This window comes from Aricia agestis, chromosome Z, assembly GCF_905147365.1.
Source record: "Aricia agestis chromosome Z, ilAriAges1.1, whole genome shotgun sequence".
Classification (NCBI taxonomy): domain Eukaryota; kingdom Metazoa; phylum Arthropoda; class Insecta; order Lepidoptera; family Lycaenidae; genus Aricia; species Aricia agestis.
In genome coordinates this window covers 6919861-7064039 of record NC_056428.1, presented here as the reverse complement: position 1 = coordinate 7064039, position 144179 = coordinate 6919861, and the positions used below count along the sequence as shown (strand labels likewise).

The window sequence follows — 144179 nt, the reverse complement described above, 5'->3', positions numbered from 1 at the left end:
AATATGGACTGTTTTATTTCTAGGACAATGTTACTATTAATCTATCAATATATAAAAAATCTGCTCGTTAGGGTTCGGTTATAGGGTTCTGTAATCAACAAAACTTGGTTGACTACTGAACCCTAAAACGGAACTCTAACAAGCTGATTTTTTGTATATTGCTAGGTTAATAGTTATTTAATTTAATAGTAAAATTGTCCTACAAATAGAACAATCCATATTTTAGGACCATCAAGTCAAAGTATGAAATCCTTTCTATCTCTCTTAGTTACCACTTTCAAGATTTTTCGCAGATAAAAATGTTGTTCGTCTTATCAAATGAAGCTGCTCACAAAAAATTTGCTTGATAGTAATAAAAAAAATATTCTAGGGCTCCCGTACTACAGTATGTAGTTGCATGACAAATAATAATAAATGGAGAATGTTACTAGGTATGCCAATTTGCTTGAAATTTTGTCACAGTAAAGCCTGTATACACTAGTTTTTGTTGCAGTCAAAAATACCTAATAGTTTTGATTTTATAGGCATTCAAAGTTTCGAAAAATATTGATTCACGCTTTTGCTCTATCTCAACAACGGCAACAGGTAGGCACTTGAAATTTTCACCAAGGTCTTAATTATATGTGTTCCTCAATAATTAATAATAATATTATAATAAAATAAAAAATTAAGGGGGGCTCCCATACAAAAATCACAATTTTCCGCCTATTTTGCTCTATAACGGTATGTGTATTCATGAGCGAGTCCAATTAGTAAAAAAATACAAATAAATAATCGGCCAAGTCCGAGTCGGACTCGCGCACGAAGAGATATATATATACAATGTGTCCCGACACCGGTGTCCAATCCTTTAATGTCATGATATATGGCATATTTTATCGACAAATTGGCTCTAACATTTTTTCTCTCTCTCACGGTTGTAAAATGGCAGCCATTTTAATTTTTCTCGGGCTTTCATACTAATCTGAGCAGTACTTCACATGTAAATATCCTATGAAGATAAAAACGGTCTCATTTGATAGCTGAATTTGTGGACACTACGCTTACATAGGCAATATGTTATAAATTTCGTGGAATTAAACATAGAAAACTCCAAGTTTAAGAAAAGAAAAATGTATATTTTTTATTAATGGCTTTTTGTGGAAAATCTAGCAGATTAAACTGGTTCTTTTTTATTTTAAATAGATAGAGGAAGTTTTCATCTTCTAAAATTCTTTTACTTCAATGCTCTAAGTCAGATAGTTTAGAAGTTATAATGATTTTCTTATGATGAGGTGGTCAGATTAGTATGAAGCCAGAAAAAAATTTTTTTTTCAAAAGTTGAAGAAACTGTCTGCACTAGGCTGAGCCTGTCCTGCAGATCACCAGAATAGTATCTTAATTAAAAATAAAAACAAAGTTACTACAATTATTAAATATCATTACCGCGCTGTGTTGTGTGTGTGTGTGTGTGTGTGTGTGTGTGTGTGTGTGTGTGTGTGTGTGTGTGTGTGTGTGTGTAGACTTGTTTTGATAATAGAAATTTATTTTATTGTGATGCACCATTCGATATCAGTTTTAGAAATTTCGTTGTAAGATTGTCCAATTTAGATTGCAAGTTATAGTATGTTTGATAAACAATTTAAATTTTCGTTTTACAAATAATATATATCCGATGTATGAACCATATTTTTGGTGTGAATTCGGCTATAAAGGTCGTCTCGTTTTGTATGACGTTTAAGTTTTTTTTGAAGGACTTGTTCAGTCAATCAATTGTTATTTTTGATCAGAATTAGTTTTTCTGGTATGCATCCAGTTAATTAGCGGAGTTACCTAGTGTGCTGAAAAATTATTCTGATGTGCATTTAATAATATCCCTTTTTTAAATACAGATGACATATTGTTAAGGCTCGCGACAAGATTTTATTATCATGCAAGTTGTATAATATATTGAGGTTATAACTTAATAGTTTAATTTTTTAAGAAGACATTTATTTTTTTATTTAACCGGGTTTTAAGACCCGATACGACACGACACGACACGTCACGTCACGTCACTTCACGACACGACACAACACGATACTTCACGACGACACGACTCGAGACGATACGACTTGACTCTATTACCCATATTGCATGCAGAAGTGCATTAAAAATAACTATTCCCCTATCTTGGATGAGCAGCAATATTGGATGTAGAATGACATTACATTCGTTTCCGAGTTACTCTCAATGAGCCCTTTCATTTGATACCCATTCTGCAGAAGTGCATTAAAAAGAATACTCCCGTATCTTAGATGACCCGCCATTTTGGATGTAGAATGACATTACATTCGTTTTCGAGTTACTCTCGATGAGCCCTTTCATTTGATACCCATATTGCAGAAGTGCATTAAGAATAACTATTCCCCTATCTGTGATGAGCCGCCATATTGGATGTAGAATGACATAGTATATTCGTTTTCGAGTTACTCTTAAAAAGACCTTTCATTTAATATCCATATTGTAGGATTGCATAGAAAATAGCTACTTCGCCATCTTGGATGGTCGGCCACATTGGATTTAGAGTAATGTCACATATCATATCGTGCATTGTCATCCAAACTAAACATGTATGCAAAATTTCAGCTCAATCGGTTAAATACAACTGCTTCAAAATTGAGTTCCAAAATTTCACCCGAACATACATACTTACATACATACAGAGCAAGTTAAATAAAAGCTTTTAAAAATAAGATAAGCTTTGAACTATGATGACTCAGTTTATCACCATTGTACTGTTAATGCAGTTACCGGATGATATAGTATTACAATAATAATGAGATAAACTTGGAACTATCATGAATCAGTTTATCATTATAGTACTGCTATAGCTTATAACTTTTTTAGTGAATGAATAAATACTCACTTGGGGGCGACGGGAGCGTCCTTATATTGTGTACATAGAAAAACCTACATGTTTTGTTATTTTCCGGACCAAACTCTATAGTCAGTATCTCTCCAACTCTTGGCAATAGCTTTGTATTTGACGAAGGGAATGAAACTGAAATTATAATATACAAAAGTTTTCATACCAAAAAAAATATGTAACAATTCGCAATTGCCTACAGGGACAAAAATACGGTAGAATTTCATATACTCCTTTTTAATACTACCTTTGGCCTGACCATATGTAATTGCAACTAGTTTAAACTTTAAAATACTTTATTTGAGGACATAACAAGATATTTAAAATATACACACTCACCATTTACATTAATATTAATTAGTTCAAAATATCGCTCCTGTGGGGGCACTGGTGGAAGAGACTCGATCTGGAACGGTATGGTGTTGTTGTTGTCCCGTTCCTTCAAGTAAGCCTGAGACAGACACTCCCAAATTTCCATCAAGAGTAAATCTCCAACCATACTAAAATTTTAAATACATTATTGATATGCATTTTGTATTTTAATTAATTAATGTAAATAGTCAAAACTTTGTGAGGCTTTTTTATTTTGTTATTTAATTGTTACAAGTATCATGTATGCCGCACAAAATCTTTTTCTAGTTTACTTACTTTCATAATCCAGTGTAGGTAATGTCACAAATTACGAGGGGAATAACAAAGGAACAAATTGTGTTTATTTAGGAACATGATTCAAAATGAATTGATAATATTCTAGACTTGGCAGTCTTATTATACCTTAACAACACCCTATATAGTTGTATACTTATTACTTACCCAACATATTGTTCATGACTTTCAAAGGAATGGAAGAGGGCCAGAGGCAGATTGCTGTGACCCAGAATAGGCGGAGGTTCCACTATGTTGGCTTGCTCACTCAGCCATTGAGAGTTCCACCGAAGAATTTTCATTAGGATAACATTTTTTAAAGAGTACACAGGCATTTTGGGTACTCTGTCCAAGAGAGCAGTCTTAGCAGAGCTCGTTTTCTTCATTCTATTCCCGGGTTCAATTTCAAACTCATGAATTGTATGTAATGTATCTGAGAATCTTACTTTCTTCTTCATGGGCTCCCTTGGTGAGGGTTCAACAACAGATACTGGTTTTTTAGACTGCTCATAGGCTTTTCCTAATTTTTCATTTTTTGTAGCTGACTGTGATTTTCTTTGATCTTGTTGTGTTTCATTTCGAGGCGACGATACACTGTGAGGACTTGATTTTGATTTAGGAAGTTCATTTTTCTTTAATTTGTTCACTTTAGAGGATTCATCTTTTCTTTGTGCTTCATGACTGTGACTTTCTGCATGATGTTTATGTTTGGTTGATGTGTCCTTCTTAGCCACTGGCATAACAGAAATATCTTCATTAGTCAAGAAAGCACCTCTATTTGATGAAGTTACTTTAACATTTATAATTGGTTTGTTGGCATTGTCTTTGTTTTTGTCAGATTTAGTTTCATCTTTTCCTTTGTTTGCCAAGTCTTTGAGCCTCTTTTTTCTTTCCTCTTTCTGTGAGTTAGATATGCTTCTTCTGGTAGATGAGCTCCTCTTTGAAGACTTTTTACTCCTTGAATGATGAGTAGATTTCAATGATGTTTTAGTTTTACCTAAAATTACAAATTTAAATTATGAAAAATATTCTTGCAAATATTACAAATAAAAACTATGAATCTTTAAAATACTGAACCAATTTTTATGAAATTTGAACAAACTTTAAAAAAGGAAGGTTATTATTTATACCAACCTAATATTTACTTATGGTAATATGCATTTGAAATGAAATGTAAATATGAAAATAGTTGGTATGCAACATTTTTAAATATCTACTTACTTTCTGCCCCAGTATGTGTTTTTCTCCTGCCTTGTTGTTCAAGCGGTTCAATAATTTGAATTTTTTTCACATCATTAGTTGAAAGTGCAGCAGAAACTGCCTCAGCTCGAATATCTGTAGGGACTGAATCTTTTCCTAAATCAGTTCTATCCTCAACAAGTGGGATTCTAACCTGCTCTGTTAGGAGATTTAGACTGCTATCTACTTCTGTCCTGTTGTCATCAGGTGGAGATTGTGGTATTGTGATTAAGTCATCCATTATTTCATCTTCATCACTTTCACTTCTTTGTTTCTTACCTGGATCATCATCATCAAAAAAGAAATCTTCCAGCTGACTGTATGAGCTATCTTTCCTTGGAGTTTTCAGTCTCTCCTTGATCTTTTCAAAAGGTTTTCCAGGGGAACTCTGCGACAGTCTCATAAACCATTTCTCAGATTCACTATCTTCATCACTCTCTATTACAATTGCTTCATCATCATAGCCCAAGTATTCTTGTTTGATATCAAAGGCCTCATAGCCAAAATTTTCATTCTTCTCATTATCAATTTTAGTTGATAGGCATGCATTATCATCTACATCTGGCTCACTTTTGATTTTCTTCGCACAAACTCCTTCAACTTCTTTTTTATTCTCATCACCTTCATAATCTGAAATGACCACAATACTACCTTCTTCTCTATACCATTTAGTCTCATTGGTCTTTGATGAGATATTTTCCTTGTTATCTTTAGATTTATGTTGCAATTTTCTCTTTAAAGGTTGCCTTGTTTCAAGTACTGGGGACCTGCTTCTTTGGTGTGAACTTTTGCCCTTTTTTAAATTTTCTATTTCAGCTTCAATGATTTCTAGTTCATCAAGTTTTTCAAACTTAATTTTTTCAGCTAGTTTTCTATCTTTTATGAGTTTATACATATACTTTTGATTGTCTTGAATATTTCCTTGCACACCATATGTCCAACCAAAGCCAATTATATCAGAATCATTAACAGAAAACGGGACATTTGGAGTTATTTTATGTTTTCCCACATACACACCATTGGCACTCTGAAATAAGCAAAATATTTATTACAAAACAAGCACAAGAAGTTTTTAGTATACTAGATGCTTTGAATCTTGAGATGCTAATTTACTTTAGGGTTTTAAAAAAACATATTATTTGACAAATTCTGTAGCATGGGTGAGTGTGTGGTGCTCAAGCTGGGTTGCAAGTTTAAATCTCTATGAGTAACCAAAAAGTTTACATGGTATACTGAGTCATGGACAAGTGTGTAATGTTGTAATAAAAAAAGTATAATATATTCTTCCAGAGGCGGCGTCAGGCGTGGGCATGGCCCATGCCCACCTATGCCGCATGGTCCTTGCACCCTTTGGGCGTTTTTTTTACGATTTACAAGTTTTGATGTCCTCTGGAAAAATGTTCTTATTCTTGTGTCATCTATTATAGGACCTGGCAAAATAATATATTTTAGGGGCTCCCAGGATTTATCTTGCCCACATCAAATTTAGGTCTTGCCCCCCACTGTATTCTTCCCATTGTCTGGTAAGTGGTATCAAACTAAACAAATAAATTAGCCATCAATAAAAAGCAAAGCCAATACGAAGGTTCACAACGATTTTTCCAGTTTAGTTCACTAATTGTATGTGTTTGTTTCATCATACAGCCTAAACTACTAATTCAATAGATTTGTGTCAAATGTTCTGGAAATGTCAGATTTATCTTGCGTAGATGTATTGTAGGTAATTGTTCTCAGACCTTAAGAGATTAGGTTGTGGCTAAATAAACATACCTTTAAATCAGTTATCAAAACTTCGTCTTTTTTAAAGTTTATTAAACAATGGTTTCTAGATATGACCAAACTTTTGAGCGCGATTGTATTGCTAGGATCCCTTCCAACAGAAACTTCGTTGCCCTCGAAAAATTCATACTCTTCATTCCCATAATCCTGACGAAGTAATTTCCACCTGGCCATAGCGATATTTTGTGTGTTTCAACTGCAAACGCTACAAAGAAAACTAATATTTTGTTTGATGTAACATAATTTGGTTATTAAACTTTTAGACACATAAACGTTTAATATACTTGTTTGTATAGTTTACTTTATTGAATAATTGCAAAAAATAGGCCGGCTTTTATGATTATTTTTGTAACGACCAACGATAGCACAAAACAAAATTCCAAACTTACAAAATTCGGCTCAACTGACCTATTCAAGCTTCTTCTTCTTTTAAAAATGGCTGACTCGGTCAGTGTTGCCAGACGGCCAACTTTTTGGTTTCTCCCCAAGTGTTCCCCGAAATCCCCCCAAAATTCGGGATTTCAAGAAAAATCCCCCCACAAATTATAAAAAAAAAAATCTGTTCATTATGAATGGGAATTTCACAAATGGATACGATGAATGTACACTATTTCTGCAATAGCGTCCAATCTTAATAGAATCAGCATTTTCGCGAGCTCCTTGATCATTTTTATGGTTCCGTATTCCGTATTCCGTAAAAAATATCGATATATCGGTCTAATTTTTCGACGTATTATGGACGTAACGTATAAGTAGAATATCATTGATTATGTAAGTCAAAATATCATTGATGTAAGTATAATAATTTAGAATGCCCAAGCTGATCCATCCTAGGGGTTCCGAGACATATGCGGATTGCAGATACGAGAACGAAAAGTTTTGTCGCTACCTAAAAGTAAGACTATTATAATAATAAATAAATAAAAGCATTTTTTCCAGACTCGTTATCTAATGTAGTTAATTAGATTACTTACATTAAAAATCACAATAAATATTATTTATTTAATTAAATAAATAATTACAATACGTCATTTTACTAATCTGACTTAAATAAAAATAAATGAAATCACATCACCACGCACATAACGTTAAAAATTCATCGTGATTTAAAATTTGTCACTGCTGTTTTACTTTTTGATTTTTATTGTTTTTTTTTTGTCTTTTAATGGCATTTCGGCTATAACCATGTCCAGTGTCGAGTATAATATTATGGCGAGAAAACAATATTCTTTAATACAATTTTTTCTTTATTATCGTCAGGTCAGTCAGGTCTAAAGTCTAAGTATAAAGTCAATACAGTCAAGTCGGTCGATTCAGTAAAGTGGTAGACGCTTTACTGAAACTTTCGATGAAGTTTTGGAGGGAACACAAAAGAGCACGTTTCTGGTTATAACGTCACTTTCCCACACTTGTGCACGATAACGAATATCTAATGGTTAATATCCTACCAATATTACACATTAAAAACCCAGATAACACAATTGTAGGAAAATAATATAAAAACACAACATCACCATTTCACATTCCCGGCAAAACTCCGATTGTTATTGTTGTAAACATGTTGTAAACCAATGACTTATGTCATTGTTGTAAACTCAGTTTAAAAGGAGTGACGACAATATTGACAGCCTCAATTTTTCTATAAACTGACAGATACGTCCTAATCTATAATTTTACTATTTGCGTCATAAACTGACAAAGAAAGCCTAAATTGTACTATAATATCTACCATTTGCGTCAGAAATTGACAAAGAAAGCCTAAATTGTCTATAATTTCAGCGCGTTCAATTCCGCGTAAGAGCAACTAGTAAAAACCGCGTAGCAGTAAAACGCGCAAAATTGGGTTTTTTTTTTGATGCGCAGGGGAAACCCATCATGGGTGCCCCGGGTTGGGGATGTGCTTCAGTTACCTATAATAAATACTAAATAGTTTATGGACTATGGATATTGGCTATTGGGCAAAGCTAAAGTTGTGTAATGCATTATGCAGTTAAGTTGTGTAACGCTAAATAAGCTTTAAAAGGTTTAAAAAAGTTTATTTAAAAAAAATCATATTATGTGCACACTACACGGCTGTTTTGGGTATTTTGATTTAAGGGGTACCAGGGTTTTAAAGAGCTTTTGACACCAATTTTACTGACACCGCGCGCTATAAACTGAAGTCCACGCGGACGAAGTCGCGGGCAACAGCTAGTATAATTATATAGATTCTTCAATCAATAAATAAAACGCGATTTTTTAGCTTTTTTTGCTCTTTATCAATAACGGCAATAGGTAGGCACTTGGAATTTTCACCAAGGCCTTAATTATAGTATGTGTACTTTAATATTTAATAATAATACTAGCTGTCCCGGCAAACGTTGTTTTGCCATAAAATTATTTTGCCTATTTTCCTGCTTTTCTCTTGAAGGTTTTTCTGATTTTTACAAAATTATAAAAATTCCCGATGACTCTGCTGGTAATTTTCACCGGTAAATTTGTCATGACCTTCTTCGCCCTTTAACTCCTGCAAGATGACGTCTCGTACTTTATCGTCTATTGTGGCGGTCCGGCCGACGTTCAATGTTTCGTATCAGAAATTTCGGACAATGTGCGGCCGGGCTAAAGGTCTCAACAACCAGGCCATAAGCTCCAAAAAAAAAGTTGTTACACTATTTGACAGGATTGGACAACAAATGTTTGACATGTAATAAACAAATCAGCATCTATTGAAATAATAAAGTATTCATTAATCATTACACATATCGAGTTTTCATTGTTTTTAAGATGTATTCTGCTATTCGGGACGGAAACAAATCCAACAAATCAAAAACCATGGCAATTGGTCCAGCCGTTCTCGAGTTATAAGTGTTGTAACAAACACGACTTTCTTTTATATATAACTTTAATTTAATCTTATATTATATATATATATATATATATATATATATATATATATATATATATATATATATATATATATATATATATATATATATATATATATATATATATATATATATATATATATATATATATATATATATATATATATATATATATATATATATATAAGATTAAAGATTAATAGATTAAAGATTAAAATAAAATAAAAATTTAAGTGGGGGCTCCCATACAAAAATCACTGTAGCGGTACGGAACTCTTCGTGCGCCAGTCCGACTCGCACTTGGCCGATTATTTATTTGTATTTTTTTACTAATCAGACTTGCTCATGAATACACGTACCGTTATTTTTTTTATGAAATAAGGGGGCAAACGAGCAAACGGGTCACCTGATGGAAAGCAACTTCCGTCGCCCATGGACACTCGCAGCATCAGAAGAGCTGCAGGTGGGTTGCCAGCCTTTTAAGAGGGAACAGGGTAATAGGGGATGGTAAAGATTGGATGGGAAGGGAATAGGGGAGGGTAGGGAAGGGAACAGGGTAGGGGATTGGGCCTCCGGTAAACTCACTCACTCGGCGAAACACAGCGCAAGCGCTGTTTCACGCCGGTTTTCTGTGAGAATGTGGTATTTCTCCGGTCGAGCCGGCCCATTCGTGCCGAAGCATGGCTCTCCCACGTCTAAAATAGATGACGTCTAAAATAGAGAATATAGTTTAAATAGCAAAATAGGCCAAAAATTGTGATTTTTGTAAGGGAGCCCCCCTTAATTTTTTATTTTATTATAATATTATTATTAATTATTAAAGTACACGTATAATTAAGACCTTGGTGAAAATTTCAAGTGCCTACCTGTTGCCGTTGTTGAGATAGAGCAAAAAATCACGTTTATTGTATGGGGCCCGCGCGGCAGAATTGTGCTATGACGTCACAAGCGGTCGCGGGACTGTTAGCGGGAATCGATATTTTTCGAAACTTTTAATCCCTATAAAATCAAAACTACTAGGTATTTTTGACTGCAACAAAAACTAGTGTATAAATTGTATACATACAGGCTTTACTGTGACAAAATTTCAAGCAATTTGGCATACCTAGTAACATTCTCCATTAGTTAATACAAAACGCGTAAGTGACTTTATACATAATCAAAGCCAATTGCGAACACGTTACTTAACCACTAAAGGAAGTTACAAAGAACTAGCTGTTAAGTTCAGTCGGTAATAGGGAATCAAAATTGCTGAGATATTCAGTTTTTTCTTCCTCCTGTAAAATCATCAAAATACATCTATACGCGGTTTATACAAGTTGATCACACGCGATATCGCACGCGCAGCGACGATTTTTTTGAATTTCCTATCTCTTTTTATTAATTTTATAAAATATAGAAGTGACACTTAGTAAGTGTGAACTTTAATATATTGACAAGTCTAAAAACTCGCAGAATCAGGCCTATCAAATGTTTTGTATCTATAAGTGTTAATATGGACAAAAATATATATACAGATTTTTCTTTTTAGAAGATTTTGTTTTACTTGTAATGTTTATTAGGATAAATGGTAGCCAAAAGTATTTACAAATCGCCGGCCCTTGGACGTCGCGCCGTTGGCGATAGGTTACCGTCTAAGGTACTTACCGATAAATAGCCCCATCCCTTACATAGACATCGACATTAGTATTTCACATCACTACCACTGGTTATAGGCAACCCTAATCTACGCTTGTAAGTTTTGCTTTGTTTGAAATTTTACGTTGTTTTTCAAATACAAACCATTTAAAATGAGAAAGTTTTGAGCCTAAAAAGCTAGATTTCAGAAGCTCGTAACTTTCAAACTAAGAAAAAATTTGATAAAAAGAAAACGTATATAGTTTTCTCTAGAGACAATAACATAGTGAAAAATCGTTAAAATCGGATAAGATTTAGGGGTAGCAAAAGGTTATGGCTTTTTGTATGGAGATGGACCCGGTAGTCGATCCTCTTAAGACATTTTGAATCTTTTTTTGTGGTAGGTAGGTGAAATAAAGCAAACAAAAATCGGCCAAGTGCGAGTCGGGCTCGCGCACGAAGAGTTCCGTATCGTTATAGTGCAAAAATAGGCCAAAAAGTTGGATATTTGCTGTGGGAGCCCCCTTAAACTTTAATTTCTTTTAAATTGTATTATTATTAAAGTACACATATGATTTAAGATTTTATATAATTTCAAGTGTCTGTCTTTGTTTTTCTTGATTTTCTCAAAGAAGGACCGTTTTAATTTTTTATAAGTAAGTACATATATTTTTTGACTAAATAGCTTATATAAAATATTCTACAGAACATTCTTGCACTACTTCTCTAATGAGCCGGGAAGTGAATAATAGTAGCTAGATTAAAAATACTGCCGAAGGGTGCGTCCAGCGCCATACTGCACTAGGGCCAAAAATTGCTAAAATCTAAATATGTAGTGGAAATTGGCAAAAAAAATATTATTATATAATTTAAATCTCTCTCTTCAATCACTCTATCTATTAATAACAACCGCATCAAAATCCGTTGCGTAGTTTTTAATGATTTAAGCATACAAAGGGACATAGGGACAAAAAATATGACTTTGTTTTTTACTATGTAGTGCTTAGGTAATAGGTATACATTCGGAACTGAAACTCCTAAAGTAACCGCGACCGAGATCTATAGCAGCGGTAGGCAACATGCGGACCGCGGTCCGTTTACGGACCGCGAAAGGTCGAATTTCGGACCGCGAAATATTCTAATGTATTTTATACCATGTATCAATTAATACAATAGATAAGGTATACGTAATACGTATACCTTTATTAATTAAAATAATAGTTTTAAGCTACATAGGACAAGTGTTTTCTGGACCGCGTTAAAACACAGTATCCGGACCCCACCTAAAATTACCTGCCGACCCCTGCTCTATAGTCTAAAGTACTCTATAGTATAATTATTGCTGGTCGTTCTTTAAATCTCTTTATGGGGTCATAACTCATATTAATATACAGGCAAACTTTCAGCTTTTATAAAATGACCAAAGGCTGTCGCTGGCTCTTGGGTTAAAACTTAAAAAGTCTTATAGGTCATAACGTATCCTAAGATTCGTTGGTTTTGGTTTCGGTCGTTTTCGCATTAGTTTTTGTTTTAGCTTCGGTTTCGGACAGTGTGTGTAAGGCTGGTTTCTCACGGCGTGTGATATCACAAGCCGCGCCGCGCCGAGCCAGCTATTACGAGCGAGCGCGAGCCACAGGCGAGCACGAGCCACCCCTTCTCACGGCGCGTTATATCACAAGCCGCGCCACGCTGACAAACATTCAAGTAAAATTAAACTTTATTAACACGATAATAGATATCATTTTGCTCTAAGTCACTACGTTAAATAAGTAAATTTTAATGAAATGCAACTTTATTCACTAGGCAACTAGGTTGCATTTCAATCTATGCCACTAATTTTATTATATTAAGTTTAATTCTCTTATTTTGTTAACAGATGCCGCTGCTTGGCGCCTACATCGCGCTATAGCTAGCACGAAGATATTTGTTATAGGTATATGGTGAATATCTAGTATGAAACTATTTCCTTCACACTCACTCTTGGTGTTGTAGAATTATCATGCCAGAGCGATTTTAGTCCCAGGGTAGCCGTACAGACGGATTTCGTGATGTTGTGCTCGAACAGAAGCGTCATTCTTCCACCAGTATCAGTGGAAACATAATAATAATGATAATAATAATTATTATTGTGAATTATAAAAGTAGTACAGCATCACGGGGAACTTGGGAGGTTTTGAGCAATTATTATTGACTATTGTTCGGAATCGTACATCCTGCAAGCTTTCGTCATCATTCCACGCGAAAAACATACCATCATCAATCCTCATCACCTTTGTGAGTGGCAGTCTTCCACCGTGCATTTTTTGCGTAACATCCTGCCATGTACTGTAAAACTCAGGAATGAACTGCCACCAGTATTTGAGGACCAATACACGCTATAGGAATTTAGTCCCAGCCCCCAAGGTATCCCACCCTGGGACTTAAATCCCTCTGGCGTAATAATTCTACAACACCAAGAATGAGTGTACGTGAAAAGAGTTTCATAATATAAGTTAATCACGATCACCTATAATAAAAATCTTCGGGCTAGCTATAGCGCGATGTAGCCGTCAAGCAGCGGCATCTGTTATCAAATAAATTAATTACACTTAATTTAATAAAATTAGCGGCATAGATTGAAATGCAACCTAGTTGCCTAGTGAATAAAGTTGCATTTCATTAAAATTTACTTATTTAACGAAGTGACTTAGAGCAAAATGATATCTATAATCGTGTTAATAAAGTTTCATTTTACTTGAATTTTTGTCGGCGTGGCGCGGCTTGTGATATCACGCGCCGTGAGAAGGGGTGGCTCGTGCTCGCCTGTTTGCTCAAGCCGCGCCTTTGAAGTTACCGACTTTAATCGGATCGGGACGCGCCTGCACGAGCCGCGCCGCACCACCCCTTCACACGGCGCGTGCCTCGAGCGGGCGCGGCGCGGCTCGTGGTAGCACGCGCCGTGAGAACGTAACCACGCCACCACTTCCTTAGGGCGCGTGGCTCGAGCTGGCGCGTGATATTAAACGCGCCTGCTCGAGCCAGCCCGAGCCACCCCTTCACACGGCGCGTGGCTCGAGCGGGCGCGGCGCGGCTTGCGATAATACGCGCCGTGAGAAGGCACCATAATGTAATTATTATGTGTACTTGACGTTAAAAACTATCAATATAGAAGGCATTTTCAACGTTTTGATCGTTTTTAACGTCAAGTGGAATGCGGGGTATATATAATAAATAATTATTATAGACCTATAGAGTTCCTTGTGAAAGTGAAACATTTTTTAGTTTTCGCACCCTTACTGTAATTATCAACTTTCGGGAAAATGCGTTTGAAGTTTTGAAAACATACTTAATAATTGTTTAATTTTTTTTACGTGTAGGTCTTTTATTAATAATCCCAAGTAGCACACTTCAGACGCCTTAAATCTATTTATTCTTTAGGAGTACTAATCATGGCTTTTTTATAGACATCAAAGACATTGACATTCTATACATGGTTTTTTTGAATAAGAACTAAGTTTCTAATAGAAAAAAATATCTAGTGTTCCTTGTTTTAAAACCTTTATAAGTTCATTATACTGAGTTAAGAGCAAATTGATTTGTTATAGACTATATTTGCTCTGTTAAAAGCGCTGCTGTAGTTCAATTATTCTATAGACTTATTATCACAAATACTTTTTAGGAATTGAAATTATTTGTATAACAATTACTCTAAAAGTAATCAAAAAGGTTTTTAGACGGATTTGTTAAGCACTTTTTTAAGTATATACTTAATAGAATTCAATAATAGATACTCAATAGTGTATACTCTAGTGAAAGTCCAGTTTCCTCCTTCATCTGTATATTATTGCATGCGTTCTTAAACTTCTAATTGGTCTCACTGGCATATTTAAAGTATGTCTAAGAAGAAAGCAGTATCTCTCAGCTTGATAATCCTAAAATGCAAATAGTGTTGATTTCTTTCATGAATTAATAATGAATTTCTTAAAATCACAAAAAGGGAAAGACTTATACTTACTATCAACGCCCTCTGCCCCTAACATGCAGGTACTAATAAAAAAGTGTCGAGGTCAAATCAAGGTCATATATCGTTCTGTCTAGCCTTCAGATTTACGCCGAACGCGCGATATGTAACTTCGTTCCAATATTTTTGGGGAGTCTAATTAGCAGTGGTTTGCAACATTCCGTCGCACGACTGTGGCGCCTCATCTAGGGGACTTTTCACTTGAAACGCAATCTAGTATAAATTAAACATTTATCATTTTCGGAATTCGTCATTTCAGGAATTTATTTTTTCGGAATCTGTCAATTTAGGAATTTGACATTTTAGGAATTTGCCATTTCAGGAATTTGCCATTTTTGGAAGTTGACGAGTTTAGAATACACGTTCTCGGAAATTGGCATTTTCGGAAGTTGTCGTTATGGGAAGTTGTCGTTGTCACCCTGAGGGGTAAATCTTCTAATCAAGACTTACTTATAGATAATTTAATCTAGAGGCCATTTTTATTAATAGAATACGACGGTAATCGCCATTTCGGTAAAAATCTAAAAATTTAGTTACAATAAAATACGCGATTTATTTATTTGTAAACATAAAAATACTTAATTAAATGAAATTTTTATCAAAATACATTGTTTAGGTATTTATTTTAACAAAATATATTAAAAAATGTGCATCAATAATATTTTCTATTAAAAAAATATCCCAATCCAATAATCCCAAAGGCCCATAAGTTTTTTGAAACTATTTCATCGACTTTTACGATAAAATAAATTCGGCAGGAAATTTGAGCCCTCCGTTCGCGCGAAACATAAAAAATATATTTACTTATTTAATTTAATTTCGCCATTAAACCTTTAACTTATAATACTTTTAATTAAGGTGAGCCATTAGAAAATAGGAAATGCTTTTTAAGGCGGGATTATAGGCAACTGACATTTTAAAATTTGCGACAAACGAGCTCAATAGATGGCGCTCGAAAACATATCTTAGAGTATACATTAGCAATCTATACTCTATGGTACATATTTACTTATCAAGCCGTCGTCGATTTTAATATTTTCAGAAGTAATGTGATCACGTGGTAAACTCGACATACGGAGTAATGATTATCAGAGAGGCCATGTTCACCACTTAAAAAACGAAATCTTTAATGAATTTTGTATTATAATAAAATTATGTATTATTCAAATATGATGTTTGTTCTGTACTCACGAACATAAAAAAAGCATTTCCTTATAATAATACAATTTATAACAAAATAAAGTATTACCCATTTAATATAGTTCATTGCATAATATACGTCTTATGCAAGGAAAATACGCCAACATTATGAATATGCTATAAAATAGTTACAAAGAAATACCCTATTCATGATATTGGCCGTATTTTCCATAGAAACATGGAATTCAAAAGTAACTCTTTTAGCGCTGCTATTTTCACAGTGAACTTCTATAATATCTAATATACATATTATAAACCACAGTAGCTTTTTTTCCCTCATGTCCCTTTGATCCGTTTAATCTTTAAAACTACGAGACGGATTTTGATGCGGTTTCCTTTAATAGATAGAGTTCAAGAGGAAGGTTTATAAGTATAATAACATTCATTAAATAGAAGAAAAATACTGTTTTTTGGGGTTTCTAATGTGATGTCGTAAATAATTAAATTTTTATCCCGCTTACATTGTAAACGCAGGCTGAACCCTACGAGATTTATCAAAATAATGTACCAAGTACTGAAAAGGTCTACAGAAAACTCTGCGAAAGTATATTGTCTATGTCTTATGGATATCCCACAATAACATTTTTTTGTTATTTACTTTTTACGACAGATAATGGCTAATATTCGAAGCAATTTTAATAAATACAGCATTAATCCTTATCCGATTAAATAACTTATATACATTGTTGATTTAATGTAGATCTATATGGCCCTTTACAGCATATGATTTAAATGAATATTTTCGAAGATATTACAGATTTAAAAATTGCCGGACGTAGCTTTTGCGACGGTACCCACCAATGCGGGGCACGGGGGCACGGACATATAATGAATATAAGTCAAAACTGCTGAAGCGATTTTAATATTTTTTTCAGTGGTTATATATTTTATACCCGAAGCCGGGGCGGGTCGCTAGTTATATTATAAGAGACACATACAGACCCCAAAGTATTAATACCGAAGTAGATTTAAAATTCTGTAAAGTAGATTCAAAAGTTCTAAGCTACAATTCAACATCGTCAGCTTGCTCACTGCTGGAAAATATAGAGCTTATTTTACGACATCAATGAGAAGGGTTCAAATATTTTTTGTGCTTGGGTTTATTGAAATAGCTTTAAGAGGATACACCAGGGGCTAGAGAAATGAAAAAAAAGTACTTGTAATATCTATAGCTGTCTCCCTTACCTCAAGCCTATACCGCAGAACGCGATAGAGACAACTGTCATCAGTGTCAGATCAACGATTCGTTGTCCCCTGATTCCTTCTTCAAAACTTAACCGATTTAAGTAGTTTTTTCATTAAAGATTAAAAAAAGGATTGAGCTGTGTTCCTATGTTTTGCTTTTTTTTGTATAATCTAGCCAAATCTGTTTCCTGAACGTTTGAACACAGCGAAAAATCTGGCCATTTTTTTGGGTTTTTGAACGTTCATATCTTATTTAATAATTAAATTATGAAAAAAAAGAAAACATAGGGACAATGTATTAGTGGCCGTAGATATTCAGGAAAAAAATTATAACTCTACTAGCATTATCCAGGGAGGAAACAAGGGACAACGTTTGTATGGAAAAAAGGGCGGTGTGGACTCCTCTTAATAAAATATAAGATGTAGATCCATGACGATCACATAAATGATCAAAGTAGGATCTCAGACAAAAAACAAATTATTTGGTCTTTTTTGCTCTATAATGATAAATCGCGCGCGGGTCCGACTCGCACTTGGCCAATTTTGTTCCTTAATTTAATTAAAAGCATAAAAGTGGCTTTTATGTTGACTGTATGGGACTATGGGAGTGAACAAGACTAATAATAATATGCCAATTTACCAACAACCTACGTATGTACTATGTAACCTACATTGCATCAAATCGTCGTGAGTATGTGTGAATTAAGTTATAATATGAGAATTAATAATTGCTTAGAATGCAATCTCTTTACACTTTACTTTTAAATGCCGTCACGATTTTAATTCATAAAAAATATTTTTTTAATAAAATCAAATAAGTATTAAGGTTTTAGGACATATTTTCATTTCGATCAATATTATTTTTTCTGTAAAGAATCCTTAGTTATTTCCTCTCGTGATGCACCAAAAATCATGGGTGTATCTATAAATCTATATCAATCCGCATGTTAATATTATTTTTACTATTTCTTGTGCAGATTTTACTACCCCAGTGCTAAGATGCAATGATTCTTTTCATTGCTATGGATTGGATATGTTCAATTAAATAACATAATCTTATCATTTTATAATGTTTCGACACATACGTGATTATGACGTATGTGTCTCTGTGTAGCGATACTCTGTACATTGTTTTCTGACTTAGCTGTAATAATGAATATTTACATATTTTTATGACTTTCAAACCTACCAAAAACGTAAAAATGATCGTTTGGTGAATGTAAATTATCAAATAGCATCTTATTAGGTAGTCTCTCACGAAATAATTAGGAAACAAAACAATATTGTAATATTTGTATACCAAAAATGTTGACTAGGTTCCGAAAAAAAACCCAGTCTACTGACTAGTGCTCATGACGTCAAATTACGTGTTATCATTAGTTAGACAAGTGTGACGTATTGTAATTATATCAAAACATCTATACTAATATTATAAATGCGAAAGTATCTCTGTCTGTCTGTCTGTCTGTCTGTCTGTCTGTCTGTCTCGCTTTCACGCCAAAACTACTGAACCGATTGCAATGAAATTTTGTACACAGTTATTCTAGAGTCTGAGAAAGGACATAGGCTACATTTTGATGTGGGAAAATATCTTATTTCCATGAAAATATCGATGAAAATTACTTCGCATTGCGCGTGGCCAGCGCTCATCCCGGGGGTCCTGGGTTCGAGTCCCGCAGGCGGAACAAAAAGTTTTCAATGTTCCTGGGTCTTGGATGTGTATTAAAATAAAATTTCAAAAATCTTAAATATATTTTATGTATAATATTATAAAAAATCCAGAAATATATCGACGCGATGCAATGAACATTTTAGTTCTAATACGATTCAACAGATGGCGCTTTTTTTTTTACTTCGTTGGAACATAGAACTAATCATACTTATTAGTTATTATATTATTATTTTATTATTATATTATAAATGCGAAAGTATCTCTGTCTGTCTGTCTGTCTGTCTGTCTGTCTGTCTCGCTTTCACGCCAAAACTACTGAACCGATTGTAATGAAATTTTGTACACAGTTATTCTAGAGTCTGAGAAAGGACATAGGCTACATTTTGATGTGGGAAAATATCTTATTTCCATGAAAATATCGATGAAAATTACTTCGTATTGCGCGTGGCCAGCGCTCATCCCGGGGGTCCTGGGTTCGAGTCCCGCAGGCGGAACAAAAAGTTTTCAATGTTCCTGGGTCTTGGATGTGTATTAAAATATTATTTCAAAAATCTTAAATATATTTTATGTATAATATTATAAAAAATCCAGAAATATATCGACGCGATGCAATGAACATTTTAGTTCTAATACGATTCAACAGATGGCGCTTTTTTTACTTCATTGGAACATAGAACTAATCATACTTATTAGTTATTATGTTTTTGTTTATAGTTTTTAATACGTTAGAATATTATGTTTAATAATATTATCACTTGCTATAATAATAATCAATCTATCTTATCTTATAGAACTCCTACAGCATTTCTAAGGAGTTCGAGTGTGTTGTGTTGGCCTATATTCCATCCAGAAAATATATCAATGCAATCAACATTTTAATTCTAATACCTATATGAAAACAGATGGCGCTTTAATTTTTACTTCATTATTATAACAGAACTAATCATACCTACTTTATTATATATTATTGTTTTTATTCATAACTAGCTGTTGCCCGCGACTTCGTCCGCGTGGACTTTAGTTTATAGCGCGCGGTGTCAACAAAATTTGTGTCAAATTTAAAAACTTTTTAAAACCCTGGTAAGTGGTACCCCTCTTAGGGCCGCGCTACACCGGAATGGCAGCGCTGAAAGTGCTCGCCTCGCCGCTGCCATTCCGGTGTAGCGCGGCCCTTAATTAATCAAAATACCCAAAAACAGCTGTGCAGTAAGCACATAATCTGTACTAATATTATGAATGCGAAAGTATCTCTGTCTGTCTGTCTGTCTGTCAGTCTCGCTTTCACGCCAAACGCCAAAACTACCAAACCGATTGTAATGAAATTTTGTATACTGATAGTCTAAAGCCTGAGAAAGGACATAGGCTACTTTTTTACTGGAAAAAAGGGAAGTAAGGGTCGTAAATTTGTTCAAAAAATTCATAATAGATGGCGCCGTGCGTCTTCTACATCGCGCTGACGCTTGCTCAAAAGTCTTTCTATAAGAGGTGGTATCATCTTACATTTAAGTCTCGATTTTTTTCGATTGTTATATCTATTCTACGGTATTAAATAACTCAGTACTTTATCTGTGCAGGCAGTGACGTAACCTTAAGACCAAATTTCACCAACGACTGTTAAAGTTAATGCTCGAATTAGTATCACGTTAGCTGTTTTGTTTTTCATATGAATGAAAGAGAAGACAGGATATTTTAACAAGCTGTTAACACTAACAGACGTTGGTGAAATTGGGGCTAAACCTATCAATGATAAATAGTTTATGGGTAAAGTTGTGTAATTGGGGGGCTAAATAAGCTTTAAAATTTGGCATAATATATAAAGTTTAACATACAAAAATGAAGTACTTATTGTTTGCACACTGCACAGCTGTATTGATTTAAGGGGTACCAGGGTTTTTTTTTATAAAAGCTTTTGACACCAATTTTGTTGACATCGCGCGCTTTAAACTGAAGTCCACGCGGACGAAGTCGCGGGCAACAGCTAGTAGAGATATATATACGAAAAAGCACTGGCAAATATTCCGAAACGAATCAATGGTAGTGGACCACGGAAATTCCATACAATTTCTATACCTAAGGAGCTCTGGCCAGTATACTGGGATATATTTGTGAACATACTTTAAGTTTTCTATAATAGACAATCAGTCACTGATTGACAGATTTGACTGATTGTCATTCAACCATTATCTATCAAAACGCCTGTGGATTTCTTGTGGCAAATATTCAAAGCAATATTTGCTTTTGAATATCAACAATTCGTCCGAATTTGTGATTGATCATTTATTGTTATTATTTATCAAAAACGAAGACAATGGCTGCCTTCGAAATCATAATTTAAACATTTTGGCATAAAAATATTTTTTCCTGTATTTGTTTTCGCTGAATGCTAGAAGAAATAAAAATTTTAAAGTATTATTTTTTACACACTTTTTCAGTGGTAAAATGGATATTAATCAAAATTTTAAGACAATGACTACCTTAATAAGGAACGTAACAAACCTACAAAAAATGTTTGAATGCTTATAATTACTTCTGGTCAAAGATTTATCGAAAATAAAACCATGAATTTGCATAGTATAGGGCCTTAAAAGAAGTAACTCTTGTTGATGTTTTTATTTAGTTGATTTTGATTATTAGTGGTTTTAAAAATATTCACCACTAGAACATCAGTAGAGTAATTGTGTTATCTTAATGTTGGCTACAAAACCTAATTCCTTTCTTATGTGCCTCTTATTATGTTCTTATAATAGTTTTGTAGATATTCCCAATAGATAAATATAAATTGCTCTTATCGTTATCTAATGATAAATTCTTATGCTGCTCTTGTCATTACAGTGTAGACAAGTGCCCATTTTTACTGAACTCGGTATCTAGGATATCTTCAGGATATCTTCAGTGATTATTGACTCTTATGTAATAATACCAAGTTTAATTCTATAAAATAACTAATAGTGCTTCACTAGATATACTTGTGCTGCTTGGGAAAAAAGCTACAACCCTTGTCCTTCTAATAATTATTAAGGGTGCGTTTTGATTTCTATGAAAATTGCCTCATCGTCATTTGCCCATAATTTATTAAAACTTATAATTATTATAATAATTTAAATGAAAGATGCTGTTTTAGTATTGTAGACTGTAGTAGTCACTCAGTTCCACCTTCTGCCTTCACAATGAACTCTATATTATGAAAAAATGGTTATATATAAATTCCAATTAAAATGAAGTAGATCCAAGGTAAAACATAAAATCCATACTAATATTATCAATGCGAAGGTGTTTCTGGCTATCTGTTACCTCTTTACGCTAAAACCACAAAACCGATTTTGATAAAATTTGGTATGGAGATACTTTGAGTCCCGGGAAAGGATATCGTATAGGTTTTGATCTAGAAAAATGTACGGTTCCCGTGCGATAAATGAATTTTACCCACAAAAAAGTTACGGGCGTCATCTATTAGTTAATAGGGAAAAAGATGCGCCCCTGTAGTAAGTACTCCGAAAGTTTTGTTCATCATGCGAAGCTATCATTACAATGAAGGATTTACAAGAATTATGACCCATCAGCTGATATTATAACTCCTTAACAGCCGCGGATGCTTTTAAGGAGTTATAATATAAGCTGATGGGTCATACTGAGCTGTGAGCATTAATATTATGATAAAAAATACACGTCCAAAGGCACACAAATTAATATCAGCTTCGAAAGGGAAACGTCACCGTATTGCATTTCGTCTTGTCGTCGTAAACCAGGCCTCAACCTAACGTAAGCACGTGGTAAGTTACAGGGTTTGCTTAAATTAGGAAAAAAATTACTAGTTGTTCTTATGTTTTAAAATTAATGAAAGTTATCTGGTTCTTGCTTTGATCATGTACGTAACCAAAGCATATCAGCAGGCAGCTGTAGGCTGTAAGTCAACTCGGCAACGGCTACGCGATACTGCGCTTACGGCTCTTGATGTAGGCTTTGTTAACTGTCACCTATCAGTCAGTTTCAGGTTTCTACATTGTCCACTTGGGCAACCTTACGAAATTAGCTACGTCTTCGGTCTTACGCCGTAGCAGAATAATTATTTCAGCAGACCTGCTTTTACCCCCAAAAATTTTCATAATATTTCTCAGGACCTAGCTGGTGTCTCTAAGTTTCTAGCTTCACTCCGAAAGCTCAGAAACGATGTTTTCCACATAAAACGGACTTAAACAATAAATTAATTTATGGGTATTTAATTTAGTCATCGATTTAATTTTTAACGGCTCACCTTGGGACGCTTTAAGTGAATAACAATGAAAGCATCCTGAAAGAAGTGTTCGTTTGTGGCGCTGCGCAGAGAAAGCTCGGGCGGCGCGGGGCGGCGAGGGCGGGCGGCGAGCGCAAATAGCAGCAGCGCGCAGTCGGCCAGCACACGGCCAGCCCGTCACGCGCCCGACGCCGCGCCCGTCACCGGCGAGACCGTCACACCGCGACGCCGGCCTACCGCTCGCCCGCCAGTGATTGATCAGTGATAATTACTCCCCGTCAGTGTGCTCGTTGGGGTCTCGGGCCTTACGCGCCGGTGGACCGATCGATACCGGGGATACCCACCTCCTCGGAACCGACTCTCCTCGACGAGGGCGTACGAGGTAAACATGAAACATCATTCAATTTTTTATTTACATAATACCGAGCGTGCGGTCCCGCGATGGAAGACGTGGATGACGGGGCGAAGGCGCCCCAGCCGTGGGGCCCCGCCGCCGGGGTCGAAGCGAGTGGGTTAATTGAAATATGGTTTTGGTATTCGTATCGATTGGTGTAAGTGCATTACAGTTTTGTGACCCATTTTCGCGACCACGACACTCGAAAGCGGCGGTTGGCAGGAGTCGTACAATATTTTAGAACTTTCGGAGATATTTAAAGAAATGTGAGGATCGAGTACGATATAACAGTGTCAACGGTTATTCCCGAAATTTTGCAAACGATTGCAGACTTTCGTCCGTCGCTTTGTTCTATTTAAAGCTCGCAGGGCAGATTTATTAGTCAAATAGAATTTATTGTAAGTGCAATTGTTCATTACGAAGATTACCTCGGTTACAGCATAGTGAATATCCCGTCTGTATTACAGTTTAATGAGAATAGAGTTAGAAATAACGACCTAAGAAGTAGAGTGGAGTGAAACATCGTAGTACATTTTTTTGAGGTCTTCTTTACATAATTTCTATAGTTGCTCGCTCACAGCTTCTAGAGGAAAAGACGAAGAAAAGACTTCTGCATAGTTAAAGCTTTAGGAGACAGGAGCTTAGAGCTGCTTTCTCTCTCTATATTGCCTGCCTTTACAAAAACCCTGAATAGTTGTGTTAATTTGCATTGATAATAATGTAAGTAGAGCCGAAGTCTATGTAATATTTCATTTTTGTATTTTTCCAATTATTGTCTGTTTTTGAAAAAATGCTTGCTTTTTTATGTTATATGATGCAACTACTAATAACTATAGTTTATATTTTTTACAATAGTCATGATTTTTTGACTGAAATGTATCTGTTACCGTTAGAATGCAGAATACGTTAACATGCACATTTCCTGGTAATCTGCAGATTTCCTAATACCATCCGTTAAAGTGTGAAAATTTTAAATAAAAAAAGCTTATATTTGAACTTTATCTAGTTAGTTTCATAAAGTTAATATACCTAGCGGAATAGAGCAACAATCTCGAGCTGTCAAACGAAACCGAAATTGATATACACCTGTGTGTAAAATATGTGTACGTATACACTTACACAAGCATGATTGAACATGAATTCTATGAGATTAAATTGTCAACGTGCCGATAAGCACCGACTGGACGTCAAAAAAAGAGTTCTGCTGTCATGTATCACACGTCTCCGTTTACTACGCAGTGTTACTGATAGTGACATCTCGCTTACTCAGGCCTTTGTTTCTTTATTCCGCTAGGTAGGTATATTAACTTTATGGTTAGTTTGCATTCTCTGCCTTCGTAAAAGTCCTAAAAACTTTGACTTAAGCTTGTTAACTTCCAGTTGATATGATCTGTTATGTTTTAATAGTGGAGTAACATTTTACTTAAATTTAATAATTTATTCCTTTTTTATGTTCAAAAAATTATATTAAATTATTCTCTACAACCAAATTACATGTTTTATTCAAACAAGAACCTATTTTATGTAATTTAATGAGATAGAATAAACTTTTTGCACTTTAACTGACTCGCCCAGATAATTAATCTGCAGAATACCTTGTTTATCTGCAGTCTTACTGGTTTACGCACATTAACGGTAACATAGCTATTTACTAGCGCTTTTGATCTTTAGCATTTTGACTATTATCAAGATATTAACCGATCAACAACGCAACTGCGTAGGTTATTGGCCAGTTTTCACAAAACCTGACAAACTGACCAATAAGGTTCTAAAATCACTTTTAAATATTTTGTAATATTATTGTGATTTTAAATTTGGGATATGCTTGTGCTTAAACTTTTCAGTCTTCAATTATGTATAATTGTTTCCAAATGACGAAACTTTTTGACTAAAGTAACAGTAAACTCTTTTGGGTCAAGTAGTCGAGGAGGATAGCGATAAGAATTTCATGTCACTAGGTAATCATTCTGCTTTCGTTATATTTGTTATTCAGAATAATGATTTTGTTATGACGAATAATGATTAATGAAGGTAATGGGTTAACGTACTTTGGAGGTGTGGAAGGTCATTAGCCTTTAGACATTGACGATGTCGCCTATGTACATGACACATTATAGTATAGGAGCACGATACGTTTACCATAATATTTTTTATATTAACCTTTGACGCTTAGAACATTTAGAAAACATTTTACATCAAAAACTGCAAGATATGTCAGCTGATTACATTAATTTATTATGGTGTTCACTATAAATTCGGTAATCGCCGTTTGTGACTTAGGCTTCAGCAACAAAGTATGTAACTACCAAAAATACTTTGCTTGTTTACAGCTAAAATAGCCTCAATTCAATTCAATATCTTTCTGACTAGTTATTAAGTTATTGACATTTTTAGCGACACCTGCTATCTTTTTTTGTTTAAAATAATACTCAAATATTCAACGGCATTTATGCACACACTGCTGACTTCTCCAAAATATACTGAAAGGCTATTGTTTATTAAAACGACTAAGCATTTAGCTGGTTCGCCTCCAAACATCATTCCCGTGTAACAGGAAAGAGGTTGTCGGTAAACACAATGGAATCGGCTTTGTGGCCTACTTATAAACAAAGTATAGCGGTGAATTGGCAGTCCAATAGCTCATGGCCAATTTACCAGTTAACCCTTGCCTATACACGGAATTTGTTTTTGGAATTATTTTGGAACGATTTTTTTTTATAAGTAATTTGAAGTTTTAATGCAATGGCTTTACTTTGTGGCGTTTCAGTTTCTACATAATAATAATCTTGTTTTTATAAGTATTACATTCGTTATAAGTTGGTACTTAGTACTTTCTAGTTTTTTACATTAGTACTTTCTACTCAATTTGTAAATAATGGTAGGAAATGGTTTTCATACCATCAAAATTTACAAATTTTAATGGTATGAAAATCATTTCCTTTTGACAAGTACTTATTGTAGAACATGTTTTTTGACGGAGTTACTTTTCCTTATTTTATTCGTAGACAGACGATCATAGTATTATAACCTCCTCCTTTTTGGAAGTCGGTTAAAAATGATCAGTCCGCCAATCAAACGGCTACACGATCATTCTCACGCCAGTCTGGATGAGACTGATGGACTGAACGGATGCCAGACTGAGCGTGTAAACCAGATGTACATATTTTAAGCCTTACGGTCAAGGCATTAAGGTCGAAAAGTGACACCATCTGTCGGCCTCACGTTGGCTCACGTACAACTTATAAAAGTTGAATAACGTATCATATTGATCCAGTTGCATGGAGTCTGGCCGAAATGCCCTAAATGTAACACACATACGCGTACTAAAGTCTCTTTAGGCTTTGTACATACAATATTTTAATTAGGCCCATACCTCACCGGGATGCCATGGTGACGTGGCCAGCGACGTTACCATGGCTACGTCTGGCGTCTTACTAAAGCGGTGTGTTTCTTAAATTCTATGAAGACTTAAGAAAATACCATGAAGAATCGTTCGATTATCTGAGGATATCACTAGAATCAGTGACTGATTGAGTGACGGAGCATGCAAGGACGTGCAAACAACTGGAAACGTCGCCAGTCGCCGCATGCGGAGCGATCGACTCTGGTTACGCTGGCTACTTCGCAACGTCGCCAGTCGGTCGCCAGGTGAGTCACCCGTCATACATTTCAATAGGTTTAGCTGGCGACGTCGCTGGCCACCTCGCTATGGCGTCCCGGTGAGGTATGGCCCTTACACACTCAGGATACCCATGTCATGGAGCGTCCAGAAAGAACGTCAGAACGTCACACAATTTTCATGATTTTTAGATCCACACCCTTCTAGTCACATGTATTTTAAATTTTTAACCTAACAGGCAAGCGAAAAATAAAACATTGTGTACTTAACTATAAGTAGGTATTAGTATTCTCTAAACACATTATATGTATTTTTTATTACTAAAGATTTTCAATTTAAACATATTAAATGAATGTAAAGTGCATGCTTACATAAAGTGAAACCACACAACACTAAACAATGAAAGTGAAATTAACAATTTTCCTCCAGGATTTTCGTTAAAAATATATGCTCATCAGTGTTAATTATGAAAAGGAACAACATAATGTCAGAGATAAAAATAAATGACGACATGTTGTTAACATAAACAAGGCGAAATGAAATTCAGAGATCGGCAATCGAGTCCAATATTCATTTGGCATACATCATGTACAAACGCTTGAGAGATTATTTCATCATGTGATAGCGGCTTATGCCCACTTATAAAACAATAATTATAAAGTCAATAAGGGATATTCGAAGAGGCGATTTGAAAGCAGGATGAATTATAACGAGTGAGAGTCCTTTTTAAATCTTTGTTCTTTTTCTGTAAAACCTCAAAAATTTAATAAATATACAGTTTACAATATAAAATAAATATACAATATTGAGTTATTTTCAAATAGTCTTAAATTTAGTTGTTCTAGTAGATAAAAATGTTTTCAATATGAAGAACTCGAACATAATCAAAAGATAATTTTTAATGTGAGGCTACATTGCAATATAATTATGAGTGTATCGTATGTGTACTGTTTAGTTCTAATCATTGTGTTAGTTGTAACAGAGTTTGTGGTTCATTGTCAAAAGATGAAGTATTTTGGGGATTGAAAAGGTGCCGGTTGGCAGCGGGCGACAGGAGTCAGGAAGCAACCGCAGACGACGAGTCGTCGCGACATTTATACTGGTTTCTATGTATTTCTATGAATAATTGTCGCTAGGTAGGTCGCTAGCTTCATGTCGCCCGCTGCCAACCGGCACCTTAATGCACAAAAAAATTCCAGCTCTCATGTTTATCGTAACTTAAGATGAAGCTTCGAAAATTTCCATAAATAAATACGCATCTTTTCCGGCAGTTGCACCCGAAATATACGAGCTCCAGATTGTATTGAAAACAAACGATTTACAATATCTTATGTACGAGAGGCCAGTAAATAACTGCATTAGGGCTCGTGGACGGAGCACACTTGGCCAAATTCCAACTTATTCGATATACATACAAATATATTTTTATATTGGCGTTTTTGTCGCATTAGTCATGTTACATGTTGGTATAAAAAATACTAACAATGATATACATGTATTTTCAATGAATCTTATGTTCTGTACATATCTTCAAGATGCTCAAAAATGGCTTAACCGTTTTTATGAACCTTTTGGGTATTTTTTATTTATTTATTAATACAACAAGATGAAAAAAATTATAATGTTGTACTAACAGAAAAACCACGTAGGTTTAATGACGTAGTACTTGAAGTTATAGTCTCTGTATGAAATTTTTACAAGTAAGATGAGTGCATTCCAATGGTATATTATGAAGATTAATATCAATGCTCCGAAAAATTTTTTTATGTTAGAAGGAGTTATGGTAGTTTTTAATTCAGGTGACAATTGATTTAATAAGCGCGGTATTAACTATTAGATATCTCGCCGTCCTCTCGCCGTACACATTGCTCGCGAATATTATATACATTTGGAATATATATAAGAAAATTAATTATAATTTACAGGCAATACAATATTCATCGACGGCATAATATGTAGGATGCAAATAAAAGACTATGTTGATAATGTGATTTAGTCATAACAATGATAAATAAATATTGTGCATCATCAGCTCTATTCTATACATAAATATGTGATTCAATTTAATTTAGTATAAAAACACGTGTATTGCAAGTTCTGACAATGCATATAATTTATTATGTAATCTATAACGATGAGAAGAGGCCCATCATTCGAGTAAATACTGTAGGTAAAGTAAAATTAAAAAAAAAAAAAAGTGTTCGTAACAAACCTGACAAAAATGCATTTTCGTAGATAGATAAAGAACCAATATGCATATTATAATTTTTTCGACGAATTTAAAGTTGATTTTGGAACGCCAAGCAAATTCATTTCCACTGTGCAGCTATCTCTGCTGACCGCAATACCAACTTATGCCAGTCTTAATCATCCATCAAAACATCTCGCCTTCTCTTTCATACACTCAAAGAACGAGAGAGTTAGCATTTCACTTTAACCCAGACTGGCGCAGACCATCTGATGTCCTTTATAGTTTGCATGTGTTCTGTAAGGTACTGGGTAAGTGGAAGGTGTTTGTTTTGTTATCGATCGGCGAGAACAAAGAGCGCTGTGTCCGCCCCCCTCCCCTTTCCCCCACATTACCGCAACAGGTTTTTATGTAACAGGTTATCAGATTTATATAATACTTAATTACTTTACCTGGAATTACTGTCATTGTTTCCCGCAATTTTTGTTATTCTTGATTTTTGTATTATAAATAAATTTAAATAAATTTTGTATAAAAACAAAATAAATTTTGTATAAATACAAAATATAAATAAATTTTGTATTAAAAAAAAAGGCCGGCTTTTAAGAGAGAATAGGGTAATAGAGGAGGGTAGGGATGGGAAGAAAAGGGAATAGGGAAGGGTAGGGAATAGGTATGGGTAGGGAAGGGAAGGGAATAGGGGAGGGTAGGGGTTTGGGTCTCCGGTAAACTCACTCTCTCGACGAAACACAGCGCAAGCGCTGTTTCACGACGGTTTTCTTGAGAACGTGGTATTTCTCCGATCGAGCCGACGTATATAATAATTTCAAGTTGGCCGACTATCGAACAACTAAATTGCGTAGTTTCACAATTCAATTGGACAACTTTTTAATTGTAGGTAATCGGAAAGGAATCGCATTTCTGATACGATTGGTGTCTAATTAGTTGTACAATTTAGTTGGATGCAATGTGCGAGCTCTTATAAGTCGCTGTAGTTATTGGTATACTATGCGATTTTATTGGCCAACTTGAAATTGTAAGTCTGCGGTCGCTCTAATATCATAAAGGCGGAAGTGCGTCTGCTACCTTCTCACGCCTGAGCCCCTGCCCCCTGAACCAATTTTGAAGAGGTTTGGTGTGGAGATACTGAATTCTGAAATCTGACGAATTGATAAATTGAATATAAAAATATAAATTGATTTTTGTTAATCTGACGAATTGATAAATTGAAATTTATCAATTCGTCAGATTAAATATCATTCCAGAACAACACGGTTTTGTAAGGCAAAAATCTACATCAACTAATTTAATCATTTTTACAAATTATCTATTTAAAAACATGGATACTAGATCACAAACAGACGCAATTTATACAGATTTTAAAAAGGCCTTTGATCGAGTCGATCATAAAATTCTGTTAAACAAGATTTCGTATAATGGTATCAAAGGAAACTTATTTCGCTGGCTTCAATCTTATATTAGTAATCGAATTCTAACTGTGGTGTGTAATGGATTTCAGTCAGACTCATTTTTGGCTACTTCGGGTGTTCCACAAGGATCAATATTAGGTCCATTACTATTTATCTTGTATATTAATGACATCAACACATGTTTCCGCAATAGCAGGTTCTTGTTGTACGCAGATGATCTCAAAGTGTTTAAAACCATTAAATCCCCAGAGGATTGCCGCCAGCTACAAAATGATTTAAATAGATTGACCGAATACTGTATTGAAAACAACCTCAAGTTAAGTATTAGTAAATGCAAATACATTAATTTCACAAAAAACAAAAAAACTTTTCAATTTCACTATTCACTATGTAACGAAATATTAGTTAGAGACACCCAAATTTGCGATCTCGGCGTCATTCTAGATTGTAAGTTACACTTGAATCTACACGTCGATAAAATAGTTGCTAAAGCATTCCAAATTTACAATTTCGTTATGAGAGCATCATCTGATTTTAAACTCGAAAACACCTATCTTTATCTTTTTAACTTTTTGATTCGCCCTCAAGTTGAATACGCATCTATGATATGGGACCCGTATTATGCTAAATATGACAAAAAAATCGAGAGAATCCAGCGAAAGTTTGTTAGAACCTTGCAATATAAATGTCATTATAAAAATCATCATCAGACTATATTACCGTATGAGGAATCATTAGCCAAATATAATTTACTAACTCTTAAGTCAAGACGTTTGTTGCTTCAAACTATGATGCTGTATGGGTTAATAAACAATAAAATTGATTGTCCAGAATTGGTTAGCAATATTTTCTATATTGTCCCTAGGACAGTAATAAGACGAGAGACGCGCGCTTACCCACTATTTGCAACGTCTACATGTCGTACAAATGCTGGTGAACGCGCGCCTCTACATAGATTAGTTAAAATATATAATGATCACTTTACCAACATAGACATATTCGCAAAAGCTAAAAAGGTGTTTAGAAAAGAAATTAAGAATGTTTTAATGCACTGTTAGCAATTAAGCATTATATTTTTCCTAATAATATGTGAAAACATAGTGGAGTATACTACTGTTTATGTTAAGTTTAGTATGTAATTTATTTTGTGATTTCTCAGTATACTTGTTTGTTTTCCTAATAAAATAAAAAAAAAATAAAAAAAAAAATAAAAAAAATTTCGTTTGTGTAATGTATATCGATAATGTGAAACTCAGAAAAAAGTTGCTCATACACTTTTCATGGTCTAGTATATCCTTGCCAAAGGAGTATATTTTAAAATGTATGGAGTCTGGTACAAATTTCCACCACCAACGAGACGTATATAGTAAAATTGTCTACTAAATACTGAATCATTATAACCAGACCGCAATCAAGAATACCCTGTCAGTGAAAAGTTACGGCTGAATTAAAAGTCATGTTTTTTACCATTTTGTATGAAAAATATTGCAGATGTACCTAATAAAAATGTATTGAGTTTAGTGCAAATGTCCACAACCAATAACACCTAAGTAATGATCTGCTAAATACGGAATCATTATAACTGGACCGCAACCAAAAATTTGTAACGGAATGAAAAAGTATTCAACCATTTTATTCCATAAAATAGTGTTAATATGATCCATTGCACTTTTTAACTACTCAATCTATGTTATATCATGCCGCTTGGCATTCCCTATTAGGTTTTCACTGTAATAGATGAATATCAATATCAATATTTTCACTCAAAAAAATAATTTTTCATATGGTCATAACTTTCTACTGACAGCTTATTTTCACTTCATCTCATAATGAAAGTTACTTTATATTTAATGGGAAATAAGTCAATATGGGTCTCGTTAGTGGTGGGGACCACTTTACTTCATTCTCCTTTAATGGAAAACGATTTAGTGGTGCTGTTTGGTATATTGTACACTTAAATAGGTAGTTAAACACTTTCAAAGTTTAATAACAATTAAGATTTCTTTACTAAATTAAGTAATAAATATTTGATGTCGCGATCAAATAGCGTTGAAGTCTTTCTTCGTAGCCAGGCCCTACGTCGCGCGTAGCACGTAGAGGTCATCTACGGAGAGTCTACGAGCGCTCTACGAATTCTCGCTACGAAAAATATCTCGCTACGGACTCATTATTTCGTAAATTGTCATTGCTTCTTCAACGTTCAACTTTATAGAGTATTTAAAACAGTATAATTTAGTCGGTGCTATACTTCCATATAACATTCATGCTGTTGGTTGGTTGTTGGGCGTTGATAAATCGAATAAATTAATTAGCAAAGCTACGAGGTCTAAAGATAGTTATAAATTAGCAGCAATATAACAGTTTGAAATGTCTACAATTTTATTCAATACTTGCATCGTGTTTCAATTACCCTGAATATTAAAAGACTATAATTTCTCACAAAAGAAAGTAATATTATAAAGTATATATTTTAAAATATAAAGCCTACCAGCCTTTCATCAGTTCGATTCATAAAGTTAATATACCTAGCGGAATAGGGTAAAAATCTCGAGCTGTCAAATGTAACCGAAATTGGTTTTCATCTGTGTGAAAAATTTGTGTACGTATACACTTACACAAGCATGATTGAACATAAATTCTATGATATTAAATTGTCAACGTGCGGCACGTGCGGACTGGACGTCCAAAAAGAGTGCTGTTGTCATGTATCACACGTCTTTTTTTACCACGCAGTGTTACTGATAGTAACATCTCTCTTGCTCAGGCCTTTGTTTCTCTATTCCGCTAGGTATATTAACTTTATGGTTCGATTGTTGCTTACTTAACATAGTAATTCATTGTAGTAAATTTTTATAGGCAATAAATTCACAAATAAAATTGTATAAACTTTTCTTCATGACTTGACAGACTTGGCTATATCATTTTTTTTTGTTAATGTTCTTAATAACTGATGATAGTATCACATAGTATTGTGTTTCAATGAAGCATAATTAGCAAGAGCATAAAATGTGTCATATTTAAAATATATTATGTACGAATTTTAGCCAATTGAAAATGAGCTACAGTGTTGTGTGGTTTTTGTATTCGTCGAAACAAACGGCCTCTCGCTCAACATGTTGTAACCTACATTCCGGCGACAAAGTTTCCAGCCACGTTTGTCCGCACACAGCTATTGTATCGTTAACTTCCCCTTTGTCCTATAAAATCTACAATTAGTGTTTTTTTCTAATTATGCTAAGGTAGTTTTTAAAATACAGTAATTGGTGCTTCTGTTTTGCGTTTAGTCGCCGTGTTTTGTTTTGCCTCGGTTCTCGCGGGAATTTTTGTATAAAGTTCAGGAATTCAAAAATCAAGGTTCTTTTAAATACGATGCAAAGGTTTTTACAGTATTTTTTTGAATAAATACGTGAATTTGTATCGACGAAATGAGGTTGCGATATTTTTCTAGTATCGCGTCGTCTCAGCGAATTATCATAAGCTGGCAATAGCGCGGTGTACCGGCTACACGCTTTCATATTTAAAATATTTTCTTAACATTTATTTTACTTTATAACAGTATCACATTTTTTCATTTTTAGTTAACACAAACAATTTCTTTGTACATTAAACAGTACATATATAATTAAATGTGTTATATAAAAACTAAATAGGTTGTCAAAACAACTCATAAAATCCAAGTATTCACTGGGGAGGTTTCCCCTTTGTTAAGTCAGGGAGAAACAGTGGGGTCGGCAGCTTTGTCATGTGTATGATACATCTTCAATTTCCCCGAAAGACGAAAAGAATACTACAAGATAATATTATACTAATACTTTATTTCTTTATCTTAATAAATTAGGAGTAAGCTATAGGTATAACTAGCTCACCCGGCGAATTTCGTTTTGCCATATAAATTATTTTTAGTATTAATACAAAAAGTAGATTATAAGTAATAACCTATTCTCAGGTCTAACGAATACATACTGTATTACAAAATGTCATTAAAACCGATTGAGCCGTTTTGGAGAAGTTCGCACACAAACACTGTGACACGAGAATTTTATATATTAGATATTATACTACTTTAGGGAAGCTGGAAGCTACATTGTGTTGCATGAAATAATAAATATTTATGAAAAACGTTCGAACATCGCCAAAGCCAATTTTTATTATTTCATAATTAATTTTGCGTCGTCGTTCGCGGTCTTTTGATGGCACAATAGACGTGGCTGCAACGCACATAATTAATTGGCACGCAGTACGTAACGCACCAGAGCAATGTGGCATCGCTCTTATGGGTTGTAACATCTACACCTTTTTATATGATTATTCCTATAAACACCCCTTCCTGTATTTTCGATACGCTCATTTGAGTTCATCGATTCATCGTGCATCATACCGCTAGGCCGGCGGCGTAAACTACAAAAACCGTATAAAATCATTAGCGTACAGTTTACGAGCCCGGAGATATATCGCCTGCGATGACTGTAAAAGTCAGAAACTTTGTACAAATATAAACATACAAACTTTACGCCGCCGAATGTGGGACAGCGAGACTTTTTTAATCATTGAGGTGCTCCCCGTATTTTTAGTTCGCGTAAAGTGTTGGGTGATTAAAGATGCTTTTTAGGGTCGATTTATTATGCGTCCGCCCGAACGCGCGGCTGGCGGCTACACTGCGAGATCACAAGCAATTGTATGTAAATGACAGCTCAACCGCGCCGCTATTTGAATATTCATTTTATAAAGTCCTCACGGGCCATAACACTCGCGCGTACGCTAGATTCTACAGCTCTACATAAATCCCGTCCAAATGCTTACGCGCGTTTCGTTACTCGCGCGTAAAACGCGTGCAATGAGTGGGACACTCGACTTGCCCGTTAAAGGAGTGAGCACACTGAGACGGGCCGTGCCGGGGCTCATCGCAAAAATCCGCCTCCATACAATTTGTATGGAAGCGGGAATCCGCTGCGCCCCGACACAGTGTGCGATACTCGCATCCGCTTCCATACAAATTGTATGGAGGCGGATTTTTGCGATGAGCCCCGGCACGGCCCGTCTCAGTGTGCTCACTCCTTTAACGCGCAAGCGAAGCGCGAGTCGAGATACTTGGGTGCTATGTTATTGCAGCGTCCAGTACTATGCGCGAGTCCGTTGCGAGTGGACGTATTTGATAACACACGCAACTGCAGTTTCCGAGTCCATGTTTGTAACTGGCTGGATCCCTCCCGGCGTAGTAACGCACGTAAAACGAGGTATCTAGAACTGCAATAGAAATTGAAACGCGCGTATGGAGTATGGACTCGCGCGTAAAACGCCTCATCTGGACAGGCTCTAAGAGGAATTAGTCAGATTTCCACGTAATAATGATATAATGCGTGTTTTAAAATTAACATTTAAAATTTGGTGTAGTGCTATTTTAACTAAACTAAACGTAACATTTAAAACGTATTTTAATGGTCCGCGATAAAAAACGGTTCTTCAATTAATAACTACTCGAATCCAGTTTTCATCACGCTATGTATAATTTATGGTTCAGTCAAATGCGAGCGATCGATATTGGTGTGAAACAGATCACGCCTCATTGCATATTTACACTATAAACTTACCTTATTTTTAGATTTATTCCACTGTAAATTATATTATAATTGCGGGTTAATTGTTTTCTTTACAACGTCGTACTTCCAACACTACTTTTGTTGAAACTAGAATTTAAATACTTAAGTATTCCTTATTTTATCTACGAAAATACTTAAGATAACATTACTATCATTCTTAAATTCTCAATAGCCCTACACGACGAATCACATTAATATAATATGTAAAGCTAAAACAGTGGGTGTGGGGAATCAGCTATGCGCCGTTCCAGTCCTCGCACCTAAAACAAGCATGAGCAGTATCGTCAATCACGTCATATGACTTGTAGATCCGAGTGTATTCTCCACATACACGCACTCACACACTATGCACCGGCAGTCCAAACAGTGGAGCCGTAACACGTACCGTAGAGCAGTCTTAATTCAGACCACACGCCACGCAAGGTGCATTTCTAACAGAGTTTTCGGCATCTGAACTGCCCCGGGGCAGGGTGGGCCGACAGGATACGGAAACATCCAAAGTTTAAATAAAGAACATAAACTACGTATTGCATAGTACTAGTGCAATACGTAGTTTATGTTCTTAATTTAAACTTCGGCTGTTTCCGTATCCTGTCGGCCCACCCTGCCTCGGGATTCTGTGCCCCGGGGCAGTTCAAATGCCGAAAACGATATTAATTTGTATGCATTTGACAGATTTCATTTGCTTGAGACGATATGCAAGTCTGTTAATTCATTACAAATTTAGAAGTGCATCTGCGCGTCGTGCTGCGGTCTGAATTGACCCTAGCCCGCACAGTTTCGAAGGCAGCAATATGCGCGGTCCGAACTGTACATGTGCTAATGCTCACCGATGTTGTGACAGTATCGGCGGACGATGGCTGACGTGTAATTACGGCGCGTTAACCTCTCAGCGGCGGTGTTTATGACGGAGGTGTTTGTATATTTTTCTATACTTTATTACCTAACAATGAGGCAATCATAAAAGTTCCCGGCGCGATTGAGACGTACACTAGTTTATTGTAGCGTTGACTTTGAAGTTAGTTGGCTGAGTAAACAGTTTTTCATAGAATTTCATATTTAACGATTGCTACATCTCAGTTTGAGTTAACTTCGTATTTTTCTTGGATATTCTGGTAGAAACGCATACTAGGAAACACGTTTTCAATAATAGCTGTAGTTTGCTTATTATTTAGAAATTATAAATGTCATTTTTTTTTCTAAATACAAAAAGTAAATCACTCAGTAGACACAAATTGGTTTACTTTTTTCCACTCAATTTTTCTGTAATGAAAATCAATAAATTTCACATTCTTCATATTCGAATGTTAACGTGGCCCATAAAACGATATTTGTGCATACGAGAATACACTCTCGTTGTGAAAATATGACACAAACAGGAAAACGCCTCGCCGGGTGGTGTGTAGCCGCGCGCGAAAATGGAATATATTTTTAATGATGGCCAATAATATGATAGCTGTTAATAATTTTATCTGCGCTGTAAACAAGCCGCATTCCGGCCGGCGACGGTTGCCAACGCGCTATTTACTCGCTTAGCACCAAGGTTGAGTTTTTAATCGCTCTCGCGGTCCACACGGAAGTACACATGTGAACATCACATGACAAGCCATTCCTCGAAGATTTCTACACGAGGCGTGATAACTCGACTAGTGCTTTTTATATACTTTTTGCTGCTTTAGGCTTCTGACATACGAACGGCACTGGTCGACGACACTTGTCGATGGCACACGCGTGCCGTTCGTCTGTAAGCGCTCTAAAAGACAGACCCAGAGGGAGACAATGAAACAAAGATACAATTTTTGTTGTTGCAATGCTGCCGAAAGATACAAAATCACTCTACGAAATTACACAAGACGCTGCCCGGCAATAGCGGGGTTTCGGTAGCTGTAAACAAAAATTTTCCGACACTTTTCTCCCTGCCACGTGTCACCAGGCGGAGCTCTGTATTAATTAGGTATTTGTCCTGCTAAACATAATATCACGAATTCGTAAGAATTTAAAAATCCTTGATGAAAACTATAGTCATTTTGCACCGAAAGTAGGTATAAAATGAGGCCATATCTTAGTACTCGTACGTAGTAGTAGTAATTATTGACAATTTCTATATTATGGCGTAATTTAAAAACTTACTGTAAAATATATTATATAAAATACTAGCTGTCCCGGCAAATGTTGTTTTGCCAGATATAATGTATTTCGCCCATTTGTTTAAATCGAAGTGACTAAATAAGTATGTCACCATGGCAACGTCCATTGCTATCCCGTCGCACAAACAATGGTCGCCGTCAGTCTCGAGTTGTAATAATTTACTATTATTTATTCAGCAAATGCACTTATATACTATAAAAAGTAGCCAGTAGCCGATTCTCAGACCTACTATGAATAGACCTACTATGTATAGAATATGCTTATAAAATTTGGTAAAAATCAGTAAAGCCGTTTCGGAGGAGTACGGTAACTAACATTGTGACACGAGAATTTTATATAATAAATAAGATCAACAGCAAAAATATTCACCATTATAACTTGTTTCATACAAAATGTTAAAAGTTTAAGGCTACGAAATATGAAGTTCTCTGCTCCGTCTTGTGAGTTGTGAATAAATAATGTGCATGCTGAAAGTTCCTCGAGGTACATTTTTGTAAAAGCAAATGTATGTTTACATACATGCATGCAGAAATGAGATGAAACATAGATACTGAACGGCAGATGTCTATGTAATCCATACTAATATTATAAAATATGCGAAAGTGTGTCTGTCTGTCCGTTAACTAAACTGCACCGATTCTGCTGAAATTTGGTATGGATATACTTTAGAGTCGTGGAAAAGTACATAATATAATACTTTTCATCCCGAAAAAATTTATATTTTGGGCGCAATTAATGAATTTTGGCGCAACGACTTTGCGGTCGTCAACCGGTTATTCTATACTTCTGTAACAAGAAACTATTTCAACAACACACTAAGATGCCTACTGATACTGAATTTGCAATTATTAATTAAAGATAGTAAATAACTTCTACATTCGCAGTAGTGTTTCTCAATTAATCTCTAAACTTTAATGAAATTATCCGCTGAAAATATTCGACCCTCGTCAGACTTTTGAACCCTAAATTGTATCCCAATTCAGTGTCCCTGATATTAAGGAAGGTAAAGGTCAGCTAAAGATCGCCCGCCGCCCGCCGCGTGTAAATCACATAACAATCTATTTTCACTCCGTCCTCACTCCTCTGTCCTCACGCATATCATAACACTACGAATTACTCCAGATTCGCGAATGATAGCGCGTTATTAGAAAGAGATAAACATATTTACATATTTTGCTGTTTCTTCTAGGTCTTAAAAGTTTTTTCCAAAGATAAGAGTTAGCGAGTTATCTGAATCTGAATTTTAATTATTAGGTATAGTAGCAACTTCTAAGTCCATATTATTGTTGTGTATTAGTAAGCCATTAGTGATTAGTCATTAGTTTTGTGATCGCGACTGTTACTTAAGGTGACGCCGCGTTAAAGTAAAAAACCGTGTTGGATATGTTTTAGATTGCTTGTTTTCTATGAGAGGCCGAGAAAACAAGCAATGAAACGGCAAAAAATGGAAAGAGCGTTAGCGACAAAATGGTTTTTGTCGTGTTATTTAAAAAACATAAATACATTTCATATAAGCTATGGGCAAATTAAAGTGTATGCTTGAAAAAATTTATGTACAAATTTTGGAAGCTTAAATTACTCTCCTCTGTTGGCAAAATAGGAATCCCTTTTTTTACTGAGGTCTTTTTGATTGATTGATAAAAGTTGACCAATCGTGTTATGCTATGGGTAATTCAAAGACAAAGACATGATGAATACTGACAATGAACTTTAATTTCTTAGCTTTAGTCATTGCTGAGAAAAATCGATATCACTACAGCCAAATTATCAAGGCGTTGCCTTAACAAACGCATCCTTAAAAGTTTTCATAGTTTAGCAATTAATGCTAATTTAGATTTATTTGTATTCATATTTGTAATATTTTTTATAAAAAACTGTTTTGCCTTAACAAATAAATAAATAAATTATTTCTATTACAAAGAAAACGCCATCCACCTTATATTATATATTTCTTCCTGGATGCTGCATTCACTTTCTTACCGAGAATTAATTGCGAGAGTCAAGATATTTCATTAGAAGTTTATTAGAAAAAAACTGTATGGAGATAGTCTCGGCTGGAACTCGAGTTACATGAATAAAATACATAATGAGAATTTATAGAACTGTCTCCCGTACTTATTATATTATCTAATGTGACTAGTTATACAGAGTGTAACAAAAATAAGTGATAATACTTTAGGTTGTGTATGTGTAAACAGAGTTCACTGTGAAAGTAGTAACGCTGAAAGAGTAACTTTTATTTTTTACTATTGTATGGGAAAATGTATGACGCTGAGGCGCTTACAAATCACAAAAATAAACGGCTGTTTCAGCGTTGATACTTTCATAGTGAACTCTATACTCATATACTTGATACAGTTATTGTATTACGAGTATACAGGATGTAACAAAACCAAGTGATAATACGTAGGTATTATCACTTTGTTTTGTTAGTACCATAAAGTAGTATTTAGTATTATTTATGTAGGTAGCGTATTTATCATTTAAATATTACGCAAGTGAAAAACTTTGTAACCCTTTTTACTAAAAAATACTATATATATATATATATATATATATATATATCTTAGCGGTGCCGAATTGACCAATCACCATGCTCGAAATCTTTCTGTCATTCCGCTGGAATAGCATGATTGGTCAATTCGGGCACCGCTAAGCTCCGCTCCACTTCAGTGGAAACGCAGCCTTATGCTCTGTTCTGTTATGCTGGAACTTTCAGCATAACAGAACTGGCGAGCAGCACCGTGTGTAATATTACACGAACCATTTGCAGCTACTATTGAGTTTTGACCCCCTCATAATAATTCAGAAACTATTTCACATAAACATCTCAAATTTGGCTCATTTGAAACTTGCGAGGTAAATTTTGGTCAACAAATATATGTATTTATTTGTAAATATAATTATGATCTTTAACTAGATTAGATTTGACTTGGCCAGTTTTCATCGGAATTAAAATGTTCAACAACTTTATGAAATGACTGATGTAATGAAAACTGACCAAGAGAGATCTAATCTACTTTAAGATCTCACATTATTTAAGTAACATCAATTGTTATAGATATACTAGCTGTCCCGGCAAACGTTTTTTTGCCATATATATTTTTTTTGGTATGAAAAATAGATGTTGGCCGATTCTCAGACCTACTCAATATGCTCACACATAAAAAACGGTCAAGCCGTTTCGGTGGAGTATGGCAACGAAAACTGTGACACGAGAATTTTATATATTAGACTAGCTGTCCCGGCAAACGTTGTTTTGCCATATAAATAATTTTCGGTATGAAAAATAGATGTTGGCCGATTCTCAGATCTACTCAATATGCTCACAAAATTTCATGAGAATCGGTCAAGCCGTTTCGGAGGAGCATGGCAAGGAAAACTGTGACACGAGAATTTAAAGATTTAATAAAGCAAAGAAAATATATACTTTATTATTTGTTCATAAATTTATTTGGTTCCTATGTAGGTTCCTATACATACGTATATTTCAATTTTCCATAGAACTTGGCGCTCATTTAGATCTCCATCCTTTTTACGGCGAAGTCCATAGACAAGAAAAATGTTTGTATGGAACTTGGCTCTCCATTTTTACATTTATGTTTTTGGTGGGATTCATTTTATTCAATGAACTCAAATGTATTAAAATATTTAGTTGAGTTTGCAGGGCGTATATTTATAGAAGATAACAAAGTAAATAAGCAAATCGGTACTTACTTTTATTAACCATAATCTTAGCAGGAAGGATAACCTTCACAGTGTATTGTAAATAAAGCGATTGCAATGCAGCACTACGTCTGGTGTAAGAAACCTGCATATAACTATAGCATTATTTCTATCTATTTATATTACAAAGAAAATACCTACGAAATTCGCAGTGATAGAAAACTAAGCTTACTTTTTAGGGTTCCGTAGTCAACAAGGAACCCTTATAGTTCGGGCTGTCCGTCCGTCTGTCTGTCCGCGGTTTTGCTCAGAGACTATAGAACCACAAAGCTGTAATTTGGCATGAATGCACATATTTTAGATGCCGACAAAATGGTACATGAAATCTAAAAAAAAATTTTTATGGTACCTTCCCTACACATCAAGTGGGGATGATTTTTTTTCGCGTCCACCCCATCGTGTGGGGTTGGATGACGTTGGATAGGTTTTTTAAAAAATATTATGAGTATTCATAGATCATTTTCCGATTTAAGGATCCCTTTGTGAAATATTAAGTTTGAAAGTGGAAAAAATCGTTAGGGTCCAGTGTCCCCCTCTTCTATCAGCTAAACGGTTGCTTCTGGAAATGTGAGAAAATTCACGGCAGTAGGAAATATGCTGAATTTAAAAGGAAAACTTTCACGGCTTAAAAGACTTTAACAACGTAGAGATAGCTCTACGTTGTTTCTCATCGTCTGATAATTCCATAGAAAAACGAATGAAAATTACCATGTAAATATAGTTTTATTTCACGGTACCTATAATGTACTATCAGAGAAGTTGATTCCTATGCAAATCGGGGACCTAAGTAGTTTGGTCGTGTTACGTCAAACCCAGCTGACAGATCACAATTAACATTGAATTGACATATTCGACCAAATAACGTTGGTCTGTCAATTGCATAGGAATCAACTTCCTCGATGGTACCTAGTGATATACTGTATAAACATTAGAAATGCAACATTTTACTTTTATCCGCGACTGTCCTTCAAACCGTTTTCCTCAGTCCACCTTGACAGGGCGAATCCGATGGTGATATAAATGCATAATAATTCAAACAGTTATCTGGTGAGTATCGTAATGACGTAGATACGGTATCGCGGCGATAACGGTAGGACGAGCTATTATGGGTGATAAGTTGATAACAAATCACAGTGCCGACTATATAATTGGCTCCACAATTATATCTACCTTATTCAGATACCATCAATCGTACATATTGATGCAATATAAATGCAGATTTCTCCAATGTTCGATCCAGTCTGTTGGTGTGTACTAAAATACAAATGGACCATTTGTAGATTATACGAGATAAATCATGCCTTTATTATCAGATTCAAATGCTGCAAGGATAAGACCTTTTGGAGCTACGTCACGTTGCAATGACATGTACAGGCTATGCCCTATGATGGTCTATGATGAAACGGTTGCTTAGAAGATTTCTCAACGTAATACAAAACGGAACGTACGTACATTTTTCCGAACGTTTTTGGAGTTTTAACCGGCCATTTGATTGAATGGACGTAGTGGACGTAACTCATTAATTTCCAACCAACGTAATTAACATTTATTTGCCGTATCAGAATACCATTTTGCTGTTTAATAGGAAATGGCAGTCCATTATAATAGCTCCAGTAATCTGCCCCGGTTCGATCCAGTGGTCGTACAGAAGCAGTATTCATGCTGCATGAAAATACAAGAATAGTAGCTACTGATAAAAATATTTTACGTTTAGTTTAGACTAAGTGCTTAGGCACTATAGCGACAGAAGGGACTAAGCGAAATATATTTCTTATCTAAATATTTATTATATTTAGATAAGAAATATATTTAACCCAAAGGTGACTGACTGACTGCCATAATGATCTATCAACGCATACGGTACAGCCCAAACCACTGGACGTATCGGGCTGAAAGGCATGCAGGCATCCGCCGAAAGGGGATAAAACAGGGGATGAAACTTTGTTAATTTTAAACCTTTGATGGCTTTGACGCCTAATTAATAACAATACTTCATAATGCGAGCGAAGCCACGGGCAATAGCTAGTTTATATAATATTTATTTAATGCGTTACTGAATTTTGATCATTTTTTTAATACAAAACATTTTGATAGATTGATTTTTATCTACAATCGACTGTAATTTTATTTCGAAATGCGCTTAAACATGCGCAGGTGCCACAGAGTTTTAATAATGCCAATAAAAATACATAATATTTAAAACATCTGTAACTGAGACTTGAGAGCAGGTGAACAATATTGTGTTCGGTTGCCGATCATAAAGTTGTTATAGTGAATTCAAATATTTTAATAGTTTCTTCTTTCCGTTTTACTAAAATTGTAGTCTATTTTATTACTAAAAGCTTTTTATTTTAAAAGCTTTTATTTAACCTGCTCTGTATGTATGTAAGTATGTATGTTTGGGTGAAATTTTGGAACTCAATTTTGAAGTAGATGAGAGTGATATAATGTATGTGACATAATCTAATATGGCTGACCATGGCGAACTAGTTATTTTCTATGCAGTCCTACAATATTATGGATATTAAATGAAAGGGCTTTTGGAGAGTAACTCGAAAACGAATGTAATGTTATTCTATATCCAATACCATGGTAGCTTATCCAAGATACTGGAATAGTTATTTTTAATGCACTACTGCAATATGGGTATCAAATGAAAGGGCTCATTGAGAGTAACTCATGTCGTGTTGTGTCGTGTCGTGTCGTGTCGTGTTGTATCGTGATGTGACGTGAAGTGACGTGAAGTGTTATGTCGTGTCATGTCATGTTAATTGTTAAGTCAAATTCAGCCGGGTTTTAGAAAATGCTCAGTTGAATCCAGTCATTTTTGTTAGTGAAATTAAATGTTTTAGTCGTTTAGAAATAAACGGAAAATTAACAACTCGCTAAATATAGACCCGGTTTTTTACAGATCAAAATCAAGTACAATTTCTTAAGGACGGTTATCAGATTTTAACAAATTGTTGAAACAAAACAAACTACAATCAAGCAAACTAAGAAGTCTAGCCAGAGATAACTAAAAACAAAAAATAAATTACAAGCAAAATTTAAATACTCTAAAAAGAAGAAAATAAATTTCTCCTAAAACAATTGTAACAATTAAGTTATAGCCTCAATATATTTATACAATTTGCTTGATAATAAAAGCTTGTCGCGTGATTTTTAAATATGTATATTATGTAAACTAGACGTACCAATTTAACTGAGTAAATTGATAATACATATTATATTATCAATTCAAATAAAATTTATAATACATAATATATTGAGTTTATAACTTATTGTTAGATTTTTTTAGGAGAAATTTATTTTCTTCTTTTTAGAGTATTTAAATAAAAACTTTTTTCAAAAAGTTTTTTGCTTATAATTTTTGTCATATTCATGATCTTTTTAAGCAAGCTTTCATGGTGAATAAAAAAGAGCATGGTTGGTGAATCCCGAAACTATAGGAGATAGCGAAAAATGTTGAAACGAGTTTCGAGCTCGATTATGATACCACAATCGATGCATTATTCGATTTTCGATTAAAAAATCTAGTCTGAAATCCAACCAATTGATTTTGGGTTAAATTGGATAATAAAAACAAATTACGTCCCATTATTAATTCATGAAGACCTAAGCGGCCGCATCCGGCCGCGATAACAATAGATAAGCTATTGTGTCTCGTTATTCCACGATCGATGGGTATAGATAGAGTATAGCAAAATATTAGTACCTTTGGTAGCTTATTTAGCATTGTTTGAAATCTCTGAAAGACCAAAAGCATGAAGTTAGGCGACAGGGTTATATTTACTGTATAAACTATAAGTTATGCAGTACAGGATCTCATATTCCTCACGAGGAAAGCATAATATTGGCAATTCCCGGCATGTGTTTCGTCGACAACCGTGACCCACTTCTAGAGCCTCAAATATGTTGCAGATATGGAATCACATTATTAATTTATAGACTTCAGAGAGTTTGTATAATTAGAAGTAAAACTTTAAAATATAAATTAATGGCGGATCTGACCGACTGCTGATACAATCTAGTTCGTAAAATTTTCACATCGAAATCGGTTTAGCCGCTTAGAAGAAGATTCATCATAACACACAGACAGGAAATTTAAATAGTATGTAATTGTGTGTGTGTGTACTGTGTTATGATGTTACTAACATAATTTATAAGTATTTACGTTTACTCTATATCTATATATACTCTATATCTACTTATATCTTTGTTACTTACATAGTTAAATAAACTTTTTCATTTTCATTTCATTTGTTAATAGGTATGTAATGAATCATTATGAGACTATAGATTATTAAAATAGGATCAATAGTTTGGGCATTACGGGGGAAAAATAAATACACATAATAAAGCAAAAAAAAAAAGCATATACTTGATACACATTAAAATATTATTATTATTATTACCACATTAGGATTAAAATGGTAATCCGTCTATTTTTGTCTGTTGATAGAGTTGCAAAATATAAATATCTATAGGTAACTCAAAGGTGACTGACTGACTGACTGACTGACATAGTGATCTATCAACGCACAGCCCAATCAACTGGACGGATCGGGCTGAAATTTGGCATGCAGGTAGATGTTATGACGTAGGCATCCGCTAAGAAAGGATATTGATTAATTTTACCCCAAGGGGATAAAATAGTGGGGATGAATGTTTGTATGAAACTTTGTCAATTTTAAACCGATCGGGCTGAGACTTTGCATGCATAGAGCTACTAAGACGTAGGCATCCCCTAAGAAAGGATTTTGATAAATTCCACCCCTAACCGGATAAAATAGGGGATGAAAGATGTGTATAACAATACTTCTTAACGCAAGCGAAGCCGCGGGCAAAAGCTTTGAGAACCCTCATTAAAAAGTAAGCGAAATCCTCCAGCTAGGCGAGGTGTTCCGAAATAAAAATAAACCTGACAGATGTTCATATCGTATATTTATTTAAAGACTGTCGAGTTGTGAATATTATAAATATCTACATTTAGTTCCATCCGGCTAACCTCACCACGACATGCAATTAACTTTGAAATGTTTAAATGAGAGAGAAAATACTAGACTCTAGAGTCTGACTTTTAATTTAATTCTGTAAAATACAATTAGTAGAATATAATAATTCTACCAATTTCTACCAAAATTTCCACCACTTGATTCTATTCAATGTACCAGCTAAGTAACTTACGCTAATGTTTCTTTAGTGTACATTTTTTTTGCGACCCCTTATATGGGACCTCTAGTTCCCCCTTCCGAAGGGAAGGGACAATTATTGTCACAAGGTTCGTTACATCTGGACAGTCGTTTATGTTTTATTTATTATTTACAAAGGTTCCTTATAGTTATAAACAACTCATATTTGATACTATTGTTGCATCTATTCTTTACAATTTACTTTTAAGGGTTCCGTACCCAAAGGGTATGTGTCTATCCGTCTGTCTGTCTGTCTGTCTCCAGGCTGGATCTCAAGAACCGCTATAGCTGGACTTCTGAAATTTCACAGATTGTGTATTTCTGTTGCCGCTTTAACAACAAATACTAAAAACAAAATAAAATTAATATTTAAGAGGGGTCCCATACAACAAAAGTGATTTTTTGGCTCTTTTTGCTCGATATCAATAATGGCAACTGCAGGTAGGGACATGAAATTTTCACAAAGTCCTTAATTATATATTATTACAATCTTAGTATATTATTAGTTTATTAGTCTTTGTAATAAGTTCCCATTTTTGCTATTTGGGTTGGCTTTAAAAAGGGGAAAATTTATCACTTTTTTATTATCTTTGTTATTACATTTTGCTGATGCGGACGCAGTCGTGGGCGATAGCCAGTATTAAAATAAAATAAAAATTTAAGAGGGGGCTCCCATATAAAATACACAATTTTTGGCCTAATTTTGCTCTATAACGGTACGGAACCCTTCGTGCGCGAGTCCGACTCGCACTTGGCGGATTATTTACATTAGTGTTAAGTTAAATGCATGTATTTATTAATACAAATGAGTACAAATGATAGGATATATTATTGCCATATTTTCACGAAAGAGCTCTACTACTCCAGCATAGACAGTAAACAATGTTTTTGTCAATATTCTTATATTATGACGTGTGCTAAACGTCGGATTTTGATTGGATTGTTTACTGTATACGTGCTAGCAGGGCAATAGTCGGGGTCTTTTTTCCTGTTCTGAGGTCGGGGTAGAGCCGACTATTGCCTAATATTTCCTACTTATTCGTAACTTTGGTTTATTTTGAAAATTAAACTTATTTACTTTACTAAGAACGACTCTATCGACAAATAAAACTAGATAAGGCTAACCCAGTACTTTCGAGTTTCGATGGTAAAATATGAATATTTGCATTTTAATATTATAGACTCTATCTAACATAATACGAAACAAAATGTTGCCCTACCATTAAATAAATCCATACTAATTTTATAAATGCGAAAGTCTGTCTGTCCGTCCGTCTGCCTGTCTGTCTGTCCGCCCGTCTGTCTGTCTGTCTGTCTGTCTGTCTGTCTGTCTGTCTGTCTGTCTGTCTGTCTGTCTGTTACCTCTTCACACTTAAGCCCCTGAACCGATTTTGTTGAAATTTGGCATGGAGATACTTGAGTCCCGGGAAAGGACATATTAGGAAAGTTTTTATCACGAAAAAATGTACGGTTTCCGTGCGATAAACGAACTTTGGCGCAACCGAGTAGTGGGCGTCATCTAGTATCGAAATAAAACCAACAAGGTAAGTGGTCTCAGACCAAATACAAAGTAAGTGGTAATAACCGAAGAATACAGACTCGAAGGTCGCACCTGTACCGTACAAATGGACTTTAGGATATGAATAAAATATCGTCGGGTGCTCGAAATAAAACGAGAGGAGCAAGGTCGGGTCACCAGATGAACAGCTTCCTACTACATGTGTTCCGTGACGTCGCTTCACCAGTGTTTTTCAACATTTTTTAGGGTTCCGTTCCCAAAGGGTAAAAACGGGACTATTACTGAGACTTCGGTGTCTGGCCGTCTGTCCGTCTGTCTCCAGGCTCTAACTCCAAAACCGCTATAGCTAGAATTCTGAAATTTTCACAGATTGTGTAAATCTGCTGCCGCTATTCCAACAAATCCTAACAACAAAATAAAATTAATATTTAAGGGGGCTCTCATACAACAAACGTGATTTTTTTGGCTTTTTTTGCTCTATATCAATAATGACAACAGGTAGGTACTTGAATTTTTCTCAAAGTCCTTAATTATATGTGTACTTTAATATTTAATAATAATATTAAAATAAAATAAAAAATTAAAGGGGCTCCCATTCAAAAACACAATTTTCGGCTTAATTTTGGTCTATAATGGTACGGAACCCTTCGTGCGCGAGTCTGACTCGCACTTGGCCAATTATTTTTATGGTATGAGGAAATATTTCGCGACCCCTAGGCCCTATTGCTAGGTGACGCCCACAACGTTTCGTTAAAATTCGTTTATCGCCCAGGAACCGTACATTTTTACGGGATAAAAATATCCTATGTCTTTTCCCGAAACTCCATGTATCTCCATACCAAATTGCAGCAAAATCGGTTCAGTGGTTTCAGCGTGAAGAGGTAACAGGGTAACAGACAGACACACACTTTGGCATTTATAATATTACTATGGATTGTTTATAAATGTACGCATTGGTAAAACTCTTTGAATTATTATATCAATGTTTTTAATTTTAAATGTTTTTTTTTACTGAAACATTTTTCTCGACCTCTGGTGACCCCCTTACAAAAGAGGGCGACCGACCTACAGGGCTAAAATGGTCAGGGCAGGCATAAAAAGCCTAATCGATCTTGGTCGATCTGTAGTAATTCGTACTAATTTGACATTTGTCAGTTTGACAGTTTTGACAATTCATTTGCTGAATTGATTGAGAAGAATTGCTAAATGCGACAGCCCAGTGGATCACGACCCAAAGGTTGAAAAACACTGCTCTACACTTTACCACTTTCCGACCTTATCCCTCGGTGATAAGGTTCTGAGTGGTACTAATTGTCTTCGACTATACGTAACCGTTTATTAATAATCGTAATGGATTTTATGAATATTGTTTGGTCTTTATACTATCCAAATCGTAACTATTTGTTTGGTATAACCGTATCCATACTAATAATATAAATGCGAAAGTGTATCTGTTTGTCTATTACCTTTTCACGTCCAAAGGCGCCAAAATCTTTTTTTTTGCACACAGGCGCCAGTAGCCCTTACGGGGGGCCTGCATATCCATACTTCCATACTAATATTATAAATGCAAAAGTGTGTCTGTCTGTCTATCTGTCTACCTGTCTGTCTGTCTGTCTGTCTGTTACCGCTTCACGCCCAAACCGCTGAACCGATTTTACTGAAATTTGGTATGGATATGCTTTGAGACCCGGGACAGGACATAGGATACTTTTTATCCCGAAAAAATGTACGGTTCCCGCGCGATAAACTAATTTTGGCGCAACGGAGTTGCGGGCTTCATCTAGTATAATATAAGTTAACAATGCTTAAAAACCACTCATATTGATTTCTAATTTATTGTTGGTTTGGAGTGACATACAGAAGAAATTTGAGAGTCAATTTGTCGATAAAATATGCCACATTATGACATTAAAGGATCGGACGCCGTTGTTGGGACCTTTGTTTTTACTCCGTGGTTGGGACACATTATAACTTGCACGTCATAGCAACGTGTTTAGTGTTAGTGTTAGTTTTTTAGTATAATTGTGTGTATGTTAGTCTATAAGGTATTTATAATATGGGCCAAGATGCCTGAGTTAAATAAATAAATAAATACAAAATAAATAGCAATTGCAGAGTATTTAGAGCATATATGCTACGAAAGCTCAAATTACAACTATGACACTAATAGTGAATAATTAAAAATACTTAATAAATATTATTCATACGATTTCCAATTTATTGCTGGTTTTGACTTTGGAGTGACTTAAACTCACATTGTAGAGTACGTAGAGCACGCTACGATAGAAAATCCGACAACCTGCCATCTTATTTTAGTCCAACTATTTTGTAATAATTACATCACAATAAAATATTATAGTGTCAATGGGCTTAGGTTTACCCAGTTGGCATTCCCCTCTGGCACCCCCCCAGCTAGCTATTTCGGGTGTCACGTCACCGCCTATAGTGTCACGCTCCGTCATTGCAACACTGTCATAGCGTTTAAGTGTTTTCTAGAATGCCAAAATGTGATGCACCTGCTAATAGTTACAGCTGAAAATAAAGTGGTAGTGAACAGCTTTTGTGGGTGTTGACAACGCATTTTTTTTTTTATGAAATAAGGGGGCAAACGAGCAAACGGGTCACCTGATGGAAAGCAACTTCCGTCGCCCATGGACACTCGCAGCATCAGAAGAGCTGCATGTGCGTTGCCGGCCTTTTAAGAGGGGAGGGTAGGGAAGGGAAGGGAATAGGGGAGGGTAGGAAAGGAAATAGGGTAAACTCACTCACTCGGCGTGAAACAGCGCAAGCGCTGTTTCACGCCGGTTTTCTGTGAGAACGTGGTATTTATCCGGTCGAGCCGGCCCATTCGTGCCGAAGCATGGCTCTCCCACGTTTAAATTTGCCACTCATATGGTGTTACGGGTTGGTCATAACGATAATACTATTAGTAAGCAAAAGTATTTTAATATAGCATAATTTGACTTTAAAAAAATGTAGAGAAGGAAAGAAGAGTTCTTCTGTCGTATACACTGCGAATTAGATAATAATCTGTTATGCCGTACATAATAAAATAACTTATAAATTTTGGTTTTTCGTAACAAATTCGAGTCAATATGGTATTATACCAAATCAAGGCCGTAATCTAAAACAAGGCTCTATGAACGCTCTCCTAACGTTCAACAGTTTGTTTGCAAATCCGTTCCCATTCTTATGCTTTTGCTTTGAGAAAGTATTTAAGTGTCTCCCGAGTGGCGTATAAGACGACAGAGTCAAGTGGCCCGTATACTGTAGGGCTATTAGAGCTGCACAAAGCGGATTTGAAAACGCTCGCACTAATATATTACTGCGTTATGTGTTATGCACTTGACTGCCTTCAGTATAAGGAGACTTGTCTTATAATGAAAGGGAAATTCACTGATTAATCAGGAAATCTCAGAAACTATAACAAATATACAAACTAAAGGTTTGAACAACCAAAAATTTGTCTTTTTTTCTGGCTGAAATAATAATTAGGTAATATCAACCTCAAACGGTGAGGAAATATCAACTACAAATTACCTACTTTTTGTAGTAAGTATATTACGGGCAAACGTTGCGGACTACTACTACATATTTATTTTTTAAAGTTACACCAGTTTTTGTCCAATAACTTCCTAGTTAATCGTATTACTGTTGTTATTACTAAACGCACTCAGTTTACACAAAAAATACTATTTACACACAATTAATATTTTAATAATGAATGATAATATCAAGTGTAATCATAGTACTAGGGTATTCTAGAACCTAGTTTCTGGGTCCTACATCATGTGCCAAGTGGGCCAGCGTCATAAACTTAACAACCTAACATTAGCTTTTATTGCTTAACTTGAAGCTCAGAAAACGAATGTCCGCATTTGTAACACTACTATTATAGCTATTTTACACTCGAACTACTTATCCTATGTTCAAATTGGGTGAAAGTACTGCCTTTAAGAAGCTCAAAACTTATTTACTAATAAGTAATAAAGATGTTATATGAGTAAATAAGATAAGATAATAATATATATAAAGAGTTAAAACAATAATTTTTAAAATATACTTAATATGTATGTGTCAAATTATTATTTTTAACAAAAAATTAAAACCGACTTCCAAGCTAAAAACAATAATAACATCCATATTATATGAACTAAAAAGTATTAAATAATTTTTCATATCTAATAGTGTCTTTTTCCGAATTTGGCTAAAAATCAACTATTTCTGTACTCAATCTTCATCATTTTGAAATCGGTACCAGATAAAGCTGAATCTTCAGTCTTCCAGAATATTTGAAACTTTTGGAACTGGCACCGACTTCAAAATGATGAAGATTGAGTACAGAAATAGTTGATTTTTAGCCAAATTCGGAAAAAGGCACTATTAGATATGAAAAATTACTTAATACTTTTTAGTTCATATAATATGGATGTTATTATTGTCTTTACCTTGGAAGTCGGTTTAAATTTTTTGTTAAAAATAATAATTTCACTCTTTTTAGTTACTTACCTAGTAAACCACCGCGTACGGTACTATACTTACGTAGAATAACACACCTGCATATTATTCTACGTATTTTATTACCTATTAGTAGACATCGGATTATATGCACGATCAAAGTGCCGAAATATGTATGCGAATATGTATTAAAAATGGTCGAAATATGCCCAAAATATGCACAATCAAAAGTCGCATAATATTAAAAATTATTTTTTGAAGAGTTTTCCGGTGGTGCCGTGAGTAAAAGCGCCAATTTTTATAATTTCATTTCTTACACAGCATCAATAATCATTTTCTACCAACATTTTCTGATTGCAAACTTAATGCCCATGGAAGTTTATTAAATCGTTAACTACTTTATTCAATTTTTTTTTCTAAAGCTGCCAACTACAAAGAAAAATTTTATTTCTAGAAAGATATTGTACATATTGGATGTATTGCATTCTTTAAATGGGGATGGAGCCACATATTTAAAGTGTTTTGATCTATCGTACCTTTGATTTGTGGCCTCGGTGTACGTCATGACTCATGATAGCTAGTTCGGAGACTACGAGGGCATAAAACTACCGAAATATGCACTATCAACGAAAAATTGCCATAATATGTACTATCGCCTAAAAAGTGCCATTATATGCATTTGCATAATATGCAAGTATGCAAATGCATATAATCCGATGTCTAGTTATTAGTTATTACAATCTGTTAACAGTAACACATTCAAACTATAACAATATCAGCTGCAGATAATTTTAAACAATACCACAGAATAGATAATTATAGTACAAGTACAATACTTACATTTAATTAAAATATTATCGAACCAACTTACTTCTTAGAAGTAATGTCAAATGTGTGTTGAATTTGTTATGTTCAATTTTTGTGACATTGGTGACCCTGTCGTGGTAATGCTGATGATGATGATGATGAATGTAATTTGCATAGTAGCATATGCTTTCAGTTCTTAAAACAGCGCCTAAACCCCCAAACTTGTATCTATAAGGTATCCGGAGTTCTCTTAGTATCTTCGGAACCATAGTATACCTCGGTGCAAAATCTTGCGTTTTGGTAGCATATTTTATTTTATTTTATTTTATTAAATTCGGAAAACTTACGGCTAAATACAAGAGCAAATACAAATTACACAAACATGAAGGCCAATTACAAGTTTTCACAGATAAACAGAAAAAAAACTTACATACAAAATTGGAGTCAGTGGTTAACAAAGTAATTATAGTGTAAGGTAAAAACAGTACGTTACAATACAAAAGACATAGGGTACAAATTAAGATGTGAAGAATTTTTTAACAAGACTGTTCTTCATTTTGGAAATACTGGTATTAAATAAATCTAGGTCTGCGTCATATGCAATCGTATTATAATTTTTACTAGCTCTTATAATGAAACTATTTTGCCTATATGTGCTGTTAACAAATGGGATATGGAGCAGCTTGGGCCTACGCATTTTGACGGGACATGTTACCAGACCTAGCTCGCCAAGTAACTCCGGGCAATCAACCATGCTGTTGGCTATCTTAAAGAGATATGTTAAATCCGCAATACATCGTCGTTCGTGTAGGGGCAAAATGTGAAATTTTTTACAACGAGCACTATAATTAGATATGTAATTACGAGATTTAAATTGCAGAAAATGTAGGAAGCGCTTTTGGATGGATTCTATTCTATCGCTATAACACCTATAATGTGGGTTCCATACTTGGGAAGCATATTCCAAATGGCTGCGGACAAAAGCACAGAAAAGGATTTTGAATGTTTTTAAGTTATTAAATTCATTGGAAAATCGTAGTATAAAACCTAGTGCTTTGTTGGCTTTGTCAATTATACTATTAATGTGGGCGTCAAATAGTAGTTTTGAGTCGAAGATAACTCCTAAATCTCTAACTGCATCAGTTCTATTAATTTCAATATTGTGCAGTTTGTAATGAAATATAATAGGGTTGGGCTTACGGGTAAATGTACAGACATAGCATTTAGAGATGTTAAGTTGAAGTTTGTTAATTGTACAATAATTTTGAAGGTTGATAAGATCTTGTTGTAACTTAATACAACTTTGAATATCAGAGATGGGGTAAAATATTTTCATGTCATCTGCGTAGAGTAACAGTTTAGCATATGAAAAGGCAAAATGTATGTCATTGATAAAGATGATAAACAGTAGTGGGCCAAGAAGGGAGCCTTGTGGCACACCAGAGGGTATAATCATTGGTGCAGATTTGTAACCATTTAAGACTACTGACTGGGTACGATTTTTAATATAGGATACAAACCACCTGAATAAGTTTCCTCTGATGCCAGCATTAAAGAGCTTACGTAAAAGAATGACGTGATCTATACGGTCAAATGCTTTAGTGTAATCTGTATAGATTACGTCTACTTGGGAAGGCTCAGACATAGTTCGGCTCAGGAACTCACTACACATAATAAGATTCGAGACGGTTGATCTATTTTTGAGAAAGCCATGTTGGTTGCCAATTAAAGTATGGGCGAGGCCATGGTAAACCTGGGAGTATACGACTTTCTCTAAGATCTTAGCGAACAGGCAAAGTTTGGAGATTGGCCTATAGTTATTAATTTGATCTTTGGGACCCTTTTTATGTATGGGTGTTATAAAAGCCGTTTTCCAAATACGTGGCACCACACCTTCTTTAAGGGAACGTTGGAACAATAACGTGAGGGGAAGAGTCAAGCTCTTAGCGCATTGTACTATCAGTAAAGGTGGAATGCTATCTGGACCTTCGGATTTGCTTAAGTCAAGTGACTTAAGATATTTGTATATTTCGGTACTACAGATTTCTACTGAACTTATGTCTGCGGCAGAATTACTTTCGATCTCCAGAGCTTTAAGTTCATCTAGGTTACTCAAGGTGGACGAGCTAGGGAGAAAATTACTGTGAAAAAAGTCATTAAACATAGAGCATATAGTTTCGCCTTGGTCTGATGACTTCTGGTCGAACTTCATAACAGATGGATAAGAATTAGATTTCTGTTTATTTTTTACAAAGGCCCAAAAAGCAATTTTCAATTTTCTTTATGTAATTATCAAACATTTCTTTTTCGAGAGACTTAGCATGATCGCGTAAACTAATAAAATTGTCATAGTCTGATAGATTGCCGTATTTTTTATATTTGGAATGGTATTTAAATTTTTGTTTTAACATTTTAATTAGAGGGGGCTTATACCAAGGTGGATACTTAGAAGCAGATTTTACAGTCTTAGTCGGCACGTAGGTGTCACGCGCAATATATAATCTAGAATAAAATAGCGACAGGGCATCCTCAACAGTTCCAGAGATAATATCTTTGTGCCAGTCGAAACCATCCAGTTCCTTTGATATTGCGGCAAAATCAGCCGAGTTATACAAAAACTTTATTCTTGCCTGGGTTTGCAAAGCGTGGTACTCGACAAGGTTTACGGAGATACTTAGAGAGACGTGATGTGAATCTTCGGGTACAAGGGGGTCAAGACATCTGTCAACAGTAATATTATTATTGGAAAAAATTAAGTCTAGTAACCTGCCATTTGCGTTTGTATGGCTATTGTACTGAAATAAGTTGCACGTATTTAAAATGTCGATAAATTCCAGCTGAACCGAACCTTGAATGTTTGTTGGGTGAAAATAACAACCATCTTCCGACGCAGTCCAGTCTATATTGGGAAGATTGAAGTCCCCCAATATGAGAAATGTATCAGTAATATTGTTTAGCACTATGTTATTCAACTGATTATAATAACGCGTTAACTGCTCAGGTAGTGAATATCCTAAATTTTGTTTACAAAGGTAAACAGTGCTGATATGTAACTTGTAAGACATATTTTGCTTGGAGCGTTTAAGCGATATCGTCACCCATATATCCTCAGCGGAACTACACCAGTCAATACGTTCCTCTGAAACAAGTTCACGGTGAACAGCGATGAGAACGCCGCCTCCCAGCGACTGGTTAGTCGCAGAATAGTTCCTATCCCGCCTCCAAACCAGATAATTGTCGCTGAACAGTTCATTGTTACTAAAATCATCCCTAAGCCATGTTTCCGTCAAGCAGATCACGTCGTACTCACTTAAAGTGACATTTCTTAGAAAGTGCGACGCTTTCGTCCGCAGTCCACGCACATTCTGGTAATATAACTTAATCATATTTAAAATTAGAAGGTATTATGCGCAAGAGTAACATTTTATAGGCATACATTGTGTTTAAGCGATATTTATAGAAGGAGAGTGATAGCATCCTACAGCGCTTTAAAGCCCTACGACGACGATGCATCGCAATATAAAATGTAAAACATATCAAGCGAACAGCTGCGGTGTTAGGTGGCGGAATATAATTATTGAAAGGTCTTAACTGTATACCAGTGCTTACAAAAATGTTCAAATGACTGGAAGTACTATTAATAAAAAAGCAAAAACTATGAAAATTATTAGGGATAAAAGAGAATAAAGTTATCGATATTAAATGAAACGGTTTTAGCAAATTTTCTTTAGGTCCATGTCCGTCTTGATGGCGTGTGTAGAGGATGTTGGGTTCTTTTTTGCCAGGATCTTGCAGTTTTTTACCCATATGAAGGAGAAATCTTTCTGCTTAGCTAGAACTTTAGCCTTATTTAAGAGCTGTTTGTTCTCCAAGGTTAGGTGGTCATTTACGTATATTTTGCTGTTGCCTGTGAGACCAATGTCGGAAGCTGTCAAGGATCTAAGTTTTTTGGCGGCTGTAATAAAGTCATCCCGAAGGTATCTATTATGTAAGGCAACAATAATGTTCTTATTATCCTTATTGTTCCGTTGCGGGACTCTAGCGATGTAATTTATTTGCTCTTTAGCAATTCTGCAGCCAACCTTATCACTGATCTTCGCTACAATATTGAAGAGGTTCTCAGAGTTAGTGACAGGAACACCTTTAATCTCTATATTGTTCATACGGGACCTTTGTTCGCTCTCTTGCAAGGAGGCTTCAATCCTACCAAGGCGGTGCTCAAGTCGCGCTATATCATCTTTTGATTTCTGTAATGACTGGATCTCTTGATCGACTTCCAAAAGCTTGGTGCTGAGCTGATCCACCGTAGTATGTACATAGTTTAGGGAATTCTTGACATCAGCCATTTCGTTCTTAATAGACACGAGTTCTGAGAGACTGCTCTGGATTATTTTAACATTCTCGATTAGTTGCGGCAGAGATGCCGTTTGCTCCCTGAGTTTCGTTAATTCGAGACGAATATCACTTAAATCATCATGCGCCAGCACCTGACCAACAACTGGTGTATCGATTTGAATACATGCCGGACTCGTAGATCTACCACCACTTACTCTGCACTGACTGCACTTCCAAGTGGCCTGCTTTTTCTCACCGAGTCTTCGATAACCAGCCTCAGTTATGCCAGAACAAGGGTAATCATATTTGTTGAGGCATTGGGTACATTGCACTCTAGCATCGGTATTACAACGGTGACAAACAAACATCGTGAGTATTAATCCTGGCACTGGTTTATAGACACTTCACAATTGCAGGCGCCCGTAAAATGTATTCTCTCACAAATTGGGAAATTCCTTAAAGCGGGCACACCACTTTTCAGATGTCAAAGTCGTTTTATCGAGTGTCACTTGAATTTGACAGCTAGAAAATTGAGAGTTGTGGGTATATTATGACGTTTATTGAACAAAACTTGTGTCTCGGTATATTAGGGTATAAAATTATTTTTTATTTTATCGGTTTTCTTCTTCTAATGGCCCGAAAAATTAAGTTGAAAATAATACCACAGGTTCACGGGTCATTAAGCTTCACTTTGTAAATATACACAAATGGGAATTTCACTGTATACTATTTTACGAGAAAAATATAGAGAGCGTACTGTACACTATGCCGGGGTTGCCAGCTGACGATATGCTTAGGATGCTTCTCATAAAACCAAAATCAGCTTATGTTTCCATATAAATTTCGAGGAGTTCCCTCGATTACTCATGGTTCCCATCATCAGGTCACCACTCTTGTGAAAATGGGACCAAATTGGAGTGAAACCTCATACAACAAAACAAAAATTTCGAAAATCGGTTCACAAACGGCGGAGTAATCGTTGAACATACACAAATAAAAAAATAAAAAAAATATCCACAGCCGAACATATAACCTCCTCCTTTTTGGAAGTCGGTTAAAAATAAATTAGGTCATATTTGGAACACATTCAGAATACCGCTGCGCTTCAGCTTCAAGTCCGTCGCCCCAGAATTATTAGTGATTGAAAACTATTCACTTTTTCTCTTGGGTTCACCCATTCTAGCCGATTCCTTTTCGGATTATATAAATGGAAAATTACGAAATTTTAGTGAAAGTTTAGACCGTCTTCTCCAAATTAATAGTCACATGGCATTTACTTTGATTCGATTTTGTTTATTCGTCCCCAAATTTACGTATGTCTTGCGGTGTTGTCAGCTCTGGAAGTTTCCACAACTTCTCCATAGTTTAGATGACACCCTAAGAAATACGCTTTCCACAATTTTAAACATAAAATTTGATGAACGTTCCTGGACCCAAGCTACACTCCCCGTAAGGTTCGGTGGCCTGGGAATACGAAAAACATCAGACACAGCATTACCGGCGTACTTGTCCTCAGTCCAGTGCAAATCGCGCAATTATAGCCAGAATTTTAGAACCCTCGTCTTGCCCTTTAGTTATTCCCTTTGCTGATGAGGCCAAGGATGCCTGGGACATTGCTAGTGCCGGCAGTAAGGTCCCTGAGAACACATCTTCCCAAAGGCTCTGGGACGGGCCCGTCTGCGAACTGGTGCGTAATAAACTGTTAAGCACGTCTACCGGCGTCGCAGAACGGGCTCGACTTTTGGCTGTGGAGAGGTGGGAATCGGGAGCTTGGCTGCAGGCACTACCATCTAAAAACACCGGAACATTGCTGGACCGTAACACATTCCGCCTAGCCACTGCCTTGCGTCTTGGTACTCCCCATGTCGTCCCCCATCAGTGTGTTTGCGGCGCGCACGTAGACAGTTACGGTCACCACGGGTTGTGCTGCTCGCGAAGCGCTGGACGCTTTTCGCGGCATCACAGCCTGGATGACCACATTCGTCGGGCTCTTGTCACTGCCGGTATGCCAGCTATACTGGAGCCCTCCGGTTTGGCACGCGACGATGGCAAGAGACCCGATGGAATGACCCTGGAATGTGGGACGGGCTCTTGCGTGGGACGCTACTTGTGTCGACACACTTGCCCCGTCTATGTTCAGGGAACCTCGTGCTGTGCGGGCGCAGCCGCAAACCAGGCAGAAAACCTAAAGCGGCACAAATATGAGAACCTCAGCGGAGATCTAATATTTGAACCGTTTGGGGTGGAAACCCTAGGCGCATGGGGTCCGGGGACACATAAGCTTTTTAGATATCTAAGAAGCTTATTCAAGCCACCCGAGACCCCAGAGCCGGGAGCTACCTGGCACAGCGGATAGCAATTGCCATCCAACGTGGCAATGATGTCAGCTTGCTGGGCACTCTGCCAGGTGGGGACAACCTGGGCAAGTTTTTCTTTATATATCTTTATAATTTAAGTTTGTATATATTTGTATATTTTAGATTGTATGTTTTAGTGTTTAGATAATATTATGTTTGTAAATACTTGGATTTTAATACGTATTTTAAAGCTTTAAATATGGCTTTTCAGAATACTTTTTGTAAAAACAAATCAATTCAGAACATTGCAAAAAGTTCCCAAAACATTGCAAACATTACATAAAAACTATGATACATGTCATCACGGACGTAAAAACGTGCATGTCATATAGGTTGTATGTCAGATTTGCCTTTGATGTCGGACGGATAACACAAAAACTATTCCGGATATGTTGTCTCCGTCCGTCTAAACTCTTAGCCACCTGTTTGATAACGAACATTCTTTATAACACAAATAGATAGTAGGAATTCTTTTCCCACTTTATTTTGATCGTTTATAGGTGATCGAGAAGATTTAAAATCCATTATGTTTAGAATAAATCAGAGTTTGTTACAAAATATTAAAAGTGTTGTCCTCATTATAATGGCTAATTAATGGGGCTATTATGGCACAGAAATTTCCGTAGACAATGTGTGAGTGACAACCGCTGGCGCGTGGCCAGGGGCTCATTAGATACTTTTTCGGGAAAGTTTCTAAAATAGCTTTCAGGTTTGTGATGATTACCTTATTACACTTGAGGCATTGCTGTCGGTCTTTATTAGGTTATTAGTTACGTTGTTTTATAATGTGTGGTGTATTTGGAAAAAATGCATATCATTCTACTGTACATTTTCTTTGCCCAAAAATTCATTGCGCAGAAATCGGTATGTGAAGCGGCGGCTAAGATATATTACAGCATGATAAAATGTCTGATGTCCCGGACTCCCGGGACTGAAAGAGAATAGACGAAATTTCATCGAAATCGACGAGGTAGCTCAAGCGTAAAGATATACCTAACTGACAGACACCTTTTCGCATTTATACCTTATATTAGTATTATTTATAAAGGACAACAAACGTTGGTACAAGTCACTTATACTGTTTGATACCTAGTGTATAACTGGTCATGGTTCTCGAAAGTTTTACTATAAAACATTGGCTGCTTCATTAACGATATCATTAAGAGCTTAGCTCTTTAATTGATGACAGCTAGGGCAAGCTTTATTGCTGTTTAATTTTTATACGACGACCCAAACGGTCGAGGATTATTAACATTGTGGTTGATACTTGATATCAGCTGGATTATCCCCAGATTTAGAGATTAAATAGCTTAAGTACATGGCGATTTCGGTAGCTGTTGTTTATTCAAACTATACCGTGAGATAATCCTTGAACTTTTATTATAAATTCGATAAATTAATTTGCCGCTTGCGGGTTGTTGGCCCGCCTTACAAGTGCCATCACGAAGCGCCGCCTGGTGGACTCGTGTTTTCATAAACTGTCAACAACAATACGGAGAAAGGCACTAACAGCATATGATGCCACTTTTATGTACCAATAGAGTCTTTTATGCCCATCTTCGTTTAAAGCAGCTGTCATAATATGTTAAGAACTTACAATACTTACCTTGAAGTACAGATTTAAAATAACTATCGAAAGAAATGTACACCAAGTTAAATTTCATTTGGCTCATAAAAGCCCCTGTTATAGGTATTTTAGTTGATAGATTTTTTTTTATTATAAACATTATTTATTATTTTTGGTAATATTCTTTCTTTACCTCAGAGGCGTGGAAATAGTTATTGGCTTAATCCATTGATCCAAATAAATTGGGTCATATTTGGAACACATAATATTGACACTATATTATACTATGGATAAATGGATAAGCTGTTAAGTTAATCAACGATAATTAACGTGAATATTTAAGGCGTGGGCTGGGCTAAAGTAAAGAAGAAAAAAAACAAAATATTATATTCTTTTGTTTTATTTATTTAGAGCTTCAATTATTATTCTTTTGAGTTTAAAATATGAAAAAAAATGGCCAAATCAATGTGCCATCGTGTTGATTTAATTTTACTGAGCGATTATTAGGTTTGCGATAATATATAAACTGGTAAGATTATTATAGATTCGGTTTCAATATTTGGGCTTCTCTGTAAGAATTTTTTTCAAAAATTACAAACATACACACACGACACACATCAGGGTAAAATAAGAAATATCAACTTTTGCTTTACGGACATAACGCGGCGCTTCTGCGGTATAAAGCGTTTTTTTATTCGTATAAAGCGATTTGCAATAAAAAATATGGTGCTAAAATGTACATAAATTATATATTTCTTACATTTTCGGTGCTATTAAGCCACCATTAACGCAAAAAACGAACATTTGGTAGTACTTACCCACTTCTTCCACTTACGTCTTCAAATTTTATGTATCCCTAGATCTAGATTCTAGAAGGTTTAGGAACGTATACGTCACCGTTGCGTGCCGCTACATTGAGTTTTATCGTCGGTGTACGGGGGTTCGTTATCTTCACAGATACACCGCGCCGACCCAATTAGTCGCGCGAGGGACTTGACATCTCTTTCCTTGATGAGCTTCTTTGATTGCGCTTCGGTTTGAAGGTATTTATTTGAATGGCGTATCAGCCCCCAGAAATGCCACCCACTGTGTTATGTAATCTTTAATCAATAGATAGTCAACAGATGTTTCTAAAATGGTTTGGGCTTTAGTATAATTACCACCATTATTTGGTGGGTTGAAAATTTTTAGGGTTCCGTGCCCAAAGGGTAGAAATGAGAAAATATATGATGTACTAGGTACATTATTATAAAAACTACCAACGGAAATTGGTTTGAACGAGATCCGCTAGTAAGTAGTTTTTTTATACCTACGTCATAAATGGTAAACCCAAGGGCCAACCCACACCTACCACAACCACACCACGTCACAACGACAAAATGCCGTCAAGCAGTGGTTACGTGTGAATGGTGTCGCTGCAGCTTTTTGTAGTTGCGTTGTGGTACCGACAAAATGTCGACGTGGTTGCGTTGTCGCCAGTAGTTGCGATGTGGTTACGAACGAAAGTCAATGAAACGGAGGGGGGGAAGAGCGCGGGCGGTGTGCACGCACTGTCATTGCATCGACGCAACGTTGTGATTGCGATATGATCAGCCACTAGTTCGCTTGTGGTTGCGATGTGGTCGGTATCACACAAGTGGTCGACAACGACTGCAAAATGTGGTACAGTACACCCAAATTAATAATGCGCATGTAAATCTTCGCTAATTGTCGTAGCTAATCACGAAAACACCCGAATCTACGAAACGTAACACCTTGTTCAAAGGAAATAGAAGTAAATATCATATAGCCGGTGGTGACGGACCAGCGACAGCAGACAGCCATAAGTGCTATAACTCACCGGGAAGCCATCGCGACGTGGCCATTACCATGTTAACGTCCAAGCAACGTCTGACGTCTCTACGTCGCTGCAAAGCGGTGTTTTTCTTACAGTTAATTTTAAAAACAGCGCTTGCAGCGACGTCTTCCGACGCTCGGGAAATACGACCGTTGCCGAAAAATTACGAAAATTCCTATGCGCATTATCACTTTGGGAGCACTGTATGTGTGAATAGTCTTTATTTACAATACAAAATATACGTCCGACCACGCGGTGTGGTTGTCGTGTGGTTTTGGTACGTGTGGGTTGGCCCTTAATTTAACTATCATTAAATCAAGTGAAATATAAAAATAAATCAAAAAGCTTTTAATTTTATAAAAAATAAACCTTTTTGCTGCTGCGGAACCCTTCATGGGCGAGTCCAACTCGCACTTGGCCAATTTTTTATTAATAATTACTATTGAAAATATTATGTGATGAATGAAGCGTATTATTGCCATCAATAATAAACACCGCAGCCATTTTATATTATGTTAAGAAAATATTGCTTTTCTATCAAATCACAATGTTACTTTTCGATAAAGATAAACTTAGTTTCTGTTTTCATGAAGATTGAACTGAATCTGAACATAGTATGTTGTTATGATGCCATTCCACGCTATATCTATGCACACAGTCATATCCTCATTGAGGTGTATTATATCTCTTCATCAGTTTTTACGAGCTCTGTGCTTGGCTAATTTGATGACTTTGGCAGCCATTTCGAAGATCTTTGTCTTGCAGATGTTTCCACTAGATGAAGAAATGTTTTAGCAAAATTAGATTAAATATAATTAAATATAGAAATAGAAGTTACACACTTAATACACATTTTTTAAAATTCTTTATCAAATGTATCTAATTTGACACTTAATATCGTTGCTGAATAAAGTAGGAATCGTTTTGTTTTTAGAAGAATTGAATTCATTTTATGTTGGCGCACGTGGCATACAGACACAGCTGATCAGATCAATGTTATATATTTTTAATTTCCCGTCTCAGCCGGCCTAAGATAGAGAGTGAGATATCTCCTTGTGCGCAACAACGAGATATCTCACTCTCGAGCTTAGTTATATTGTCGATATCGATATATTACCATCGGACAAAGTATCCATATTCCTTGAGCACCTGAACAGCCTCAACTCCAAAAAATACAGTTTACAATGGAGTTGGAGAAAGATAATTCCTTAGCCTTCTTGAATGTGTCAGTAATAATGAATCCTGATTTACGGTGTGTAGTACGTTGGGTGCGGCCAGATGGCAAATTTTAAGTTTGTTTATCACTGGATTCCAACTAGATAGTTGGGATCCAGTGATAAACAAACTAAAGCACAAATCTAGGACACCTCGGCTTCAAGACACCGTGAGTTCGTTCTGCGTAGATCGGAACGCAAACAAAAATTGATGAATCTTCGGGTAGTTGAAGAACTTCAAAGAATTGGTCATCTGTCAAGACAGACCTATAAAGTTTATTTATAAAGGCAACTGGCAAATAAAATAAGATACATTTAATGACTTGTCTTCGTTCAAAGATCAGAGATTACTTTCGCTGCAATGTGACACAGAAAAATAATCGGCCAAGTGCCAGTTGGACTCGCGCACGAAGGGTTCCGTACCATAGAACAAAAATAGGAAAAAAATGTGTGTTTTGCCCTTAATTATTTATTTTATTTAAATTTTATTAATAATTATGGAAAAATAAATACAATTGAGTATTTTGTGAATATTTCAGGTGCCTATCTATGCCATCATTTTAAATATCGAGCAAAAAATTGCAAAAAAAATCACGTTTGTTGTATGGGAGCCCCCCTTAAATATTTAATTTATTTTGTTTTTAGTACTTGTTGTTATAGCGGCAATAGAAATACATAATCTGTGAAAATTTCATTTCTCTAGCTATTACCGTTTTTGAGTTACAGCCTGGAGACAGACAGACGGACAGACAGACATCGAAGTCTTAGTAATAGGGTCCGGAACTTTCGGTACGGAACCCTAAAAAAGAGTATAGTAGTATTGTAGACTGTATGATTTTGTTGATATTTATAATATTTGAGCTTTGATGACTTTAAATTCAATCACTGTATTAACTTCGATTTATTAAATTGTAATTAAAATTAAAGTATGTGCACTGTACCAAGGCAAAGGGCGGCCTATTCAAACTTTATACTCGTTACACTCGTAATCTGACCTATCGGAGCAATATCGATCCGTCCGATAAGAATGGTGTACTCTGACCAAGATCTGTCAGAGTTTCTCGAGTCGTAGTTGCCGTATGCGGTATGAGTCCTATGCCCAAATCCCAATCAAATCACATGGCAAGAAATACTCTTAGCAACAACTATCGTGGAAAATAATACACAATAATACATTAGGTTTTATCATACTCAAAACCTATAATTAGATACTACAATACCGTTTATACCCATATTCGTATCTAACCCCCAAAGGTGTCCCATAAACTATATCATAGACTTTATTTATTTATTGTTTACACATACTCTGAAACACATTCAAATAAATAAATCTATCGTAGACAATATACCAAACATCTGCTAGCTTTCTCAAATTCCATTCCCATTTCCCATGCTAGTTTCTTAGGCACTGCAATCTGCTCCTAAATATCCTTTATTCATTGTTCTGACAATGCATTGAAAACTTATATTCTTTATTACTCTTAAGAGAAACAGTTTACTCTTTACAAATCTTTAGGCAACACAATAATTACTTATTTTAACTGATAAACATGATAATCAAAGGAACCGTACCTACATATTGTGGCGATTTCACTCTAATACGCTACTTAACTTTCTAAATGTTCCATGCGGCCCTCATCATCGTTGTGTCCACAACAAGCAGAATCACAGAATAGAATAAATAATAGTATAAGTAGTAGAATGAAGAATTTTCTGGACAACTTGGTGGACCAACTCGGTAGAGCTGCGACTTAGTAAAGTACCTGTGTAAAAATTGAAGATAATTTTTTACATAGGTAAGTATATCATTATAGCCTGGGGGGTCTTAACCAACGGCATCTACATTTCAGCCGCAAGTGTGTATTTCAGCACTGTCGAGTATAGATTGTCTATTTTAGTTTTAGACATTGCGATTGAAATATGTTTAGGCTCACTAATGTAGAGTGTATCCGAATGACCGCGATCGCGGCGGATGCGTGGGCGTTTTTTTGCGCACGTCGGCCGGCGCGTTACGTCACAGGTGATGCGGTAACGTTGCCCAATCCGTGACGTAGCCGCACTTACAGCTTCACGATGACGTCACCTAATATACAACGAAGCAATAAACTGTCGGATTAATGCAATAAATTATGTTGTAAGTTTCTAATATCGGCTTTATCAAGGGCGCTGATAATATAATTTTTGTCGGATAGACTTATTTTTTCGACTACATAATATAAAACTTTGTTTTTAATTGTAACAAATAGCATTCATGTATTTTAATTTTTACGCTGATCACAAATGTTTAATGTTTGTGTCTAAATCTAGCGCCATTACTTGGCATTTTTTGCCGTGACCACTTTTCGATTTATTGCCTGTGAATTTAGTGATTCAGGGGCGTTTACAATAAAATTACTTAGATCATCGCAGCTGGACGATGTGCAGGTTATTTGTATAATACTTTATGGTTTATAAGCCCTGCATCCGCGTGTAATTGGAATAATAAATTAACTTACCCACGCTTCCTGTTTAAATAATTTATTTATTTACACAATGTTTTAAGGTAGATCCCTAATAACATATATTTATATCACTACTACTTTAAGTTCCCTCGATTACTAGTTTAATACAATTGTAAGTAAAATTCGACAATGTGCATACTTTTACGTTTCCGATTCGGGTATAAATAATTTGCTTTTGTCGGGAAATTCATAAAAGGTTTATAATATTACACGGAAGGTTTATCTTACTTCCATTAATAGAACATAAAAGTCCAAAAAGCGTTAGAATTTATGTCATTCGTCGAATAAATAAAAATGTTTGTAGAGTCTATTAAATTTAAACATCTCTACTTATAGCTGTTACATTATACGACATCTTTGGCGTGGCGGGACCAAAATATCGCGAACAAATCTCAATAATTATTATGTGTGCGAAATCCTCCATTAATCCCGGATTATATTCGGATTATTTTCGCGTTAAACTTTATTGATTCATCGATTTGCCGTAGACCGTGGCATAACAGTTCATAAAATTAATAGTGGAGCTGTGTGGTACTTAAAGTAGTAATTATGACGTGCAACAATAAATGTAGCTAATTTGAGTTAGTGTTTGTGTTGTGGCTGCCGCGATAAATCTATTGTAACGACTCGCATCCGCCAGCGCGGTTCTTTCCGAGATATACGACAAACTTGTGTTGCCGAACATCACTTTGTTTGTGAAATATTTTAAAACTTTTCAGGTCTAACACTATACTGATGCTCGCACTGTGAAAAAAACATCGCGAGGAAACCCGCACTTGGTTGGTCCCAGACGTATTGAACATCTCTCTGAATTAGATCGACTTTGTTACGACTGTATAGGGTTGCCATCACCTAAATTGCCGTCGCCGGTCAGACACGCCAAAATTCCCGGGCCGAAATGTGGTTATTTCCCCGGATACGTCCTATTAAACAGTATTTACGATGACGTCTCACCAAATTCACAGGCTATAAATTGTAAAAATCTGATTAAGTAACTCAAAGTCCGTGCAAGAATCCGTGTGTATGTTTAACGAACTTTTATCTTTCGTTTACCATAGTCATGCATGATGCAGCATACCATCATGCATGACTAAAAAGTTTAATTTCTCTCAACAAAAGTGTCGGGATTTTACACGAACACTTTTCAAAAACCCGGCCGGACGATCCCCGGACGCCCTTTAAACTAGGACAAATCCGAGGAAATCCGGACGGATGGCAGCTGTACCATATTAGGTATATTATGTGCATGAACTATACGCATTATCACTACACAAAAACGTATTCTTGGTTGAACAGCATTTAAAGAGTACTTCGCTCGAAGTTGTTAAATCATTTATAGCATACCCAAAGGCACTAAATAATTATGTATCTGAGTTGTTTTTTGTCAAGAAATTGGTGCGCATGTTGTCGCTGAAACTTAAAATATGATAGGCGTAAACTATTAATATGTTGTTTAAGTTTCTATATTTAGTTCTTGTATATTTTATTATTTTGTATATATGCTCAGTGTTTAAATCAGGATTAGAGATCAGACGTTGTATATTTTATGAGTATACATCTAAATTTAATGTCATATATTCTCATATTATATACAATTATCTTGTATATTATAAACAAGCTTTATTTCTACTCTGACCTTCCGAAAACCTTACGACTGCCAAGGTTCACTTTTTGACGATTTCTTCGCCATTACAGACAATTTATTATTATTTTTGTCGGTCCCTTCGTGTCGTATAAAAATAGTTTTTATATCCGGTATTTCTCGCGTCTCAATGTCGTCGAGAACTTCAAATGACTCGTGTTTGGAATTCTTTTAATACTGACAAGCGACAACGCCTATGCCTGAACTTTAACATTTCCGTTGTGCTTACACAGTATCTTGAAATGTTACAGGGGTAAAAAATGTTTTAAGGAACTATATATAAAGCCTTTATAATAAACTAACGGACCCGCTTGCCGTAGTCCTATCTCTATTATGAAGTTAAAAATGTTAAAATCGTTTGGGTCTATAAAGAAGAAGAAATTGGTTCCGGATGAAACGATTTCTTCTTCTCGAGATTTAGGGCCAACCCACACGTACTATAACCACACCACGTGGTCGGGTGTATATTTCGTATTGAAAATGAAGACTATTAGCAACTTCACACGTACCACATTTTGCAGTCGTTGTCGACCGCGTGTGTGATACCGACCACATCGCAACCACGACCGACCACATCGCAAACATAACGTTGCGTCGATGCAACGACAGTGCGCGCACGCCGCCCGCGCTCTCGCAAAGATAGTAATAATAAAGTTTCCCTTTCGAATTTCATGTGTTTAGTCAACACGTGTTTCCGCTATAAACGCCGGAGTCGAGCTATGTCTGCACACGACGTAATCACATCGCAACTACTGGCGACAACGCAACCACGTCGACATTTTGTCGGTACACAACGCAAATACAAAAAGCTGCAGCGACGCTATTCTCACGTAACCACTGCTTGACGGCATTTTGTCGTTGCAACATGGTGTGGTTGTGGTACGTGTAGGTTGGCCCTAACGCTTAGCAACACATTCAAATTATTGTCATTTGTTTTTTTGAGTTAATTTTTATATTATAATAATTATAGAGCCAGTATATCTAAAGTCGAGTCTTTAAATGTTAGTAGTAACCCTCAAGGTCGTTAACTAGTTAGTTGATTGTTGGTTTCGTTAAATAAAGTAGCGCTCGCTAACACTTTTCGTGGGGCAAATAAGTGATAGATAATGTTTACCAAACAAACACACGTTCGGCGTATTTGTTTTCGCGGAATTTCAGCGCGGGGATACGGACTCATCAGTCACGGGAGTGTTTCCACCGCATCAGTTTAATTTTATTTACTCTGTGGTTTCTACCACGTGCAGACGCCACAAAGTCTGGTCGTGGTCACTACCATGTTTGTTATTTGAAAAAAAACTTTTATATATTTCCAATTTTTACTAAAACTGAAAACTGATTTCAACAATTTTATTGGTGGGCGATACGCGAATTCTTATGTATTCTTCTATCTCAGAAAAAGTACCCATGGTTAATGGTAAATATTTTACAAAATGACGAAATGTTGCGTTTGATTAAACGGAGTTCATCGATAGTTAATAGAACAACTTACGGCCGTTCCCAATATTTGATCTATCTCTGGTTTTGCCCTACTAGAGATAGGAATAGCTCACAATTGATATAAAATATATGTTAGAGACATGTCAATTGTAAGCTATTCCTATCTCTAGTAGGGCAAAACCAGCGATATATCAAATATTGGGAACGGCCGTTAGAAGATATTTCATACCCTGGATGCCAAAGTACAGAACAGTTCAGTGGTCGCCACCACCCGCCCACTCTGCAGCAGTTTAGAGGCAAATATTGCTTGGAGCAGCTTTTTTGCTAGAGCTACAGTTCCAGCCAGGGCATTTTTACCGACATGGTGCGAACTAAGTGTCGTATAAAAAATATATGAAGAAGTTGACGGCACTTACCGCTTAGCCATTTTGTTTGTAAGCGCATCCGAGCGCCTTTTTCCGCGAAACACACTCACAATGATTAGTCTTTGGTGGCTGGTTAAGTTCGGTAGACCACGGAATGAACAACGTGAATCTAAACCTCTAGTGGGAATGTCGGAATACTTAACTATACTTTATTGAACTTCATGGCTCTTCAGTCTTCATGGCATTTGACTATAAACTTTTTAGGTTTTTCACTTTACACTATAAACTTTTTAGGTTACAAAATCATTTATACATTAAGGATTAATTATTTGTTGATCTGTCAATGAACTCTTATGCTAAGTACTCACATACGGTTTTGCTCGATAATTTTACTTCAAATCGAGTAAATATTACCGTGTGGACAGCAAAACTCACAGCTCGAAGGTTCGCATCGAGCCGGTTCGATGGAATTAAATGAATTATGTAATTTCCATCAAACTTACTCGACGCGAGCCATCGAGCTTTACTCTTGCGTACACGCAAGAGTAAAGTACGTCCACACGTGGACGAATTGTGAGACTTACTAAATGTCGTCACTGTCTCCTTAGTTGAACAGTCATATTTTGGCTCTAACTTTTCGGTGAATACAACAGCGCGCGTCACTCGATAAATTAATGCTGAATGTGTGGACGAAAGCGCAAGCCGTGAGTTTTACTCTACGTGATTGCTCGATCGAGTAAAACCGTATGTGAGTACTTAGCATTACAACAGCTGTAGGCATTTATTGTGATAAAAATAATTTATCACTCATTTTGAAAATACTTATATAAAGAGAAATCTAATAGGCTTATTGTACTGTACCACAGTCCACTGAGTATATTGTGAAGCTATTAAGTGAGTGAGCGACTGAGGCGTTGTTAAGGGCCGAATAATTTCGTTGTTAACTCCTGTTATGGCAGCCAAAACGTCCCCTCTAGGGCGAACATAAATGCGTTAGACTGTATAATTTACTGACTGAGTGCTGTGTAGTTAATATTAGGCGGGAACTTCGAACCACTTTTTAAGTCTTTCGAATTTCAAAAGGTTTTTATTTTATTTTTTCGTCTGATAAATATTGCACAGATTTACTGCGTCAAAGCATTTTGCTTTTTTAGCCCTAATGGAAATCTTATTATTAGTATTAATAATCCCTTTGTTACAAAAGCGCCATTCGTGTAAAAGTGACTGGAAAGTATTTGAATTACAAAAATGGTGCTCGAAACACTGCCTTAATCAAGAATTAAGAGGGTTACTATTGTGGTCGTTGCCGCCCTTCCCCGGAAAATACATTAAGTAAATTATTGTAGATAAGAGATAATTACATTTGTTTTTGTTTATGGAGCATTTATGGTAATGCTCGAAACAACTTTCCCATTTGGTGTTGGGCACAGATGCATAGAGCCGCCATCTTGAAAATACTTTACGGACCTTCTCAAAGTCTGCGGGTCCGTTACGTAATCGTTTGTTATGATGTGGTAAATAATAAAAAGTCTCTACCGTTTAAAATACACCGACCAAAAGGTTTTACATTGATAAAATTGAATCAAATTTTTAAGGGCCTGTATTCCCAGAAACGGACGATTTTCAAGATTTAAAAGTGACAGTAGACACAAAAATATAGTAATTTAAATTCTAAAAAAATACAGGGTGTAACAAAAATAAGTGATTATACTTTAGGGTGTGTACGTGTACCTTATAGAGAGTTCACTGTGAAAGTAGCAGCGCTGAAAGGCCAAAATTTTTTTTCACTTTTGTATGGGGGAACTCGTGACGCTCGGGCCATTGCCCATACAAAAGTGAAAAAAAAATTGTCTTTCAGAGCTGCTACTTTCACAGTGAACTCTCTATAAGGAAAAAATATATGTATTAGTTAAGGATCTAACACAGTGGAATTTATATTTCATTACACAATATCATGAACTTCACTCGATAGAAAAAAATCCCAAACTTACCTCTTCTTTTAACGAATTTTCCATACTATAAAAACTATAAAATAGTAGGCGCAAAGGTTCGGCTGGTACGCTTTCAGGGCCTTAAGGAATGACAAAAAATATCGCCACAATATTTACCCTAAAGTCGGTCTCTTATAAGAGTTATAAGTAAGCATTTATATTTTCGGAGGAATTTCCCCGAATAGATATTCGGGCTCGAGTAAATTGTCTTCCATCGAACTCTTTTTGTTATGAAATAGCCAAAGTATCAATGACATTTACATATTTATGTAAACGGTCGTATAATACTACTTATAGACTTATTTTTCTTATCCTCTTTTCCAAATTATTTTAGTAAAGCCCTTTGAATAAAATTCATTTATAAATACAGTATTTGAAAGGAGATTTTATGAATATTTTCCCTGATGATGCATTCTTAGTCCTTGCAGGTCTGTTATTCGCACAGCGTACATGTGGTCTAGATATAGTCCGCTGCCAGATGGGACGTGGTTGCTGACATCTGACACTGGCAGAAATAGCCTGGCATATAATGTTATTTGTGTTCCGTTGAGCATATGTTCCATCGCCGCAAATAGACAGGTCAATGTCTCGGGCCGAATAGAACATAGTTTCATAATCGATCGACAGCGTAAAGAGTTCGACGTTACGACTAAAATCAATCGACCTTTTACCGATTCATTGTTTTCTGAGAATACAGCCGTACCTTTGCTGAACCTGCCTCGAATATCAATTAAGTAATGGATATCCTGGAATCATTGAATAGCTGAAACTCCTGAGCCCGGTGAATGAGTGTGCCATGAAACGTGGAAACGGACATCGTCCATCAACGTCTTATCGTGATTATGAACAAATCAATAGTTTAACTTGGCTTCCCATTGATGTGGATTTGTCAGTTTATCATGTCTTTAAATTGATGACGTAGACAATCTAGTTTAGTATTTAAGTATACTGTATATGTGTAGGACGTAGGACGTAGGTAGATATTTAACACGTTTTCTATTTAATTCATCATCAATTAAAAAAATATTCTACCGTTTAATATTTTAACAATGACATAAAAAACGTCATAATTATAACCCATTAAACTAATTCTCATTACATTTAAAAATACTCTATGGTTCACCAGAGAACATTCGCGAAGTTGACTGTTACAGTTATTAATTGTCCCTTGGTTTTTTTATAGATCCTTATGTCATATGGCATAAAGGTAAAAATAATCATCTAGCCCTGCATTAAGATGATAAATACTTGACCTACCGCTACTATGCCACTACGTCGCGACGTTGTGCGAATGTTACACAAACATTCTGACTGTGTGTGCTGTTCATTGAAGAGTAAAAAACACTACAAAGTGTAATGATAAAAAATAAAAAGATAAAACAACATAATATTATAGAGTATTGGTACAATATATAAAGTGAGATGTCGCTAATTTATAACTCGAATCCATTGTCTAATTCTAAAGCTACAAGTCGGTAGCCGGCTACATGAAGCCGCAGCAGACGACGTGTCGTCGCGACACTACTGGTTTCTATGTATTTCTATGAATAAGTGTCGCTAGCTGCGGAGGTTGTTTTATAGAAATACATAGAAACCAGTACTTTCGCGAGTCGCGACAACACGTCGTCTGCAGTTGTCGCGTGTCGCTCGGTTCCAACTTGTACCATAAGGTAGACTATTACTATAATATTACTGACTGAGCACAATACGGACTACTCTGCTTAGAGTTTAGACTATAAGAAAATATTTATATGGGTACATATTATTTACTTAGCAGTTATCTCTTTAACAGTGTTGTTTAGTTTTAGGTGCCTCTCGAAGTACCTAACAGTATGCGGAATCGGACATGACAAAAATAGTGTTCAGAGGTGAATCATCTGTCGCTGTATTGGTACCAAAACGCAATAAAAATATGCTTCAGTTTTTTACGACAAATGTTTTGTTTCGTGCGCGAGAGGACATAAAATAATTTTATGTGTTCGTTGGTCAGTGCTTATTTATGTTCGCCGAGTTAGTAATTATCAATCATTTGTGCCGGTGCATGTATACAAATAAATGACTATTGACTTTTATGTTGGTTCTTGAGTATCACCCCAAACTGTAAACAGAGCCCAGTCTAATTACATTCGATAATTTCGACGGTGAAGTCAGAAATCCAATTGTAAAGAATTTGATCCTTTATTCCATAGCAGTATAATATACAAAAATCCCTTCTTATAGGATTCTTACTTAGGATTAAACAGACACATCTATCAAGTTTCTAGTTCGAGTTTGGGCTATGCTTTGATCTAATAGTTTCGCCTTGCAGCCTTTTAAACATGATATTAGATTATATAAATTATATTAATATGCCGGAGAGGAGTGCCTAGTTCATGATTCATAAGTGCGTTGTATGTTCTAATCTAATATAAATATATTTAATATTTATTAAAGACTTCAGTTAGCACGTACACCAAACGTACACTATACAAATATGTCGTTTGGCAACATTCGACTATGACTGTTCACTGTTCAGCGTACCATTGAAGTGTATTATGACTAACGGAAACGGATGGACATAACGAAAATCGTCGTATTTTCTTCACTACGGTGCAAGGTAGTAGGTGCGTTGCGGTAAAACTTTGAAAATGCGCCAAAATGATTTTTTAAGCGCCGGCAAAATGTCGCGTGGTGTCGCTATTATTGTGACACTGATTCATAGGATTTGTCAATTTGATAAGGCGTGGCGGAGTCGCGCGTGACGCGTCGCCACAATTAGCGCCAACGCTCTTGGCAGTCCTCCCGCTTTCTCGCCAATTTCGCTCGTCCCATTTTCCATTTACACTAACTTGTTCGCGGCAACAAAAACACATATTTCAAATGTTTTGAGTACTTTTGTAACAAATCTTAATTCTGATATTCATACATACTTCATGTATTATATTATACAGACTGTATTCCATGCTACTTATAATAATATTTAATTTAACTCATAATAATTTATAAACGTGTTTCTTAGCTTTTTTAATAGGACGTGTTGTTACCTTTGCGACCTTTATAAAATATTGTCAAAGTTTTTTTTACAATTAAAAGGTCTAGGTATTATTATCTAGCAGTAAAACTGAGATTTATATTCTTGTCATAAAAATGCTAAATGTAGAAAGAAGTCCTTTAATGAGTACATATCTATCCCGCTTTTAAGTCCCATATAAATTAGAAATAACATATTCTCCATATAAACATAGAATTGTAAGGTTGCAAGAATAATTATAATTCTTGTAAGTAGCGGAACGCAAAGCAACCTGTGCTCAAGCTATTAAAAACGCCTTAAATATCTAATAAATAAATTTCTACTGCCGCAATCCAGACATTCGCTACATTGTTGTAATAATTACATTACATGTTACTAACAATAACATAAAATTCACGGCATTTGAGAAATTTCTCGATAACTATATTATTTTGTGCCAGTTATGGGCTCAAGAAAAGTTGGCCCATGTCCATAATATGCTATGACACTGCTGTAGCTGATGCAATACCGAATAAATCAGATATAGACAAATTAAAAAAAAAAAAAAGAATATTCCGGCAGTGAGCGAATAGTTGATGGTGCGAATAGGGATGATGACAAGGTCAAAGATTAGCGAATTTTGTTAATAAAATAAAGAAATCACGGTAAAAAATAAGTGCTCCCAAAATTCCAGTTCGATAGCATTTGTATTTTTTTTGTTATGTGCCTTCAAAGTTGGATAATCAAGTCGAATTTTTTTTCGATTAAATTTCTTAATATTTGTATACCATTCGATAACTTATGCAATTAAAAGCTACTTTTGTTAAGAAACAACTTTCATAAACGCAATATTTAATATACCTATCAAACAAAGTTCTCTCCCGATGCGTACAAACTACGAAAGATTGACGTCAGTCTTACAACCATACTACGTGGTCGGGCGTATAATATTTCGTATTGTAATTGAACTGGGCCATTCACACGTACCACATTTTGCAGTCGTTGTCGACCACTTGTGTGATACCGACCACACCGTAACCACGACGTTGCGCCGATGCAATGACAGTGGCGCACACCGCCCGCGCTCTTCTCCCCCTTCATTTTATTGACTTTCGTACGTAACCACATCGCAACCACTGGCGACAACGCAACCACGTCGGCATTTTGTCGGTACCACAACGCAACTACAAAAAGCCGCAGCGACACTATTCACACGTAACCGCACTGCTCGACGACATTTTGTCGTTGCGATGTGGTGTGGTTGTGGTACGTGTGGGTTGGCCCATCAACTCAAACCATCCGACACAATGTACGTCCAGAACGTAGCATCAAACATAGTCCTAATTACACTATCAACTAGCACATGAAGGCTGCACCTTTTAAAAAACAATAGAATAAATTTAGTGGGTCATCAACCGGGGCAGCGAGCGCCTAATGATCGCAATTATGGCCCTGTTTATCTGCATTTAACGACGCAATCGACATTAAATAAATTATGCGAATATTTATTTATCCATAAGCCCGACGAGACAATAAAGCCCAGACATGCACATCGGCATGCATGGAAAATATTGAAGCAATTACAAAAGCAGACAGACATACAGTAGTGGCGTTAGGGAGAGGCGACACTAGGTGACCGCCCAGGGCGCCGGATAAAATAGGTCGAAGGCAAACAAAAAGGGACACCGTAGGCTAGCACAACTTGGCGCCGAAGAAATTTCGTCCAGGGGCCAGGGCGCTGGTAGTGCTAAATCCGGCACAGCACACAAACATGTAGATTGTAGAGTAGTAGAGCCATCGCAAACAGGGCGACTTGTCGTCGCGTCTAGTCGCCGTGTCAGACGCGATGTCGTCGTTTGCATCTAACGTCTTGTCGTCGTGTCTAGTCACCGAGCTGTCGCTGACGCGTGTCGCCTAGTGTGCGCCTACACTAACAAAGACGTGCACCTTCCTAGTGCTCACAGCGAGACTGACGATGCGCTGTCGGGCGACTGTCATCGTGTGTGCGCGTTCACAGCGCTACCAGACGCAGCGACTAGTAGCGAGCGCACGCCACTCCCCTAGCTTGTCGTCGCGAATCCGCGACTCTGACGCCAAGTGTGCGGAGCTTCGAACAAAATATATAAAAATTGTCGGCCGTAGCCTGTCGTCGCATCTATTCGCCGAGCTGTCGCTGACTCGTGTCGCCTAGTGTGCCCCTACACTAATGACAAGCAGACAAACGGACAGCGACACGATAGAGCAAAATAAAAGAATACGTGGTTGCTATGAACCCCTCAAAATTAGTCTATTTATTTTGATTATGGTTGCGGCTAGGAGATTTGGACTATAAAAAATAATAAAAATAGGTCAGTATCGGCAATGTTTTTAAAATATGAAAATCCTCGGGAGCCTCAAGAAATGCCTTCATAAAAGTAAACTGTTGGCAATAATATTTTCTTAGGCATTTTGTTATTCTTTACGTGGGTCGAAGAGGGTGTTACGACACAGGCGGAGGATTAGCCATTATCATAATATTATTTACAGCCGCCTCGCTGTAAAACTTCGGTTTTGTGCCCTGTCATTCGCTTTGCTCGGGTAGGGCTCGGAAACCTGGTTAATCTTCGCGATCAGGGCTCGGAACCGATAAATTTAACCAGGTTAAAACGCTCTTTTACCAGGTTTTTTGGATAAGTGTTCGCTCGGAGCGAAACCGAGATGCGAGTGGTATTGCTTTTGAAATTAACCTGGTTAATTCCTCGCGGAAAGTAACTAGTGCTGTGATATATAGAGGAATTAACCAGGTTAATTTCAGAAGCAATACCGCTCGCATCTCCGTTTCGCTCCGAGCGAACACTTGTTCAAAAACCTGGTTAAAGAGCGTTTTAACCTGGTATAAGAAATACCGGTTCCGAGCCCTGTGTTCGGGGAAGAAAACTGAGCCCCTTGCCAACACGTTCATCGATTCTGTATAGAAACTCATTTTCTTTACCAATTCTTTATAAAAAAAAAACCGTCCAAGGGCGTGTCGGGCCACGCCACGGTTCCGTAGTACCGCTAGTTTTTGATAATTTTTGTATGGTCAATGAATGTACATATTTTAATATAACGTGTTTTACACTACTAACAACATCATCTCAGTTACTTTCAAAGGAATTTGAACGAAAAGTTCCTTTGTACTTCGCCGAATACATTTTTTTTAGTTGATCGACTATTACTCAATAATTTATTTAAAGTCTTCTTAGCCGTGATAGTTTTCGTTTTAAATTCAGCATAATTGTGTTCTACTCCCGTGAATTTTTTCACATTTTCAGAAACAACCGTTTAGCTGGTAGAAGGGGGGGACACTAGACTCTAACGATGTTTTCCACTTTAAAACTTAATATTTCACAAATGGATCCCTAAATTGGAAAATAATCGATGAATACTTATAATATTTTAAAAAAGCCTATCCAACGACACCCCACACGATGATGAATTTTTTTTTCGCGTCCACCCCGGACGAAAATAAAATCATCCCCATCGAAGTTTGATCTGTAGGGGAGGTACCATAATTATTTTTTATAACTATTTTGTCTGCATCATTAATATCTGCATTCATGCCGAATTACAGCTTTGTAGGTCCTATATAGTCTCTGAGCAAAACCGCGACCAGGTCGCGACGGTCATCGATGGTGTGGCCGCTGGCCGCCGTGTTTCATACGGTATCTATCTCGACGCGCGACCAGCCTGCCTCGCATACGCCAACGAGATATCTCACTTTCGAGATAATTAAAAACTACTCGTCTCATAATGTGTCATTTCGATGATAGATCTACGCGAGAAAAAATGTTTGTCACGCTAGGGTCAATAGAGATGTAGAGACAAACCATCAAACATAGAGAGAACATGTAGAGTGAGATATCTCGTTGGCGTATGCTAGGCAGGCTGGCCGCTGCGGTTTGGGCGTTAATGGGCGCCCGTGCTAAAAAGCGTCAGATATTATGAAGTCGACATTCGACTCATGTCATGTCAATTCCATACATTTTTATCGGCGATTCTACAAAGAAGCGATAAAGCAAGCGTGTCGGCTAAGCCCTCTGGTATACTTTCTACTCCTCCTTTCTTCTGATTAATTTCATTGCGGGTCTCAAGACTATTTAGCATAGTTCCTCGGGCATTTCTAAGTCCATATCAAACTATTTTACGTGGTTGTCTCTGTTGATGCCGGCTTACTGAAATAGCAGTTACAGAAATTTATTTTGGGCCAATACCCGTTTAAAATTCAACTACTCACCCCAAATTATTAAAGTTTTATACACGTAAACGCATAGTTTACGTTCTACATGCTTACAGCTTATTAATTAAGGCGTATATTAATCTCGTTCGTGAGCTTTGTAAATAGCATAGCTAGCATACCGCATTTGTGTTGAGTCATTCTATGCACATTTTCTTGTTTTTCATTTTAGGCATTAAAAAGGCTCTGTAATTATTTGACTGATATTGTTAAACTCTTTTTTCGATCTTTATCGGGCACATAAAGAATAAAATACAAAGTATTATGGTACTAAAGCTTTATGTTCTGACTTCAAGTTACTTAAAAAGCTTAACGATTCCACTACAAACATACTATAATAATATTATGAAGAACGTAAAGTGAGTCAGCATATCGTATGAGGCGGTGTTACCGGCGGTATTGACACTGGGTATTCAGGCATACGGGATTCAATTATTGCTATGTAGGACAGGCGGAAAGGTCAGTCATGAAAGCCGGGGAAGGAAATGACGTGATGACAGGACTCACTACGTTGAATGCATAAAGTTAATATTCCGCAAGGTATATTAACGTTAAATTGAATGAAAATGTGACAGTTTTGTGGAATGTGGGCATTCGTAAGTTGTTTAAGCGTAAATTATTGTACCATCGAAGAAATTCATTTATGACGGACATACGTCATTTGGCCGGATATATGTGTCGACTCGTCATCTGTCAGCTAGGTTTGACAAAACGCGACCAAAATACGGAGATCCGCTATCTGCCTATGAATCAACTTCTCTGATAGTACTTGGAAGCTGTTCCTTTTTTACGTTTAAATAAAGAGTATAAATTTTTTATAAAAATGTAGTAAAAACCACTATTTTAGTAAAAAAATTCAGATAATTCAAAACGAATACTGTTTCTTTAAAATCTAATGGTTTTCTTAATTAAACATGATAATCTGGTATCAAAAACTTAAAAAAAACTAGGCAATAATTTATTACTGGATAATTAAAACATAATTTCTAGGACTTTTCTAACACAGCGAACTCGTAAAGACATACGAATAAGTCCAACTTACGGTTGACTTTGTTAAGTGTTCGGATTGCTTCTACAATGGGCGCGTATTTTAATAAGTTAAATAGTCACAAACAAATCGGCAGGCTTTAGCAATGAAGGCTTTTTTGAGGGAACCATCTACACAAACACCGGCAAATAAAAACAAAAGATATAGGGCCGATCTCGGGCAAGTGCTCCCGCCAAAACTCAGACTGGCCCAGAACCCCGAAGATCATATAATAAATGCCTTCCTTGAGTTCCAGGCGATAATAAAAGCAAATAAGACCATAAAGCTCTTGACTTGCCATAAGATCATGCAGGCCTATCAGCGGAAAAATCAAAAGCTGTTAGAAGTGAGACTTGAGGATGCAAAAGCTGCCATATACGACAATGTCACCTCCACAATTCTGTTCAAGTTCGTACCATGGCCTCTTTGCTGGTAAATGGGACAAAAGAAACCTACGAAAGGTTGATAGTTGACGAGGCCCTCATGAACCATTTCGGCTCAATCGTAATGGCAAGTCAGTTAACAGGCCCCAACGATATCATCCTCATTGGAGATATTAACCAACTCCCATCCAAACCTGGTAACCAGCATCACCCAGGAGTTGACTTGCACACACAGGAGCCCTATGGATGTGGCATACGCCTTAAGCATGGTCTATAATAACATCTATTCATCGAAGGAAATTGTGCGGTCCCTAAAGCTAATGAAGTATACAGGAGCGAGAATACCTAAAACGATCTAAATACCCTGTATCTTGTCCACACACAAGAGGAGAAAGCAGCCCTCACTAATACAGGCTATGGATCGGGAACGGACTCTCGCGTCCTCACAATCCATGAAGCTCAGGGATTAACGAGTCCCTCGGTGATCATCATACAGACCAAGTCCCGAAAGCTGGCAATCCATGACAGCGTTCCTCATGCAGTTGTAGCCATATCCTGGCACACTAACACCTGTGTCTATTACACTGACACTGGTGGAGACGCTGTGGCAAGCTTCATAAAAAGAGCCACGGAGGTGTCAACCGAACACATAAAAGATTATAACATAAAAATGGCTATAAAAGACAGGAACGATAAAGTCCTAAGCCACATGGCGGGTAGATTCGACACAGAACGATATCTCTTTAACACCCTAGAAACTCCACCCAGCTTGAGAGCTTGAGTGACCCCTCTCCACCAAGCCAATGTCACAACATCTAAAGGCAAAGGGTGGAGCAGCATAACGTAAATTGAAAATGTTGTTATGTTCCTCTAATTTTGCCGGTGTATTTATATATGTATTTATATATATATATATATATATATATATATATATATATATATATATATATATATATATATATATATATATATATATATATATATATATATATATATATATATATATATATATATATATATATATTATAATTTAAAAAAAAAGTTAAATAAATATTGTAGTGACTAAATAAGTATGTCACTATGGCAAGTGGCAACGTTCATAGCTATCTCATCGCACAAACGATGGTCGCCGTCAGTCTCGAGTTGTAATAACTTACTTTTATAATATGAGAAGTTACTTTCCTTCCTGACTTTTGTATCGAGAAGGTAACAATGCTCTATCTTCATTACATCACAGCTGAAATAATACCTTCCGTACAATCTCCGGGTTTACGACGTCCTCGTCGAACACGATCTCAATTAATTTCTAAATAAACAACACTGCGAAGTTTTCGTCGCGACTGAGCTATTAATAGTTGAGGCGAGACCAGCCGCAGCGTTCAAAGTCAAGAGCGTTAAATCAATCGATTTCATGAGTAAGAGCCAACGACAGCCGGACTTTGGTCATTTTGACAGTTGCTTTCCACTGTCAGATACCCAAAAGTAGGTACTTGGAGATGGTATGGCAGTGGGAAACAACTGTCATAAGTGTCCGCCAGCGGAAGACGAGATTTCTACTCGAAAAAATTGGGCTTTATATACTTTGTCGAAGGTTAGGTAGACCATTAGAATTAGATACCTCCGAAAGTAACCGCGAACGAATGTGCACAGTTACTGGTCGTCCTTACCTGTAGCTGTCATATACAGGAAAACTTTGAGTTTATGACGAAAATGTTGTCGATGGCTCTTGGGCCAATAGCTGTTAAAGTCCGTTTGATCGTGGCTTTAGCACCCGAAATAGTTGGTAACTTTCTACGGTTACGTCATGCCACTATTAAATATTTAGCGCTGCGCCGTCGTGAATTTTTATTGGCGCTTTTATGTGCAACTCTTAAATTATATCAATTGAGACTGAGCTCATAAAACCGAGCGTAGTACCTACATGGTATACGATAAAATTACACTTAATTGGAGTAATTTTTTATCCATATCAATATAAATTGTAAAAATAAGGTCTTTTCTCAGCAATGGGACGTGATAGGTTGGTTAAAAAAATAACGAATAGTTATATTTCTTATTTTTTTAAACTAACTTGTACTATAACTTATAAGCACCTAAAGTTTCTTCGACACCAATCATACAAGAAAAAAAAAACGCCACTTGCGTAATGTAAGTGTAAGCTTAACAAAAAGGTTAGGGCCTGTCCACATATCCACATTACGAAGTTGAACGTTGCGGCAACGTGGCACGGTACGTTGTCGTGACGTGAAAATGTACCTCAACGTAACGTAAAAATGCACGTTACGACGTAGCAACATTGTACGTCACCATGGCTTCTGAAACTGCAAAATTTTTCACTACCGATCTAGATATGGAGCGCACAATACATATTCTGCTTCTGCTATTGTTAAAAAAGACGCAGAGAGAGATTTAAGAAAAGAAAGACGTAAAATGTTGCTACATCGTGACGTGCATTTTCACGTTACGTTGACATAAATTTTCACGTCACGTCAACGTACCGTGCCATGTCACCGCACCGTTCCACGTTGACGACGTCATGACGTGGAGATGTGGACAGGCCGCAAAGATGCCCCAAAACGCCCCGAAGAAAGACCATTATTTTTATCATGATATTCTTTTATCACTGGACCATGCTTTTATCACGACCAGCCATGTGTGTTACATATATGATACATCTATGCGTTAAGGTGTTGTGTAGAGCAAACGCAGTCACACTTTTATAGTAGGCCATGGCAATTGTGCATGTAATCAGAAAATTACTATTTGATTAAAACGGCGATATTTAGACTGTAGTTTAAAACCCTGTTTCAAAGCCTTAAACTTTTACTTGTGTTTTGTTGACTCCTATAAAGTATAATATTTATTATACAGCCGTTTATTATGTCTTTATTTAAATTCTAAGCTACAATGCTGTAAAATAAATAATGATTATAGAAGTGTACAGCTGTATACCCACGGCACAGGCATGGAAATCTAGATGTTATATATCGTACGAAAATACTGTAATTACCTATTCGTGATAAAAAATAAGTAAATCAAAAGTCTGAAGTCTGATGAAGTTGATCTAAGAGTCTAAGCAAGCTAAGATGAACGATTAAAAGCGAAAATACACTTTATACAATCTTTAAGAACTAGATTTTTATAAGTAGAGTTTTATAGACTCTATAGTTTCAATATTCGATAAGACTCAACTATAATGTAGCAAATGAACTCTACAAGTTACGTAAACGATAGCTGTATTACAGTTCTGTTTTCAATGTTCCCTTTTACAAAAAGAGAAGTTAGTTTCGTGTCGTGCCAAAGCGTTCGAGATTGGTCGATTTTTCTATTGAAGTATCCAATTTTCAACCTTTTTATTTACTTAGTTCTATTAGTGAATATATCTGATATCTTTAGGTATAGATTTAAGTCAAAGCCAAGCGCTTGACCTGATTTAGGTTAATGTGTTTATCTTGAATGCATTGTGTCTGTCTGTCTGTCTGTTCTTCTGTTTGTTACCTCTACATGCTTAAGCCGTGAACCAATTTGGTTAAACGGAGACACAACTAATCCAAAATCCAAAAATAGTTTTAAGCACAGAAATATGTACGGTGCCCGTGCGATAAACTATGTATGCGTAAACAAAATTACAGGCAACTGTTCATCATATTATATTAACAATTACATGATAAAGTATCGAAAATATGTCTCTAGTCTTATTAGTAACATAATCCGGCCCATTTTTCATCCCTTTCCCTCGCACAGACATACGATATATAGAGAAAAAGTGTAGTTTGTCTGTCGGTATCATATTTAGCCGGCGCCTGTCCGCCTGTTCGTCTTAGATCGATATCTCCACCCTCTGCTATCAGCAGCCGCTCCCTACCAGTATATCACCAAAAAATTATGCCCCTAGCAATTTGTGTCTCTAAGTTAAATCAATATATTGAATAATATTTGTTTAATATTACTGTTGTCATATTAAGGAAAATATTGCAATCAGCATAACATTTGCAATAGTCTAGAAGAAATAGGCTCTTTTTGCGTTTTTATTTTCTTACGAAATATTTGGTAAAGGATAACTTATGCTGCTTTACCATTATATGCAATGATATAATATGATAAAATAAATTTACTCCGATGTCTTTTGTGCTATGTCTATCGATATTATAATATGGAAGCCGTATAATGTTTGGCCGAAGTCACAAAAAATAAACTATCGAAGTATAATAGTATAATATCCAGTTGAGCAAATAAGCAACTTAACTGGCTAGCTAAACAAAAGAAAAACCGTCTAGAAACACGCGATGCCTAGGCGTTTAGGCAATTGGTTTTACCTAGATTAAATTCCTAGGAAAGTTATGACCCAAAGAGGAATGTTACACGTTACTTCAATGACCTAACGATAGCTTAATCGTATACCCAAATGGATTAAAAAATATGTAGTTTTAAGTTTGCTACGAAAGTACGTAGCAGTTTCGTAGACCTTTCGTAGCACTCGTAGCAAGGTCGTAGCAGAGCTTAAAATATGACAGATTAGTCCGGGTTCCCTTTTACATTTTTTTTAATTACTATCAAGCTAATTTTTTGTGAGTAGATTCATTTTGATACGACGAACAAAAATTTTCTCTGCGAAATTTCTCGAAAATTGTAGTTAACAGAGATAGAATGGATTTAATATTCCGATTTGATGGTCCTAAAATATGGATTGTTCTATTTGTAGGACAATGTTACTCTTAAATTATATAAATATTAAACTATCAGTATACAAAAAATCAGCTGGTTAGGGTTCCGTTTTAGGGTACCGTAGTCAACTAAGTTTTGTTGATTGAAAGAAATATCTTTGTAGCATAATTTAATAACTTCACATAACAAATAAATAATTTGTATAATATTTTCAAAATAAGCCAATTTAATAAGGCCAAGTGGAACACGTGAGAAACTTATATATTATGTGCATCGGAAAACGCTGAGAAAACTTTTATTATCTACGTCGTATGGCCCCTCTCAGACGTACCCTCGCATATAAAACATTTATTAATGTTATAACTCGGGTGAAATATTTTACTGTTTTTATATATCACCATGTATGTTATTGAATGGTTGCATTTTATCTGCGAAACATTATTAAAAAAATAGTACCTACTGGCTACTACATGTTACAATTCATACTATATTATAAATGCGAATCTGTCTGACTATTACTTTACGCGTGTTTTTTTTAAAGATCCAAAGACTTTATTACTTGTGTTTACTGGAAAAATATTAAGGAAGCTTTCTATCCCAGAAAAATAAACGGTTTCCGGGTAAAAATAGAATGTTTAATGCAACGGCGTTACAGGCAACATAGTCCATTCTAATATCAAAGTACATAATGACGCTTGTGGCTAGGCTAGGTAAACAATGTATGCACTAAATCTGTTAAACTAGATTACCAATATTCGATTAAGATAACACGAGGACACTATACGTACTATGTCTACATACGAGTAATAAACACAATCACTGTACGTAACGTTTGTAATTAATCTGTACTAAATAGCACGGGGTCCATAATTTTTAGGCAATGAAAGTTTTTAATTATATTATATTATCTATGCACACGTAAACAATTTTTTCTTCTTTATAAAATAACATTTTAATAATAAATTTATTATTTCATAGTTTCACCGAAACAAATATTTTAACAATGCTTGAAGATTGTAATTTAAAAGTTATTTAGTGCGAAAGAAATGGAATCTTATTTTTAATCAATTTCTGATCCGGACTTATTAAACTTCTATTTACGCATTCGATCAAACAAAATTACTTTTATTTTGAAAGTGGATTATAATTAGATCCTATAAGCATTAGATAATAGCTATTTTATATTAAAAATTATTTTATTTAGTTCAGAAAACTTACAGGTTGTTAAAAATTACGGCGAAAGTACAATATAACACAGTTATTACTAGTACGGCTGCCAATGTTCCTATAAAGTGTACCTAATGAAATGTATTTGTTATTATGTAATATGTAATATGAAAAGCCAATTATAAAGTTTTCACAAGCAGGTAAAACGTACATAAAGTAAAACATAAAATATGTATTTTATGTTTTTCTTTAAATAATAACTAGCTATTTGACCGAGCTTCGCTCGGTATTCAATAAAACACGAATAAAATGTCATTTTCTAAAAATAATTCCTAGCTAGATCGATTTATCGCCCCCGAAACCGCCCCTATTAGTATAAGTATACTAATGTATCCGGGGGTGTATTGTATAGAATGAAATTTAGTATAAGTATACTAAATTTCATGAAAATCGTTGGAGCCGATTCCGAGATTCCAATTATATATTATATATGTTACGGTCAAAGACCGAAAAATAAAGTGAAACAGCCACGACGCGAATTTCGCGTCGTGGCTGTTTCACTGTGACCACAACGCGTTGAGAGCCATTTTTTCGCTCATTGAGCGATTTCGGTCTTTGAGCGTAACATATGCAAGAATTGCTCGTTTAAAGATATAAGACTATGCATTCTAAATTAGTATGCATAGTAATTATGAGTCTAGTGACTCGACGACAAAAAATAAACAAATGAAGCAACATTAAGAGCTTACAAATCTCAGAGGAATTTATTACATTTACTATAGAATACGATAATAATTAGATCACAACAATTTTGTTGTTCAATCAGTTTATTTTTGACTTAAATTGTGTTATAGTTTCGGAGGAGATTTAATATGAGTAGTAATTGATTTTCAAATAAGGTAAGAACTTAACTGTATAGTCAATAGTTTTAACTTGCAGCAACTTATACATTGCTGACTAGACGGAGTGGCGCGCTGGCTTAGCTTAAGTTGTTACACAATATATAATATATGGAATATTCCCCATGTTTTGGCTCATTGCCTCAAATTTTGTGCAGTGCGGCCTGATTGATCATGGCTTGGCAAGTGATACCCTGACATGGTAGATTGGCTCCATTGTATCCAGTTCCAAAAGTAACGAATCTCTTATTTCCGCATAACGAAACTTTAGTTTATCGAATACCGTACATTTGTAGGGAAAGCTATTCTATGACCATTTATGGGATTCAAAGTGCAACAAAAACTTTTATGTAAATCGGACGATTTCAGCGTGGACATATAACCGAAGATACAGATTCGCATTTATAATTGTTATTGTACAGACACGACATATTAAGATATCATTTAATTAATAGCTCTGTTGTCAGGCTAAATGTACATTACTAATACTAATTTGTAGGACCTAGAATATTGAATGTTTTGTATGTAGGTCACTTGTAAAATAGTATAGCTAGAACTAGCAGAAACTTGTAGGTGTACTTATAGTCGGTACTAGAAGTAAAAGAACCTTTTGACCGAGTTTACCTGGTATTAAGATAGTTAATATTATTAGTTTCAGAAATAAAAGAAGTTCATACTGTTATATGGTATACTTCTCTTTTGTTTTGCAATTGGAATGGGAACCAAATTATAAAGAACTTCAGATCGAGGCTTATAAATGTTCACACTAAACTAATCCATGCGTTGTATAAATGAGTTATGTTTTAAATGTTCATTACCAACCTAACCCAAAAACTTGCATCTACTAACGATCGGGGTATTAAAACCGTACTCAGAGATAATTATTTAATTAGGACTTTTAACAAAATTGTATGGACTACACAAAAAGGCGAACTAAGTAAGTAACTAAATAAGTCTCCGAGTGCGGTCCGTAGTCAGCAAGATAATGTCGGTCAGCTGAAGTAGTGAAGTGCATGCTCCCGTAGTGGGATTAGTGTCGATCTGAAGAGCTGATAAACACGAAGGCGATTCCGTAATCGATTGCCCCCTGCCCCCCGCGACGCCCGCCTCCACCCCGCCCTCGCTAGCTCTGTTATTTTCCCCTTTGAGGCTATCATACAAACCTACCACTTATATCGTTACAGCTAAGAACAAACAAAGAATTTGTTCTTTATTATTACCTACCTCGATCGTGAGAAAACCAGACACAATGCTATTCAATTGTTATCGCGGTCGCCGGTGACCGCTTGGGGCTCGAGGCGTTAAATTGATGTAATAATATTTATACATTCATTTATAAAGGCAAACCTGATTGATAGAAAAATAAATTAAGCACAAAAGAACTGTTCGTCTTTTATGAAAATCCGGCCCACCTTGTTGCGCCCTATCACAAGGTGTGCGAAGCTTTACAGGTTTTTTTTTTAATGTAATAAGGTGGCAAACGAGCAAACGGGTCACCTGATGGAAAGCAACTTCCGTCGCCCATGGACACTGGCAGCATCGGAAGAGCTGCAGGTGCGTTGCCGGCCTTTTAAGAGCGAATAGGGTAATAGGGGAGGGTAGGGATGGGAAGGGAATAGGGGAGGGTAGGGAAGGGAATAGGGTAGGGGATTAGGCCTCCGGCAAACTCACTCGTTCGGCGAAACGCAGCGCAAGCGCTGTTTCACGCCGGTTTTCTGTGAGAACGTGGTATTTCTCCGTCCGGCTCCCCCACATATAAATTATCTTTTATCTATTAGGTATCTTTCCTCCTGCAATAAACTGTCGAAAGTGACGAGGGAGAGAGAGATACTTTTTTATGGCGCGTGACGACTGACGCCGCATCGGTATTTGGTATTGACAACATATCTAAAATACTTCCCTAAAAGTTTATTTTTCCACAAAGTTACGAACGCTAAGCGACTCGATGTTTAGCTTTTTTGTGCAGTTCCAGGCCTCTTTCGTAATCGATTTTATATTAGTCTGTGGGGGTGTAACTCAAGCTATGTTTTCCCGCTTTTGCGTCGGCTTCACGGGCTAGACTTCGACATATAAAATGATTAATAGAACCACGCTGAAATAAAATAGTTATGGTTATTTTATACGGAGCGGTCGGCGGCGAATTTCGTCACTCTATATTCAAATTCGGTGATCAATCATCGTCGAATGTAGTTTGCCTTTTTCAATGTGAAATATAATATCGATACCACTATACGGCACGGGAATTTATCTACGAAACTATGCAACATACTATTAAAATTTTCGGTAAATCCCCGAGAATGTCAAACGATCTGCTGTTCTGATAAATAAGAACGTTGTTAAGTTTGTCATGGCACATTTAATGCAATCTTTCCTGGGGGTTAGTTAAGGCTGCGTTTCCACCAGAGATGTGTTGCGAGGAATGTGTTTTTGAGATCCAATAGGATCGCCGCGCTGAGCGATGTCATGGCGAGCTCACGTCAATGAAGCGATTCTAATTGGTTCTCAAAAACACATTCCTCGCAAGTCGCAACACATCTCTGGGTGTCTCTGGTGGAAACGCAGCCTAATAATCAAAATAGATAATACATATTTCAGATAGATAGATAGACACTTTATTGCTCACATTAGTTTTCTTTTTCCTTTCCTAATAAAATATTTATTCATTATATAAGCTATACAATATTTTGTGCCAGTTAGTTGTAACAATTTAAAAAACCGGCCAAGTGCGTGTCAGGCCACGTGCCGACTGGACTCAAAAAAAGAGTGCTGCTGTTATGTATCACACGTCTCTTTTTACCATGCAGTGTTACCGATAGTGACATCTCTTTTGCTCAGGCCTTCGTTTCTCTATTCCGCTAGGTATATTAACTTTATGGTTGGTTCAGTGTTTTCTGGAGAACGTAACTATAAAATTATATATCATGTTTACCATAGTAAAACATAGTTTTAAGATATATTGTGGGAGACAGTGTGAATTTGTATAAGATTTGTACTCATGCTGTGTAGAATAACCACCCTCTAGTTCCAGTAGCCATCATGTATATTGTATTGTTCCAATGGGGGACGGTAAACGAGATGAGAATTAGCACCATGAATATTTTGTATATTATCTCTACTCGTGTATAATATAACCACCCTTAAGTTTCAGTAATACCTAGCGTCAATCATCATCTATCATTATTATCACGAGAGAATCGCGGGCTTGAAGCCAGATATGTGTCATTAACCATATACCAGGAACTTGTTTATGGTCTCTTCTCATGCCTTATTAACCCACCCTTTAGATTCCTGTACCTTGCATCAATTATGACGCAAATTATGTTATTGTTTCAGTGGGGGAGCAATATGCGGGGGGGCGTGGCGCGATGAGCTAGCGGTATGGGGGGCGAGGGGGCGCGGCGCTGGCCCGCGGGCGACTCGCCCCCGCGCTCGGGGCACGATGCGCCGCCGCCGCCGCCGCCGCACCTCGCCGCGGCCAGCGCCGCGCAGCTGCAGCGGGCGCACAGCAGGTACTGACACTACTATCCCGCAGTCACGGATTAAAACCAGTTGATGCCCTAAAGGTACAGGTTGAAAGCCGGCTACATGAAGTGGCGGCAGACGACGTTTCGTCGCGATCGTCGTCGATCGATCGTCTTATAATGTTCCCTTTTGGTTCTTATAAACTAGAAATATACTCGAGAATATTTTTTGTGGCACACCAACTACTGGCCACGGTACACCAGTGTGCCGAGGCAACTTTTGCGGAACACCGCCCTAAGCAATCCATGCGAGTGGGGCCCCCTATCAGTATGTCAACTGGAATCGGTATATTTTAAATCTTATGGGCCTGTTTCACCACTTCCTGATAGGCTATCCACCAATTAACTTGACAGACCAAGTATGGAGAATCTTTCAAAAAAGTTGTGAATAGCCTAATCGGCACTTTATCAGAAAGTGGTGAAACAGGCCCTTAGGGTGTTTCACCACCTCCTGATAAGTGCCTGATAGGCTATCCACCACTTAACTTGACACACATAGTATGGAAAATCTGTCAAAAAAAGTTGTAGATAGCCTATCAGGCACTTTATCAGGAATTGGTGAAACGGGCCTATCTTCTAAACTATGCTACGCCGTAGCATCTGCGTAGCTCCGCGCTACGAGCAAGCTACGAGGAGTGCAATTTTTGAGGCGTTTATATACAAGTTTCATAATAAGAAGTCGAATAGTGCACGCATGGCTGCAATGAAGTCACAATGAATAAATTAAAAAAAAATACAATATCTCAAACATAATAAAATATAATTTATTTTCGTCTTCACTTCGAAAATATAAAATAACTATTTGGGATAGCAACGGAAGCGATGCGTCTGTATTTTGTGAACATTAATTACTTTAATTATACAGACTCGACACTGTTCAGTATTATCAATAAAACAGCTAAAAATAGAAGCTGTTTTGCAAAATTACGAGTATATGTAATGAAATCGTTTTCGTATTTACATAATATTCAAACGTGAGCGTCGCGTCGGGTTGCTCTCTTACGGAACTATCATCGTCATCATCATCATCATCTAGCAGTTGTAACATCAGCTTTGTAATATTTTGATCGTGGTCTAGTGGTATAGAGCGCGGCTCTTGACTCGGAGGTCGTGGGTTCGATTCCCGCGTTGGAAACATGTTATTTCCAAGTTTGGTTAGGACGATGCAGGCTGATCACCTGATTGTCTGACAAGTAAGATGATCCATGCGTCGGATGGGCATGTAAAAAGTCGGTCCTGCGCCTGATCTCTCGCCAGTCGTGTCGGTATCCGTGTCGGTCCATCCCACTGGGTTATGAGAGTAAAGGAATAGAGAGTGCTCTTGTGTACTGCGCACACACTTGGGCACTATAAATTACTCCTGCGTAGCTGGCCTGGTTTCAATGAAACCGGCCACCGTCACCGAAACCGGTGTGGGAGCTATAATATTTTGACCACCGACAAAAAAGAGGGTTCACAACTCACAAGTTTGACGTGCCTGCCTGTGTCTGTCCGTGGCATCGTAGCATCAAAACGGGTCGACCGATTTTGATCATGTTCTTTTTGTTTGAAAGTTGATATGATCGAGAACGGTCCTGGCCATAACTCTTCATCATCAGGTCGCTCTTCTGTAAAATTTGAGCTTTACTTCATGAAACCTCCAGTGATTTCATCCGTTCAATTTTATTTTCATGGGGGGTTGTTTTTATTTTTCTTTAATTTAGCATTATGTTCATCACATATTAGGCTTCAGATATGAAATCAGCGGGCAGCAGGGCGGGAGCGGTGGCGTTTCAGGAGCGGCGCGTTCCCATATGTATAGGTTTATATAGATAAGCCGTCTAGTACGCTGCGCGCCGCTCGCCGCCCCGCTGTTTTCGAGGCCTGTCCATATAATAAATCTATACATTGGAACGCGCCGCCACCGCTGACGCCCCAATACCCGCTGATTTCGAGACTGAAGCTTAACAGCGATGCAGAATATCGATCCCTTAATCCACGATTTCAGATCAATGTCGTCGCTCCCGCCGGAGCCGTTTATGATGCTGCGCGCGAAGGCGCTGTGCAAGCGTGTGACCATTAACGTGGGCGGCGTGCGGCACGAGGTGTTGTGGCGGACGCTGGAGCGCCTGCCGCACACGCGTCTCGGCCGTCTGCGCGACTGTAACACGCACGAGGCCATCACCGAGCTCTGCGACGACTACTCGCTGCAGGACAACGAGTACTTCTTCGACAGGTGGGTGTGCACGTGACTGCATCGTGATTATCACGTGGGCGACGGATGCTGGAGCAGCAACTGCATCCACAACTCGCTTCAACGGCGTGCACAGTTTGGATCACAGGACAGCACTAGGTCATTGAAATCTGCCGCCACTTGCACTAGCAATGCATGTTCATCAACAAGCCCTTCTACAACGTCAGCTTATATTATTTATTGACATTATGTATAGACTTGCAGACTTATTGGATAATTTTTCATAATATTATGTTATCCATACCTATGTCTTCGTGTAAATCAGGTTCCGAGTTTATATTGTTTTTTCTTTTCTTTTCAGGCACCCGAAAAGTTTTAGTTCAATATTAAATTTTTATCGGACTGGAAAGTTACATTTAGTTGATGAAATGTGTGTGTTGGCGTTCAGTGATGATCTCGAGTACTGGGGGGTGGACGAACTGTATCTGGAGTCGTGCTGCCAGCACAAGTACCACCAGAGGAAGGAGCACGTGCACGAAGAGATGAGGAAGGAGGCGGAGAGCTTGAGGCAGAGAGAGGAGGAGGAGTTCGGGCAGGGCACCTGCGCCCAATACCAGAAGTGGCTCTGGGACCTGCTCGAAAAACCCACCACGAGTATAGCCGCCCGGGTAAAGTATCTCAGTTCGAAATTAACATAATTCTGTTAACACACGCTGCCAAGGACAATGTTAGTCGAAAGGTACATTATCTGATGCAATTTGTTAGACGCTTCTCTCTGTCAGCAACACTTAAACACTTTGAAATCTTTGATAAATTGTTCTCTATTAGCCGAATCTACATTACGGAGAAAAATTGTAATACATTTTCATAAACATTGTAATTTGTGTAATGGATATTTTGCGCACCTCTGTACGTTATGTAAGCAAACGATTTATACACGAATGTAATTTGTTATTGTATAGGATCGAGGTGTAATGTGGATGCATAGGTTTATGGTGCATGAATAACATCTATCATAGCCCTTTCTAGTTGTCCCTTCGTGTTATGGAATGTGGTGTTGTGTTCCGATGTATGTGACATTATCGCTTCTGTCCAAATTTTTGCCTCCTTTTTATTTGAGTAGTTTATTGTATTTAATATTATAAGGTCCAGTAATTTTGACTACGGCGACCGAACGACATTTGTAAGTATTAACAACTCATTTATTCCCATCTCCTCCCTTTATTTTCGATGCGTATTTTTAAGGGTTTTAAAATTTTATTTCGCTTTTTGTAGTATATTTTATAATAATATTATTCCAATATTTTACGTACATACTCGATTTCTATAGTTTTTGATGGAGCAAGTCTCTGAATGTACCTAATACTTTTTAGTTCTATATTATTATAGTTGCTATTTAACGATTTTATTTACATTCTTATTTAGTAACTGTGAACGTATTATGTTAATAATTTTATATTTTTAAATAAATTAATATTGAGAGACATAGGATGAGCCAGTTGTAAATATGATTAATTTGTAAGTCTTGTATCGTCGTCATATATATTTCTATAGTCACTATATACTAGGTATATCGTGCTACTTATGTTCAGTTCATCTATCGTTTATCTAACATTAAATGGATGTTGTACGACGAGGCACTAGGTGTCTACCCTAACTGTTATACATATATTTTCAATGTTCACAGCGGCGCGGACAAGTTCTCTTAGAACACTTTAAAAACAAAGCTTAATTGTTGTCGCCAAGATGCAAATATGGGATGGGCTTACGCGATGTGACCAGCCGCTGCCGGCGGCGCTCCGCGGCCCGCGTGCGCTGCGGCACGGGACGGGCGCGGCGCCCTGCGGACCCACCCCTCACCTCCGTCCGCAGTGCGCGCCCCGCGCCCGCGCCGTTTCGCACTACGGTCTAGCGCCGTCCTGCCGGCTTCCCCGCTACCCCCCCCCCCAGCCCCCTCCCCCCGATCCTCTCCTCCCCCCCTGACGCTCCGACCTGCGCTTTCGCTTCGTTCGTAACTACTAACCGAACCACGTGACTAATGGACGAACGCTCGTTACTCCCCCACCGGCGCAATCGACGACGCCCGTTCGTTCATCGTACATGTAATCTACCACCACGACCACACAACACTACTAACATAGTACTAACACCTACCTATAGATGTTATTTTTACACCGATAAAGCTAGTCTAGGTCGATACTATAACTGTTACATATAACATAGCATTATACTTATTTACTTACTATATTATATACTGTAAATACATACATCGTACGAACATTATATAAACAGCATCATGTATATGTACATTGTACAGACACTGCCGTGTACGGTCGCGCTGTCGCGTGTACAGTGTACAGTAGGCGGCGCGATGACGGGGGCTCATGAGTCATGACGGTGTACTTGCAGGTGATAGCGGTCATCTCGATCCTCTTCATCGTGCTGTCCACGATAGGGCTCACTCTCAACACGATACCACAGATGCAAGTGTACGACGAAAAAGGCGCGCCGATGGACAATCCGCAGCTGGCCATGGTCGAGGCGGTGTGCATCACGTGGTTCACCCTCGAGTATGTGCTTCGGTTCAGTGCCTCGCCAGATAAATGGAAGTTTTTCAAGGGAGGACTCAATGTCATAGACTTGCTGGCTATACTGCCCTATTTCGTATCTCTATTCCTCCTCGAGACTAATAAAAACGCGACGGACCAGTTTCAAGATGTGCGCCGCGTGGTACAAATTTTCCGTATAATGCGAATATTGCGTATCCTTAAACTCGCCCGCCACTCCACCGGGCTGCAGTCTCTCGGCTTCACGCTCAGAAACTCTTACAAGGAGCTGGGGCTGCTCATGTTGTTCCTGGCGATGGGAGTGTTGATATTCTCCTCATTGGCATATTTCGCTGAGAAGGAGGAGCCGGGAACTAAATTTATTTCCATTCCGGAAACGTTCTGGTGGGCCGGCATCACCATGACCACAGTGGGATACGGTGACATTTACCCCACGACCCCGTTGGGCAAGGTCATCGGCTCAGTTTGCTGTATTTGCGGCGTGTTGGTAATTGCGTTACCCATTCCCATTATTGTCAACAATTTCGCCGAGTTTTATAAGAATCAGATGCGGCGCGAGAAAGCTCTGAAGCGGCGCGAGGCGCTGGAGCGCGCCAAGCGCGAGGGCTCCATCGTGTCCTTCCACCACATCAACCTGCGCGACGCCTTTGCTAAGAGTATGGACCTCATCGACGTCATCGTCGACACAGGTCAGTACCACCCCGCTCCCCCTCTGCCGATGCTTCTTCATGTCATGTATTATTTGCTTGTTAACGTGATTTTTTCCACTTTTGCACGCATGCTTTGTGCTCCGTGTTCGATTTGTGCAAGTCTTACGAATGCAATGAATGTTGAATGGAAGCACGTCGTTGCATCGTTTAGATCCCCGGAATCGCAGTCATGATACAGAACAGTTCACGTTACATCGCAGCTACAGCAACATTCACTCGTTTGCTCTGAAGAGGTGGATTTAGTGTTTTATTCCTTGTCTTCAGGTGACAAGTGCGTCCTCATAGAATCGAGAGATGACGCCAGATGAGCTACTTACCACTATCACACAGTCGCCACACTCGACCCCTTAATATTACGGTTGTAGCTCGGGTCGGGTTCGCGTCGCGTGTAGCTTGCGATGTGCGACGAAGACACTTTTACTAAGGTCGATTCCATACTCGTAGTCAGCGTAAGCCTAACGCTTCACAAACTAACAGTCATAATATATTGCGGAAATACATTGTGTATCCGGAGGACGCTGAATTTTCTTAATATGTGTAGAATGTGTGTTGTATCTAGTAACGCCGCTTCATTTATCTAAATAACGTGTAACTAGTAAAGTGATAGGTACTACATGTATACGCTTAAAATGCTAAATGGAAACGCGAGGGGGAGACGCCCGAAAGTTTTGCTACTGATGATGCTGTGTGTCTTCAGGACATAACCTGTCGCAAGCGGACGCCACTAGTCTGGAGGGCGAAGCGCCGGCCACTACGGGCTGCTACAAACAGTACGAACACGCCATCGGCAATAAGATACCTCAAGGCCCCGAACCCAATCAGGTAAGAGTTCCCATAATCCGGATTTTTTTTCCCATAACGTAGAGTAGTCCCACGTACGAAACGCTAGCGAGCTCGTACAGAAGAACTTCGATTTTTCCATTAACGCCATGAGTGATAGTTTCAGACGAGTCCTAAGAAAGATCGTCGCTTTTCTACGGAAGGCTCGGGCACTCCGGAGAAACGCTTGCTCATTAACCCTGACCCGACGCCTGTAAGCTATTTAACCTACCTTAACGCATGCCTGTTGATGTGTTCTGTGTTTGTCCGTTGACCTGATATAGTAGGCTACATTGTATGATGGTAGACACTAATAATTTACATGTTACTTACTATTAGGTGCTAGCCGGTATCGTACCGAAGGTTATCGAATGTATGTCGTGAACGAAAAGTAGGAGACTTCTGCTAATAACGACTAATATTTTCTTTTTTCTAGGAAAAGAAGATGGCTGACAAACAGCTTGACTTGGATCAGCTGCCTTCTGAGTTTGAATGTTGTTTTTGCACGTTCAAGGTACTAAAATCTAACAACGCACCCGAAAAAGAATCGTTAGCTGTTTTCTGAATTGATTTGAAGTTTTCGTTTAATAAATAACTTTTTTTGTCTTAGCTATAACGAGTGAGTATTTAAGTTAATTTTAACGACGCTTTTCATTCAGCTGGTACGTAGTACTATAAGTTACTGCAAACAAATACTCGAGTACACTCAAGAGTAAAAAAATTGACGTAACTTTTTCTTCATAATTTTTACCCCACCTTTATTTAAAGTCGCGGAGCCGGACGGAGAACACTTGAATGTACTCACTACCTACTAATAAACATTTCTATATCCCTAAGTTCTCGCAACAAACTTATGATTAAACGTTTTTATTCCCAGTATTTTCGTTGATTTTATATTTATTTTATGCTGCGGGTTACTTAGGAAACGTTTATTTGTTTATACAGTTAACATTCTTTAACGAAGTGATCTACAGAGACCGACTCGTGTGTTGCACCAGGGGTACAAGGAGTTCATAGACGCGGAGCAGCTGATGCCCATGCCGACGTCCGACCTGCGGCAGCCGGTGTGCGTGGAGCTGGCCTGCCTGCAGCGCCACCCCGCGCCCAAGGCCCTGCCCGAGGCCACCCCCAACAGCCTCGACAGCCCTGGTACGTATCAAGCACCCCCACTATGACTTCCGATTGCAAATGAAAATCACGTTGTTTATTTATGTCTCCTTATTCTCTCACTGTATTCCGTCACCTCTCTGTGTGGAACGTGCCCGTGAGTGTGTCGATCGTTACACCGTCACAGTGACTCGTCACCCGGTGGCGGTCGCGTCCCGTCCGACCGACCGCCACCGCTCCGGATGTGCACGGCTCCATATGGGTCTGTTTACGTTGCAGATACATTTGCATCATGCCTTACGCACCCTTTTCCTTCAGAGGGCGACATCACGGGCGAGAACGACTCGTCAAACTTGTATGTGAACCCATTGGATGGGAGCGGCGGGGGCGGCGCGGGTGTAGGTGGGGGGGAGGCGGGGGTTAACGGCGTGCGCAGGAGCGCCTCGGGGGACGTGTTGTGTGCGACAGATTCCCAGGCCGAGCGGTCGCCGCGCGGCTCGCGGGGCACCCTGGCGGGGCCGGAGCCGCTGACGCCAGTGGACGCGTCGCGGACCAGCCTGCCCCAGACGACCGACCCCGCCGCCGACGACGCCAAGCCCAAACACAGGAAAGCGCGGTTCCAGCAGGTCAGTCCCCCGTCCGTAGCGTCGCGACATCGACTAACAGGCACAGTAGCACACCCTCTCTTGCATCACGTTTGTGTCACATGTCAGACTCCCCGGCATGACTCATATCCGATTTATTTGTTTTCTTTGATGACTGAACATTCGTTTCATCCTTCGCAAATTTGTTCCCAGGAATGGACGGAGGAGGAGAAGAGGCCACCGAGAGGGATAGCCACGAGGATAATTAATCACCATATTCTATTTGGTACGTTTTGTCCAATTCTTTATTTTTCTATCATACTTTTTTGATGGCGTTAAACTATTTGGGTGCATCTTAGCTGTAAACTCTTGTCTGAATTGCCGTTCACTTATACTCTTTCAAGTCTTGCAATTATTATAGAACGTTGCGCGTCTCATACACTTTTTCAAGTTGGAGATAAACTTTCTTTATTGATTATAAAGACCTCTTGACTTCTTGCGCTCTCCACATTTTCAGATATTTTTGTCAGTATTTATGGTAAAAAATTGAGTAAACGTGTTAACCGATTTCTGAGTTTTCCTTCCGAACATTTCCAGGTAAGAACGGTAACAAGCGCGGTAGCGGAGGGTGGCCGGAAGACTCGCGCTCGCGTTCCATACTCAAGAACAAAGAGTTCCGCGGCACGGACAGTGAGCTCCTCCTGCAGGACTCTACTTCACTTGGTGCCAATGTAAGACGACTGTCTATTATAGACTGTAGGCCAAGCGTTGTATATCGTACAAAATCTCGTATCGTAATGCAGTGCAACGGTGGTTTCTGCGACGTCGTACGTCACAATACAGTGTTATGGCTTGCATTGTAAGCATCCGTGGCCTAGAAGGCGGACCACTGACACATGGGACGGAGGTTCGATCTGCGGTTGTGGCATGTACCAATGAGATGATTTTTTTAAATCTGAATTTCAGACAAGTTGATTCCTAGGCAGATGGCGGACCTAAGTAATTTGGTCGCGTTAAGTCAAACCCATCCGACCGATCACAGCTAACATTGAATTGACATAAGCCGACCACATGACGTAGGTCCGTCAACTGACTAGGAATCGATTTCCTCGATGGTACACGGACGCACGCTGCGACTGTTCTTGAGGAAGTCATCTTGAGGAAACCCGCACATCTTAAATCATAATTAATTAATTGATCATGTGTCTTTAATCAACTCTATCTACATATTTCGTGCTACTACCTACTGTTAATAATAATATAATTTATACATATAAGTAACCTCGCCTAATTACAGGGGGACTCCGGCAGCGAGTCTTCACCGATTCGTCTAAAAGACTTTAAGACGCAGAATCACAAAGCTGCGACAGACCGAGGCCTCGTCTCCTAGACCTAGGACCTAGGTAGTAGGTACTACTACTAGCCCGCACTAGACCCCGCTCACGCCTGACCACTGCTGAGCTCCGCCACGCCCGTGTTAGATGAGTACACCGACTCGATTCATATTTAGAACGCAATAAAAAAAGTAATTTTTAACATATCATTGGGCGATTGTGACTGCTTATTGATAGTGATTCATTTGGTAGATTTATAAATATTGTAAAAATATAGTTAATATAAATGACGTTCATTCCAATCGAAAAGTTGAAAATATCTATTGTTAAGTTTTTTACGTGCAATTATTGATTGCTAATTATAATTTAAGCGATATAGTTTGTACAGCATAGTCGAAGAAAAGAAGCAATTATTAAAATTAAAAAGATCTGAAATTGTTAATGGTGATTTCATTTATCGACCCCTTTACGAACCGTGCCTCGTTTGATAACTATTTCTCGGAGTTTCTGTGAAAATAATCCTTTAGTGGTCGAAATAAAGGTGGTATCAGAGGCAAAATAACCCTCCACGTACCGTATCTGGGCCGCGGGCATGAAATATGTACGCAGTAAGTGCGGCGCATCGACTGGCCTGCCTGACCCCATTTCGGTCAGGACACGTAACACTCACACACTTCACAAATTAAAACTTCCCTCCTGCACGTGTCATTAGAATTCATTTGAATACGTAATTGAATTATTAACAGTCATAGTACGGGAGCCCTAGAACAATTTTCTTTTATATTACTAACAAACTAATTTTTTGTGAGTAGCTTCATTTTGATTTATTAACACGAACAACTTTTTTATTTTCGAAAAATCTCGAAAGTGGTAGCTAACAGAGATAGAAAGGATTTCATACTTTGACTTGATGGTCTTAAAATATGGATTGTTCTATTTGTAGGACAATGTTACTCTTAAATTATGTCTATTAATCTATCGAATATCGATATACAAAAAATCTTCTAGGTAGGGTTCCGTTCACAGGATTATGTAATCAACAAAACTTGGTTGACCACTGAACCCTAAAACGGAACCCTATCAAGCTGATTTTTTGTATATTGGTAGGTTAATAGTTATAATATAATTTAAGAGTAACATTGTCCTACAAATAGAACAATCCATATTTTAGGATCATCAAGTCAAAGCATGAAATCCTTTCTATCTCTGTTTACCACTTTCGAGATTTTTCGAAAATAAAAATGTTGTTCGTCTTATCAAAATGAAGCTACTCACAAAAATTAGCTTGTTAGTAATCAAAAAAAAATGTTCTAGGGCTCCCGTACTATCATGGTAATTTTTTGAGGTGTCGTTCCGTTCAGGTACTCATTCATCAGTTCATCTGCACATCCATCCGTTGTAGAGCTGCTATCTCAAAAAGATACTAAGGACCTGTTTCACCACTTTCTGATAAAGTGCCGAATAGACTATTCACAACTTTTTTGACAGATTCTCCATACTTGATCTGTCAAGTTAATTGGTGGATAGCCTATTCGACATTTTTCAGGAAGTGGTGAAACAAGCCCTAAAATAAGTTTATCCATTTGATTAAATTTACATACAAATAGTGATCTTTTTAAATGTATATTTGTTTATATATTTTAAAGTATCAAAAGAAATAGGGTTACGATTTAAAGCTAGAAAAAAACAGTAAACTTTGTCAACAATTATATTATTTATTTGGAAGCTAGATATTTTATTACAAGTGTATAAATATAACCAAAACTAATATACAACGAACGCGAAAACAAATTTAGTTTAGAGTCTAAAACTCAAACGGACGAATAATAATAAGTTAATATCATTAATTTATCACAATAAAAAAAACTTAAAAGTCCATATAATAATACTCTTTTTACAGTTAGCATCTAAATTAAATTACTTTATTAAACGATTAAAATGATATTATTCACTTTGGTGTAAAGTAAGTAATAATAAAAAATATATTAATAAAATAAATGCTTTCACTGTTGCCAATAAAGTATAATAATAATATAATAATAAATTCTCACAAATATCGTGGCTGAATCGAAGTAATGCTGTTTCCCGGTTTCCGAAGTGAATTTGTCAGTAATTTATCCATTCAGTAGCGCTTTTTAGCGCAGCGCTGCTACTTTTACAGTAAACTCTCTACAGGCATCTACAGGGGACTCATACATACCCTAAAGTATTATCGCTTAGTTTAGTTACACCTTGTATAACTGAAATGTTTTCACGCCACGCATACCATACATTATACAATTTATACAGTAATGAACTAATGACTAACGGCCGTTCCCAATATTTGATCTATCTCTGGTTTTGCCCTACTAGAGATAGGAATAGCTCACAATTGACATAAAATATATGTCTCTAATGTCTAATGTGAGTTATTCCTATCTCTAGTAGGGCAAAACCAGAGATAGATCGAATATTGGGAACGGCCGTAAAGTAAACGATAACCTAACCTAACCTAACCCTGTAAACGATCAAATTGTCAAAATTTACGTATTGTCAAACAATTTGATAGTGTACAGCTTTGTTTGAAGCGTTTGTCAAACAATCTAGGTGTTTGAGCTGTTTGAAGAATATTTGGATTGGCGTAGCGTTTGACAAACTTGTAAACTTGCATGATGCACGTTTCTTCATCTGCGCTGCTGTTGGATGAAAACGTAAATTTCATCAAACAAGTTTGTCAAACAAATTTGATCGTTTACAGGGTACTTAACGAGTAAAAAAACGTTCGACAACGTTTTGTCAATATATGACGAGTGCAACATGTCGAACATTCACTGTGCCAGAAGCGCCCTCTGCTGCGACCTTTGCGTAATATTCCCTATTAGGCCCTTTTCACATGCATACGGTTGCCCGTGCCGTACAAAATAGAAATGTATGAGCTACTTAGCTTTCACATGGCACGGCGACCGTGGCGTGACCGTGTGTCACCCGTGTTAAAGTATAGACTATAGACCTGTAGTGTTAGCACGGCGACCAGCGGAAATGCGAAAGTATGGACAAACTGTGGAAATAAACCTAAGGTGCCGTTCCGATCTTTTTTCGTTCCGAAAAATATGCAATAAAAATGCCACTTTATGACACACTATAGTATATGTCATAATGTAGGATATTATTTGAATTTTTAGAACTATAGTCTGTCATAAAGTGGCTTTTTAATTGAATTATTCGGAACTAAAAAAGATCGGAACGGCACCTTAAGTTTATCTCCACAGTTTGTGACTATAGTCTGTCATAAAGTGGCATTTTAATTGAATTTTTCGGAACGAAAAAAGATCGGAACGGCACCTTAGGTTTATTTCCACAGTTTGTCCATACTTTCGCATTTCCGCTGGTCGCCGTGCTAGCACTACTGTTCACATGACATGACTGCAACACGGCACGGCGAGCGCGGGTAATACCGTTCAATCGCTAACATCACAGGGGCCCGGACGTTTTCCGCAGCATGAATACTGCCGCCGCCACCTTGCTGGGTGACCGTGCGAAAACCGTGTACATGTGAAAGGCTTAGCACGGCACGGCGCCGGGCCGTTTAGACGACAACCGTATGCATGTGAAAAGGGCCTAAGCAAGTTTTACGCCAGTCGTTATTTTTACGTATATTTTTACGAGTATTGTTATATTTAATCTTTGCAATTTCTCTTACTGTACGGTTTGCTTGTACTGATAGTATAGTACAAGCAAACCTTATTGTACATAGAAGTTGATTCATAGGCAGATGAGGACCTACTTAATTTGGCCGCGTTATGTCAAACCCAGCCACAGACAGAGACAGATCGTGACGAATATTGAATTAACATAAACCAACCAAGTGACGTAGGTCCGTCAACAGCCTATAAATCAATTTGTTCGATGGTACATTGCGCTAGCGTTAAAACATCATGCCATTTTTCTCACACATACGAAGTGCGAGAGAGATCAATGTATCCCTAGGCAAGCGGGCCTTTTACGAACAGACTATAATCTCAACTCAGCCACGAATGTAAAAATACAAGATAGGATAAACTTGAAAATCCATTATGTAATAGATTTATCACTTTAAACAACCAAAGGTTTACGTAAGTTTATTACGTGAGTATTTGGCTTTGGTGTTAGTCGAGGTTAGTTAAGGTATATTCCGTTTGTCACATCATAATATTGCAAGTGTTGACAATCAAGACCAGGTGGAAGGAGATAAGGTGTATGAAGAAGGAGATAGAGTACCATCGTTAAAATGCAATGACTTCTCTTTCATTCATATGAAAAACGAAAGAGGTAACGTGATACTAATTTGAGCATTAACTTTAACAGTCGTTGGTGAAATTGCACTTTAGAGGGATATATTGTAGACAATATTTTACTTAGGAGGGCGACTAACCCAAAAAATTAAACATCGTCCTTCTCTCTTCTCACTCACGCCCGTCTTTCATATTATGCAAGGTGCAAAAGGACGACGCGGATTCATCGCCAAATTAGTTTTTTCTCAATAACTCGAAAAATATACAATATTTTAAAAATCCGCTAGGTCAGTTTCTCAATGATAGAATTTTATAAATGAAAAATTCGTGAAAATTAGATGCATCTTTGTGATTTTTTTCTATCGAGAAAATTTTAAGATATCGTGTTTTTGCTCAGATCGGTTTCTTGGAAATATAATGTATCTAATTTTAGAAAATGAAACAATTCGGGGCTTATTTTCAAGAATAAAAATGTATTATAAAATTGTAAATTTTTGGTTAGTCGCCCCCTTAACAGCTAAGATTTTACGTATCCCCACGGAAGCTATGGAAGAAAAAAGTTAGGCTCTCCCTTTCACAATCAGGCCCCTCAGCTCCTGGTCTTTCCAGTCATAGAATCATAGTTTGGCAAAAAAGAGTGCGTTTTAAATGAGGACGCTTTTCTTTTATTAAAACTAAACGCAACTAAATTTTGACACAATATGTACTAGTGTTGACACTTAGTATTGCCTGACAAGGCTTTATTTGAACGTGGGTGACATTGACGGGAGCGCTGCTGGTAAAGGAGAACTGTCAAACACATGTCAAAAATGACGTATTTCTATGATAGAAGCGCTTAGCTGTAGCTCTCACCGCGCCAGACTTTTTTGCCAAGCTGTACATTTTTGAGATATTGTTGAACATTCCAAACTATTTTGATGAAAAACATCAGAGTTTTAATATACTTAATCATAAGTCAATGTAACAAAACAATAGTGCAATACTCGTTTCAAAATGCTAACAAACAATAATTGACACAAGTTATATAGGATTGCAAAAGGTTAATTAAAAATTGCGTTTTAAGAATGAAAGCACCTTTAGAAATTTTGTTAGTAAATCTATTTTATACGAAAAACATGAATTGGTCTGTTCTCTTGGTCTTATAAATTTTTCATCATTCATTTTTTCATCAAACGTGCTATTAAAAACTTATTTAATTGCTACAAAATATAAAAGATGCTTTCATTTCTGTTAATACATAGGTTTTTTTTATTAATTAAGACGCTTTGAAAAATACAATACACTTTTTATGATTATAGTAATAATTAATTATAATTAGTTTATATGACAATTTCCAGAAATAGATAGAAGAAATAAAGTCAGTTTTGAATACACAGCGAGATTAAAATACTAAAATAGAACAAATAATAAAAGATAACATTAAACATAGTTTGATACGAAAAAAAACGTGTTGTATTTTTCAATTACTTATTCGAAACAGCTCTCTTACTCCCGACAGAATCAGAATCGAATCGAGAATCGAATCAGCTCGATCTCAACAGCTTTAGCTACTTCCGATATACTAGCGCAATATCGTGCTGTGGCTCAATTTGGAACTAATTCGATCTCAACGGCTTTTCCCACTCCTGACAGCTATACTAGCACACGATCGTGCTGCGGCTCAATTTGGAATTAATCAGACTCGTAAAACAAAACCGTATCAGTTTCGGGGGTAAGGCTGCTGGTAGTATATCTCTTACAACATATTCCTTAAACAATCCGATATATTAACCACATGAACAGACTGACGTACACGTTTACAAGTTTCCTTAATGTGAACACATAGGCTTCTTACATAACTCTTGGCATGTCGATGGCACATAGCATTCAGTACACACAACTCTTGCATTACTTCTCAAATGATACTGAATGAATCTTATATTACGTTATAACAACTATTATAAGGGTGTGCATTGACGGTAAGTTTTTCATACTAAGGGCTGCGTTCACCCAAAATTGAATGTGTAAGAAAATACCATAGGTAAAGTAGGTAAAACATAAACCACTCGCTCACTCTCGGCGGCTGACAGTCAGTTTGGTGCGAACGAAATCTGATTTTACGATAAGCGAAAAATTATATTTAAATAATAACATACTACTTACATCAGCGTGCTTACTACAACAATCATAAATTGTAAAATAAGAATTTCAGCTCATTTGCAACAATGACAGTAGTATCATAGATGAATAGATGGATGGACGCTCCGTCAATGCACAACTTACATTAACTATTTTACGTTAAAGGCGCAAATAAATAAAACGATATGTCAAACATTAATGGGTCACACTGAGAATCGATGAAATTCACACTTGCTATAGATACAGAAATTGCACGTGATAACGCACGTCGCGTCAACTAATTTTATAGGCACGATTTGTGTTAATATGGAAACAAAAACGTAGTGTGTATTTAAAAACGTAGTGTGTATTTAAAAACTTAAGGATGGCATTCTCAGACTTTAAGCATAAGAATTCGAATCCCAGTAAGGCTGCATTTCCACCAGAGCTGAGCGGAGCTGTATTGCGAGGAATATGTTTTTGAGAAGCAAAGCATCGCCGCGCTGAGCGATGTCATGGCAAAGTCATGTCAATGAAGCAAACAACACATTCCTCGCAACACAGCTCCGCTCAGCTCTGGTGGAAAGGCAGCCTAATGTTAAATACAATTGCATTAAACGAGGCAGTGCTAGTTACATTGTAAACATGTGTTCTATGTACATTATAATATATAATTGTAATAATTATTTTTAAAATATCTAAAAATTCTGCTTAATTATTCCAACTATTCTTCCCAATAAATGCTTATAAATCATGATAAGGCATGGCATGGATTTGGCAGCATATTTTTAATTTTGTTATTATTATTTTTTTAAATATAAGTTATTAAGAGAGATGGCACTATTGACACAGTTTTCTTCCGTAAATAAATGAAATAGCAGGTTTTAAAATTATACAGCTTGAAATAGCAATGAGAAGACGAGAAAGAATAAAGTCTGGCTCAAAACTTGAAATATTAGAAAATTAAATAAAAAGATCTAAATCTGTTTTTTATAACATTAAGATTATGGTGCAAGGGTTTTAATGTGACGCTCATCACTCATGGCAAATTCCTAATGTTAAATTATTACCACTGTCATATTTTTGTTTCAATAAAAATTGTTTTTTATTTGTTACTACCCGCACTAGTTCAATCTTTTATAGATGTTTTAATAAGCAAATAATATTGATTAAAGCAAAAACTATCATATCACATCTAGAAACACTAATATAACTGGGTAGGTCTTACAGACCTTGTGAGGAAAACTTGCGACTCATTTTGTTCTTTGTCATAGTCCATAAGACACAGAGGTCATAAACCGTACTATCACTTTTAGAATAACTTGTCAAAAGTATTAATACCATAATAACTATTTTATTAAGATCATTAAACATGTCTTTAAAAGAAGAAGAAAGCGTTGCTTACAATTTTGTTCTGTTTTTAATTAACATAGTACTTTTTAATTGATATATTTACAGGTATGTCAGTTAAATTCGATTTTCAAATAAATGATAAGTAGTCTCTATTTCAAATTTAAACAATTGGTAAACTTTTAACAAGAACTCAATTGTCATTTGTCACGTAGAAAACAGGATGTGTCACAATGCCACATGGTAGACAATGTTCTTGTAAAAATCTGTCATTTGTAAAACAGGACCATACGTAAAATATGACAGTTTGCTCACCATATTAGTTCAAGTTATAGTAATATTTGTTCGTCTTGGTCAGAGCTATCTGTGCCATGATATTGTGAGAGCGGTGCGCAGTTTTCCCCACAGCCAGGGGTAGAGACCACCTCCCCTCCAGGCAGCTCGAGCTACGTACTTGACATAGTCGTAGAGACCCCATGGAGCGTGACCACCGTTCACATAGTAGACATATGTAAAGCCGTCTTTACATCTGCCCTTAATTGAGTAGTAGTAGGGCAGGAAAGAGTGGAGTTTAAATCTGAAATTTTTAATTTATAATCAATATTAATATAGCAAAATGCCACAGTCTATTTAAATCTTCAATAAAATTAAATGGGAAATAATAAAACGAGTGAATAAAAATTACTTTGCGACTGATGATGAACATAATGTTTCAATAACATGAGCCGTATTAATTTGACTAAGCGAAAAATAAACTAAACTAACGACTAATATTGATTTATAATAAAATCCAGAACGAGCTTACAAAATGTGGATTGCGATTAATCTATTTCAGATATTAAAATTCTATCCGAGCGACTGTATTACTAAGTGAGCGACTGGAAATATATAGCGGGCAAGTTAAATATTAAATATAGATTCAATTTTTCTTAGTGAGGTTGTTTAGTACGAGCTACTAAAAAGTTCATTTTGAGCAAACTTTTGTGAGCTGCTCTATTAATGATAATTGGTTACTGATATTCTATTTGAGGTTTTTTATTTTATATTTTGATACGTGTTTTAATGAAAACTACACATTGTTAAATGCGTGCGAATTTGAATGAGGTCGGGGCGACGAATCGTTGCAGTTAGGTGAGTTGGGCTGCGGACCAATACGACTTTTTTGGGTTAGGTTAGATGGCTAAGGCGGGGCGCAGCGAAGCTCCCGCCTTAGCCATCGTGGTTATTTTTTTGTAAGCCACCTAGAAATAGGAGCCCCGCGTAGCGGGGCTCCGTCGAATCATAATTGAAGCCAGTTGTTTTTTTTTTTGTATAGGTCGCCATTAAAATTTTACCCATTTCTTCGACGTTCCATTAAGGATTATGATTATGATTTTTGTAAATCAACGGGGTTTACTCGTCTCTCACTCTCAGTCACTCAAATAGTAATTCTATAACACAAATTTAGTAATTTTGACACCTAAAACTGTAATTTACAGTCACTCGATTAAATACTACCCAAATTAAATAATTGATCAAAAGCAATCTCCAGTTATATTTAAAAAGTTATACTAGTGACAAGTAAATTTATTCAGCACTCATACATATTAAAATTATGAAGTAGAGTAACAGTTGCTTTTACATTATAATACAATAATTATTATTCAGTTAAATGCAATTTTCTGGTCAACAAAAATTTAAAATTAGACCATGTGATTTTGTATTTTGTTAGTAGCATTAAAGTGCAGATCAGAATAAAGTATGGCAATAACAATACCTAATATATATAAAATATAATATAATCTATTTACCTTCTTTTCTCGTAGAAGAGTATGGCTTCGTTATTAGTTGTTAGGACATGTAGGAATATAGCCTTGACTCGGTGCTCGTGTGGCGCCTGAGGAACAGGACCAGCCAGGTGGTCTATTAGAACATCCAGCAACATTGTGGCCACACCCGAGCGGCGATAGGAACGAACAACACCTACAAATGTTATTAGTGTATTATGGTCAGTATTTAAGATATAAAATAGACATTATATACTAAAATGAGATGGTATTAAAGATAGTACATATACATATAGCTCTAAAAATTATTTTAAAAAAAATTTTTGCTTTATGCAATCTCGTAGGTCAATAGATGTATCATAATGACTCATAAGAAATGAATATGAATAAGAACTGTCAAATTAATGAAAAGAAACTCACCAAGTGACAAAATGTAAGCGACAAGTGTTTCTTTTGATGCAAACCATCTTGATAATATCCCTCTGTCTTCAGCGTTGAGCTTTAAATAGGGTTTTATCTCAGCAACTATGAGACCTATTATCTGGCTTTTGTACACAGCTGCAAGAGCAAAGAATCTCTCGGATGATGTTATGTCTTCATACCATGACTGCGGATACTCAATAGGAAACCAATCTCTACACAAAGATCTTACCTGAAAAATATGTTAAATTTTATGAAAAATATGATGTATAATAATAATGTGTTAATTACAGACTTAAGATCTATTTATTTACTGTTACTTTATAGATTAAGAAGGTAGGTTTTTTAATTTATCATTTTTATTTTAAAGGCAAATATAAAACGAGAATGGTATTAGTTAAATTGTATGGTAATGGCAAAAGAGTTTTACAGTATTATACCTCCTCCAAGTCATCAGGGCACAAAAAACGAAGCTGAACATCCTTGAGAGAGCATTTTGCTTCTTGAGACTTTTCAATAATAACTTGAAAGCCCTCAGAAAGGTACCTGAAAATTAAGTATGATTTTTTAGTTTTTAAATTAGAACATTAAAAAGGAAACATAAAAACCATATTGTTTTTGCTAGCTTTGTCTTTGCTTTGTAGAACATAATATTTTTGGCATAAAAATTACAAATAATTAGGCGTGTCTAAAATTTACCGGCCTTGAGGAAAGAAATCTATAACTGATAATTTAACCGCATACTGAGTCACAAAACAGTTTTAATAGTTACCAGTTTAGCATTATATATACGTGGAGCGACTTAAAGGGCGGAATAATTAATTGTAGGTTAATTATCGATGCACTTAGGCTACCAATTATAGGCTACATATTACTTCAGCGCGCCGAACAAACACTGAGCTAATGGGGAGTTTTATCTTTAGCGAAATGGATTTTCTTGCACCGCCTTTAGCTGCACGACCTCGAACGGTCTTCACGAATTGGTCAATTAACGGATCAATTTAGTTCAATTGTAGATCAAGGATGAGAAAAGCTGTATAAACAATAGCGATATAAAATAACATCGAAAATCTTCGAACACTCACCAACTGAATCCAGCCATTCGGTAATTAGGCCATTAAAAGTAGTCGTCAAATATATTAATTACATGTCCTCCTATCATTTTAGCAACACATAATTGTTGTGAATCAGAAATACGAGAAATTATCAACAATTTTACCACAATTGATAAGATACGAAATACGATAACAAGAGTGACACTTGCGAGTTGCAAATGTCAAATGTCAACTACGCTTCAATTGACATAATGACATTTGACGTCTTTTTTTTTCATATAATGGCACTTCGGCTATAACCATGGCCAGTGTCGAGTATAATATTATGGCGGGAAAACAATATTCTTTAATACAATTTTTTATATATTATCCTCAGGTCAGTCAGGTCCAAAGTCTAGTCAAAGTCTAAGTATAAAGTCAATACAGTCAAGAAGTCAAGTCGGTCGATTCAGTAAAGTGGTAGGACGCTTTACTGAAACTTTTGATGGAGTTTTGGAGGGAACACAAAAGAGCATGTTTCTGGTTACTACATCACTTTCTCACACTTGTGCACGATAACGAATATTTAATGGTTAATATCCTACCAATATTACACATTAAAAACCCAGATAACACAATTTTAGGAAAATAATATAAAAACACAACATCACTCTTTCAAATTCTCCCAAAAACTCACATTTGACGTCATTGTCTGTGTCAAATTGACGGTGAGTTTTTTTTCATATATAAAAATGGAGAGGCTCATGATTGTGCATGGTATTTAGTACTCCGTACTCCGTAGTGTGCGTCAAGAATGTCTAGGAGGCGAAACTTTTTTTTTAAGCAATAGCAACACTCTTTTGACATTTGTCCCTTTGTTGTATCTTGTATCCATTAACTTTTAAGTTTCCAACCGTTAGAATAATTAGATAGTTGTTTTATCGACCCAGAGGGGTCGATAAAACAACTAAATAAGTAGAAACGTCGTAAAAGCCAAATAGCCATTTTACAGTATTACGGCCAAAAAACAAAAATCGTAATTTTGTTTCACGCATATTTTTTAATTCTTTGAAGTTATAATAAACCACTATAACTCATTAAGCTTAGATTTTCAGGTAGTTTACTATATAGAAACTCAAAATATTCTACATTCAATAGTTTCAGAGATCGCATGGGTTTTACTACAAAAAATCTAGTTGTAATTGGGTTTTACAACATTTTTTTTTGCTTCACGACTATAACCATTTATTCATTTGGTTGTATAAGACTTAAAACAACGTTTTACTGAAGGTATTTTTTTAATTAAAAGACAAGTGTAATAATAAGAAAGTGTAATTTGTGTATTAAATGCGACAAACATTAGTGACGAATATCAAATCATTTTATAATTTTTTAATTTTTTAAATGTTTATTTGTACTTTTCCGACAAACTTTAATAAAATTATTAAAATAATCGGCCAAATATAAGTCGGACTCGCGCACGAAGGGTTCCGTACCGTTATAGAGCAAAAATTGTGGTTTTTTTTTGTATGGGATATCCTTGATAATCCCTTCAATGTTATTTTATTTAAAAAAATATTTAATTACACACATAAAAGTTTCAAGTGCCTACCTGTGGCTATTATTGATATCGAGCAAATAAGGCCAAAAAATCACGTTTGTTGTATGAGAGACCCTGTTTAATATTCATTTTATTTTGTTTTTAGTATTTGTTGTTATAGCGGCAACAGATATACACAATCTGTGGAAATTTCAGAAGTCTAGCTAGAACGGTTCTTAAGATAAAGCCTAGAGACAGACAGGCGACCTGCCGCCTTACTCCCGAAACTGATATCGATTTTGATTTGCGATTTCAACGGTTTTTTGACACTTTAGCCATCTAAAATATGTCTAAAAAATGTCAAATAACCGTTGAAATCGAAAATCGAAATCGATATCAGTTTCGGGAGTAAGGCAGCAGATAGCGAAGTCTTACGGCCGTTCCCAATATTCAATCTGGTTTGACATACAACCGATCGCAGCTAACATTGAATTGACATAAAATATATTATTATGTCTCTAATGTCTAATGTGAGCTATTCCTATCTCTAGTAGGGCAAAACCAGAGATAGATCAAATATTGGGAATGGCCGTTAGTACTTAGTAATAGGGTCCCGTTCCAGCGTTGCCAGATTTTTTTTTGTACCAAGTCGGCACTTTGGAACTTTTTGAGTAAAAAAGCGGGATTCTTCACTCAAAAGCGGGACAAAGTAAAAAAAGGTAAAAAATGAAAAGTTTTTTGAAATTTTTATCTTTTTGATTTGCGTTAAAATAACGTTTACGTGACGATAGATAGCTAAAGTAGCCAAAGAAAATCCACCCCTCTACCTCCCACACTCTTATCTTCATTACGCACCTTTCTTTCTCAGCACCTTGCACGTACTTTGGGGCTTTCCCCGAAAAGCGGGACTGAGCCTGTCCCGCGCGGGACATATAATTTTGATGAAAAAATCGGGACGTCCCACCAATCTGGCAACGCTGTCCCGTTCTTACCCTTTGGGTACGGAGCCCTAAAAACATGAAAGTTATTAAAGATATCTTTGGAAATAACAGGATATTATATACAAACTTACCAACAAAAAATAAACGACATATTACGTAATTTGTTATAGGCAATGAGTTTCTAAAATACTTACGTTAGTAACATAGAATATCATTGGTTATAGGCCTCTTGGATAACGTTGCTAAGCTACGGCAACGCCTCGAGTCGGTTGACGGCGGAAACTCACGGGCGCTTTTCTCATATGATTCTCAAACAAGTCACTGCACTTTTTTGGTAATTGTTTATATTTTTAGCACAATAAAAAGTAATGAGCCAAATTATTATTGATTGTGGACTTCATAATATTTCCGCAGACTTTTTCCGCGGAAAATCAGTACTTATCGGAAGCTATATTTACTTAAATATACACGATCATGAAATATTCTTTCGAATTCATTGAATATATTTTTTTTACGTCCGTGATTGAATATAATTTTTTACTTTGTATTTATTTATTTGTAAGATCATCTTCTTAGTTCCACCAGTCCAGTTATTGCATATTCACTCAAGTCATACTTATTGTACGGAAGATATAGTAGTAACGGTTCACAGTCACCTTTGCCTTCATACTAACTTCTGTACAAAAGACTGCAAAAAATTACAATTGATCAAAGAACAAATGTACCTAGGGCTCATCATAGACAATAGGTTAAACTGGTCCAAACATATTGACAGGGTCTGTGGAAAATTACGTGCCATTTTAGCAAATTTCGTCATAATAAAAAATCGAGTTCTTTTTAGTGTGTTACTTACGTTGTATAAGACCTTAGCAGAAAGTATAGTCTGTTATGGTTTGAGTAGCTACGGTCGCACTTTTCAGACGTACTTAGATCCAATCTTTAAATTACAGTGTAGACTACTTAAAACTATAGTGCCGTTAAAAATAAAAGAAAAATTTAAAAATAACTACTTGGGATTGTTCAATTATTGTGAGGTATTACCGGTTTACGAAAAACGTGACTATATCATGCTCTCTGATCAATTTCATAACTACAATACAAACTACGAGAAGGTACCGCCTATAGTCACAAGAAATATATCAAATAAAAAAATTTTTAATAGGTACCTAAACACACTAACTTCTACGGTACTCGTACTTCAGACTATATAATACCTACTTACTCTAATTAACACCTTGCCAACGATGTATGATTGTTAAATACTTGCATGCTTCAAGTGATACTGTGTTGCCTTAAAATTTGTTAGACTAATTTACTTAAATAATTTATTTAATTAAGTAAAGATATAAGATATCTTTAATATCTACCTATTCACCTACATACGACGCAAATATCTGTTTCTAATTATTACATTCGTTTGATATATTATTCCGAATAGAATACGGAGCGCTGACGTAACCATTGTAGGTGCACATGTTGCCACTTAGCGATGTACTTTTACATTGTTGGATTTGATTTCCCATCGCGCGATGTTCACCAGACGCGGCGGTATCGCCTTACGCAGTAATTCACACGCACGATACTAACCACACAACGAGAGGGGAGATTTTAGCAGCGCTTTACTAAACATGCAGTGATATTATGTTAATGTTAGAAGAGCAATCTATATTACTCTCCTTTCTTTAATGCCGGTTTCATTGACATGGTTATTAAAGTTTCAATGAAACCGCCAACCGGACCATTTAAATGGTACCCAAGTTTATGCACAATTACATGATAAGACCACTATCTCTTCCTCTACTCTCGTAACCAAGTTGGAGAGTTGACAGACGTCTATTGAGAGATCAGGCGCAGAACCAACCTTTAACATACCGCATGTTCAAGTTCTAGTCATATAGTCAGGTAACAGAAGTCTCTGACTCTACATCCGGAATCTGAACCATAACGACCTGCAAACTTTAAGGAGCGACAACGCGCCTGTGACTCTTCCGGTGTTGCAGGGGTCCATGAGCAAGGGTAATCTTTTTCTATCCGGTTATCCGTTTGTTCATGCATCATGTAAGCAGAACTCTATAACCTTTCAGGAGATATTATAATATAGGTACATAATTGAATTATTATTATAAAAATCAAGTCAACGGTATCAAAAAATGCAGGCACTTCTCAGAAGCAGTACGATACTCGGCCCGGCTTCCGTCCAACAGACCCTCCCTTGTTTGCTTATCATTTTCGCGACCCGTCCTAATGAGGCCAGTAATTCATTAAGAGATAGGATTCCTGGAAGATGAGTTATCTCGTATTCTTCAGTTTTGTATGATATTCCATTGCTTTAACTTTTTCATTATAGTGAAGACTTGGAAAAAAAAATCAGAACTTTTTGGACAATATGACACTCGTGCATAATCATTGAGTATAAGCAGTAGGCTTACTCAATGATATAAGCACGAGTGTTTTATACTGACAATTAAATGTCTTGCTCGAAAAAATATTTTATACTAAGTATACAAAAATAGAATTTTTCTTCGTTATACCCTGAGGGTCCATATTGATATTGAATTTTTGAGAGGTAACAAACTGTATAATAAACTAAATGACGCCTGCAACTCCGTTGGGCCAAAATTCGTTTGCCACGCGGAAAACGTTCTCCGGGATTAAAAGTATCATAATAATTATGTCCTTTCCCGGAACTCGAAGTTTTTTTTTTTTTTATGAAATTTTTTTTATTATGAAGGGTCACCTGATGGAAAGCAACTTCCGTCGCCCATGGACACTCGCAGCATCAGAAGAGCTGCAGGTGCGTTGCCGGCCTTTTAAGAGGGAATAGGGTAATAGGGGAGGGTAGGGATGGGAAGGGAATAGGGGAGGGTAGGGAAGGGAATAGGGTAGGTGATTGGGCCTCCGGTAAACTCACTCACTCGGCGAAACACAGCGCTAGCGCTGTTTCACGCCGGTTTTCTGTGAGAACGTGGTATTTCTCCGGTCGAGCCGGCCCATTCGTGCCGAAGCATGGCTCTCCCACGTATAATATTTCTCCGGTCGAGCCGGCCCATTAGGCCATCGGCGTCCATAGGCGGTATCTCCATTACCAAGTGATTCTCCATAGGTACCAAATTTCAGCAAAATCGTTTCAGCAGTTTGGGCGTGATGAGGTAAGTAACAGACAGGCACACTTTCGCATTTGTAAGACAAGTTCGGGTATTGGGTAAACGTATAACTTACTGCTTACAGTCATTATAATATTATTATATTGTACCTACTTACATCTACCTAGAATCACTACGCATCTTAGATTCTAGATACTGTCTACAACTTCTTTTTGTTTGAGAAGCGAACTTCATCCTCGCCGCTAGCTTTGTAGTCAGATCCAGTATCATCCACAAAAAAATGAAACAAAACAGAGTTATTAATAATAAATGGTGCATTCTGCGCTGGGATATTAATGCAAATGGGGCGAGAGGCGCGTGCGCCCTATCGTGTTACCATCACACATGCCGCCCTGCCCTGCCATGCCTCCTTTTTCTAAGCCTTGCGCTGCCTTTCCTTGTCTTTCTTTTTCTTGTCTTTTAATCAATTGAGCCAGTTTTAAAAAATAGTAGGTAATCTCAGTAAGCGGTAAAGAAGTATCTACCTATCTTGAAGTGTTCCTTATAGCTTTATTGTCCCATGCAGCATGCTATAGAGAGCTCAACACTCCCTCTTATAATGTCTGTTGACAATACAAAGGTGATTTTAGTGGATAGTTATTATTTTCATACAATACCCCTAGGGTGCTCTGCAGGTTTAACTAAGCCTGTCCTCTGCGAGATCAAAAAACATGCTATATACTCAACCTGTGGCCCGCCGGGACTTTTTGAGTGGCCCGCGTGAAGTAAAACCATTTTGAAATTCACACCTACCGGCAAATTAGTGCAGTCATCATGAAAGTCGTAAAAATTTTTCCACTTTAAATTGCTAATTTTTAACATTTATGTTATGAGCCCGGCTTCTCTAGAACAATTTTTTTTATTACTATCAAGCTAATTTTTTGTGAGTAGCTTCATTTTGATAAGACGAGCAGAGATAGAAGAGAAGAGATAGAAAGGACTTCATACTGTGATTTGATGGTCGTAAATACAAAAAATTGGCTGGTTAGGTTTCCGTTTTAGGGTTCTGTAATCAACAAAACTTGTTGACCACGAAACCTTGTAACGGAACCCTAACCAGCTGATTCTTTGTATAATATTTTGATAGGTTAATAATTATTATAATATTTGAATCTAATCGTTCCTTCATTCAATCATCGTTTTAATTTTATCAAAAAATAAAATTAAAACGATGAATAGATCAAAGTAAATATTATGTACCTACGTTATAAAAATTACAAGCAAGTTTCGAGATCAAGTTGGCGTGGGGACACGTTACGGTAATTAAAACAACACGGTTTTCGAACACGACTTAAATTAATTTAGTCTGTATTACTTAAATTAGAAGCCTGTGTTTAAGTTTCTAGCTAGATACTGATGCTATCTACCGTTTAAAAATATTGCATACTTACTTGAATAAGATAATATTACAGAGTGTACAAGCCCGGGACACTTTGGTAGGTAAATTTTGCTCTCCGGAGTATTCCGGAGAATGGCCGAGTAGGTATTTAGCATTGCACCCAGTAGATATGCTATTCTTAAATTATATACTGGGTGCAATAGTATAATTATGTATTTCTAATTGAATTATATTCCTAATCGCATTATAATTTATAGCGCATTATATTTAGGTACCTACTATAGATGTTCCGCGCGGCTTCGCCCGTTCTTATTTAAGAATTTCACGGAAACCGTACATTTTTCCGCAAAAAAATAACCTATGGGACATAGGACATAGGTTATTTTTCACGTGGTCTATTCTTCATGTATGCCAAATAACATAAAAATTGCTCCAGTAGTTAAGATAATAAGTAAGCGATTTTATATTATTTTCCCCGTTTTTCCACATTCTCCTCTGTTTCTTCGCTCCAATTGGTCTTAGCTTAATAATATATATATAGCCTAGCCTTCCTCGAAAAATAGGCTATCTAACACTGAACGAATTTTTCAAATCGGACCAGTAGTTCCTGAGATTAGCGCGTTCAAACAAACAAACAAACTCTTCTGCTTTATAATTTTTGTATAGATTTAGGCACACTGCAAGCGATATGCGCCTAACTACCTAATCAGTCTACTACTTAAAAAAAAATCGGCCAAGTGCGAGTTGGACTCGCGCACGAAGGGTTCCGTACCACTATAGAGCAAAAATAGGAAAAAATGTGTTTTTGGTATAGGATTTAATTATTTATTTTATTTTAATTTTATTATTAATTATAAAAGTATAAATGGTCGCTGTTAAGCATTAGTGTCCTAACTCACAATTTTTTTTCTTGTTTAATTTTGAATGCAGTCTTGTTCTAAATCATCTAAAGAACATAACTGCATTCATAACTCAATACGTAATTTTTGTGTGGGTTAGTACACGAATGCTTAACAGCGTCCATTAATAAAACTGAGTATTTTGTAAACATTTCAGGTGGCTACCTATTGTCAGCATTGATACCGAGAAAAATATGTAAAAAAAACACGTTTGCTGTATGAGAGCACCCCTTTATTTTGTTTTAGGGTTTTAGGGTTCCGTACCCAAAGGGTAAAAATGGGACCCTATTACTGAGACTTCGATGTCTGTCCGTCTGTCTCCAGGCTCTAACTCAAGAACGGTAATAGCTAGAGTTGAAATTTTCACAGATTATGTATATTTGTTGCCGCTATAACAAAAAATACTAAAAACAAAATAAAATTAATATTTAATATCCCATACAACAAACGTGATTTTTTTGGCCTTTTTTATATCAATATTAGCAACAGGTAGGTACTTAGATTTTTCTCAAAGACCTTAGTTATTTGTGTAATTTAATATTTAATAATAAAATTAAAATAAAAAAAAAAAAAAAAAAGGGTGGCTCCCATACAAAAAACACAATTTTTGGCCTAATTTTGCTCTATAATAGTACGGAACCCTTCGTGTGTGAGTCCGACTCGCACTTAGCCGATTATTAGTATTCGTTGTTAAAGCGGCAACAGAAATACATAATTTGTGAAAATTTCAACTCTCTAGCTATTCCTGTTCTTGAGTTACAGCCTGGAGACAGACAGACGGACAGACAGACAGACAGCGAAGTCTTAGTAATAGGGTCCCGTTTTTACCCTTTGGGTACGGAACCCTAAAGAACGATTATGTTAAGGTTAGGTTAACTGAGGTTAACAAGCTAGGGAAAATGAAATCTATTAGAGAAATTCATGATTTGTAATTTAAAAACTTTTATTTTGTAATAACATTAATTAATTATTATTAATATTTTATTGCTAATAACTCACAATAATAACTTAATAAATGTAACAATATTACCTACGAATTGTTTATAATAATTACCTCACTTAATTCTTAAAACATACTTATATCATAAACTTTGGAACCTGAGGCTTAAATTATGGTTTTAGTTAAATCTAAGCTTATGAACCCATTAATATACACCGGTTTAGATTTTCTTATATTTATAGGAATTTTATAAAGCCTTATAAAAATAAAATCGGAGACATAGCACGTATCTAAAACTAGACACAGTAATATTAAACACTACGTAATAATTTATGGAGATACAGTATAACATTGCAAAATTATAAACTTACGCGATAATGTAAAGCAAGCGAACTTAACGCTATTATTATATTTAAGTATTTATACAGAAAACTCAGTAACCTTACGCGTTACAACTTAGGGTGGTTTGCACCAATTTACTTTAACTGTAACTTTAACTATAACTTTAACTACAATGCAAAATGTCAAATCTTTGGTTAAAGTTAAAAATGGACGCCATCAAGACGCCATATTTAACCATAACCATAGAGCTCGACAAGGCTTTAAATGCACGTGGCGATTAAAGGAACTAACGCTGTCATCATACAAAAATGCCATTTTTGACAGTTCTCCTTTACCAGCAGCGCCCCCGCCCACGTTCTTATAAACCCTTGTCGGACCAGAATCAACATCTTCTGTCAAATTATGTGGTCAAAGTTAAGGTTAAAGTTAGATTTGCCTTAACTATAACCATAACTTTATCTTTAACCACGCCTCTGGTGTAACCCAACCTTAATAAGTTTTTATAATTTACAACCAAGTAAATCAATGTTTGGCACTTGGCACTCAGAGTCATTTAATGATGATTAAACTTTGTTTTAATAAAGAGTTTGATAAATAATGTATGGGGCTTATGTCAAAATCTTCATTATGAATATTCGCTGAGTGCGGCAGCATTGTATTTTGCAACAGTTCCTTACTGTTTAACAAGTACCTACCTAATAGTAAAATTTAACCTTTCTGTGTCATATATGTTCATAAGGACTCCTTTAAAATATTCCTGAACTAAGTAAATATTTAAAGATTACTTACTAAGTTCAATATTTTGCACACTTATGCTAATAATCGGGAATCGGTAAGATAAACAATGTTTTTGATCGTGTTTACTTTAGCGTGATTAAACGCACGTGCGCACATGTGATATGATACCCTATTAGCTATAGACATATGTTATGACCTATTTCTCGAAAACAGACGACACGCTTCGAGGCATTTTTTTTTTTCATCAAATCTGGATTCAATCTTAGAAGCGTGCATAATTTCTGTGATATCACATGTGTCAGACTCTATCAAATTGCCCATATGGAAAAGAATTGGCGAATCTCCAAAAAAATTGTTTTGAGCTGAAGCAGTATCTGAAAAATCGCAATTTAAAGGATTATCTTTAAATACATAGGTATACTGCAAATCGCAACTCCAATAACTCCTTCATATTATGTTTTTATGAAATTTTTGTATGTAGGGGCGTTCGGAGAAGATGAATCTAGATCTTGAATATTTCAGGTTTCTTTCTTGATGTCAATAAAGCACAAAATGTGGTTAATCTTATAGATAAAATTCTCGTGTCACAATGTTAGTTACCGTACTCCTCCGAAACGGCTTTACTGATTTTTACCAAATTTTATGTGCGTATACAATAGGTCTGAGAATCGGCTACTGGCTACTTTTTATATTGATAAGTTTTTGTTGAAATTAATAATAGTAAATTATCACAACTCGAGACTGATGACGACCATTGTTTGTGCGACGGGATGGCGACGGACGTTGCCATGGTGCCATACTTATTTAGTCACTTCAATAAAATAATATGGGCGAAATACTATATATGGCAAAACAATGTTTGCCGGGACAGCTAGTAATGAATATTAAATAGTTATTAGTTACTCTATGATTTTGGTACGTAAGTGGTATGTCCTGCACAGTGCACACAGTATCTTGCTGTATATAGAAAAGCCTTATGATAATAATATGTGAAGTAGGTTGATCAGCAGATATTATGTATTATGTAATCTGCCGCTCATACTACTTATTCATTGAAAAACCTCATATATGAAACCCGACGAACATAATACCCCATTTTTGAAAACTTTACTATAAAAATAATTGTCAAAATATCGACTCTACCGTCTAAGACACATTTGATGAAAACTCGCAACTCATGGATGCCCCGCGTAGAACTGCCAGTCCGTGCAAGGCGGGTGTATGTGCGGTGGTACTGGGCTATACAGCGGCGGCGGGTGACTCGGCAGGGTATGTGGGATGTAGCGGGGCTGCATCTCGTGGTAGTCCGGCGTTTGGGCTGGCTTGAGATACTGGTCCAGCTCGGCACCATCTAACGGCCCGTCTGCGAGTAAAGCCCCGTCTACTTCGATACGGGAGAAGTCTATTTGGGAGCGCTCAGGCGAGGGTTCACGCTTGAGTCGCGCAGTCGCCGGGGGCGGTTTGCGCCTGCGGGGCTGGTATTTGTAATCGGGATGCTCACGTTTATGCTCCGTTCTTAATTTCTCTGCCTCCTTAATGAACGGTAGCTTCTCGTCGTCGCTTAAGTTCCTGTTGACAAAATGTAACTCTTTAAGTACATGGTACCTAATACAGGTAGATAATCTAGAGAAATGTATGAGCTTTATCGGCAATAGTTTATTGTAAATATACTAAGCCATTACAAAAAAAATTACAAACGTCTTTCTCCATTATAACCCAAGAGCCAGCGACGCGACGGTCAGACTTTCGTCATTTTATAAAAAGTTGCCTGTAAAATATGATCCCTAATTATATAGAGGTAAGACTAAGAAAGATCATCAATTATGGTGTTTCGGTCGCGGTTACTTTAGGAGGTATCAAGTTCTGAAGATCTACCCAACCTTCATTAGGAAACGAGATTCCTATTAGTTGGGGAGGGGAAGAGGGAATTTCGGGAGTAGCTCGAGCGTGTCAGATTAAGCTTGCATAGGCTTCCGACATGTGTCTAGTTATCTGCATGGTAAAGAAATTAGATTTCTCACGTGGTGTTTTTTTTTTTTTTTAAGATTGGAATGTCGTCGGATCTGTAGGGGATGTTTAGTATACCCCAAAGAAGCTTCAATATAAAGCACTGACGATTCAAAGGTTAGGTAAGCCTGTAGGTACATTTTAAAATATAAAAAATAAAGCTTCATATTTTCTTAATTAAGCTTCGGAAATAATTTTGCTCTAAACTAAATGATTTAGTCCTTGCTGTCTAAAATATATTTATAACTGACTTAAATAAGCAATTTTCTGAATATATTTTCTTTTTCAGAACTTTAAAATAGCTGCAGTTTCTGAACCCTTATTATTACACTCTTATTATTTTTTTATCAGCTTTACCTCATGTACAAAACCTACTAAGTCTCCATGACGCTCGAGTGACTACAAAAATAGCACCCTCCCCTCCTCTACTATATAGTTATCTTGAGGAAATTAAATAAAAAAAATTAAGGATTATACCTACTTTATCGAAGGTTGGGTAGACCTTCAGAACTGGATACCTCCTAAAGTAAGCGCAACCGAAACTCCATAGTTGCTGGTTGTTCTGACCTCTAGGTATTAGATGTACCTAAACTATCTTAGCTTTTGTAAAATGTCTGTCCAGATACTTTTTGACGTACCAGGCAAGGAGAATATGTTGTATAACTATATGTTTGTACTCTGTATACCTATTATGGAGATTTTTTGCAAGGGGGATAATGTTTTACAGTTATTTCTTAGTTCTACATTAACGTATCAGCAAGCGCGTCTTGACGGATGATATGATGAGTGTGGTAAGTGTTGTGTCATTCTGTGAGAGCGAGGTTGAGCCGTCCTGGGTGGCCGCGGGGCTTGGACTCATAAAAACGCCGAAACGAGTCGGTAATTCCGCATTTTTTGCTAGATGAAAATAGTTTCGGTCTATAAGGAAAGTCTATCTGTAAAATTATAACTAGTTAAAATGAAAATTTTATTGCGAATGAAATCGCATAATTTACTCGACTCTAGCTAGAGCATAATCGTTGTATCTATCTACTAAGTATAATAAATAATACTTCAGCAGCTTCATATTATAATAATACTAGCCGTCCCGGCAAACATTGTTTTGCTATATAAAGTATTTCGCCCATATTATTTTATTGTAGTGACTAAATAAGTATGCCACCATGGCAACGTCCATCGCTATCCCGTCGCACAAACAATGGTCGCCGTCAGTCTCGAGTTGTAATAATTTGCTATTATTTATTGAACAAATGCACTTATCAATATACGAGTAAAAAGTAGCCAGTAGCCGATTCTCAGACCTACTGACTATGCATATAAAATTTGGTAAAAATCAGTAAAGCCGTTTCGGAGGAGTACGGTAACTAACATTGTGAGTTGTCACACGAGAATTTTATTTATGAGAAGATGTCATTTTAAGAGTGTAGTCAGAGTTGCCAGTTTTTTTTTGTGCTAATTCGGGACTTTGGAACTTTTTGAGTGAAAAAGCCGAAAAGCGGGACTGAGCCTGTCCCACGCGGGACATTTAATTTTGATGAAAAAATCGGGACGTCCCGCCAAAATCAGGACGTCTGACAACGCCGGGGGTAGTGTACCTTTTATCTAGGACAGAAAAAACGAAATCTAAAAAGTAGTTCAATTATTATAAGTCTAATTGGTCTCGTTCTTTCTTTCGGTCTTTGAAAACGCGCTACGGTAAAACAAACATACATACATACACATACTACCATAATACCCTTCGTTTAGGCTTTACCGTTATCGGTCTGAAGATGATGATGAGTTTATGAATTCCTCACATCTGCAGCCAAAGGCCGAGACAGTTAGAGATGGTATCGCGGTAGTTAGCGGTGATAGCATTTTAATGAGTAAACAATCGATGCACGCCTCTCTGTTGGGCGCCGCACGCGCACACCCCTCCGTCCCCTTCGTCTCCTTCGTCCCCCGTTCCGTCCCTCGCTTCGTCCCCCGCTTTCACAGTACTTGAAATTACTCATCTCATCGGCCAAGATGCGCTTGCGCTGATAAGGAATGGTTTTAGTGAAATCAATCTACCGATATTATACGCTCTATCAGCTTAAACAATTTTAAAGTCCAAATAAGATATGGAGGCACAATAATATTCTCTTTTCGCGATTTTTGCAGTTTATGTATAAACTTTAGAAAAGAGCATAAAGGCAAATATGGCGACTAACCACAGTCAGACGCGGTGATGCAGCTCAGAGCGATAAGTGTCATTCTTGTACGAAAGTGTAACCATGTATTTCTGTGCTCTCTGTAAATTTTATTTAGTTTGTATATCGTACCTAATAACTTACTCTAATTTCAGTTTGCAGAATCTAAAATCTATTCAGCACATCATCTACATACATTATAGATTTAGATATTTCCAATTCTCGGATTCGGAAACTTATTGGCCACGCTTGTGGCACCGCGCGTTAATTGGCTGTTCTACTAGAAAACTTTCAAATCTGAGTCGCATTACTGTGATGTTTGAGTAGCTATTGATCGTGGCAACCTAATTTTGATTATATACAGGGTGTAACAAAACTAAGTGATAATAGGTTTTAGGGTATGTACAGTGTAAGTGTTCCTTGTAGAGAGTTCACTGTGAAAGTAACAGCGCTGAATTATCAATTTTTTTTTACTTTGGGAAACTCGCGACGCTGGGGCGCTTGCCCATACAAATCACAACAAAAGATTTAGTCTTACTGCGCCGCCACTTTCACAGTTAACTTCCTACAAGGGACACATACCTACACAGTACACACCCTAAAGTATTACCACCTTATTTTCTTACACTCTGTAGACATTATACTCACTTCCACATGGATCCGAGGGACTTGCTGAGCTCTGCGTTGTGGAGGCTGGGCCGCTGCTCGGACAGGCGGCGGCGCATCGCCTGCGCGAACACCATGAACGCGTTCATCGGCCGCTTCACGTGCGCGCGCCTCGAACATCCACCGCCCCTGAAACATGGATGCCTTGAGGATGTGGATGATATTACGGCTTTGACGGTTCTGCAGATCCACAGCAGCATAAACATGGATGGCATTGAGGATCTGATGGTCCTGCAGATACAATGGAGCATGAAATGTGGATGACATTTAAGGTCTGACGGTCCTGCAGATATACTGCAGCATGAAACATGGATGATTATTTCCTTTTTATTTTTCAATTTATTTCTGCCAATTTGGAACTATCTTCTGGAAGTGTATTTGTTTGCTTTCATCTGATTGATTGATTGGTACTGAAAATTAGCTGTCTGTCTAAGCTAAAAAATCTGTTCCCCTTGCAGCTATAATCACACAATACACCAAATTTTATGTTCCTAAGCAAACTCTACATTTCCATGCTGTAACGGAGTCGTAAACCAAACAATTTCGTAAACAAATTTGACTGAGCACGTTTCTTATTTTTTAAACATTGAGCCACTAAAGATTTGGGGGCGACCGATAATAAGCAGTAACATTAATGCGGTCATTACAGCCGTAAGTTACGAGCATCCCTGCGCGCGCGCAGCCTCACTTCGCCTCGTCATCTCACACTCGTAAAAACCTCGTATTTTATTGCTTTTTTACTCTCTACTGCGTTCGGATTTCCTCGCGATCAATAAATTATTTTTTCAAACGCTGACACGCCTGACGCCACTAAATGATTTCTAACGGATCGCTCGCGGGAACCGATACGAAATAATTACCTTGTTCGCCGAAGCGGTTTCCTTGTTTATTAGTCGGAATGTGTTCTAGTTATGTATTTTAATAAAACTTTATCGCCCATACCACGCATGAAAATTACGAACGGGTTATGTTTCCGAGCTATTCTATTGTAGAACGATTTGAAATCGTTTTAAAATTCGTGACAACTTTTATGATACATCATACAACATAAGAATATTATGTAAACGATTTTAAAGTCCAAGTGGACTTGGTAATATGCATTCATAATTTAGCAAACTTATCAATAAGTTTATTAAATAAATATCGAGTAGCCATCTGAATTTTAAACTTAGGAATTATATTTTGTTGTTATAAAACTGCAGAACTTACCTAACATAAGTGGATAACTAAGTCTGTAATGTGTTCTGCCAGTCACACAACTGATGAGTCTCATGCCAACCATTAACACATTACAATATAATGCGTGTGTCCTGACTCCTCACCAAGATAGGAAACATTAAGTCGTCCTATAAGTTTTTGTAGAGACCACCGCGCGCGCATCTGGTTAGTAACATAGCTGACAATCAGTGATAGGTTACATGACTGTTTTAATTATTGTGACTGGTGGCAATAACAATATCGTTCGCGATTTAGCTCCCATAAACATGATTAATGTATACATTATAGTTTCGAAGTGTACTCTCAAGTTGCAGGAGCTTTAAAGTCGTAGATTCTATTAGCAAAATAATGTGTACAATAATTCGTTAGAGAACAATATTAAAACTGATCAGTGATCATATAGTCTTCTGTCTCTAATTCAAATTAGAAGGTCACGGGTTTATTTTAATTTTTAGAGAAGATACCTAAAAGTTAAACCCAAAAATGTCAAGAAAAATAATACTATTCACTTCATATTATAGGCGTTTCTTGCGCGCGCGGGTCCAGTTAGCGTGTTTTCCCGAACGCTACAGCTCTAGCAGAAAACGCGCTGAAGCAAAAAACAGCGAAGTATTTTGTTGAGTTATATGAACAGTATAAGAACAGCAAGATTATATTGAAATAAAAAATATTCATACAGATGATTTTTAATCATGTAATTTTATGTAACGCGTACAGGATGTAGTAGAAATCCTGTAACTTTGATCGAGTGCGAGAGTTCTCGATTTCAGAGATGAGTAATGATATTCGATATTTGCTGCGCCCGCGCCGACCGCCTTACATCTTCAAAGTTCATTGATTTATTCGCTAAACAAATAAAAAAACAGCTAAGTATCTGGCCATTGGCCTAATGCAGAGTTCCGCACTCCTTTTCCTCCGGTTTTATTTAAAATATATATATCTCACCATGTTTTCCCAAATTTTATAACACTGTTTTATAACCATTTTCCGAACTCATTTTCACCAAATCTTTGCCAAACTTCTACATCCCTTTATTTTCTGCAAAAAAAGCTTTATGTAGCTTTATGTAGCATTACTCGAAGACCGAAGTACGCGTAGTAATCGTAATTAATATGTAAAAGTAGTTGTAGTTACCTTGAAACCTAAATCATGGTTTATTACGTCATGCAGTAGGTACATGTCAGTGTGGCGGACGAAATCTGGCGCAGTAAATCACTGGTTACAGCTATAAAACTTTTTGTCAACTCCGACACGGTTAACTCTTTACTACTTTAAACATTAACATGCAGTTAAATGTGATTTTACTGTTGGTTCTAAACTAGTATTTTTGTGCTTTTGTTTCGCTTCCAAACCAAGCTTAAGCTCAAAAGCTTAGGCTTGGTTTTTAAACTCTAGGAACTTACGAGTATATTTTAACACTAAAATTACGCTTGAAAAAAGCTCCAGGACAATTTGAATCGTCAGCATTCAAATTGATGTGGTTTTCAGAGGATCATAATATTATATTATATAACCTACAACCTGATTATGAAATTGATATAATATAAGTATACCAAAGGAGTTATTTTAATGTGCTCTACTTTAATATCTCTTTTAAACTTCATTGAAATCAGTTGTGAATCTTTGAACCTTATATTGAACCAAATCTTTCCTATAACTTAGGGTTGATTCAGACCGAAACGCGACGCGTAGATGCATTTCTAGATTTGTATGGATTTGACAGATTCGCAAACCGTCTCACGCAATTGAAATCTGTCATATCCATACAAATTTATGCCGCGCCGCGCCTCGCCTCGCCTCGTCGCGTCGTGGTCTGAATTGACCCGGGTTGATTCAGACCGTAACGCGACGCGTAGATGCATTTCTAAATTTGTATGGATTTGACAGATTCGCAAAACGTCTCACGCAATTGAAATCTGTCATATCCATACAAATTTATGCCGCGCCGCGCCTCGCCTCGCCTCGTCGCGTTGCGGTCTGAATTGATCCTTACTTGTTACATATACCATCAGAGCTACGAATTATAACTAGTAGCAACTAACCTACTAGTATTCAATTACACATTTTAACATTAGAAAAAACTAAACACGCTTACAATAATAATACCTATTCGTGTAATCCGACTCGGAGTTTTGGTCGTTAATCAATCTAAGCTAACCTACTACGGTTCCCAAACAACGTCTCAGGTTTAGTTTGCCACCTAAACAAATTATGTTATTGCTATGTGACAGCTAATTTTTGGACATAGCCTTGGCGCCTAAAAGCATCAGCATCACACCAATAATTTCTGTCGAAATGGTTATGAAAAGTTTCGCATCCAAATCTACGCTACGTTAAAGGAAAACATAACACAACAAATATGCTTACAAATCAAATAAATTACTATCAAATAGGTAATGAACATAAATTATTGAATCTAGGAACACTCGATCACGTCGGCTTTAAGCCTACAACAACTAATTGAAATCGGTCGACTTTAATTTAAGAACTATACTGCTGATTACCACGGTACTGACAGTACTAGCAACACCTCCGATTTCGTAGCAGATTTAGAGATCGTTTGACCCTTTTCCTTGTGCTTTATTTGCCTTTTCTATCATCGTACAAAAAAGTTTGTCATATTATATCAAGGTTCAACAATCGCGGTGACTATATTATAGAGTTCTAGCTATTGTCATTTGGCTATCTCTTTTGTATGACACTTGTAACTAGGAGGCCATTGGCTGAGGAAGTCATAAACATGAAACATAGCTGTCAGCTGTGACGAGCCCGCCCACACTATTTCTGCACTAGAGCTGCGCGTGCGCAGACTAACTCGTTAAACCCCTTTTAGACCTTATTATTATGACAATAAGAAAGTTTTATGATAACCAGTTTTGTCGTCGCTCGTACAAATATTAGCTAAATATAAAGATGGCGTTTACGTCGGAACCCCGTAAACTAACCCTTATAAGTGCCCATAACCTTTTTGAACTAAAGTGTCTTGGCTCATTTACAACGTTATGGGTCCTGTAATATATTATTATGTGGTGACTATTTGTGTTTATTAAATTAATATCCTACACTGATTACATTCACATTGAATTTTAAATTTTAGAATATTATAAATAATGTTATGGATATGTTTAAGAACAGCACACTCCTTTTTCGTGTAACTCATACTTAAAAAACCTATTAGTTACCCAAGTACTTGAAAAACTTTTAAGTAATATTAGTTTATTCTCATGGCAATAAAATATTTCATAGGCATATACTATACAGACACAAAAAAGTGCCTATAAACATTCCTGTAACAATTTGTTTCATTGCCTACAAAACATAAGAAAAGACTCAACAATGCCTTACCCAATCTTAACAGTGAATTTAATTACAGCTATAAAGTATTAAGTAATAATGGTAGACAGTAGCCGCTCAAGTTATCAGTTGAGGACACCTGGCTCGAGTGCCCTACCCCTGCCCTGGGAAAATTGTACTTGAACATGATTACAAGACAAATAGATTATGATTATCCCAAGGGTCAGTACGATGGGATTTTGTTATCGTATGTTATTTTGATACGATATTAGTATTATCTTTGAGAAAGAAAGCTCTCATACCTACGTTAACGGTTAAGGGATACGTTACGTTAGACTTTCATAATTATAGTGAACGAATGAATTATTTATTGGATTTGCACATAACATAGAAATTAAAACTTAAATCTCCTAACCAACTTAATTAGGAGTATAATCAGGAGCCCACAAAATAATTTAGCAGGGCGCAGCCGCGCAGGCCGCAGGAGCTTGTAGACTGTTACCTAGTCACGATGAAATAGATCCGCAGCTGAACTCTACATTTTAATTTCAAGTTAAAACCTCCGTTATTTGATACCATTTTTTTATAAAATAAGGGGACAAACAAGCAAACGGGTCACCTGATGGAAAGCAACTACCGTCGCGTCGCGTCGCTGATGGACACTCGCTACATCAGAAGAGCTGCAGGTGCGTTGGCGGCCTAAAATAATATATTTGGATGCAAAATGAACATCCCAATATATTATGTAGTGGTGTATATAAGATTTTCCGCATGATAATTTCCACATATTTAAAAAGCATTTATCTAACCTGTGACGTATTTAAGAACATAAGATGCTGAAGTAGGGAGGGTGAGGGAAGACATCTGTGTCCACACTGATAATACGTGATACTGACTACTCCAAACATAATATTATTATGATTTCCCTTAATAAACGATACAACATAGTAAGTATTATAATTTACAATGTGCATTTATCAAAATTTTATTTAGAGCTCTACTGACACTACTGTTTTATAAAGTTTGCTATAATTTTAATGAGAAAAAATGTCTGGCTGTTTCCATCTTTCCTTTCGCACTACAATCACTGAAACTATTTTGATGTGATTAAGATTTAAGATACTTTGACTTCTGGGAAAGAAAGCACTAGATAGATGTCGAAAAAATGTACGATTTCAAAACAACGACGACGTTCCGAGCGAGTAAGACTAAAGTCGAAATTACTTTTTTACTGTATTTTAATGCTGAGATAAATAATGAAGAGAACATCAAAAATATTAGGAAAAGTAGGTTTAGTACCAACCGTGAGAGGATGTGGTAAGTGGTAACAGTACCGCGAATATTTAGCGCAGCCCCAAACGAAGGCCTAATGAAGTAACACGTTATTGCTGCCATGCTAAAGTACACAGACCAATAGAAGCTTCTAAACCACGTAAGGTACTTGATAGCGGAAATTTTACTTTGATTTGGCATCGATGTAAAATCATGATCTGTATAATGCGGTACCTTCACCCTTCACTCAGGGGACTAGTCTATAATTAAGGGTTTATTAATTTAAATAGAAAAGTCATTAGCAAACCTGATTAGCACTCTCCTAAAGTTTGACGGGCTTCGTGTTTTCAGGGTATAACATATTGGAATTTAGCATAACGATTGCCGTCAACGTCTGATGTAAATATGAAAAAACGTTTTAGTCAGGCCTATAGTCGAATCTGTAAGCCCTCGAGTGCTCTAAATTCTAAAATAATGATAATCACCTAGGTCGACTATCGGTTGTATCAGCTAATCAGTAGGTAAGTTTCGGATATCTCTATATTTAAAAAAAGTTATTGCCAGCTCAGCACTAGTTCGAATATTTTTCCGAGGTTTTTCAAAATTGATCCTTATGTTTTTAAATATAAAGGTCAGAACTCAGAGGTGAAACTTCATAGTCCCTAAATCTTCAGACGGACCGCCAGATTACGCTCCGTCAATATTTGGGCGCGGTGCCTACTGCTTTTAATGACCATGTAAATTTCTACGACTATCCCAAAGGCCAAAACGCGTGCCATTGAAATTAGAAGTGCTATCAGAGGCTGACCAAACTTGGACTGTTGGAAGGTTTGAGAAAGTTTTAACGTAGCAACGCTTTTCAAAACATATTTTTGCCCCGGTTAGTAACAAAGTTTTACAAGAGTCACAGTTGGTGTGCAGAATGAAGATATAATGAGCTACGAGTATGTGGTTACTCTAAAGTAATCTAAACTCCAATACAACTTGTATATATTTTTAACCGACTTCAAAAAACGAGGAGGTTATACGTTCGGCTGTGGATATTTTCATCAAGTATGTTTTTTAATTTTTATTTATCTGATAAAAACTCCCTAATTCAAACATATCGAATATCCCTGTTAGGAGACTTAAGACGTATTTAGATAAGAACAACCTAAATCCACGAAATAGACGCTTGATAGAAGCGACCTACGTTTTTCACGAATTTATTTGTTTCACAGATCTTCAAAAAACTATTTACAAAAGATATTATGCCGTAAAATTCATTACGATATGAGAATAACAGAATGATTCATGTTGCACACGGAACAAAACAAAATCCTGAAAGACCATCAAGGCTCTGACTCTGCGGCCTCTTCACGTTGGCTGATGACAGGCCAATGATACAAAACATTGCGTACTTATTATAGACGGGCATATTCGACTTTAACTGCCTAATTTTAGAAGATTGTTGCTAAAGCCTCATTTGCAATCACGTTGGCTAACCATATGCCATGAGGCCTTAGACCAGCGTTGCCAGACGTCCCGATTTTGGCGGGACGTCCCGATTTTTTCATCAAAATTAAATGTCCCGCGCGGGACAGGCTCAGTCCCGCTTTTCGGGGAAAGTCCGAACGTACGTGCAGCCTGCTGAGAAAGAAAGGTGCGTAACGAAGATAAGAGTGTGGGAGGCAGAGGGGGGGATTTTCTTTGGCTACTTTAGCTATCTATTGTCACGAAAACGTAATTTTAACGCCAATTTATAGATAAAAATTTTAAAAACTTTTGATTTTATACCGTTTTTTTCGTTGTCCCGCTTTTGACTGAAGAATACCGCTTTTTCACTCAAAAAGTTCCACAGTCCCGACTTGGCGCAAAAAAAATCTGGCAACGCTGCCTTACGGCCGTTCCCAATATTTGATCTATCTCTGGTTTTGCCCTACTAGAGATAGGAATAGCTCACAATTGACATAAAATATATGTCTCTAATGTCTAATGTGAGCTATTCCTATCTCTAATAGGGCAAAACCAGAGATAGATCAAATATTGGGAATGGCCGTTTGACGTTCATTCAGACTTTCATCAAAGCCGATACAAGTGTAAGTTCAAATGTCACATTAACACGCCTGTTCAAACAGGGCCGGTGCGGGCGGTGCGGGCGGTGCGTCTGAGCGGTGTTTGCGCCCCCACTTACACCCCACCCGCCAATAGCATGTGCAAACGGTACGCGAGGAAATCTTAATCTACAGCTTTGCCTTTCTCATTCGGTGACTCAGTGCTAGAACAAACTAAAGGTATAGGAAATGCGCGTGAGCATAGTAGGATAAATCCCGTTCCTCGGCTGAGGGAAAGCCTATCTCCTTTCTACAAAGTACTATTCTCAAATCAAATAATTTTATTCACAGTAAATTTTTTACAAATTATTTTTTTCTGAACGTCGAGACTATGGTGCCTACCACCTCCTTTCTACTACTAAATGGGAATTAAAATGTGCGATATCCTACTAGATTTAATTCAGTGAGTATATTTAGGTCACTTGCATGGTTGATTTTTGGGTCTAGATCATCATCGCTTTAGGATATAATTTAGTAGGTATGTGAATTGCCTTATCTAGATAACATAATATAATTTATGATCACATATTATATATTAAGCTCAAAGCTCACAATATGGTAGGCCGTGGGTAGGCCACTACGGCGCCCTGTAGTGTACGTACGTACTGTACCTGTAAGGCCTTTACGTAATTAGACCCGTTAAGAACCGCCATACTGGTACAAATGACCAAGAATTTCATCTTTCGGTCTATTAGGCCTACATTAGTGATTAATAATATTTATTACAAATATGATTTCGAATTTTCTTTTATATCAAGGCTTCTTAAATCATGATCTAGTTTCTAGATTTCAATCTAGACTTTTTAATATTAGAAAGTCGGTATAGTCTCACTCAGTCTATATAAAATTAAATTGTCGAGACTACTTTCGAGAAGAAAAATACTAAAATAAACGAGGGGTTAAATTTGAGGGTCTTCGCGGTTTCCCCTTCAATTCAAATTGATAATATATTTTCCTAACCTATTTTCAGTGGATAGCTTGGGGAGTCCCCGGGAGATAAGCGCCCCTGTTTGCGCAGGCGCATATCGCCCTTGCGGAAATAAAACGTAACAGGAAGACGATAAAAATTGTCCCACGAACCCACCCTAGTAAATACTAAGTTTTTGTCTCCTTGATTAGGATTATCTTGGGGTAGGGAAATTTTGTGAACAACTTTACCTAGTAGCGACTAGCGTCTCACCAAAAGTGAATTTGGACATCCTCGTAGCAAAAGATATATAACGCGTAGACCAAGGAGGTATTAACACTGAAAATAATTTTGTTTTATGGTTAAAAAATTATATTGTGTTACTATTTTTAAAATTTTCACTAAAAAGCTCCGCCTAAAACACGAAAAGCTTTCATTTCTTGGTAAGTTATGTGCTGTTTTCTCCGCGTAGAACGTCTACGGCAGACTCGTATAATTATCTACAAAACCGCGTTGTTCCTTATTAAAACTGAATGTAGGTGTTATTGCTATTACCTTTAATTTCAACAACTACGCACATTTCTATATTGATTGAGCTAGATAGTAGTACTAAAGTGTGATATGTCTGTCTGTTACCTCTTCACGACCAAACCACTGAACCAATTTTGCTGAAATTTAGTATAGAGATACTTTAAATCCCGGTAAACGACATGGGATACTTTTCATCCCGAAAAAATGTACGGTTCCCTCGTGAGAAACGATTTTTGGCGCAACGAAGATGCAGGCGTCATCTAGTTAGTACCAGTAGGTAATATAACAATACAGATAGACTCTAATAATTATGCAATAACTTATAGAAATTCCTGAAAGCAATATCAAAAGAGCCGTTTGTGATAAGACATGGCGGTGCGACTGTGAGCCCGCTGTGATCAGCCACCAGGGTCACGGGATATCTTAAACGATCATTATTTTATATTATACCCAACTAATTGCTCATGGAATTACTTCGCTGTATCTCTATTCTCTATTATATGGAGTGTAACAAAACTAAGTTTTTTTTAATGAAATATGGGGGCAAACGAGCAAACGGGTCACCGATAGAAAGCAACTTACGTCGCCCAAGGACACACGCAACATCAGAAGAGCTGCAGGTGCGTTGCCGGCCTTTTAAGAGGGGGATTACAGGGTAGGGGAGGTAAGGAAGGGAATAGGGAAGGGTAGGGAATATGGGCCTCCGGTAAACTCACTCACTCGGCGAAACACAGCGCAAGCGCTGTTTCACGTCGGTTTTCTGTGAGCCCGTGGTATTTCTCACAATGAGTGACAAAACTTTAGGGTTTGTAATTTGTATGAGTCCCCTGTATAGAGTTCACTGTAAAAGGTATATAAATTAGCGCTGAAAGAGCAACTTTTTTACTTTTGTATGGATAAATTCATGACGCTAAGGCGGTTGCGCATACAAATCACAGAAAAAATTTTGCTTTTCAAGGGGTTTCGGGGGCGATAAATCGATCTAGCTAGGAATTATTTTTAGAAAATGTCATTTTACTCGTGTTTTATCGATAATCGATAAACTGAAAAATATGACTCTTCCTGACATCTATTGGCGAATAATAATACTATTTTATGAGCAACTAATTGTTTTAACGACACAACAACAGCTAAAGGTATTCCAGTAGATGGCGCTGTTAAGTAACACGAAGTCAGAGTGTTTGCTATTATACCGAGCAAAGCTCGGTCATCTAGGTACTTATAATATTATAAGCGACCTTAAAGTATTACCTATCACTTAGTTTTGTTACCTACATGTTTTTTATTCTAAAATCTAATACTTAGTTACAGGAAGAAAATGTTGTGAATAGTTTACTTTACAGGATATTAAAATGAAAAAAAAATCCATATTTTTTTATATTTTTTAAATGCCTCTAGTATGGCTGTAAGTTATCGTTTAGATTTTTTTAGAAAATTTCAAAGCAAGTTTTTCAGGCGTTTTTAAGGTCTGTCGTCGTCGCTCTGAAAGTCTTTTTCGTATTATTATACAAAATTAAATGCGAAAGTGTGTCTGTATGTCTTTCTGTTACGTCATCACGCCCAAACTGCTGAACCGATTTAGCTCTGTATGGAGATACTTGAGTCCCGGGAACGGTTTACGGTTCCCGCGCGATAAACGAATATTGGCGCAACGGAGTTGCGGGCGTTATCTAGTCCATACTTCCATACTAATATTATAAATACGAAAGTGTCTCTGTCTGGTACCTCTTCACGCTCAAACCGCTGAACCGATTTAGCAGAAATTTGGCATGGAGATACTTTGAGTCCGGAGAAAAGCCATAGGGTAGTGTTTATCCCGGCAAAATGTACGGTTCCCGCGTGATAAACGAATTTTGGCGCAACAGAGTTGCGGGCGTTATCTAGTCCATACTTCCATACTAATATTATAAATACGAAAGTCTGTCTGTCTGTCTGTCTGTCTGTTACCTTCACGCACAAACCGCTGAACCGATTTTGCAGTTTGGCATGGAGATACTTTGAGTCCGGAGAAAAGACATAGTATATTTTTATCCCGGCAAAATGTACGGTTCCGGCGCGATAAACGACTTTTGGCGCAACGGAGTTGCGGGCGGCATCTAGTCTAGTACTTTATGTTACGTCCTACTAATATTATAAAGGCGAAAGTTTGTTTGGATGTATAGATGTATGGATGTGTGGATGTATGGATGTTTGTTACTCTTTCACGCAAAAACTACTGAACGGTTTTTAATGAAACTTTACAATAATGTAGCTTATACATCAGAATAACACATAGGCTACAATTTTAACCGACTTTCAAAATGGGGGAGGCGTTATGTTCGTTTTCTTATGTTCAACGATTACTCCGCCGTTTATTAACCGATTTTCAAAATTTTTCTTTTGATATATAGGATATCATCCCAATTTGGTATTATATTCGCAAAAGTGGTGATCTGATGAAGGATCCATAAGTAATCGAGGGAACTCCTTACAATTTAAAGGGAAACATGTGGTGACTTCGGTTTCGTGAAAAGTATTCTAAGCATATGCTACCAACAAGTAAGATTTTGCACCGAGGTATACCTGGTATACCGTGGTTCGGAAGGTGCTGAGAGAACTCCTGATTCTTTATAGATACAAGTTTGGGAGTTTCGGCGTTGTTTTAAGAACGGAAAGCATATGCTACTATGCAAATTACATTCATCATCATCATCACTACCATATTATACCATGCATCGTCCCATGGTTATGACTTATGAGCCTATAATGACCCTGTTATTGGTACTTTTCATAGTCTTTTAGATCGAGACTCGAGTTTGTCAAGCGATAATTTAAAAAAAATCTATACCTACCTAATATTATAAACCTGAAGAGTATGTTTGCTTGAACGCGTTAATCTCAGGAACTACAGGTCCGATTAAAAAACTTATTGCAGTGTTAGATAGCTCATTTATCGAGTAAGACTATAGGCTAAATATAATCACGCTAAGACTAATACGACCGAAGAAACTCAGGAAAATGTGGGAAAAACGGAGGAAATATAAGAAATTACCAACTACCGGAGCAATTTTGATGGCAATATTTGGCACAGATATAGAGTAGACCAAGTGAAGGGAGTAGGGACATAAGCTATTTTTTATGGGAAAATGTACGGTTTCTGTAAAATTCCTGATTTACGCGGGCGAAGCTGCGCGGGACATCTAGTAGTTTATAATATTATCCTCTTTGGTACTTTACAAATGCGAAAGTGTGTCTGTCCGTTTGTCAAGCCCAAATGATATATGAATCGATTTTGCTCTTTGGTATGGAGACACTTTGGGTCCGGAAAGGTCATAGGATACAGGAAAAATTTACGGTTCCCAGGCGATACGGTATATGAATTTTACGCAATGGAGTTGCGGGCATCGACTAGTTTTATACTAATTGTAACTTTATGGGCATGTTCCACAACTTCCTGACTTAGTGACTAATAGGCTATCCACCAATTAACTTGACAGATCAAGACTTGATCTACTACTAAATATAAATACTAATTTAGTATGGAGAATCTGTCAAAAAAAGTTGTGAATAGCCTATTCGTCGCTTTATCAGAAAGTGGTGAAATGCCTAAGCCTTCAAGTAACAACCACATATAATTATGACCGGCAACGTTTTTTAACTTCCCACAATGCGGATAAGAATACTTAAAAACCAAAATTCAATTCAAAAAAAATAAACAAAACATAACCTAATTACCTGTCAAGTGTGATGTGTTAAATGTTAAAATTTTTTGCCATCGTAAACTATCCACTTTTTACGATAAAGTTAACCTCAAGTGGTTATGGTTAAATGTTGGCCTCATTCATAGACGCCGGTATCACAGTACCTACATATTACAATATTCCTTATAGGGTAAATATTGTAATACTGTGACGGTATGATATCTGTTTAACTTTAGAAAATTTGAAATTGCATATGTAGGTACCATCTGTCAGCTGGGTTTGACATAACGCGACCAAACTACGTAGGTCCCCCATCTGCCTAGGAATCAACTTCTCTGATAGTACATAGTAGATACGAGCATAATATTATGCTACGTCCTTTGCGTAATATTGGGAATATTACCCAAAGTTCGGAGCAGAGGGCGCTACTAACACATACAGTAAATAGAATAGAATATTGACAAAACTGCTGACAAGAAATTTGTGTACTGTCTGAGCTGGTGCTGCCGTCTAGCGTTAAAACATACCAGTAATAAAACTAAACGGTTAATTATATAGGAATTGTTTAAAATTATCGTTCAAAATTAAGTAAGTTCATTAAACCATACAGCGTGCCAAAGATTTACATTACGAAAACTATCGAACAAAATCTTATGTGAGTACTTAGCATATGAATAATTTTATGAAAAAAAAATCATAAAGCTATGCTTAACTTAAAAAATATGAAGGAAAAATATTGAGATAGGTACTTCGTACTACTACTTATATATCTCAATGAGGAAAAGTTAAACAATAAGACTTTTTCAAAATACCCATGATTATAATAATTATAAAATATTCACCACAATAGGGAAAGTGGAAATAGAAACCGAAGTCCGAAATCAATAAATGAAAAAATAATAAAAACGAACCCGAAAGTTTGAATGTTTCTACGAGACCATGCTAGTTTTTAGGGTTCCGTACCCAAAGGGTAAAAACGGGACCCTATTACTAAGACTTCGATGTCTGTCCGTCTGTCTCCAGGCTGTAACTCAAGAACCGCAAGAAAGTCCTTAATTATATTATGTGTACTTTAATATTTTATTATAATATTAAAATAAAATAAAAAATTAAGGGGGGCTTAAATTTTTTAAGTAAATCGTAGTCTAACAAATAAAGTTTAGACTTTAGAATTTGGAAAACACTTTCAGGTTAAAATTTGTTAAGAACAAACTTACCAATGGGGATAAGTTTATGGTTTAAAAAATCGATCATTTTAAAATTATTAGAACAAAATAAAGGGAAAATATTTATTTTCTTCAGGATACTGGACGGCGTAACCAAATACTTGAGAGTTTACAGATTATACGATCTGCATGAAAGCTTTAGAAATCGAGCTTTCTGCGATAACATAATATTGTTTCAGTGTCTGTTATCACTTATCATCGAAAAGATTTTCACTTCGTATATCTATAATATGAACGTAATATGTTACTTTTAAATCGATTTTCATAAATTACTTAAGCAAAAATAATTAGATAGGTATCGGTAAGTTCATTATGCAAAATAGTAAATAATTAAACAGTTTAGTGAAATTTCAGGAGCTTTGGCTTTTGAATCTAAATGTAGAGCTAATAACGCACAACTGAAAACTTTGAACACCAACATAATCCCCGATTTTCCATTATAAACCAAAAAAATACATACTTGGAAGGCTGAGCCACGATGGTGTCATAGTTGAAGGACTGCAGCAGCTTGCCGACAGCTTCGTTGATCTCCAGCTTGTCCCCTCTCTCCTCCTTCCAGCTCATAGGTCCAGGCGGGAAGCGGCTCATAGTTAGCTGTTCGAAGCGCGTGCGGTCGGCGCGCGCGCACGGACTATAAAGAGTTCCTTATGCTCGGAGAATAGTGTGAGCGCGGCAGGCGGCTGTGTGCGTTTGTTTACATTACGCCTGTGTTTATCTATCGTTTTTTTAATGTCGTAGAAATCGAAAGGGATACTTTGTGACCTGAATTCAGGGAGCTTTCTAGATACATTTTGAAGTTAGCGAAAATTTGGGTTGTTAAAATATTTGGATTTTATTTAAAGTAAGAAAACTTTTAAATTAAGATACTTAACATAATCATAATATCTACTCCTGTTCTCTATGCACTTAATTTATGAAATATCTGAGTATTTATTAAAGCTACTTTGAATAATTTACGCGATCAATTGATAATTTAACAAAATCAAAGATATATTTTCTTCAAAATTTACCTACGTACCTAAGAGCAAGCCTATGTAGAGAAAACCGACCGAATCTTTCCATATCAAAAAAGCTTTCTGTATCGAAGAAAACAAAACAAAACAAGGTACAAATAAGATAACGTAATAAAAACAAGGTACAGGCAAATCTGCGTGTAATTTTCCAGCATTTCCCTCTGTGGGCGGGGCGTGGACCGCCTCCGGCCGCCATTGGACTGCCCGCTGTGACGTCACTGCGCCCGCGCCTTACCGCCGCTTGCCGCCCGCGACCGTGTCATCGGACATCAATCATCATAATACCACAGATAATACTAGCGTGTACCTAAAGAGGATAATTATTATTGTGCTTGGCGATTATTTCTCTATAGTGTAATTGTGTAGACAGCAGCACTTTGACTTCAGAATCAATTAATTCTTTCGTCTTCCGAGTTCAGACGATATAAATACTTATAAATATATAAAATATTATCGATACTTACATATCTTATTAAAATATAAATCTTCATTGAAGTGTAAGAAGTTAAGCACTATACGATGTATAAAATATTATGCATTTTTAGGAAAATTCGACATTGAATAATTATGCGCCTACTACCTACATGACTTATGTAATATACATGCTAAAATATTATTATTTATGAGCTACGAAATACGAATGCTACGAAAACGTATCTTTAGTTGATGAAATACATGAAACAGGAGTCAGGTAAGGTAGATATAATAATAGGTACTTCGAGCGATCAGCGAGCTCCCAGAATTAATTGTCAAAATGTTCTATGAGCCTGAGGTGTGCAGGGTAAAAGTAAAAGTTTCTTTAAAGTAAAAGTATAAAAAAGTTAAAATTTTAGGGGTCCCCATAGGTACAACTGCCTGATACCCAAAAACAAAATTCATTGTAGGTGTAACCTAGGCGTGTGGGGTAGGTACTTAAATATAATATTATATAGGTCTTCAAAAATCATATTGAGGTTTCTACTTCCTAATAAATTTGTTTGAACGAGATCTAGCAAGTAGTTTTTTTTATACTTACGTCATAAATGGTAGGTAAACCTTAATTTAACTTTCGTTTAATCAACTGAAATATTAAAATAAATCAAAAACCTTTTATTTTCATAAAAATAAACCTCATTGTTGCTGCTCATTGAAGGGTTCCCCTTCATGGGCGAGTCCAACTGGCACCTCAGACTCGCACTTGGCAGATTTTTTTATTAATAACGTAGTGCACCAAACCAGAGTAGCTGGTACCTACCATAATAATTCTTCTTATATAATCTAGGTGTGCTATTGCCGGTGGCAATCTCTTATGATCTTTGATTCTTCTGCTCATGTCTTAAATCCATAAAAAAAAAGCCGAAGGAGTTTCGCAATGTGTTTTTACTGCAGTATTATTTCGTTTCTGTCGGCTAGGTCCGGCAAAATCTCTCAGCACCGCCCTAACAATTCACGTTAGCGCCTGCAACTCACAAAT

General features: G+C 36.7%; 5 protein-coding genes across 11 annotated transcripts in view; 1 reads left to right on the top strand and 4 right to left on the bottom strand.

Moving 5' to 3' along the window:
* LOC121739033 (probable helicase senataxin) overlaps positions 1-7003 on the bottom strand; it is a 24867-nt gene extending 17864 nt beyond the window's left edge. The window contains exons 1-6 of one of the 3 annotated variants that reach the window (XM_042131346.1): positions 6940-7003; positions 6542-6755; positions 4754-5798; positions 3701-4529; positions 3227-3387; positions 2888-3022 (exon numbers count right to left, since the gene is read on the bottom strand). In XM_042131346.1, the coding sequence (XP_041987280.1) occupies positions 2888-3022; positions 3227-3387; positions 3701-4529; positions 4754-5798; positions 6542-6724 (2353 nt within the window). In that variant the 5' untranslated portion in view covers positions 6725-6755; positions 6940-7003. The other 2 variants (XM_042131348.1, XM_042131347.1) reach the window with 2 other exon arrangements.
* Positions 7004-23483: 16480 nt separating this feature from the next.
* Positions 23484-102291, top strand: LOC121738496 (potassium voltage-gated channel protein Shab). 5 transcript variants are annotated; one of them, XM_042130582.1, is made up of 13 exons: positions 23484-23704; positions 92368-92543; positions 94543-94770; positions 95090-95396; positions 97138-97984; positions 98703-98827; positions 98946-99038; positions 99261-99338; positions 99823-99973; positions 100250-100557; positions 100729-100801; positions 101113-101246; positions 101813-102291. In XM_042130582.1, exons 2-13 carry the CDS (start codon positions 92413-92415, stop codon positions 101903-101905), a joined length of 2568 nt encoding a protein of 855 aa, XP_041986516.1. In that variant the 5' UTR covers positions 23484-23704; positions 92368-92412; the 3' UTR covers positions 101906-102291. The 5 variants fall into 5 exon arrangements, with proteins under 5 accessions (XP_041986516.1, XP_041986515.1, XP_041986518.1 ...); XM_042130581.1 differs by having other exon boundaries at positions 100211-100557; XM_042130584.1 differs by lacking the exon at positions 98946-99038 and having other exon boundaries at positions 100211-100557.
* LOC121739495 lies at positions 58117-59106 on the bottom strand. Its single transcript, XM_042131982.1, has one exon. The coding sequence runs from the start codon at positions 59104-59106 to the stop codon at positions 58117-58119; it is 990 nt and encodes a 329-aa protein (XP_041987916.1).
* Positions 102292-109058: 6767 nt separating the features above from the next.
* On the bottom strand, positions 109059-112993 carry LOC121738683 (N-alpha-acetyltransferase 60). Its single transcript, XM_042130902.1, has 5 exons — positions 112818-112993; positions 112173-112278; positions 111733-111964; positions 111337-111508; positions 109059-110123 (listed from the first exon to the last, which is right to left on the bottom strand). Exons 1-5 carry the CDS (start codon positions 112832-112834, stop codon positions 109907-109909), a joined length of 744 nt encoding a protein of 247 aa, XP_041986836.1. The 5' UTR covers positions 112835-112993; the 3' UTR covers positions 109059-109906.
* Positions 112994-123657: 10664 nt separating this feature from the next.
* LOC121738684 (transcription factor Sox-9-A-like) lies at positions 123658-142328 on the bottom strand. Its single transcript, XM_042130903.1, has 3 exons — positions 142174-142328; positions 127475-127621; positions 123658-124217 (listed from the first exon to the last, which is right to left on the bottom strand). The coding sequence occupies exons 1-3, from the start codon at positions 142299-142301 to the stop codon at positions 123824-123826; spliced, it is 669 nt and encodes a 222-aa protein (XP_041986837.1). The 5' UTR covers positions 142302-142328; the 3' UTR covers positions 123658-123823.
* Positions 142329-144179: the final 1851 nt, after the last annotated feature.

What these genes read in the sequence shown, in the direction of transcription:
- LOC121739495 (XM_042131982.1), bottom strand. Translation starts at nt 59,106, where the DNA reads ATGTTTGTTTGTCACCGTTGTAATACCGATGCTAGAGTGCAATGTACC.
- LOC121738496 (XM_042130581.1), top strand. Translation starts at nt 92,413, where the DNA reads ATGGGGGGCGAGGGGGCGCGGCGCTGGCCCGCGGGCGACTCGCCCCCG. An exon ending in CCACGAGTATAGCCGCCCGG is followed by an intron (nt 95,397 to 97,137) that starts GTAAAGTATCTC and finishes GTGTACTTGCAG; the next exon opens with GTGATAGCGGTCATCTCGAT. An exon ending in GGAAAGCGCGGTTCCAGCAG is followed by an intron (nt 100,558 to 100,728) that starts GTCAGTCCCCCG and finishes ATTTGTTCCCAG; the next exon opens with GAATGGACGGAGGAGGAGAA.
- LOC121738683 (XM_042130902.1), bottom strand. An exon ending in GCCCTGATGACTTGGAGGAG is followed by an intron (nt 111,965 to 112,172) that starts GTATAATACTGT and finishes CATATTTTTCAG; the next exon opens with GTAAGATCTTTGTGTAGAGA. An exon ending in CTCTTCTACGAGAAAAGAAG is followed by an intron (nt 110,124 to 111,336) that starts GTAAATAGATTA and finishes TAAAAATTTCAG; the next exon opens with ATTTAAACTCCACTCTTTCC.
- LOC121738684 (XM_042130903.1), bottom strand. Translation starts at nt 142,301, where the DNA reads ATGAGCCGCTTCCCGCCTGGACCTATGAGCTGGAAGGAGGAGAGAGGG. An exon ending in ATCGTGGCTCAGCCTTCCAA is followed by an intron (nt 127,622 to 142,173) that starts GTATGTATTTTT and finishes TCCATGTTTCAG; the next exon opens with GGGCGGTGGATGTTCGAGGC. An exon ending in TCCCTCGGATCCATGTGGAA is followed by an intron (nt 124,218 to 127,474) that starts GTGAGTATAATG and finishes TTTTGTCAACAG; the next exon opens with GAACTTAAGCGACGACGAGA.